The sequence below is a fragment of the Oryctolagus cuniculus genome, chromosome 10 (genome assembly GCF_051225735.1).
Source record: "Oryctolagus cuniculus isolate XC-2025 breed Fujian yellow rabbit chromosome 10, ASM5122573v1, whole genome shotgun sequence".
NCBI lineage: Eukaryota > Metazoa > Chordata > Mammalia > Lagomorpha > Leporidae > Oryctolagus > Oryctolagus cuniculus.
In genome coordinates this window covers 62214539-62358717 of record NC_142876.1, presented here as the reverse complement: position 1 = coordinate 62358717, position 144179 = coordinate 62214539, and the positions used below count along the sequence as shown (strand labels likewise).

The following is a 144179-nucleotide window of genomic DNA, read 5'->3' as shown; positions in this document are numbered from 1 at the left end:
TATAGAAATAAAACTATGATATGGTATAGCAATCCCACTAGTGAGTATATAACCAATGACAGTGAAACCTGTCTGCTGAAAAGACATTTGCAATCCCCTGTTTATGACAGCGCTATTCACAGTAGTCAAGAAATGCAAACAAAGTGGTCTATCTACTGAAGAATAGATAAGATAAAGGAAATATAATAAGTATGCACAATCAAACACTACTCAGCCATAAAAGCTGAAATCTTGTCATGCAATTGGAACTGGAGACCATTATGTAGAGTAAAATAAACCAAGTAGAGAAAGTCAAGTATGGCATGCTCTCACTCATATCTGGAGTCCAAAAACAAAGGTGATCTCATAGAAAACAAACACGGTGGTTATTACCAGAGGCTGAGGAAGCAAGGGAGAGGAAGGAATGAGCAAAGGTTGTTAACATATACTAACTTATAGTTAAATAGGAGTAAGACGTTCCAGGGTTTAATAGTACAGTAAAATAGAAGTTTACTGTACTAGTAATGATTTTCTAAAAAATTTTAAATGTTTATTTTTAAATGTTTATTTATCTGAAAAACACTACAGTAGAGAGAGGAAGAGAGAGAGAGAGACAGAGAGAGGGAGAAATGGTCTCCCATCCACTGGGTTACTAGTAAATACCCATTACAGCTGGGGCTGAAGCAGGCCAAAACCAGAGATTCTGAAACTCCATTCAAGTCTCTAGCAGCAGCTTAATGTTTTGTACCACCCCTAATGGTAATGTGAACTCTCTGTATGTGTGTCTCTTAAAAAAAAATAACTAGGAGATAGGATTTTGAAAGCTTTCACCATAATGAAATGTTAAGGGTTTGAGAAGATAGATATATTTACCCTGATTGGACAGTATATAATGTGTGCATGTATCAAAGCATCATATAGAATCCCTAAAATATTTACAATTTTTATGTCTTCTAAAATTTTTTAAAAGTCTGTTGAAGTCCCTTGAAGAAACAAAATGCAAAATTGTTATTATGTGTAAGTAAGAGAAATATAAAATATTGACCAAAAAATTGCAAAAATCCGGAGAAAAATCATTGCTTTGTAATGGTTGTAAAATTCTCTCTTTTAAAAACATTTTTAAAGAGGTATTTCTTTGAAAGGCAGAGTGACAGAGAGAAGGAGAGAGAGGGAAGGAGGCAGAGGGGAGAGAAAGAGAGATCCAGCTGTTGGTTTATTCCCCAAATGATGCCAACAACCAGGTCTGGGCCAAGTTGGAGCCAAGAGCCAAGAAGTCCTTCCTGGTCTCCCGCATGGATGGCAGGGCCCTAAGTATTTGAGCCATCTTCAGCTACTTTTCTATACACTCTAGCAGGAAGTTGGATTAGAAACAGAGAAGCCAGGAATTCAACTAGCCTTCTGATACATGATGCTGTAGTCACAAGCAAAGGCTTAACCCACTTCAGCACAATGCTGGTCCCTTCTCTATATTTTATAGAAATAGCAGTAAGAGTATGGATTATGTAAGAAATAGTTATCAATGTAATAAATAGGCAATCAAGTCACTGGACTCATAGACAAAACCTTGATGCTATCAAAACACAGGTGAATATATGTGCACTTAACTGGCTTGCATTTAAGAACAACTACTTTATCAATTTTTTGTATTAAAGTGACTAAACTTTTATTTGTTCAATGTTATTTGCAAGTAAGCAACTCATTTATTAAATCTACCTTCATCCTTTTCTTATTATTCCATGACAACACAAGTCATACTGTTCTTTGGGGTTTATGTGCTGTGAGTTGAATGTTTTTAGCCTCTCCAAAATTCATATTGAAACTTAACCCCTCCAAAATTCAGAAGTTGTCAATGTTAAGGGAATAGGAGGTCAGACCTATAGGCAATTAGCCCATGAGGGCTCCTTCCTCATTTACTGAGATTAAAGTTCAACAAAGTAAATTTCATGCAGCATTTAGCTTGCATTCCCTTTTCTGCCTTCTGCCGTGTGAGGACTCAGCAAGAAGGCCCACACCAGACCAAAAGCTGGCAACTTGATCTTGGATTTCCCAGATCCCAGAACTATGAGAAATAATAGATTTCTGTTCTCTATAAACTAGCCAATCTGTGGTATTCTGTATCACAGCAGCACAAATGGACTAGGCCACAATGCAACCTGAAACACACAACATGGGCTCTGCAGGTGATTGGCAGGTATTTTTTCTTTAAAAAGTGATCTTCCAAAATATAGTGGGCATTACTTTTTAATTTATTATAAAAATAAAAACAAAATTTTAATTTGCTTATAGAAAACATGCAGACCCCGGTGAGTGTTACGAGAAAATACAAGAGGTCTTCAGAAAGTTCATGGAAATTTTGTATTGTGAAAAATCTATGCACAGATTTCAAAATTTTTGTACTAAAATAAACTCATTTTTAGTTCCATTTTCCCATGTGCTTTTTGATGTATACCTGTAATTTGGAAAACAGGATTGGTCTACAGGAAATAATTAAAAAGGAGATTCCATCATGTGTAACTGATGTTCATGGACTTCCAGAGTAAGACTGAAACAGGAAGACTTTCCTCTTTGGAGAAGGATTAAATTCTTACTGGTCTCTCTCTCTCTCTCTCTCTCTCTCTCTCTCTCTCTCTCTCTTTGACAAGCAGAGAGAAACAGTGAGAGACAGAGAGAAAGGTCTTCCTTCTGTTGGTTCACCCCCTAAATGGCCGCTACGGCCATCGGAAGCCAGGAGCCAGGTGCTTCCTCCTGGTCTCCTATGCGGGTGCAGGGCCCAAGCACTTGGGCCATCCTCCACTGCACTCCCTGACCACAGCAGAGAGCTGGACTGGAAGAGGAGCAATCGGGACAGAATCCAGCACCCCAACTGGGACTAGAACCTGGAGTGCTGGCGCCACAGGCGGAGGATTAGCCTAGTGAGCCGTGGCGCTGGCTCTCTCTCTTTTTTTTAATATTTATTTATTTGAAAGTCAGAGTTACACAAAGAGAGGAAGAGAGGAGAGGTCTTCCATCCATTGGTTCACTCCCCAGCTTCTTCCAGGTCTCCCAGCCATAGCAGAGAGCTGGATCGGAAGCAGAGCAACCAGGTCTCGAAACAGCACCCATATGGGATGCCTGGTGCTTCAGGCCAGGGTATTAACCCGCTGCAACACAGCGCCGGCCCCCTTACTAGTCTCTTTAGGACTGCCTTTTAACACTGATGTTTTCCTGTACCTCCTATAATGTAAAATGTCAGAAAGAATTACATTCTTTTGCATATGTATTGTAGGGGAAGAATAATTTTTATTCAACATCCATTGGTTCATAGTCGGAATGGACCTCTGGACCAAAAGAGAGGTTAACAAGGGGAAAGCAAAAGGAAGTTTACAAACACATAAATTTCATATTTATGTGGGAGACACCCAGTGAATGAGTAGTTCTCAAAGAGATGAATTTGAATTCCAGCTTATATGGCATGATAAAATAAATCAATACATCTTTTAAAAAATAAAAAAATAACTATAAGAAAGAACAGTTACCTTTTTAGAGATGTAACAGGATAAAGGAAAAGGACTTTGAGCTCCCAGCTGCAGCAGCAATTTAAGGGAAGGCAAATAATGGCAGACAAACGGTAGTTAGTAAAGCAGGCTCCCTCTCCAGGTTTGATAAGGATCCAGAGCTGTCTTCAGTGGTTAACCTTTGCTCTCCCTGATAGAAGGCCTGCCTGGCCTTCTATCAGGATATCTTTTGTCTAAAAATCCATGTTTTGGGGCTGGCACTGTGGTGTGGTGGGTGCGCCGCTGCCTGCAGTACCTGCAAGTGGGCGCCGGTTCGCATTCCATCTGCTCCACTTCTGGTCCAGCTCTCTGCTGTGGCCTGGGAAGGCAGTGGAGAATGGCCCAGGGGCTTGGGCCCCTGTGCCTCCCTGGGAGACCTGGAGAAAACTCCTGGCTCCTAGCTTCAGATCTATGCAACTCCGGCCATTGCAGCCATTAGGGGAGTGGGCTGGTGGATGGAGGACCTCTCTCTCCCTGTGTCTGTGTCTGTGTCTGTGTCTGTGTCTGTGTCTGTGTCTGTGTCTGTGTCTGTGTCTGTCTCTCTCTCTCTCTCTCTCTGCATCTGCCTTTCTATGACTCTGCCTGTCGAATAAATAAATAAATCTTTTTAAAAAATCTATGTTTTGCTTTTGGGAAAATAGAGGAAGTTCAGAGAGCTTTCTGTATTTGCTTCTTCTACTTCTTTTTTAAAGATTTATTTTATTTATTTGAAAGGCAGAGTTACAGAGAGAGAGACAGAGAGAGACAGAGAGAGAGGAAGAAACACAGAGAGAGGGAGGTATTCCATCTGCTGGTTCACTCCCCAAATGGCCATGACAGCTGGGGCTGGACTGGGCTGAAGCCAGAAGCCAGGAGTTTCTTCCGGATCTCCCACGTGGGTGCAGGGTCCCAAGCACTTGGGTCATTTTCCACTGTTTTCCCAGGCCCATTAGCAGGGAGCTGCACTGGAAGTGGAGCATATGGGATGCTGGTACTGCGGACAGCAGCTTTACCTGCGATGCCACAGCACTGGGCCCTCTGCTTCTTAATTGCCTTCAGCTCAACAATTCTCCACATTTTGGTGAGGTACATGCTGATGTCCCACAGTAGTCACAAATGTCAGTGTGAATACACACTAATGTTAAACATTTAAAAAGGTCATAGGACATGGCTGGAAGAGATATACATGATACCGACTTCTTAAATGGCAATTTGACAGTTGGTAACAAAGCCTATAATTTCTCATATACATCTTTAAAGATTTACTTATTTATTTGAAAGGCAGAGCAACAAGGAGAGGATGACGAAGAAAGAGGTCCTCCATCTGTTGCCTTGCTTTTCAAATGCCTGCATCAGCCAAGACTGAGCCAGGCTGAAGCCAGGGGCTGGTAACTCCATCCTGGTCCCCCATGTGGGTTGCAGGGGCCTGAGCACCTGCCCCATCATCTGCTGCCTTCCTGGGTACATTAACTGGAAGCTGGATGGAACCAGAGCAACTGGGACTTGAACCCATGCTCCTATATGGAATACCAGCCTCACCAGGGATAGCTTAACCCATTGCACCACAATGGCAGTTCCCATATGTTTTGACACAAGTTTACTTTTAAGATATACCCCAAGGAAATACATGAATACTATGCACAGAGATGTGCACAAATATTTAGTCACAGTGGTGTTTGGTTAAGCAAACAAAAAAAGTTAAAATAAAGACTTAAATAAATTATGGTAATATCAACATGACGGAATACTATGCAGAAATAAAAAACATACTTTACAAGAATACCATTATTGAAAAATGTGTTAAATGCTATTTAATGAAGGAAGAATGATAAAAAGCAGGATGTATAACATAACCCTATGCTTACTGGAATATATATTCATGTGTATACACACATATATATGAGTATACTTCAAAAATTTGTGGAAAATGTAATGAAAAGATTTAATTTAGAGTAAAAACCTTTGAAATTCTTGCATAATTTTTTCACAATATAAAATTTACATGAATTATTTGAAAACCTCTAATGGATGAAAGCCTGGAGCTCAAACACCAAAAGTTATTGTGGAATCTACTTGCAATGAAAAAAGAAATAAACTAGTAAATTTATGAATGTAAAATATTACATGTCATCTGGCAATTAGATTAGTACAATAGGTGATGAGTGGTCCAGGTAAAGGTATTGCTACTGTATAAAGTGCTCAAGGATGGTCTTACTGATTAGGTAATTTTTGGGAAGTGACATAAAGGGTCACAGGGAATATGATACATTGGATTCTCCATTTTCAAAGGATCCCTTGAACTATTACCTGTGGGATCCTGCAAAGAAACAATGGTATCTTGGTACAAGGGTAATTAGATTCTGGATACATTAAGGTACTGGTGGCTTGCTTGTGAAGTGGGAGTGGGATACAAAAGAAGGGGAATAGGTTTTATAGCCTCAATAATTGAGAAGATAGAGTTCCCACTTACTGAAGCAGGAAAGATGGTCAGGTCAGGAGGGTGGCTTCCATATGTTATATAGAAGACTAGATATCAATGTGTATATCATACAAGGAAGCTTAAAAACCATTATGGAAAGAATTGAATTAAAACAAGCTTATTTTGGTGTGAAATTTATTTTAATTCATGTACATTTTTATAACACTTTTTTAATGATTTATTTGAAAGGCAGAATTAGAGAAAGACACGCACACACACACACACACACACACACGTAGCAAGATCTTCCATCTGCTGGTTCACTCTGCAAATGGCCACAATGGCTACAGCTGGGCTGATCCAGAGCCAAGAGCCAGGAGCTTCTTCCAGGTCTCCCATGGGGCTGCAGGGGCCAGAGCACTTGGACCATCTTCTACTGCTTTCCCAGACCATCAGCAGGGAGCTTCATTGGAAATGGATGAACCAGGACTTGAACTGATGTTCATGTGGCATGCTGACGCTGCAGGCAGAGGTTCAATCTATCATGCCACAGTGCCAGCCCCTACAATCTTCTTTTGTGGTTAAGTGATTTTTATCCAGTAGTGTGTTTGGATATCTTGTTTAATATTTTTGTTAAGTCTGCTATAGATTTTTGCTTTGTGGTTACCATAAGGCTTAGAAAAAACTACTTTTGATTATTATATTACAGATGTTCTGAAATGATAATAATTTAACATTGATCACAAAAATAAAAAACAAAAATGAGATAAGAAATAGCTTGCACTCCATTTTTCTCCCACATTTTGAATTTTTGATGTCCTATCTTACCTTTTTCTATATTGCCTGTCTCGACATTTTTTAGTTATTATTATTAATTGTTTGGTTTTATAATCCTCAATAAATGTAAGTGACATAAATCATTTAGAAACCATATTTCCAATATTGGAGCATTTTGAATGGTTCGGTTCTTATAGTTAGCCTTTTTTTTTTAAGATTTATTTATTTATTTGAAAGACAGAATTACAGAGGCAGAGAGAAAGAGAGAAGTCTTCCATCTGTTGGTTCACTCCCCAAATGGCCTCAATGACTGGAGCTGTGCTGATCCAAAGCCAGAAACCAAGAGCTTCTTCTGGGTCTCCCACATGGGTACAGGGGCCCAAAGACTTGAGCCATCTTCCATTGCTTTCCCAAGCCATAGGGGAGAGCTGAATCGGGAGTGGAGCAGTTGGTACTCGAACTGGCACCCATATGGGATGCCAGCACTGCAGACGGTGGCTTTATCCGCTATACCACAGAGCCAATCCCCACATAATTATTTTTTTTTATGACAGGAAGAGTCGACAGTGAGAGAGAGAGATAGAGAGAAAGGTCCTCCTTTTCTGTTAGTTTACGCCCCAATGGCCGCTGCGGCCGATGCACTGCAGCTGGCGCACTGCGCTGATCCGAAGCCAGGAGCCAGATGCTTCCCCTGGTCTCCCACACGGGTGCAAGGCCCAAGGACCTGGACCATCCTCCACTGCCGGGACAGAATCTGGTGCCCTGACCGGGACTAGAACCCAGAGTGCCGGTGCCGCAGGCAGAGGATTAGCCTATTGAGCCGCGAGGCCGGCCAGCCCATATAATTACTCTTATCAGTGCTTTTCCTACCTTCTGATCTTACTCATTAGTATTTTTTATTTCAGGTTGAAGAACTCCCTTTAGAATTTCTTGTAAATTCTGGTTTTTTTTTTTTTTTTTTTTTTTTTTTTTTTTTTTTTTTTTTGGTCTGGGTATATATTTGTCTTTCTCTCATATCTGAAGGATAGCTTTGCTGGATACAGTACTGGCAATTTTTCCCTTCAATACTTTAAAAGTCTCAACCCATTGCATCCTGACCTGTAAGGTTTCTGCTGAGAATTCTGCAGCCAGGAGAACCGGCTTTCTTTTTTCTTGCAGATTTGAGAATCCTCTATCTTTAACTCTGGGGAGTCTGAGAATAAATGTCTTGGGGTAGACATGGTTGAGTTGAATCTTATTGATGACCTTTGAGTTTCACATACCTGGAGAGTTGTAGCTTTCTGTATGTTTGAAAATTTTTCTGTTATTATCTGTTTGAATATATTTTCTGCCTGTTGGCATTCTCAAGGCCCTCTTGAACCACAATAATTCAGATATTTGCTCTTCTCATACTGTCTCAAAGTTCCTGTAAGTTTTCCTCATCCCTCTTCATTTTTTTAAATCTTTTTTTGTCCTCATATTGTGTATTTCAGAGTCTATCTTCAAACTCCATTGATTCTTCTGTTTTATCTATTTTGCTCGTAATGCTTTCTACCATATCTTAAATTTCACTTAGTGTACTTTTTAGTTCAAAGATTTGTTTGTTTTTCTTTAACTACCTCCATCCATTTATCAAGTCTTTCTGTTACAGTGGTACATAATTTCTCTGTGTTCTCTTGAAGTTTGTTGAGTTTCCTTCAAAAAGCTACTTTTGAAAACTTCATCCAAGTGTTGAAGATTTCAAGTCCTAAATGTTTGGTTTCTGGAACTTTATTTTTGTTACTAAGTGAAACATGTTTCCCTGGAAGTCCTCGAGGCTTGCCTGTGCACAATGTTGTCTGTGAGTTGAAGGAACAGTATAGTAGTCTGGCTTCCTTTGTTGCTCTCCTTTCCAGAAATGCTAAGCAGTCTGCTCTGTCTGAGCTTGTGGACACTTTGGTCATTTCAGGACTATGAGGCACCTGAGTTGAGGGTTGCTCCAAGTCCATTATTGGTGTATTTTCACTGTTTCTGTCTCCAAATACTTACCAGGTTCAGATTTGTCTCAAATTTGCAGTTGGTATGTTGTTCAGAAGGAATTGGAAAAGTGCCTAAAATGAGTAGTCTGTCCTCCTTCCTTGGACTGAGGTAGATCCAGTTGTCTAGTTCTATGGCCTCCAATGCCATGATGCTGAGTCACACCCACAGCCCACCAAGACCAGCACAGCCTGAGAGTGGGGCCGAAGCCCACCTTGCTCTGATCTACTGCTGAGGTAGATTCACTGCCTGATGCTGTTCCTACCAGCCACTGGTGATGCTGACTGGAACACAAGACTGATCAGCTGGGGCATGGAACTCTACTCAGCACTGATTCAGGTCCAGTCTCTGACTACAGGCAAAAGCTTGGGAACAGAGATTGTTAGGATCCACTCGTTATTGGGTTTTATGAGCCTGGCACTGATTCCCTTGCTGTCTGCTCAAGGTGGGAAAGAGGGGTGTCAGAGGCAACCTCTCAGATGCCTAAGCTGGTACTATGTAGGTGACATTTCAGCCTCACAGTTGCCAGGCCCTGTGCAATCTTGAGGGCACAAGATAGGCCCATGTATATGGTCGTCAGTGATACATGACATAGCAAACCTGTCTCACCAGGATGCAGGTCTCTGACTGATACCAGGGAAAGTTCAGAGTCTCTATCTAGAGTCCTGGCCTAGAAACAGATACTGTTAGGTTCTGCCCAGTGTTGGGCTTTATTAGCTTTATACAGAGGCCAAGACAGTCTTGTGGCTGCTGTCTGCCCAAGTTGTAGGAGGGTGATAAAAACAACCTTCTGGCCACCTGGACTGCATTAGACTGAGTCACACCTGTGTCTCACATTCCACTGGGCCCTACAAAGTCTTGGGGGTGCATGCCAGGTCCATTGAGGCTGGCAGGAAAACGTGCTGAAATGAGTCATCGCTCCAGAGTATAGTGCTCTAATGCCCAGGTTCCAGATGTTCCAGCTGTGAATACTTGCTTGGGTGGGTAGCTACTGGGCTTTTGTCAGGTGCTGGTCTTACAGTAACAGGCCAGTCCTGAGTTCTAAGGCCAGGTCCTAAGCCCCTTCTTCTACTCTATAATGCAGTAATTGGAGTCTTTATTTGTTTTCTACTGTTGGTTGGGAGACATATGCTGGAGGCTACCTGGATATAGAGGGCCCAAATCCTCAGTCTTTAGTACAGACTTGGGAGCAAAGGGCCCTGGACCTTGTCTTAGTTTGACTTTTATCACAGTGGGTCTGGGCCTGGAATCAGGTAGGAGGCATTTCTCTCTACACTGTGTGACTTGGAACTTGGGAAGGGGTGATGTGAGCATCTCTTTCCTGCCTGCTTTCTTCAGTGTGACATTGGTTATCATATTAGGACAAGGCATTGTGGTTTCTTATCTGGCATCCACAGTTCTTGTGACCAGAAACTTGACTACCTTTTCAAATTGATGTTTCTTTAGGCAATTGTTCTTATTCAGCCACCATCTTTCTTTGCCCTCTTCCCAGATTTTTGAAATAGAAAAACAACCCTTCTCTTTCTTATTACAATTATTTATCAGCTTGTGAAATACCTATTAAATTTTATATTTAAATTAAAAGTACAACTGGTACAATCCACTGGGAGGGTAGATAGAAGAATACAACCAACTCTTGGTTGGCATATAGTTTAGTTGAAAGATGCAGAAATATGCTTATGTTCTTGAAAGTAGTCCATTAGTCATGAACTTGCAGTGAGCTACAGGCTTCAGACAGGGAGTATAAAGTGTCGTTTATCATCAATAACATATTCATGTAGAGAGGAGTAATTTATTTTCTGCAAAGCACATCATTATTCAGTTTTAATCCACAACATTCATTTAAATTTGTTGGCTCTGGAATTTGTGTTGTATTTAACTTGCCATTTAGTTTTAAGTTACAAGCATAGGATTTAGAGTTGGTTTAATTTGTATATATCTAAGTAACATTCTAATAAAAAGCACTGAAATCAGCATCATGGAGAGGTGAGAACTTTTTTCTAAGTTCCTCAAAGGGGTTTATATAATACTTGAATATGAGAAACACCGTCATATAAAGTAGGATGAAATTAGTAAGTGCTAATATAAAAATAATGTGTGCTCATTCCTAACGTAGGCATCCATTCATGTTTTCTGTTCTACCCTTCTCCTCCACACCCTCTTCCCTTGTTCAAATGAACACTTAACTATCAGAGGAATGAGCAATGCTCTGAGCTGTAAGTACTTGGGTTGAAGAGAAGAATGATGTAAAGTTCAGTAAGACTGGTCCCTGCTCTCAAAAAGTAAGTCTATAAGGGTAGAAAAATCCATAATGTAATACTCATTCAGCCATTTCACAAGGCAAGTTCCATTTCACAAGGCATGATAACTACTATTAAAAAAAAGTGAGATGACCAATTTGGAAGTACAGAACATCTGACCCTTCCTTCTACTTCTTAGATTTTGCACATTGACTTTCAGCACTAAAATCTATGATATGGAGGCAGGCATTTTGTCTAGTGTTTAAAATGCCAGTTAAAATTCCCACATTCCACATTTGAATACCTAGGTTATATACCTGGCTCTGGTTCTTGACTCCAGCTTCCTGCTGATCAGATTCTGGGAAGCAGCAGTAAAGATCAAACTTGACTGGAAATACTTTTATTATTCCTATTACTGTAGCCTGAAAAGTCTTCCAAGTCCACTCAGGTAAACCAACTGAACTGTTTGGGGAAATTAAACAAAAAAAGTCACCATGACCTGTGGTAACATGGACTGGAAAGGAGTAAGTACAGAGGTGGTGGTGGGGCTGGCATTGTGGTGGAACGAGTTAAACTATTGCCTGCAACACTAGCATCCCATATCAGAGTGTGTTGTGGCTACTCTGCTTCCAACCCAGCTTCCTGCTAATGTGCCTTGGAAAGCATTGCAAGATGAACCAGGTACTGGTTTAACCGCAGAAGTGGTTAGGGGCTAAGGGGTCTTGGCGTAGCATCACACTGCAGAATGACAACAAATAGCAGAGCACCATCTGTGTCTGAGCCCAGGAAGTGTGACTCCTGATCACACCTACAAGGAAAAGGGGGTCAACCTATTGAGCCCTGACCAATCACTTTATCTCTCACCTTTCCTTCTGGAGGAACAGGAAAGGAAGATTTGGATAAATAGACATGTAACCTCAAACAATCCCAAATGTGGAGAGAGGAATCATGCTTCACATCCCATGTATATAATATATTTTCTTTTGACAGGCAGAGTTAGACAGTGAGAGAGAGAGACAGAGAGAAAGGTCTTCCTTCCATTGGTTCATCCCCCAAATGGCCAACACAGCCGGCGCACTGCACCGATCCAAAGCCAGGAGCCAGGTGCCTCCTCCTGGTCTCCCTTGTGGGTGCAGGGGCCCAAGCACTTGGGCCATCCTCCACTGCCTTCCCGGGCCACAGCAGAGATCCCATGTATATGTAAGGGCTGACATTTCAGTCTCCAAAATACAGCTCAAATCTATCCCCAACTCCACCTCTGTGACCTCCTCCTTAGGCGAGTATCCTTCCTCTGTTACTTGGATTACTGCAATTTAGGCCTCATTTGCTAAAATACATTTGGGAGGACATATGAAGTCCCACCCAGTATCAAAGTCTACCGGAAGCCTACATTATAGGATGCTTGCTTAGGAGTTTGTAAATCATGTGTTAATCTGGCAACCTACTCTTCTGTGTATGCCCTGTCAGAACCCCAGTACACCACCTGTGGAATCTGAATCTACTCAGAGTGTATGAGTCTGAATAGTTCTTACTCTTTTTTGTCATCTACAGTGACCTAGCATTAAATCTGATCCCAAATGCCATGATCTGTGTCTGACAAACACCTTCTCATCTTATTACCTCACTGTAACCTTTTCCCTGTTCATAAGGTATCAATTTGATAATATATGCAGCTATCTATCACTGCATAACAAATTACCCCAAAGCTCTATGGCTTAAAACAAAAATTAAAGCATATGATCTCAGTTTTTGTGGGTCAGAAATTCAGGAGCAGCCTAGATGGCTTCTAATGGCTTAGGGTCTTTCATGAGGTTTCAGTTAGGCTGTTAGCTTGTGGTTACAGTTATCTGAAGGCTTTGCTGGGGCTTAAGGGACAGCATCTAAGATGGCGCACTCTCAGGGCAAGTTTCTGTTGGCTGTTGGAGGCCTTAGCCCTTCACCACATGGACCTCTTAAGGATACTTGAGAGTCCTGTTTATATGGCACCTGACTTTGGAGCTAATAATGCAAGAGAGATCAAGGTGAAAACCACAATGTCTGTTGTAACCTGGTGTTATAAAGCACACACTATTATTCAAGCCACATTCTCATCATTAGAAGTAAATAACTAAGTTTGACCCATGCTTAAGGGGAGGGGAATTAGACTTCACCATTTGAAGAGGTGAGAGTCAAAATACCCACAATGTATTTTCTCTTGCTGAATTCTGGCCTCTCCTTTCCAAGTCAACACTCTTCCTTACTCCAAACCTCTTTTTTTTCTACTCCCCAAGCCCAAACATACTAAGTTTATCTGAAAGATTATCTGGCTTTTTTCCCCTGGTAATAGTTGGGATTGATTTTGGTTGTAATAACCCAAACTACAAAATAGCAATATTCTGAATCATAATAATGGTTTATTTCTATCATGCATAAAAGATATAGCTAGAGGTAGACAGCAAGGCTGGTATGGTGGTGCTGTCATAGCTCATAACTTTCATCCTCATGGTCCAAGATATCTGCTAGCGTTCCATATATTACAGCTGAGACCCAGACAGCAGGATAGAGGAACTAAACAATGGAAAAACTATATGCCAGCAGTTGTTGAAAAATTCCTGGAAGCAACCATACAACACTGCCTATGTGGTCACATGGTTGACACTTAGTTACATTAGACATACACTACAGGAGCATATTATTCATAAACTAATCTTGTAAATGAAGCCCTATTAGCAGGTATGTGATGGTTAATTTTAGGTATCAACTTGACTTGATTAAGCGATACCCCATAGCGTGGAAAGCATCATTTCTGGTTGTGTCTGTGAGCGTGCTTCCCAGAGGAGATTGGTGTGTGTTTTACTGTGAACTGAGTGAAGAAAATCCACCCTCAGTGTGGGCAGGCACCATTCAGTCAGCTGGGGTCCCAAATGGAACGTAACAGCAGAGGAAAGGCACATTCACTCTTTCTCTCCTGCAGATTGACCCTTCCACTCCTGCTGCTGCACATTAGAATTCCAGGCTCTCTGGCCTTTGGACTACAGGATTACACCAGAGGCCCCCAGTTGTTAGGGCCCTTGGTCTCAGAGTGAGTCACATCACTTGCTTGTGTATACCATGAGGCTATTTTTCAAAAAAAGATTTTATTTATTTATTTGAAAGGCTGAGTTATGGGAGAGATAGAGAGAGAGAAAGAGGAGAGAGAGAGAGAGAGTGAGCGAGAGAGCGAGAGAGCGCTATCTTTTATCCACTGGTATGTTCCCCAAATGGCTGCAATGGTCTGGGCAGGGCCAGGCCAAAGCTAGGAACCAGGAGCTTTTTCCAGCTCTCTCATGTGGGTGCAGGGTCCCAAGGATTTGAGTCATCTGCTGCAGCTCCCCCAGCTGCATTAGCAGGGAGCTAGATTGGAAATGGAGCAGTTGGGGTCAAACTGGTGCCCAAATGAAATGCTGGTGTCATGGGTGGTGGCTTAACTTGCTATGACACAACACTGGTCCATCATAAGGCTATTTGACAAATTAATTAATTAATTAATTTTGAAAGGCAGAGAGAAAGAAAGAAAGGCACAGACAGACAGAGGTCTTCCATCTGCTAGTTCACTTTCCAAATGCCCATAACAGCCAGGGCTGGGCCAGGCAGAAGCCAGGAGCGTGAAACTCAATCCAAGTCTCCCACATGGGTGACAGGGAGCCAAATGCTTGAGCCATCACCTGCTGCATCCAAGATTGTGCATTAGTGGGAAGCTGGGATTGAGATTTGGGACCCAGGCACTCTAATATGCGATACGGGTATCCCAAGTAGCATTTTAATGGCTGCACCAAATGCCCACACCCAATGTAAGACTTTCTGACTTGGACTAAGCAACACTCCTGGCTTTTCTGGGTCCTCAGCTCGTAGATGACCCATTTTGTGAATCTCAAGCCCCATAATCATGTGACACAACTTCCCTAACTCATCCCCTTTTTGTCTATCTGTGATCTATCTGCCCATCCATACATCCTATTGGCTCTTTCTCTGGAGAATCATGACTAATACAAGGTGATTAAATGGCATAGGACTTTCTATGGCCAAAGGGGCAGTAATAAATATTACAAAGAGGTTTGAAAAAGTAGTTGCATATTATGCTTGCTATTTGGCTTCCCTGCTTCAAACACAGATTTCTTGGCTAGCTTGCTGAAGAATGAGCCAGTAGAGGTGAACCCACTCAGGCACTTTTCTCAGTGAGGGTCATCCTAGAATAGTGGAATAGTGGAAGAGCTCATTCTAGACAGATGAGAGACCCCAGCTAAAATGGGGTGGAGGGTGCTGAATACTGCAGCTGACTATGGATACAAGTGAGTCCAGCCAAGACCAGCTGGTAGAAACACTCACCAGACTTGCAGATTCATGAGCTAAATAAATACTGTTTTAAACTGCTGATTTGTGGAGTCAGTACACGCACGCACGCACACACACACACACACAAACACAGGTCCATAGTTTCATCTCATAAGATCACCTTGTAGTCACTGCTGATTATTACTTCAGTTTGGGGTAAAGGAACAATTGCATTGTTTACTCTTTCAAGGCTTAAATATAGAACTTCTAGCCAAATTAAACTGCAGGCCACAATACTTCCTTTGCTCAGCTATGTTTCCTTCCAACTCTCCCACAGACTTGCTTTTTCTAGCCTATTTGTTTCTTTAACGTTGAAAGGGAGCTAAAAAAAAAAAAAGGAACATTTTGGATTTTCCTCTTTTCCCAATCTTACATTCTCATCGCTCTAAGACATAGCATATGTAAGCATGAGCCATTGTTTTGCCAGTATGTAATAAAGATCACCAGCTTTATAGCTTGTGATTTCAAAGCCAGTTCTCCCTATTGCTTAACAGTTTGCGAATTTCCACATTTTTAGCTTTTATTTTTTAACAATTAGCTTCCCAGTCCCAGGTACCATTTTCTATGTTGGTTGGAGTAGGATCTCTCTCTGTCTCTCTCATACACACACACACACACACACACACACCCACACCAGTAGAGGTAGTAGGCGAAGGTAGTCCAGGGTTGGTATGGTACGGTGGTTCCACATCTTCTGAATCCAACCCTGAGGAGTAGCTTTCAACTTCCTAATCCAAAATGGCTACCAGGATTATAGCCATCAATTTTCCAAGCAATTAGCTGGGGGAAGGGAAGAAATGAGGCAAAGGTATGCTCCAGCTGCCTTTACTGGAATGGTTTCCCAATATTGCCACAGCACACATCTGCTTATATCTCATCATCTAGAATTTAGTCATATGGTCACACCCAGTTGCAAGGAAGATTGGAAAGTTTAACCATTATTAGAGTTAATCATGTGCCCAGATAAAAATCAGGGGTTCTATTGCTAAGGCGGAGATGAAAGTACATATTCTGCTAGGGAATTAGTTGTCTACCTCATATCTATTCTGATCACTTTTATTTCCCAGTCTCACAGAAGAGACCATGCTTTGCTTTTGGCTGTCTCCTCTGTGATGGTTAATTTTATGTATCTTCTTGAGTTAACTAAGCAATGCCCAGATTATTGATAAAACCAATCTGGGTGTGTCTTTTCTGGAAGATATTAGAGTGAAGAACATCACCCTTGTGGGGAGCAACCCGGACTGGACTGAGTTACTGGAATTAAGACTTATTCTATGCATCTGCTCTCCCACAATATGGCGCTGGGAGAGGAGGCAACAGCTTCTACCCAGCTGCCTCTCACCAACTTGACAAGCTGCAGGACCTGCTCCTGATTGAAGGAGAGCAGCGTACTCGGCGTGTGGGCAGCCAAGTTGGGATTGGCGGAGGAGGATTATAAAGGAGGAGAGAGACGGCATGCACCAGGAACATCTAAGGGGAACACCTGTGCAGCCCCCGAGAGAGCCGGCCGGCGGTGTGCCGCTCCCCTGCGGAAGTGGGGAATGTGGCAGGGGGAACCGCCCTTCCACGGAGGTGGAAGGGACGGTAGCCAACCCGGGAAGAACCAGCAGCAAACCCGGGGAGGGCCGAGCAGACGAAAGAACAGCGCAGGGTCCTGTGTCGTTCCTCCATGAAGAGGGGGGGCGACATAATGGTGCCATGACTCGGATAGGAAACCTAGGACGGATAGGAAACTTAGGAGGGCAGAAATGGGAAAATACCGGAGAGAGAGACTAGCAAACAGCCTAGGGAAAGCCGGACGAGAAAGGTGCTGGAAGAAGCTATTGAAAGCCTAGGCATAGACTCGGATACGGACTGTGGGAAAGAAGTTAGGATTTAAAGTGAAAGCAAGAAGAAACTTAGACTCAGATACGGACTACAGGTTGAAAGTGAAAGTGAAACCTATAAGAAACTTAGACTTGGATACGGACTGTGGGGAGAGGCCAGGAGAAATGAGGGAGGAATATTGTTGGAAGAAAACTTAGGGAAACATACCGGGTAGAGAAAAATGTTAGGGAGGATGAAGCCGCGAGTGCAAGCCAAGGCGGAAACGTAAGCCACCTTGGAATTCTTCAAGTCACCCCGGGGAGCAAGAGGCGAAGATCTGGAACCAGAGGCAGAGACGTGGGCCGCCAGGATTCGCCAGGTTAGTCCGGGGAACTTGGACTGAATGCCGGTGGTGGCGGAAACATTCGCGGAAGCCGCCGCGTGCAGAGAGAGCCGCGGGGCGAGGTGCCGAGAAGCAGCCTCGGGGCGAGCGCCGCCGGGAAGCCGCAGGGATAAGAGAAACAGAAGTTTAGAAGTAAAATGAGAGAAATAGGAATGTTGGCAGACAGAAGTAAAATGGGAGAAATAGGAATGCCCGGAGATAGAGAAATAGAGAAATAGAAAGGCCTCCCCACAATACTGCAATGAGAAGGCTTGGATTCGGTCTGCCTGATTAGGGCGGTAAGCACCAACAGGCGGCTCGACCAGAGTATGAGCTGCAGGTCACCGAAGATAGGCACGAACCAACACTAATAAGTCTCCCCCACAATACGGCAATGAGAGGACCCGGATTCGGTTTGCCTGATTGATAGGACTTGTAAGAACCTGTGGCAACTCTAGCAAGTAGAGCAGAGTGTGTGCCGCGGGACACCGAAGACAGGTGCGTATCAACGCCAAAAAATAAAAAGAAAGGGGGATCTGTGGGGAGCAATTCGGACTAGACTAAGTTACTGGAATTAAGACTTATTCTGTGCATCTGCTCTCCTACAATATGGCGCTGGGAGAGGAGAAAACAGCTTCTACCCAGCTGCCTCCAGTTCAACCAATAAACAGCAGGACCTGCTCCTGATTGGAGGAGAGCAGCGTACTCTGCGTGTGGGCAGCCGAGTTGGGATTGGCAGAGGAGAACTATAAAGGAGGAGAGAGACGGCATGCACCAGGAACATCTAAGGGGAACACCTGTGCAGCCCCCGAGAGAGCCGGCCGGCGGTGTGCCGCTCCCCTGCGGAAGTGGGGAATGTGGCAGGGGAAACCGCCCTTCCACGGAGGTGGAAGGACCAGCAGCCAACCCGGGAAGGACCAGCAGCAAACCCGGGGAGGGCCGAGCAGACAGAAGAACAGCGCAGGGTCCTGTGTCGTTCCTCCATGAAGAGGGGGAGCGACAACCCTCACCAATGCAGGTAGGCATCATCTAATTCATTGAATGCCCAGGATCACAAAAAAATAGATGAAGGGCAGACTCAGTCTCTGCTTGGCAGGTGGGCTGTGACATCCATCTTATCCTGCCCTTGGACCCTGGTGCACATGGTTCTTGGAGCATTTGATTTGGACTAGATTATCCCACCAGCTTTCCTTGTTCTCCAGCTGGTAGGAAGCTGACTATGAACCTTCATAACATATGAACCAACTCCTATACAAAACCAATCTCCCCCCCCACCCCCGTCCTCCCTCAGTTCCGTTTCTCTGAAGAACCCTGATACTGCTGCCTGGGGACTGCAATTTCATCAGTCTTTTGTCTGTGTCTATTATTCATGGACACTTCTCACAGCTGTGAGTTTCTTGGGGGCGTATAGTCCAGGTAGATACTTTTCTTTGCCTACCAGGCCTCTCCTCTCTCTCCTTACCCTCATTAACTTTCGCCATAGAATTTAATTTTATATGAACTAGGGCTTATAAGAAACATCTATGGGTATCTTTTAGTGAGGAAAGGATAGGCATAATGTACCATTTAACAGATGGCGTAAACAGACTTCTTTTTAATTTTAATAGCTACATCAAGGAGAATGCTCTTCACAATGGAAAACAGAGGAATAATATTTTATTGGAGAAATCTAAGTTCAGCATTAATGAAGAGGATTGGGAGCATTTATTCCTGGAAATAATATATTTCTATCTTCAGCCCAAGAAAAATTCAATCAAGGGCATGGGTAGAAACTGCTAGTAGTGCAATATAAATTACAAACAAAACACTAAAATTGAAAGCAAAATGAAAACAAAATCTACATAAATATACCAGAAATAAAAGAAATTCCTTAGACCCCCAGGCCAGCATACTTGATAAAAATTTAGATTTTCTTAAAAAAAGATTTATTTTTTATTTATTTGGAAGCCAGAGTTAGAGAGAGAGAGAGAGAGAAAGACTGTTAGAGCTCCCACCCTCAGTTCAATCTCCAAATGGCCACAATGGCCATTGCTTGGCTATGCTGAAGCCAGGAGCTGGGAGCCAGGAGCCAGGAACTCCACCCGTGTCTCCCACGTGGGTGCAGGAGGCCCAAAGACTCAGGCCATTCTCTGCTGCTTTCCCAGGTGCATTAGCAGGGAGCTGGATCAGAAGCCGTGTAGCCAGGACTCAAACCAACGCCCATAAGAGATACTGGCATTGCAGGTGGTGGCTCAACCCATTACACCATAAAGCTGGCCCCAACTTAGACATCTTTAGAGTGATTTACTGTCTAGATGATTTGCGAGCATTTGATCAAAGTGTTGGTTAACAGGACACAGCATAAATGTAATTAAAAACATGCCTATCAAGTTAACCTCATTTGTTACTGAAGAATTACTGACATGGGAAATTGGATAATTGCTTGCTTATTGCATCTCAATATTAAGTAATTCTACCAAGTCATGATATATACATATACAGAAAATGGAGAAACATGACCCAGATGATAGTGTAATAGATGGATTTGTCGGTGGTTGAAATTTGAAATTGTACCTAAGTATAGCAATATGGCCTCTACCTACTTTTTTTTTTTTTTTTTTTCAGATTTTGCTACATATTTGAAAGGCAGAGCTACAGAGAGGGAGAGAGACAGAGGCAGAGAGAGAAGTCCTCTTCCATCCATTGGTTCTCTTCCCAAATAGCTGCAACAGCCAGGGCTGGGCCAGATCAAAGCCGGGACCCAGGACCCAGGACCCAGGACCCAGGACCCAGGACCCAGGACCCAGGACCCAGGACCCAGGAGCTTCATCTGGGTCTCCCACGTGGGCACTTGGGATATTCTCCACTGCCCTCCCAGATGCATTAGCAGGGAGCTGGATTGGAAGCTGAGCAAGTAGGACTTGAACTGGTGCCCACATGAGATTCCAACACTGCCGGTGGAGATTTTACCTGCTATGCCACAGCAATGGCCCCTCTGCCTACTCTTAAACAGCATCTCTAATCATCCCGCTTTCCTCTGCTCCAACTACAATGAGCTACAGATGCTCCTCCACTTATGACAGGTTACATACTGATGAACCCATACATTGAGAATACTTAAGTTGAAAATGCATTCAATGTTTGTAAACTACCAAACATCCTTGCTTAGCAACAGCGCAGTGTGGAGTGTGGTCAGGTGTTCCCCCTTGAGATCACAGGGCTGACTGGGAGCTGTGGCTCACTGCTGCTGGCCAGCATCCTAAGAAAGGATCATGTTCCTAATCTGTATACATGAAACACACAAAGTTTGTAAACCTTAAATAAAATTGAAAAAAATGAGCATTCTTATATTACTAAAAAATACATATACATACATATATGTATGTTTGGGCACAACAATCTCAATATTGTTATATTATTTATAAAAATAAAATACATCAGTGATAAAAAACAAAAAGAGGATCTTATCATATTCTGCTAGCCTAGGAAAAGATCAAAAGTTGGGGCCTGCGCTGTGGTGTAGCCGGTAAAGATGCCACCCGCAGTGCCAACAGACCATATGGGCACCGGTTCGAGTCCCAGCTGCTTCACTTGTGATCCAGCTCTCTGCTATGGCCTGGGAAAGCAGCAGAAGATGGTCCAAGTCCTTGGGCCCCTGCACCCACGTGGGAGACCTGGAAGAAGCTCCTGGCTCCTGAATGGCGTAGCTCCAGCTATGGAGGACATTTGGGTAGTGAACCAGCAGATGGAAGACCTCTCTTTCTGCCTCTCTGTAACTTTGCCTTTCAAATAATCTTTTTTTTTTTTTTAAAGGTCAAAACTCATACAGTTTCTGAATGCCTATCAGTTTCTCATCCTTGTAAAGCCAAAAAGTCAATCATCCAGCAATGCAAATGGGGACATTTGTACGTGTAGTTTCTTAGACATACCACATTCTCATACCTCTGGGCATTTGCAGATGCTATTCCTTTGCCTGGACCAATGTTTTTTGACCCCTTTACCTCATTACTATCCATCCTTTGAGTATCAGTTTTGGAAACTGTATGTCCAGGGCTTAGGGCCCAGGACAGGTAGATCTGGATTCTGCCAGGTCAGAGAACAACTTGGAGCAGTTTGTGGTTTTACATCTCCTTTACTCACAGTGGCTGTGTAAATCGCACAAGGAACAGCCATTTGCCCTCAATGGTGGTGTGGCCATAGGAGATACCCGCTTTGTGTCCGTGGTGGCAGTAGGACACACAGACATCTACACAAATCCACATATAAGCAGCCACATACATGCTCAATACATCCACAAGCAACTGCATACTTGTCCACATCCATACACAGGCAACCACATCTAGCCATGCCCCTGCCCCCATTGCTTATATGGGTTTGCAGACAAAAGTGGCCCAGAACAAAACTGTTACATAACAGGCTTGTGGGCAACTGGCCAAGCAGGTGGACCTGTCGGTTACCAGGACACTGGCTATGATACACAGAAATATGGGAGCAGAGAGATAAGAGAGCATGGGCACAAGGTGTGGGAACTTGATATCGTCACTTTCTCAAGTTCATCTCCTAAACAGAAACTTTCCCAGGAAACCATCCCCCCAAGTCTGGGTTAAGTGTGACCCTTGGTGCCATCTGGGCACATTCTGCCTACCTCCTGATTGCTGTCTTGCATTATAATTGCCATTTGTCTTCCCAATTGTAAGCTGCTTGAGGGTGAGTACCTAGCATGTTACATGACATTACATGACACCTAGCTGTCCAATAACTAATAATGTAGGCATTATATGTTGTAGTGATTTTTATGGCCTCTTTCCAGAACTTACTATTGAATTGGATAATAGAAAACAAATCAACCAATTTTATAAGTGATATAAAGTGGGGAAGATTATACATTCAAAATTCATAGATGTAAATATTCAAAAAGACTTCAACAGGCTATAAGGACAAATTGAAACCAGTAGATAATTTTAGAAATTTACAGTTCTGTATATGGGTTTTATTCTGCAGTGGATCCCTGTGTGTAGCCCTTTCTAACCTAGAAAACTTTCCACAAAAAAGAAGAGAAAGAAAAGGTTTATTTTTAAATTGAATAATAAACCAAAATATGATGCCCATCATAGGCAATCCACTAGACTGCCAAGATGGAAATCTCACTTTTATACAGCTAAGCAGAGGTAAGCTGTTATATTCCTATCTCAAATGATGAGCTCTCAGAGGACTTGACAGCACCATTTTTCACTTATTCTAAATTCACCTGCTAATTGTGGTAATCATGCTTGTTAATTGCTTTCTTCAACAGAAAAGTAATTTTGTCCTATCTTTATGACAGCAGGTAGGTACGTAATTTGCATCTGGATGCCCACTGAAGTTAGGCGTCTATCCTTCTTGCAAACTGGGTCCTCAGTAATTAAAGTTCAGAGAAGGCTCCCAGGTTCTTGAGGAAACATTCCTGGTTATCAAATTGGCAAAAGACTAATTTAGCTTTTAGAAAGACTTGGATACATCTCAAAGAGGCCCAGGAACAGCTTACAATCAAAATCTTCTAAAGTAGATGAGCCAAGAAAAGGAAGTGAGGGGGTAAGTTTTTTCTTTGCAGCAGAGAGTTTTCTTCTGATTTGTGTTGTCCTGCCCACCAACTACCAGCTCCACCTTAGTATTTTCGTGACTTGCAGTTGCCCAGATCCCAACCCAGGCCTACTCAATCAGACCCTCTGGGGACAGGCCCCAGCAATTTGAGTTTTTTCAGTAAGTTCCCCAGGTCATGCTAATGGTGACTGGAGCTTGAAAGTCATTGGACAGGATCGCTGACAACAGGCCATGTGAAAAGGACATGGGAAAGGCAAGTATTTGCCTTTAGGAGAAACAGTGGTTATTCGCAATTTGTGTATGTAGTCATCTGCTGTTACCTTCAATTAATTGGCAAGAAATTAAGACATCTAAAGTAAAAGATATTAGATAAGCCTGGTTTAGTCAAGATAGTCAAAATTAACACCTTGCAGGAGAGGAACAAAAGCAAAATAATTAAATTGTCCTCATTGTAGTTCTAAAGTTCATCCTCTAATGTGCATAATCCCTAATTATCTGGCAAATCACTAATTTACCATATCAAGTTAAGCTACAAAAGCTAATCAAGCTAAATGGTGGGTTTTTGGCTGCCAGAGATCCTCAGAGCAGCAGGGGAGCCCTGCTTCCTCATCTCAGTAGGGGCCAAAGCTGGCCAGGACCTCCTTGAGAGCTTTAGACACCCAGCTGACGTTCTAGGAACAGAATTTGTGATGGCTACAATCCTCTCAGAAGTACATCTGAATTTTCTTAGGAAATCGGTGATTTTCACCTGCCAGTCCACATAACTCTGAGTCTATAAGCAAGCTTTGTCACTTCTCAATTTTTTCTTTAGGTGAAGATCTATGCAAGTCTCAAAAAAAGACAGCCATGGAAAATTAAGAATGAGATTACTTACACTATGTTTTTCTGCTCTTTTGATGAATGTTCACATGTATTTTTGATTAGAAAGTCTGTTTTCTATCAAATATGTGCTCTCGTGAAGCCTACTGAATTTATTTTTGGTGCTAGTTTATCCTACAGATTTTACTTGGGGAAAAACCCTCCTTTGAAATTATCAGTGAACTGGGCCGAGACTCAATGTATTTTGTTAGAACATATTGCTGCAAGTGTGGCACATGACGTCATATTGGGAGGGCCAGTCTGTAATGCAAACTGCCAATAAAATAATTGCTTTAGCCTGTTTTTAACCACATCTTCCAAAACATAACTGCCATTCTTTTTCTATGGTGCTTAAGTACATACAACTGTCTCTGAAGGAGGCAGTGACCAGTCTACCTTATATGACCAAGAAGGCAGTTCAGTGAGTCTGTACTAACAGAGTGATAAGCCCAAGGATATTTTAGGAGAGTTACAGATTTTCCTCCCTAGCTCTTTTTTGTTGTTGTTGTTATTAATTTGAGAGGCAGAGAAAAGAGTCTCCCGACTGACTCTCCAAATGCCTACAATAATGGAGGCCAAAGCTGTGTGCCAAAATTCAATCCAGATCTCCCCCATGGAGGGTAGGATCCCAGTCACTTCAGCCTTCACACTGCCTCCCAGGACTTGCACAAGTAGGAAGCTGGAGTCAAGGAGCATGAGGCATCAAATATAGGCATGCTGAGAAAAGACACAGGTGTCACTAGGCTGAACCCCTACCCCTCTAGAAGTCCTCAGGAAACTCCTGGCATAAGAGGACAGCACAGATGCTCCTTTTTCTTAACCTGTTAGGTCCCACAAATGAGAAATACAGGATTCTGAACCAATCTTTAATGGCCAAATAATGTCTTTTAGTTACAGAATACAAAACTGCAGCCCAAAGATGTAAAATAATGATTTTAACTACACAGTTGATATTACTCCCTTTACATAAGAGAATAAAGTCAATTAAGTAGAGCTCAAAACCAGCACCATCCCATTATTACTTTTGCCATGAGTTACACAGCTTTAAATATAGCACCTCCCAGCAAACATCACAACTGCTCAGTTCTGTAGGCTACGCATATTTTTTTAACAAAGTGTGAGCTGAAAGAAAAGCTGTAGAACAAGGATCAAGTATGCATACTTTACGTTCAAAAGCATATTACTAGACACCAAAAAATGCATTCGGCATTTTCTGTCTGAATATAATGGTGTTCCTCAGACCTACATCTTTGCCAGCTTCGCCTTTTTCATAGCACCAAGTACGGCACGAGGCACATGGGAATGTAGGAGACACTGACACTTTAAAACACTTTTTCCAGGCAGTGGCCAGCCAGTGCAGGGATCTCTCTGACCAGAAGGCACAATCTTCAGACTGCTGCGATTGCGGAACGGAAATGAAATGTGTAAGACCAGGAAGTTCCAGGAGGACAGGGGGCAAATGTCACAGTTCTGCCGCCAGGCACAGTCACGCTAGGGCTGTCTCCGTCGGAGGGGATGAGATGCAGTCAGCCCCCGCCCCGGCCCCCAGGGGCGGTCAGCAGCAGCCTGCTGGGCCGGCGAGGGCAGCGGCGTGATGCTGGAGATCCATACAATGTCTTCCTGGTCCCGGGGCGGTAGCTGGGATGCTGCCTGAGCGAAGGCAATGGAGAACCGCGACAACAGGCAGCGGCCGCGGCCAAGCTCCTAATCCAGGCCTGGGGGCCGGCAGCCTGGAACTGGAATGCTACGTGCGAAACAAAGCCCGACAGCCCTGCGTACGAAGAGGGCGCAGGCAGGCCCGGATCTCGGCCAGGCTGTGGTCTACCGATTCCTGCCGAAGGCCCGCCGCAGCGCGGCCACGAAGTCCTCGTACTGCCCCAGGAGGGGGCTCTCCCCCTCGATGTAGGGGACCACCCACTGCTCGGCCGGCCCCGAGAGGCGGCTGATTAAAAACGCCACCTTCAGGGTGTCGTTCGAGAACCTGGCCTCGAAGAAGTTCATGTAAGAGGCCGCCTCGATCAGAAAGTCGTGGAGCCGGGCGGAGTCGCCGTTAAACGCTTCGGGGAAGGCCACGGGGCAGGTGGGCGGACGCACCTGGGCCAGCAGGTTGGCCTTCTCGCACAGCAGCCGCCGCACCTGGTCCATAAGCTCGTTGTTCTCCCGACGCAGGGCATGATTCTGGCTCAGCAGGTCCTGCATCATCACTGCCAGCTCGTCCATTCCCACCGCCACCCTCCCGGTCGTCGCGCCCCGCCCGCCGCCGCGTCGCCGGAAGTGCGTGTCAGCTTCCGCCGGCGGCGCGCCACAGGTCCGCGGGACCGGCCTTCCTGAGGCCCGAGCGCCAGCGGTTAGGGTCGCCGGGACCTGTGGGCGGGTAGGGGGAGCGAGAGCCGAGGTGAGGTGAGCAAGCGGAGAAAACCTGAGCAGGCGGGGCGAAGGCCGAGGAGCGAGTTGCCGGGCTTGGCGGAAGAATCTGACGTCGTGTCGTGCGCGCATCACTTCCGGAAGGCTCCCTCCGCGGGGGCGGGCGCACAGGGCCTTAAAGGGAAAGCGGGCGAGTTGGTAGCTGAAACGCTGGCTTCTGCGGGTTTCGGGAATGCTTTCTAGTCGCAGTGTTTGTTGCGTCTGTTCCGCAGTCCTGCTTCTTTCACCCGCTTTCCTCAAGCCCTCACAGCTCCAAGGAGGCGGCCCCGTGAAGCCCTCTGCACCTCCCGCCTAGGGTGGGCTCTCTCCTGACAGGACTCGGCCCTTTAGGTGCTGGGCGCATCGCAGTTAGTCCTCTGGGTTCTGTGACGTCCATGCTGGTTTTTCTGTTGTTCGTTTTTTCTTCTAAGACAAAATGGCTCAGAGTATAGAAACTTACTCATGTTACAAAGCCGGTGGCACCGAAGGGAGAATGCTGCCCAAGAGCCGGGTCTTTGGAGAGGACCCTGGCCGGGGGAGGGAGGCAGAGGGCGGTGTCCACACGAGGATATCCGCTGTTGATGTTGGTGAACCAAGGCTGCTGTCCAGCGTCTTTGCAGGTGCTGGGGTCTGGGCATGGCTCCCTCTTTTTTTTTTTTTTTTTTAAGATTTATTTATTTGAAAGTCAGAGTTACACAGAGAAGGAGAGGCAGAGAGAGCGAGAGACAGAGAGAGGTCTTCCATCCGCTGGTTCACTCCCCAGTTGGCCACAATGGCCAGAGCTGCACCGATCTGAAGCCAGGAGCCAGGAGCTTCTTCCAGGTCTCCCACGAGAGTGTAGGAGCCCAGGGCCTTGGGCCATCTTCTACTGCTTTTCCAGGCGTATTAGCAGGGAGCTGGATTGGAAATTGAGCAACTGGGACTCGAACTGGCACCCATAGAGGATGCTGGCACTGCAGGAAGTGGCTCCACCACAGCACTGGCCCTGGCTCCCTCGTTTTAAAACCCGGATCTCACCTGCTTGCCACACAACCAGTCTCGAATTTTCCCGTCAGTGAGATAATGGTGTGAAGAGAACCTTAAAAGAACTGTGTGTGTCTGTGAGATGTGGCTATGTAGCAGGATTTGCTTACTGAGACAGGGCACCAAGGCCTCTTAATCTGAAGTCTTTTATTATGCTGGCATGAGACCCAGATGGAGTTTCTTATCTAAAATACTGAAATTCTGAACCAAGAAGTGTTTTCCCTTATATGTGGTGTTAGCCTCTTTGTCTCCCTTGTATGGTTACCTGCATATGTTTGATTGGATATTCTAATGTTAAAACAGTTGAAGTATTAGCAGGCAAACAGATGACAGCTACATTTCATTCCCAGGACAGATTCCTCTCTTGCTTTCTTCTGACCGTGGGAAGGCCTCTACCACAACTTTAATCATGTCAGTTAGAAACAAGTTTCTTAAAAGACAAAGGCCTCTTTCATAGCTGCACCCAGCAGTTGAAGGGGTGACACGCTGTGTGTGGCCTCAGTGGACGGACGAAGTCTATAAAGACCTGCCCACAGGCTTCTTGGGACTCAGGTCCTTGTCCCCTGTGTCCAGCTTGAGGTGTTCAAAAGTTGGTGGCAGGGACCTTGGCATTTGTGGGTACAAAATTTAAGAACAGGATTCTGGCGTGCATTTCAGGGAATAAGAAACCGAAAAAGCAGCTCTTGATGAATAAAATTGACTTAAGAACTGAATTTTTGTCTTTGGGGATGAGAACTAATATTTTGTGCCTGAAGTTTATTTATCATTTATGTAGATTGGATAGGTTTTGCTTCTGGCTTTTAGTTTATTGGCATTTTGCAATGAAGGCTACATTGTATTAGTAGATGTGTTTTCTGATGAAACTGCGGGTCTTAAATTGCATTAAGGCAGTTTCAAGAGCAAAATACTAACCCTTGATACATTTTGTTATCTATCAATCTGAAATATTTGTACCTTGAGAAAGAAAAAAGTCATACATCAGAAAAGTAGGCCTCTGGTTTTTTTTGCCTGAAGGGACTCTTGGGAACCAGGAAGGGTGCAGGCAGAGCTTAGCTGAGACTGCATTTCCGGTTCCAGGTGTAAGCTGAAGGTCACGTCCTGTTTGTCTGATCCTTTACAGCTAGAGATTATTTTCTTTGCTGAGGAAAAGCATTACATGCCATTTTAGCCAACTCTCCTTAAAAAATGGAAAGCCATGGCCGGCGCCACAGCTCACTAGGCTAATCCTCCGCCTTGCGGCACCGGCACACCGGGTTCTAGTCCCGGTCGGGGCTCTGGATTCTGTCCCGGTTGCCCCTCTTCCAGGCCAGTTCTCTGCTGTGGCCAGGGAGTGCAGTGGAGGATGGCCCAAGTGCTTGGGCCCTGAACCCGCATGGGAGACCAGGGGAAGCACCTGGCTCCTGCCATCGGATTAGTGTGGTGCGCCGGCCGCAGCGCGCCAGCCGTGGCGGCCATTGGAGGGTGAACCAACGGCAAAGGAAGACGTTTCTCTCTGTCTCTCTCTCTCACTGTCCACTCTGCCTGTCAAAAAAAAAAAAAAAAAAAAAAAAAAAAGGAAAACCATTTACTGAACCAGTGTAATCTATGGAATCATGTGGAGCTTCAGATGGTATCCAAATATCATTTAACATTTCAAAGCCAAAATCAACTTCTATGTTGTTTTCAATATGAAATAACAAGATTTGTGCACCCCCTTACACAAGACTGGACAACCATGTTCAAAACACTTGGGATGTGCCTGGTATTAGCAAATGATAGCCAGATATGAGTATATTCTTTTGTACATACATATTACAAAGTAAGCTTTTTAGAAACCACATTGTGAGACATGTTCAGTGCTCAATGAATATGTGTTTTATTAAGCAATGATTCATAGTCACGAAGAAAACACTCCTGAATCAGTGACTCCTATCATGTTAAGACTTAGATAGCTGGATTGACTGTTTTATTCTCCTTGCCTATCTTTTCAGGTTTATATACTGACCCGAGATTTGTGTTAATTCTTATCATTATTGGCTTTTAGAAAATTATACTATTTTTGGTATTAGTAGTTTATCTTAAAAAAAATTTTAATTAAAATTGTTAACCATAAAATTGTGCATATTTATGAGGTACTATGTAATGTTTTGTTACATGTATATATTGTATAATACCCAGTCATTATAAATATATTTATCCTTTTTAGCATTTAACATTTCTTTGTAGTGAAAACATTCAAAATAATCTTTTTTTTTTTTTTCAAATCGAGAAATGCACATGATCAATAGTCACAGCCCCAGAACGTCTTACTCCCAGATAGCTATAATCTAGTACCCATCAATGAACCTTTCCCCGCTTCTCCCTGCTTCACTGCCCAGCCTCTGGTAACCACCATTGTATTTTTAAGTTCAATGAGTCTTTTGTTTTTTAGACTCCACATATGAATGAGGTCATGTGATACTTGTCTTTCTATGGTCGGCTTGTTTTATTTAATGACTGCTGATTCTATCCAGGTTGCTGCAAATGACAAGAGTTCATCTTTTTATGACTGAGTAATAATCCATTGTGTCTGTATGCCATATTTTGTTTAGCCTTTCATCAGTGGATGGATACTTAGGTTATTTTCCATTTCTCGGCTATTGTGAACAACGCTGCAACAAACGTGGGAGTGCAGGTATTTCCTTGATATATTGATTTAATTTATTTTGTTTTTATGTACCCCAAAATGGGATAGCTGGGTCATGTAGTAAATCTATTTTTAGGTTTCTTGAGGAACCTCAATGTTATTTTCCACAGTGGCTATACTAGTTTACATTCCCACCAACAGTGTACACATATTCACTTTCTCCAGTTCCTTGCAAACACCTGTTATCTTTTGTCTTTTTAATAATAGGAAATCTTACTAGAATGCATATTTAATTGTGGATTTGATTTACAGTTACCTAATGATTGGTGATGTTGAGTGCTTTTATTTTTTCATGTACTTTTTGGCCATTTATAGATCTTGATTTAGGGAAATGTCTGTTTTAATGTCAATTTTTAAATAGGATTTTTTTTTTTGCTATTGAGTTCCTTTTATGTTTGAATATTAACCCTTTGTTGGATATATAGCTTGCAGATACTTTTTTCCATTCTGTAGATTGTCTCTTCACTTTATTGTTTCTTTTGCTGTCTAAAAATTCTTTAGTTTGAAGAAATCCCATTTGTCTATTTTTGCATTTGTCTATTTTCCCTTTTCTCTAGTACTACTTTGGCTATATCCCATAGGTTTTGGTATGTTTCCATTTTTGTTCCTTTCAAGCAATTTAAAAATTTCCTCCTTGATTTCTTCCTTGATCTATTGATTGTTCAAGAGTAATTGTTTAATTTCCATGTAACTGTATGGTTTCCAAAGTTTTTCTTACTATTGATTTTTTTAAAAAATTATTTATTTGAAAGAGTTACAGAAAGAGAGAGAGAGAAAATCTTCCATCTTGGTTCACTCCCCAAATGGCCACAACAGCCAGAGCTGGGCCAATCTAAACCCAGGACTCCCACGTGGGTACAGGGGCCCAAGCACTTGGGGCCATCTTCCACTGCTTTCCCAGGCCGTAGAATAGAGAACTGGATTGGAAGAGGAGCAGCTAGGATACAAACAGGCACCCATATGGGATGCTGGTATTGCATACATAGACTTAGCCCACTAAGCCACAGTGATGGCCCCTGTTTTTGATGTCTAGTTTATTGCATTTTTTCAGAAAAGATACTGACATGATTTTTGTTCCTTTTAATTTGTTGGACTTTTTTGGTGACCTGTCACATAATCTATTCTGGAAAATGTTCTATGTGACATTGAGAAGACTGTATTTTGCAACATTAGATGAAAAGACCTGAAGATGTCTGTTAGGTCCAGTTGATCTAGTGTGTGATTTAACTCTGCTTTTTTTTTTTTTTTTTTTTTTTTTGACAGGCAGAGTGGACAGTGAGAAAGAGAGAGACAAAGAGAAAGTTCTTCCTTTGCCGTTGGTTCACCCTCCAATGGCCGCCGCGGCCAGCGTGCTGCGGCCGGCGCACCACGCTGATCCGATGGCAGGAGTCAGGTGCTTCTCCTGGTCTCCCGTGGGGTTCAGGGCCCAAGCACTTGGGCCATCCTCCACTGCACTCCCTGGCCACAGCAGAGAGCTGGCCTGGAAGAGGGGCAACCGGGACAGAATCTGGAGCCCCGACCGGGACTAGAACCCGGTGTGCCGGTGCCGCAAGGTGGAGGATTAGCCTAGTGAGCCGCGGCGCCAGCCCAACTCTGCTGTTTATTTGCTGATTTTGTCTAGATGATATGTCCATTTCTGAGAGTAGGGTGATAAAGTTCCCCACTATTATTGTGTTGGAGTCTATCTCTCTCTTTAGGTCTATTAATATTTGCTTTATGTATGTATGTGCCTAATATTGATTGCATATATATTTATGTTATTTCCTCCTTCTGGGTTGATAATGAGTTTCATGGGCTCTTTTGCTACTTTTGATTTAAAATCTATTTTTTCCTGTTAGAAATATCGCTAACCTTTCTCTCTCTCTCTTTCTTTCTTTTTAGTCTGTTAAGCTTTTAAATTTACTCTTTTTAAAAATCAATTTATAATTTAAGAATAGTTTAGATTTACTTAACAAAAATTGTGAAGTGGTACAAAGAGTTCCTACACACCCCACACCCATCTTCCCCTATGCTTAACTTCTTATATTAGTATGAAGGATTTATCACATTCCATAAAACACATCCAGCTTCCCCATTAACATCACATAATAGTATATTTGTCACAATTAATTAACCAGCCCCCATTTCCCTATTTTTTAATTCAAATTCCCTCTATTCCATCTGCCCTTCCTAGCCTCTAGTAATTGATGTTCTATGTTCAGATTGAGTTTTTTTTTAGCTTCCACATATGAAGGAGAACGTACAGTATTTGTCTTTCTGTGTAACTTATTTCAGTTAACATGATGTCCTCCAGTTCCATCAATTTTGCTGCTAATGACAGGATTACATTCTATAATATGATTGTCAGTATTGTACAGTGTATATTTTCTTTTTACATTCATCTGATGATGGACACCTTGGTTGATTCCCTTTCTTGGCTATTGTGAACAGAACAGTGTGGCAATAAACCTAGTGCACCAGGTATCTGTTTGATAAAATGATTTCATATCTTTAATACATGCTCAGTAAGGAAATTACTGGCAATATGGCAGTTCAATTTCTATATTTAAAGAAATCCTCATACTGTTCTCTATAGTGGCTATACTTACCTAAATTCTACCGCTACTGTATAAGCATTTCTCTTTCTCTGTATCCTCACCAGTACTTATTATTATTATTATTATTATTTTTTTTTTGGACAGGCAGAGTAGACAGTGAGAGAGAGAGAGACAAAGAGAAAGCTCTTCCTTTGCCGTTGGTTCACCCTCCAATACCACGGCTGGCGCGCTGTGGCCGGCGCACCACGCTGATCCGATATCAGGAGCCAGGTACTTATCCTGGTCTCCCATGGGGTGCAGAGCCCAAGCACTTGGGCCATCCTCCACTGCACTCCCTGGCCACAGCAGAGAGCTGGCCTGGAAGAGGGGCAACTGGGACAGAATCCGGCGCCCCAACCAGGACTAGAACCCGGTATGCCGGCGCCGCAAGGCGGAGGATTAGCCTAGTGAGCTGCGGCGCTGGCCACCAGTACTTATTACTTTTTGTCTTTGTCTTTTTGATAACAGCTATTCTAACAGGGATGAGATAATATCACATTGTTGTTTTGATTTGCATTTCCCTGATGGCTAATATTATTGAACTTTTTTTCATATATGTGTTGGCTATTGTATTTCTTCTTTTGAGAACTGTCTGTTCAGGTCTTTTGCCCATTTATTAACTGGATTGTTTCTTTTATTATTGAGTTTTTTGAGTTTCTGATATATTAATATTTTGTAAGATAAGTAGCTTGCAAGTACATTCTGCCATTTTGTTGGAAGTCTCTTCAATGTATTGATGTTTCCTTTGCTGTGCAGAAACTTTTTTGCATTCCATTTGCATAGAATATCTTGTTCCATCCTTTCACTTCCAGTCTATATGTATCCTTAGAGGTGAAATGAGTTTCTTGCATGTAGTTTTTCATTAGGTCCTTTTTTCAATACATTCAAGCATTCTGTGTCTTTTAATTAACAAATGTCATCCATTAGCAAGTAAGGCAATTATTAATAGGTAAGGTCTTATTATTATGATACCTATTTTGTTTTCTATTTTTATTGTAGTTTAGTTTCTATCTTTCTGCCTCTTTTGCAATTTTCATTTATGAATAAGTGATTTTTCTCTGGTGTTCTATTTTGATCCCTTGCCTCTTATTTTTGGTAAGTTCTCCTTTTAATTTTGTCTTTGCTCCATTTGGCATTGAATACCATGATACAAGGATCCAAGTTTTAAAAATTTTTAGCCAATGATATGTTCCAACAATATTTTAAAATTAATCTTTCCTGATTGCTATGTTATTCTTCTCATATATCAAGTTTCCATGTGTGTAAGTCTGATTTTGAACTGTCTGTTCTGTTCTATTTATGTTTGTCTGATGTCCACAAATGTCTTAATCTATAGATCTTTATAGGAACTTTTTGCATCTGATAGGACAGGCTCTTTATCGTCTCATTTTCTTCCTTCAGAGTGTCCAAACTGTCTGTGGATTTTTAAAGTGAACAATTCAGTGGTACATTCACAGTGTTGTGCATTGTCATTACTCCCCAAGGAAGCCTTCTATCCATTAAGCAGTTGTACTCCATTCCTCTTTGCCCCCTGCTACCTGGTAGCAGTAATTTGTGTTCTGTATGTGCAGATTTTATTCCTCTGGATATATCATTTCAATGGAGTTATACAATGTGACTTTTTGTACTTGGCTTCTTTTGCTTGGCATGCTTTCAAAGTTTACATGTTTTAGCAGGTGTCAGGACTTCAGTACTTTTATGGATGAATTCTATTCCATTGTAAGTGTATACCACAATTTGTTTATCCATTATGTTCATGGATATTTGGACTGTTTCTACCTTTTGTCTATTGTGAATAATGCTGTATGAATGTATGTACCTATCTTTGAGTGTACCTGTTAGTTTTCTTTTGGGAATTGAAAGGAGTAAAAACACTGCATTTTCATTTCTATTTTAGGTATTTGCAGCTTCTCTATTTCTTTTTATGTGTGTGATTCTAATTCCTGTATTTCTTTCTGAGTCTAATTGAAGTTTGTCTGTCGCATTGATTCTTTTCTAAGAAAGAAACAACTTCTGTTTTTATCCATTGTTTTTCTAGTCTCTTTCATTTATCTCTGCTCTATTCTCTCTTTTTTTTTTTTGACAGGCAGAGTGGACAGTGAGAGAGAGAGAGACAGAGAGAAAGGTCTTCCTTTTTGCCGTTGGTTCACCCTCCAATGGCCGCCGCGGCCGGCGCGCTGCGGCCGGCGCGCCGCGGCCGGCGCACCGCGCTGATCCGATGGCAGGAGCCAGGAGCCAGGTGCTTTTCCTGGTCTCCCATGGGGTGCAGGGCCCAAGCACCTGGGCCATCCTCCACTGCACTCCCTGGCCACAGCAGAGAGCTGGCCTGGAAGAGGGGCAACCGGGACAGAATCCGGCGCCCCAACCGGGACTAGAACCCGGTGTGCCGGCGCCGCTAGGCAGAGGATTAACCTAGTGAGCCGCGGCGCTGGCATTGCTCTATTCTTTATTATTTCTTTCTGCTTTGGCTTTATCTTGTTCCTCCCCCCCCCCCCCCCGGCCCCACAACTCCTTAAAGTATATTGAATTATGCCTCCTCCTCCCCAAATTGCATCCCTTCCCCATTATGATTGTACATGAAGACAGTTGGGGAAATAATTAAGGTCATAAGGTTGGGGAATATGGTAGAATTAGTGTCCTTATAAGAAGAGGAAGAGGCACCAGAGAATTCTCTGTATATGCATACTCACACACAGAGGGAAGGCCATGTGAAAATACTGAAAAGGCAGCTGTGTGCCAGCCAGAGGGAGAAGCCTCACCAGAAACCAACCCTGAGGACACTTTGGTCTTAGACTAACCCCCAGACTAAAATTTTTCTTGTTTAAGCCATCATATATGTGCCATTTTGTTTATTACTATTTATTTTGATTTGAAAGGGAAAGAGAGAGAGCGAGAGAGAGCGAGAGAATTGATCAATCGATTTTCAGTCTATTGGTTCATTCCCCAAATGTCCCCAACAGCTAGGGCTGGACCAGGCTGAAGCCAGTGATCCAAAACTCGATACAGTTCTCCCATGTGGATGGCAGGGACCAAGTATATGAGCCATAAAATCTGCCTCCCAGTGTGTGTATTAGCAGGAAGCTGAATGGAAAGCAAAATAGCTAGAACACTCTGAAATAGGATACATGTGTTCTACTCCAAGTGGTGACTTAACCACTATGCCACAAGCATCGCCCGCCTCGCCCCTGCAAATCTGTGATATTTTGTTATGGCAATGTTTGAAGATGAATACAAGCTTTTTGATTTCAGATTTTTCTTGTTTTGCAATATTGGCATTTACTGCTGTACATTTCCCTCTGAGTACTGTTTTCACTTATCCCATAGGTTTTGGTAACATAGCTGTTTATTAATAAATTCAACATGTTCCACTATATCCTTGCTTATGTCCAAAGCAAACATGTTCCACTATATCCTTGCTTATGTCCAAAGCAATCATGTATTATCATTCAATATATTTTCTCTCAAGCCTTTTAAAACATCTTGAGAAGGTTATTATAACAATATAAATTATGGTCCTGGCTCTTACAATTTTTTTTGTAGGAAATTTTTGGAAATAGTTCCCTATGAGAATACATCAAGGATATATACCCTTTATTGAAGAAATTTAGAAATTAATAAAAGAGGAATGTATTAGTCAGTGTTCTCCAGGGAGACAGAACCAATAGGATGGATATTTATATATCCATGGTTATATAAATATACATTTAAAATATATACATGGGGGACAAAGAGGGGAAGAATATTTTTGTGATTCTGACTTCTGGAAAGCCCATAATTTGGCAAGCAAGCTGGCAAGTGGGAGACTCAGGTAAGAGTTGATGTTACAGACTGGAGTCCAAAGGCTGAAAACTCAGGAAGAATTTTTATGTTGCAGACTGGAAGCAGAATTCCTTCTTTGAGAAACCTCAGTCTTTGCTCTTAAATCCTTCAACAGATTGCATGAAGGTCACTTCACATTTTATTGAAATTCAGCTGATTGTTGAGTGCAGCATTGTGGTGTGGCAAGTAACTCTGCCACCTGCAATGCAGGCATCCCATTTGGGTGCTGGTTTCTGTCCCGGCTGCCCCAGTTATGATCCATCTTCCTGCTAGTGCCCTGGGAAAAGCAACAGAATATTACTCAAGTGTTTGGACCCCTGCCACCCATGTGGGAGATCCAGATGAAGTTCCTGGCTCATAGCTTTCGGCTGGCCCAGCCCAGGCTATTGGCAGCAAGTTGGGGAGCAAACCAGTAGATGAAATATTTCCCTGTGTCCGTCTCTGCTTCTCTCTCTGTAACTCTGACTTTCAAAATAAATCTTTAAAAAATATAAGTTGAGCTGATTGTAAAGGTAAATTGCATCTACAAAATGCCTCATGGCAACACATAAAATAGTGTTTGACCAAACAGTTGATCACCATAGTTTTGCCAGGTGGGCTCATAAAATTAAACATGTAGAAATTTATCATTTTAGAATAATATTTGAAGATATTAGAAAAAGAGATGGCCTAAATAAAAGTGGTGCATTTATGGGAACTTATTTGCATATTGTTTTTTACTTGATTCATGATTCTTTTATAAAATAATTTAGACCGGGAAGATTTAGAAATAGCTACTTTCTTTAAGTATATAAACATATAAGTCTCCCCATCTGTAAGGAATTAGTTTTTCAGAATATATTTGAACCTCCTAAAAGCAATTGTGACAAAGGATGGAGAAACTATCAAATGAATAGTTGTTTTTGTTGTCCAGGATGCACCATCTATCACTTGCTCGCTGTTTGGGGAATCATTTACAGTGACTCAAATTGTGAGTCATGAAGCAAGATGTCCCTTGATGTCACATTAAAAAGACTTGTGAGACTTACAAACTACAGGGACTTGATGAATGGACAGCCTATGGGATTGAAGTAGCATTTTAAAATGAGGATATTTTTCTTGCACATATCCTTGGGAGACAGTTCCTTTGCTTCATGGAATGTGTTTTGTTTGATGTGGGCCTCAAACTGGGGTAATGGCCTTTTGTGATAGTTTGTCAGCATGTCTGTAGCCCCGACTATTTCCATTAATCATAGAATTCATTAGCAGGCATCAAATGAATAATGCATGTGCATTATTTTGAAAGGGATCAAAAGGAGATTGAGGCCAATATGTGGCATAGCCAGTAAAGCTGCTGCCTGGGATGTCAGCATCTCCTATGTGTGTCCATTCGTGTCCCAGCTGCTCATTTTCCAACCCAGCTCCCTGCCACTGGCCTTGGAAAAGCAGCAGGAGATGGCCCAAGTGCTTGGACCCTTGCCACTATGTGGAACACCCAGATAGAGTTCCTGGTTCCTAGCTGCAGCCTGGCCAAGCCCTGGCCATTGATGCCATCTTGGGAGTGAACCAGTGGATGGAAGATATCTTTCTCACTCTCTCTCCCTCCCTCCCTCCCTCTCTCCTTCTTTTCCCCCTTTCTCCTTCTCTTTGTAACTCTGACTTTCAAATAAATAAATTTTAAAAATATAGAAGGTTGATGATACAAATCAGACAATGTCTCTACCAAAGAGATCATAGAATGTTGCCAGAAAATTCAACAGGAGTTATGTTGTGAAACTTCATATAGATGATTTTGATATTTTAATTATTAAGTATGGTTTATTGAATTTTAAAGCTTTCAGTGTGGGAAGCAAGGCATTAATGAGTTCCAATTTTTCATAGCAGAAAGAGGCAGTAATATGGCTCATATGACTATCTGTTTAACAATGAAGATACATGATCCTTAGAAAGACAGAATTCCAACTATTATTATAGTTTATTATGAAATATGAATCATTAAAATATTGAGACTGTTCTACTTTCTGACCCCTCTTTGTGTGGCTTTCCTTTTAAATGCTGGTAGTCCCTCAACTCACAGCTTTGTCTTTCTTCCTCTATCCCATCCCCCCTAGTTGTATCCATCTGTATCAGAGCTTCCATCGGTTATATTCCAATACTTCCAAATCTTTGCTTCTAGCTCTCGACTTATTTCCAAACAGACTAAACATGACCTTAAATGACCTTTTTTGCATACATCAGCTTCTGTTCTGAATCTCTATCTTGGCTAATGGCAACACCATCATGATATGGGTACTAGGCAAGGAATCACGGAGCAATGAGCTGGGAGATTTCCTAAGGTTTCTGTCTGTAGTCCTGTACCCTAACCTCACCCCTTAGGTGCCAACTCAGTACACCCATTTTCCAGTGATGCACCAGAGTGTTCTCCAGCATGAAGAGACAATGATGAGCATATGTATACTGAGCTCCACTTGAAGATGCCATGAAAACCTTCCCAGGGGACATCATGCCCACCGAACCCTACCCAAAGTCAATTAGGGCACCACCCAAATAAAGATAAGAGCATAGCCCTTACCTTGCTCTGTCCTCTCATGGACAGTGCTTGCTCTCTCTCTCTCTCTCCCCCCATCCCTCTCCCCATCCCTCTCCCCTCCCTCTCCCCATCCCTCTCCCCATCCCTCTCCCCTCCCTCTCCCCATCCCTCTCCCCATCCCTCTCCCCATCCCTCTCCCCTTCCTCTCCTCTCCTCTCCTCTCCTCTCCTCTCCTCTCCTCTCCTCTCCTCTCCTCTCCTCTCCTCTCCTCTCCTCTCCTCTCCCTCCTCCTTCTCTCTCTCTTTCTCTCTCTCGTTTTCTCATGAGCAGTCTCTCTTTATATGGTTGCTTGCACTCATGTCTGAATGTATACTCACTCCTTTACATAAATCCTGCTCTCAATGTTGTTCCTGCTTTGAATTCTTATGTCATGAATAATGGGCAAGAGCCTGGAATAAAACAGCTGGGAAACATATTTCCACAGCTCTCATAATAGTTGAGTTAACCCAAGTGCTGAGTAAATCCCAGAATCTTAGTGGCTTAACATAATAGATATTCATTTCTTTAACTAAGGTAAATTCCAATCAGTGAGAAAGGCATATGGGCTTTACTTTCAGTGAACAGGCTGACAGAAGGCTGTCTTGTCATCTGGTATACTGGGGGAGAGCATGCAGGATAGACTAGGGAGGATTTTTGTTGATGAAGCCTGGAAGTGGCACTCACCATTTCCACTCACATTCCTTTGTCCATCACTCAGTCACATTGCCACACTCAACTGCAAGGGTACGTATCGTCTATGTGGGCTATGTAACCTAGTTCACAAGTAAGGAGGGGTGGCTTTCATGGGAATATAGCATATCTTCCATAACTCATCTTCCCTTTCAAACTAAAACCCATCTCATGTTTGAGTTTTCTTTAATTTTTATACATCAATTTTTATACATACATAAGTTAATTCTGTCTGTAAATATATCCTTTACTTTCTACTCCTCCTGCCACTCTTTTATTCTGAGCCTTGATAATTTTTTCCTCAAATGTTATAATCACTTGCAAAAGTGGCATTCTTGATTGTGATCATTATAACCTGTCTTTCATGTTACCAATATTGCATTTCCATAATGCCTTCAAATGATGTCTCCTTAATGCTTAAATGTGCTTGCTAACCTCATGGAAGGCATCAGAAATCTTCAAATCATGGCCCCAGAATTCTGCCTGATGAGCAAATGCTTGTTGCTTCTATAATGTCTTTTCTACTCTTTAGAAGAGGAATTAATTGCTTCTTTCTCAGTGGCACTTTATATCTCCTTCTGTGGTTTGAATAGCCCCACCAAAGCTCATGTTGAAAAGGATAGATAGTATTTGGAGATGGAGACTTTGAGAGGTAATTGGGTTAAATAAAGTCATAAGGGTGGGGGCTTAATCCAATGGTATGGTGGCTTTGTAGGAAGAGAATGAGAGACCTGATCTAGGGTATTCCGAATCACCATCAGCAAGAAGGATGTCACCAGATATGGCCCTCTGATCTTGAAGTTCCAAGTCTTAGAACCCATAAGCTGAAGAAACCTTTGTTCTTTATAGATTATTGAGTCTGTGATACTAAGTTATAGAAATGAAGGATTCACACTGTGGCAAAGTGGGTTAATCCTCTGCCTGTGGTGCCAGCATCCTGTATAGGCTCTAGTTCATGTCCCGGTTGCTCTACTTCTGATCCAGCTCTCTGCTGGTGGCCTGGGAAAGCAGGGGAATATGGCCCAAATGCTTGAACCCCTGCACATATGTGGGAGACCTGAAAAAAACTCCTGGCCCCTGGCTTTGGATTGGCCCAGTTCTGGCCATTGCTACCATTTGGGGTGTGAACCAGTGGATGGAAGACCTCTCTCTCTGTCCCTCTCTCTGTAACTGCTTCTCAAATAAGTAAATATGTTAAAAAGTTACAGAAATGAAAACGAGGCTAAGATAACTCCAGAATACTGAATGAGTATAGCTTATTTCTGCCAGAGTATAAGCTCCACAAGAGATCGTTCGTTGCCATATTTCTAAGACCTACAAATCTTGGCACTTTAAATAAGCATTCAATAAACATTGGATGAATGTGTTTAAATTTTGGTGTATTTTTGTTTGCCATATTGGATGATATACAAATTAAGAATGAGGATTATCCTTCCTAATTTTTGAATCCCCTATGCCTGATATCTACAATAGTTACTGAGTAAATTGAGCTTTAGAACACATGAGATGAGATTAATGAGGATGGGACTGGCGTTGTGATGTAGGAGGTAAAATGTTTGGCTGTGACACTGGAATCATATAATGAGTGCCAGTTTGTGTCCTGGCTGTTCTACTTCCAAACCAGCTCCTTGCTAATGGCCTGGGAAAAGCAGTGGAAGATAGACCAAGTGTTTGGGCATCTGCCAATCACATGAGAGTCTGGTATGAGGCTCCTGGCTCTGGCCTGGCTCAGCCCTGGTCATTGTGGTCATCTGGGGAGTGGATGGAAGATCTCTCTCCCTGTATCTGCCTCTCTTTCTGTAACTGCCTCTGAAGTAAATAAATAAATATTTAGAAAAAATGAATTAGGATGACAGACTTAAGATATAGCAAAGATGCTTCAGTATAGCAAAGATACTTCTTCAGAAAGAAAGCATTAGACATGTATATGCAAATGATGTCACTTTAATACAAATGTATGACTTGCTGACTATGTGCCATGATTGTCCTAGGCACCAGTGACATGATAATGAATAAAGACACAGTTGTTGCTATTGTGGAGCTCATGATCCAGGTAGTCCATACTAGAAGAAAATTAAAGCTGAGAGAGTAGATATGATAAGAGATCCCAAGAGTGTTAGGAATATTTGAATTATAAGAAAATACATGAGGCAGATAACTTTATAAAGAAAAAAGGTTTAGTTGGTTCATGTTTTTTGAGGCTGAAAGTACAAACAACAGGATGTAGGCTTTTGAAAAGTCTCCCATTGGCTAGGTCTCACCATGACAGATGATCTTCTTGTTGGCAAAATTTCGAGGTGGCACATGACATCAGACAGGAAGAGATAGGGAGTGTACACATCTGTCTATGCCTGTCTGATCTCTTTTCTTTTTATAAAGCCATCAGGGTTCAATTGTGGAGGCTCCTCCTTAATGAGCTAATCTCATCTGATCAGTTTCCAAAGGTCCTGCCTCTAAATGTGGTAGTCAGATTACATTCCCACCTCCTAATGATATTAATGTAGACTTTGGCAATTAAACTCCTGCTGAGTTGGGGAAGACAAATAATATTGAAACCATAGAAGCAACCTGGACTGTACAGTTAAGTGGTCCTTCAGAAAAGGACATCTAATTTGAGATCTGAATGATGTGAAGGTAATAACCACGTGGAAGGAAAGAAATGGGTGATTTGGGCAAAGATAATAAACAGTCTCTGTTGGAGGAGGAAGTATGGCATACTTGAAGATCTAAGAAATACCGGTGTGTTTGAAGCACAGAGAATGAAGGGGAAGTAGTGTAAGATAAGGCTGGAGAAACAGGAAGGGACTAGATAGTATCTGTGCTCTGTAGGCCACATTCCAAATCTGGTCTTTGTTCTAAGAACAATGGAAACTTTTGAAATTTTAATTAATGGGAGGCATGCTTAATTATTGTCTTTGAAAATATAACCCTGGCTATAGTGAAGACTGGTTGGCAAAATAGCCTGTATGGAGAGACCAGTAAAAGGATATTGCAGTTGTCCAAAAGGGATATGATGGTAGCTTTCATCATCAAAGTAGTAAGTAAAAAGAGAGAAACAGATGACTTCAGAAGTTCTATAAAGTTCACTGCATCTTGTCCATCTTTTTAAGTGGACAATACATAATGATGTATTATATGTGGTAAAAAAAGTTCTATGATTTCAATACTGAGATAGAGAGATCATGGAAAGAGAATTATAGTCTTGTCTTGAACATGTTTAGTTTATCACTAACAATAATTGTAACCTTCCTCTTTCAGTTCTAACCTCTGTCTTATTATCAGTTTTTATGTTTCCAGCTCATTCCTTCTAATATCCCCACTCCAATGATGCTTTGTTCACCAGCACCTATAATCCATTGATCTTCTACCATTTTACTGATTCTCCTCTTGTGATATTATCACCCTCTTCAGTCAGTTCTTTTTCCTTCCATATCACCATTATACTCACTCCTTTGCATGCATCATTGACTCCCCTGACCTTCTCTTGCTTCCTTCTATTTTCTTGGAAAAACCACCACCCTACTTAAATTCTATATTCCATTTTCTCCTTACCTACCTTCATGCAGGAGAACACAACACCATTCTGGATAAGCTCAGTTTATATGATCACTATACTCAAATGTGTTCATAATGCTGGCTGGAAATCATACTGGTTTTCACAAGTATTCATTATTAAACTCTTCTAAATGTTCAAATGATTGCTTCATACTGACTATTCCTCAATATCTCCTCCCCTCTCCTTACTCTAAGCTGATGAATTTGCACCATATTGCACTGAGACTCAGAACAATTAAAATAGAATTTCCACAAACTTCCACCACCACATCTGTGTGTCCAGCAGTAACTGGATCCATTCATTTTTGCCTTTTCTCCTATAATTATAGATGAATTAATCTTACCCATAGCAAAGGCTAACCTCTTAACTTATAATCCCATTGTCTTTTAGGATGATACAACTCAATGGTGAGGGAAATATCCAGAAAATTCTCTCCTTCCTTACTTTATTATTCCTTTCCTCCTCCAAAATCTCTTTTTGACCTCATTTTTCTCTCTAGCTACTTCCACATTTCTTTCTTTCCCTTAACAATGAAACTCCTCACTACAGTTTCTCTGTCTCTATTTTATCTCCTCCAAATTCTCTCCTGTGCCACTTAAGTCAGATTTTCATAATCATCAAATTACTTATCATGAATGTATTAAGGTCACTATAACCTAACTTTCTTTATTCCAATCCTCATCTTATTTGACCTATTAGTAGCATTTGATATAGGTTATCACTCTTTCTATTTTGAAGCTCTCTTGGGGTCTTCAGGCACTACAGTCTCCTGGTTTTATTTCCATTTCTATGAATGCTCTTCTTAGTCTCATTTGCTGGTTTTTCTTTACCTCCCTGACTTCTCAGTCTTGAGTGTCCAGAACTCATTTCTCAGATGACTTCTCTATGTATGTACCATACATAGGGCAAAAATCTTCTCCATGAGCTATAGACTTGTATATACAACTAGGCATTTGAGAGTTCCTCCTTTTTTTGAGAAAATTTTATTTAATAAATATAAATTTCAAAAGTACAACTTTTGGATTACAATAGTTTTTCCCCCCATAACTACCCTCCCACCCACAAACCATCCCATCTCCTACTCCCTCTCCCATCCCATTCTTCATTAAGATTCATTTTTAATTATCTTTATATACAGAAGATCAACTTAGTATATACTAGTAAAGATTTCAACAGATTGCACCCACACAGACACACAAAGTATAAAGTACTGTTTGAAGACTAGTTTTACCATTAATTTGCATAGTACAACACATTAAGGACAGAGATCCTACATGGGGAGTAAGTCCACAGTGACTCCTGTTGTTGATTTAATAATTGACACTCTTATTTATGACATCAGTAATCACCCTAGGCTCTTGTCATGAGCTGCCAAGGCTATGCAAGACTCTTGAGTTCATAAACTCTGACCTTATTTAAACAAGGCCATAATCAAAGTGGAAGTTCTCTCTTCCCTTCAGGAAAGGTACCTCCTTCTTTGATGGCCCATCTTTCTACTGGGATCTCACTCACAGAGATCTTTCATTTAGGTCATTTTTTGCCACAGTGTCTTGGCTTTCCATGCCTGAGAAACTCTCATGGGCTCACTAGTCAGATCTGAATGCCTTAATGGGTGATTCTGAGGCCAGAGTGCTGTTTAGGACATCTGCCATTATATGAGTCTGCTGTGTATCCTGTTTCCCTTGTTGGGTCGTTCTCTCCTTTTTAATTCTATCAGTTAGTATTAGCAGACACTAGTCTTGTTTATGTGATCCCTTTGTCACTCAATTCTATATGATCAATTATGAACTTAAACTGATCACTTTAACTAGTAAGATGGCATTGGTACATGCCAACTTAATGGGATTTGGAGTCCCATGGCACGTTTCTAGCTTTACCATTAGGGGTAGGTCTAAGTCAGTGTGTGCCGAACTGAACATCACCTCTTTCTCTTATTCCCATTCTTATCTTTAACAGGGATCAATTTTCAGTTAACTTTAAACACCTAAGAATAATTGTGTATTAAAGTGTTTAACCAATGGTATTAAGTAGAAAAAGAACTTACTAAAAAGAATAAAATAGTAAGCTGTTCATGCTGAATGAAATAAGCCAATCCCAAAGGGACAAATATCATATGTTCTCCCTGATCTGTGACAACTGAGCACCTAAAAGGAAGCTGTAGAAGTGAAATTGACACTATGAGAAACAATGACTTGATCAGTCCTTGTCCTGAGTGTCGAGAGTTCCTCTTGAATGTCTAACATGTGGCTCAAATTTATCAGTTTCTGATCCTCATTTATGAAGTCTTTCTATCTTTCCAGTTGCCCTGACTAAAAAATCCCGTGTATAATCCATAAACAAATTCTTTGGTTCTGTCTTCCCTCTATGTGCGCACACACACACACACACATACACGTATATGTGTATATAACCAGTTTTCACCACTTTAATTGCTAATACTTTGGCCTAATCCACCATTATTAGAGCTTCTGCCTTGCATTACTCAAGGTTCTCCAGAGTCACAGAACCGATAGATAGATATAGATGTATGAGTTGCTATAGATATAAGTAGATACATACATTCCCACATGCACACATGAAAGAATTTGTTGGGGGAATTGGCTCATGCAGCTGTGGAGGGTGCAATGTTCCATGACAAGCTGTCTGCAAGCTGAAGATCCTGGAAAGCCCAAGTGAGAAGACCTCAGAACCAGGGATGACAATTGTGTAATTCTCTGTCCTCCGCAGGAGGCCTGGGAAGTTGGGGGCCACTGGTGTAAATTCTGAAGTACAAAGGCTGGAAATCCTGACATTCTAATGTGCAAGGGTAGCAGAAGACTGTCCAAGTTTCAGAGGGAGAGAGACGGAGAGGGAGAGGTAGAAAAAAGATAGATAGACAGACAGACATAAATAGGGACTGGTGCTTTTGTGTAGCGCATGAAGCCATTGCCTGCAGTGATGGGATCCCATGTAGGCACCGGTTCTAGTCCAGCTGCTCCACTTCTGATCCAGCTCTCTGCTGTGGCCTGGGAAAACAGTGGAGGATGGCCCAAATGCTTGGGCCACTGCACCCACGTGGGAGACCTGGAAGAAGATCCTGGCTCCTGGCTTCAGATCAGCCCAGCTCTGGCCATTGTGGCCATTTCAGGAGTGAATCAACAAATGGAAGATCTCTCTCTCTTTCTTTCTCTTTCTCCTGCCTCTCTGTAAGTCTGCCTTTCAGATAAATAAATTTAAAAAAGATGATAGATAGATAGATAGATAGATAGGAAAAACTCCCCTTCCTCTGCCTTTTGACTGTTCAGCTCCAGGAGGGGGAGGGGGAGAGGGAGAGAAAGGACCTTCCATTCTCTGATTCACTCTCTAAATGCCTGCAATAATCAGGACTGGGCCAAGTTGAAGCTAGGAGAAAGAAACTCCAACAGGATCTCCATGTGGGTGGCAGGGAGTCAAGTACTTGAGCCCCCACCTTGTTGCCTCCCAGGGTGTACCTTGGGAAGCTAGGGTTGGGAGGGGAACCAGATTTGAATTTAGGCATGTCAATTTGGGATGCAGCTGTCCCACGTAACATCTTAACCACTGTACCAAATGTGTGCCTCAAAGAGGGTACTCTTTTTATTTATTTATTTATTTTTTGACAGGCAGAGTAGACAGTGAGAGAGAGAGACAGAGAGAAAGGTCTTCCTTTGCCGTTGGTTCACCCTCCAATGGCCGCCGCGGCTGGTGAGCTGCGGCCGACGCACCGCGCTGATCCAATGGCAGGAGCCAGGTACTTATCCTGGTCTCCCATGGGTGCAGGGCCCAAGGACTTGGGCCATCCTCCACTGCACTCCCTGGCCACAGCAGAGAGCTGGCCTGGAAGAGGGGCAACTGGGACAGAATCTGGTGCCCCGACCGGGACTAGAACCCGGTGTGCCGGTGCCGCAAGGCGGAGGATTAGCCTAGTGAGCCGCGGCGCCGGCCGAGGGTACTCTTTAAAGACTTCTTTTTATTAAAAAAAAAAAAAAAACTTTAAAAATTTGTGAGGCAGAGACCCAGAATAGTCTGGGAATAGTTGCTAATAGGACTTAGTGAAATTAGGAGCTAAGGCAGAGTCAGGGATACATGGATTAAAATGGCATGTTTCTTATGGTAACTCTGATGATGGTGAATGTGACTTAGGGTTTCTAATAATTCCAGGAGGCAGACTTACCCACCAGTCATAGGCATCAGAGAATATTGCAGGCTTCTCCACTTGTTCCTGGGAAGTTGTTCCACAGGAAAGAAAAGTGAGACACAGGCTTTCTGCAGGCAGCCAGCTCCCTAAAGGCAAAGAGAGAAGGAGTGAAGTCACCAATTATCAGGTTCTTTTTTACATATACCCATCAAACACATTGCTCATCCTTGGGGAGAAATCAGGAAGAGGCACAGAGAGGGAGGCCAGCAGTGTTTAAGGACTTCATTGGCTGTTTCTTCATCTTCTTTGATGGTTACTACTCATCTTGCTGAATTTCTATATTGAATGTTTCAGGGCTCAGCACATAGAACTCATTTATCCTACTCTCATCTCATTTGCTCTCCTTCTGTTTCATGGCTTTTCTATTGATGATTCCCAAGTTCATTTCTTCTTTGAACTCCAGAACTTTATTTTCATGAGGTCTTCTCTCAGATTTCTTTTTGTCAATTTGACTTTCTGTGATGGTCCTATATAAAGTACCTAAAACTTGGTAGTTGAGAAATAAACATATATAAAGAATAAGCAGAAGAAAATGAAAACATGAGACCAGTTTTGATGCTAATGAAACAGTCCAGGCAAGAGATTATGAGGATTTGACTAAAGTGGGAATGAGAGCAATTGAGACAGCTGATAAATGTAAGAAGTATTTTGAAAGTAAAGTCAGCAAAGTTAAGGGCATTTTGTAGACCTTTTAGCTTAAATAAAAGTTGCTGCCACTAAAAGTGCGTATACAGGAGAATATGAAAAATGGAGGAAAGATGATGAACTCAGTTTTGAAAAATATGAGTCTACAATTCCCTTACCTCATCCCTCTTGTCACCTCATGCACGAGGCTCAGGAGTTGGAAGGTGTTAGGTTTGTGACTGGGACAAGTGTGGCTGTTGCATTATGGTGATAAAAACAAATGAATATTAAATGGCTTGCATTTTTAGGCTATGCTGACATACTCCCAAAGCAAAATTAGCCTAATATTATCCTCATTCCACGGGATTTCTTGGCAGGTGGAACCAAGTGATATCCAAAACCTCCACTCTATCATCAATAAGCTCCTCTACATCCCTGGGTCAAAAAATTCTCCCATGTATTTTCTCTCCAGAAATGAAATAGAAGCTATTTTTGTTTCACATCTTGGTATCCACTGAGGGTGAATTTGTTGGTCAGTTTTCTCCTAGTACCAAATCAAGTCCGGCCATCACATTCTGCATTTGTAGGGGAGAAAATGTTATGCAAGATAATAAAGAGTATGCTTTGCCCCAAGTCATACTTTTTTCTCCTCCTCTACTTTCTGACTTGGTTTTACATCCTGCCTCTACCTCTTATAGCCAAATGATCTTTACAAAGCTACTTAATCGCTCTATGCCTCAATTTCCTTGTCTGTAGCATGAGAATAATAACAATATCTACATCATATAATTGTGAAAATTAAATAGCACAAATTTAGGCAAAGAATTTACCATAGAGCTTGTCATAGTCAGTCATTCAGCATGTGTTGTTGAATGCTTGCTATATCATTTAGCCTGTCATGGGCACTGAATATTGTGATACTCAGTCAGGCATGGTTTCTGCCCTTATGAAGATAAAAATGTTATATTATAAGACAGGCATTAAATAGAAAATCAAGGGGTCAGGGTTGTGGCATGGTGAGTTAAGCTTCTGCCTGTGATGCCAGCATCCTGCGTGGGTGCTGGTTTGAGTCCCAGCTGTTCCATTTCTGATCCATCTCCCTGCTGGGGTTCATGGGAAAGCAGCAGAGGATGGCCCCTAAGCCCACATAGGGTAGACCCAGATGAAGCTGCTGGCTCTTAGCTTCTGCCTGGCCCAGCTCCAGCTATTGAGGCTATTTGGGGTGTGAGCCAATGGATGGAAGAAATCTCTCTCTCTCTCTCTCTCCTCTCTCTCCCTCTCTCTCTCTGTCTCTCCCTCTCTCTAACTTTGCCTTTCAAATAAATAAAATAAATCTTTAAAAAATAGGAAATAAAAAAATAACTCTGCAAATGCAAATTGAAATTAACATAAAAGAAATATATCTATGACCCTGATAGACAATGAATGGTGTGGAGGGATGGGGAGGGGAATTAGGGAAGGTGTTACTGCTTGTATATGGTTTGGGTTTGTTCTCCAAGGGTCTGTGTGTTGGAAACTTGGTCTCCAAGTGGTGGTGATAGGAATTGGTGTGGACTTTTATTGGTGAGGCCTAGCAGGAGGCCTTTATGTCACTGTGGTGTTCCTTATTTTGGGACCTAATCTTCCTCTGGCTTCCTGTAGGGAAAAGTGGTCTCTCTCTCTCATCTCTGTTCCCAGGACCACACCATATGCTATTAGACTATCATAGGAGGCTAAACCAATGAGGCCAACTGATCATGAACTTTCAGCCTTCAGAACTGCAAGCTAAATAAGCCTGTTTTAGGTATTTCATTACAACAACACCAAGGTAGAGAACAGGAAAATCCTCTGTGAGAAACCATATTCTAACTTTGACTTAGATGAGGGAGAGGCAGTTGTGTGTGGGGTGGTAGGAACAGCATTTCAGGCAGCCATAACTGCTATGTTATCACACTAAGCAAGCTCTCAAAAATCTTAGGGCAATTGGTAGAGGAATTAAAAATTTTAATTTTTTATTATTTTTCTATAGCTCATAATGTTAATCTTATCATTGGATAAGATTGGGTAGCAGAAACTTAATCTAGAAACTTGTAGACAAACTCAGTCAAAACTTCTAGACAAATCCAGGGTTTCAAATAAGTAATATGGGATTTTTTCTACTTTGTGCTTTTCCCCAGAGGCTGAGTCTAAACTCAAGGGCTTTGAGGTAGGTATTATGGTGCAGTGTGTTAAGTTGCTGTTTGTTTGCAATGCTGTCGTTCCATATCACAGTGATGTTAAGGGTCCTGACTTCTCTGCTTCTGACCCAGCTTTCTGCTGATGCACCCAGGAAGTCAACAGAAGATGACCCAAGTGGTTGGGCCCTTTCCTGTGAGAGACCTGGATGGAGTTCCTGGCTTCTGGCTTTGCCCTGGCTCAGATTGGGCTTTTGCAGTCATTTGGGTAATGAACCAGTGGATGAAAGATCTCCCTGACCCTCCCTCCTTCTCTGTTGCTTTTCCTTTCTAATAAATAAGTAAATAAATAAATAAATTTTAAATAAAAATAAGCTCAAGGACATGGGGTATACAATTTGAAAGCACTGTCTGTTCTCCTCTGGCAGTTCCTTGGATGTGACTCAGTCTGTCTGTTCTTTGCGTTGGGAGTTTGTCCCAGATCCATCATATTAGATGGCCACATCTCACTGTGCTCTCCATTCTTTCTGCAGACATTCTTAGTCCAGTTTCAGAATTCCTTGCAGCTGTGTGCTCAAGCCCTCCCTGTTATGTGTGTGTTCTCTTCTTTCCCTGCTTGTCTTGAAAATGACCTAGGAGGTGGTTTTAGTTTCATTTTCTGTGACAACTTACTCTCTGATTGATATTCTTTCCCTCTATCATCAACTTGGAATTTTTTGAGATGCTATTTCACTTCCAATTCAGTTTCCCACTAACATATCAAGAAAGCAATGAATGATGGCCCAAGTATTTAATCCATGCCACACACATGGGAGACCCAAATGGAGTTCCTGGCTCTTGGCTTCGGCCTGGCCCAGCCCTGACTATTGTGGCCATTTCAGAACTGAAATGAATAGATCTTCTGTCTCTCTGTCTCTCTCTTTGTGTGTGTGTGTGTGTGCATGCCTTTCTCTCTCTCTCTCTGTAGCTCTGACTTTTTTTTTTTTTTTTTTTTTTTTTTTGACAGGCAGAGTGGACAGTGAGAGAGAGAGACAGAGAGAAAGGTCTTCCTTTGCCCTTGGTTCACCCTCCAATGGCTGCTGCGGCCGGCGCGCTGCGGCCGGCGCACCGCGCTGATCCGATGGCAGGAGCCAGGAGCCAGGTGCTTTTCCTGGTCTCCCATGGGGTGCAGGGCCCAAGCACCTGGGCCATCCTCCACTGCACTCCCTGGCCACAGCAGAGGGCTGGCCTGGAAGAGGGGCAACCGGGACAGAATCCGGCGCCCCGACCGGGACTAGAACCCGGTGTGCCGGCGCCGCAAGGTGGAGGATTAGCCTATTGAGCCACGGCGCCGGCTCTCTGACTTTCGAATAAATAAATAAATCTTAAAAAATAAATCACAATGTTTTATATCTGTTTACTCATTCTTTAATTATTCATATTTGCTAAATGCAATAATTCAAATACTGATGAAAATTAGGAAAATCTTAATATACTTAATCTACCTTTCGAAACACCAAAGCCTCAGGCACTAATCTGTTTTCTGTCAACTATAGCTTAGTTTAGCCTTTTCTAGAACTTCATAAAAATTGTATCATACAGTGTGCTTTCTATTGTATTCAGATTCTTTTGCTAAGCATACTGTGATATCTATCTGTGTTGTTGCATGTATATATACCACAGAATGCATAGCCATATACATGTTGATAGACTTTGGGTTGTTTTCTGTTTGTGGCTATGATGAACAAAGCTACTTCTATCATCATTGTTTAAGTGTTTGTGTGGTTACAGGTTTTCATTCCTATTGGGTAATCACCTAGGAATGGAGTTGATGAGTCTTATGGTAAGTATATGTTTAGTATTACATGAAACTACCAAACTGTTTTCCATAGTAGTTGACATTGTCAGTGTTTTCAGTTTTTGCTGTTTTTTGGATATATATGTAATTGATACCTCACTTTGGTTTTAATTTGTATTCCTTTGTTGACTAATGATATTGTGAAGTCTTCATGTGCTTATGATGAGTGTTATATTTCTTTTGTGAAGTGTTTGTTCAAGTATTTTGGCAAGTTTTATCTGAGTTGCTGTTTTATTGAGTTGCAAGAGTTATGAATATAAGAGTATATGTTAGATGCATTGTGTGAATTTTCTTAGCCTGTAGCTTGCCTTTTTACCATACTCTAAAGCACAACTCTTTGATACTGAAATCCCTGTGTCATGTATCCTGATTCTCTCAATTCTGAACTGAGCCTTTGAATAACGATGAAAGGCTTTGAAAAATTGTTCACATAATTAATAAGTATCATGAGAGGTAATGATTAAATTAATTCTTAAATATACAACCCACGTGAACAAGAAATGAAGAAACTATTCCATTTCTGTTCGGTCTTCAGTTAGGCCCTTTTGTAATAAAAAAAAAGCTTGTGGAATGGCCACTGTGACACAGCAGGTTAAATAGCTGGGACACCTATATCCCATATCAAAGTGCCTGATTCTAATCTTGGATGCTCTGCATACTTTCCAGCTTCCTGCTAATGTGCCTGGGAGGCAGCAGATGATGGTTCAAGTACTAGAGTCTCTGCCATCATTATGAAGAACCAAGAATGAGTTCCTGGCTCCTGATTTTGGCCTGGTCCAGGTTTTGCTGCTGTGAGCATCTGAGGAGTGAACCAGCAAATGGAATCTCTCTCTCTCTCTCTCTCTCTCTCACTCTCTCTTCCCCTGTCCCTTCCTCCCACCCTCCTTCCCTCTCCTGTCTCTGCCTCTTTCTCTGCCACTCTGACTTTCAAAAACATTTATTTTTTGCTTAAGAAGGTTTACTTTATTTGAAAGGCAGAATGATAGATAGATAGATAGATAGATAGATAGATAGATATCTTCCATCCACTGGTTCATTCCTTAAATGGTCCCAACAGCCAGGACCCAGGAGTTTCATCTGGATCTCCCATATGAGTGTAGGAGCCAAGCCATCTTCTGCTGCTTTCCCAGGCACATTTAGCAGGGAGCTGGATCTGAGGTGGAACAGCCATATAGGAAGCTGGTACTGCAGGCAGCAGCTTAAGATACTCAAAAATGTAATTCAACCAATTTTTCTTCTTCCTTTTATTTTTCAAAAACCTTGACTGAATATCTTAATATGCCATTTTTTCCTGAGTTTTATATTTTTCTCCCTTATGTGTGCTCTTACTTCTTATTTCTATTCCTGTTCTGTTCTCTTTCCCCTTTCCTTACTCCTATTTCAACTTTTAAAATTTTTCTCCTTACATCTTCTCTTTGCATTCGCCCCCCCTCATTATTCTGTTCTGAAATTGACTTAGTGCAGAGCCTTTTTAAAAAAGAATTCTACAATCAGAATTTATTGAATGAAGTTTCATAATATCTATTCACAATTTTGAAGGTGAGTTGAATGTTAAGTGAGTTGAATGATTTATGCTTCTCTTTATTAATGAACCCAGTTGGTTTTAACAGGAACGTTGTCCTCAATTGATTTTTCCATTCTCTTGCATCTGGTAGAAATATTAATTTTGTTTGGTGATTTGAGAATTCCTCTTTACAAAAATGAACATAGGTACATTGCTCTTTGATAGAGAAAATGTGTTCAATAGCTTTTTTTTTCAGGAAAATATTCACTTTGTATAAACATAATACAACATTGTAACTATTCTAATGTACTTTTCTAATGAGGACATTTGGCTGATGATTTCTTTTCAAGGAATATGGTTATTGCATAGTCCCTTTTAAAGCATCCCACAGGACTCATAGCTGCTTCATAAAATACACACCAACAAGAACATAACTTTGTACTCTTCAAGCCTGCAGGATTCTTAAATATTTCCCATTTCTTTAAAAAATGTAACATCATTATTTTCTGTCTCCTTTCTCCTTTATTCCATCTTCTAATTTCATTTTTTGATTTCACTTTATGCCATTTATCTCTAGATAGGCATTTTCCCCTCACCCAAAGTTTTTACAGACTGCATAACACAAAGATTAGTTTTCCAACATCTTTTTTCCCAGCTTTTCTATTTCCATGTCTCTGTTCCACATTCTCTTATTCCTTTTAAAAACATGTTTGCTTTTCTTCTGTTTCACTTATTCCCAATTCAACAACTTCTAGCAGCTTTTGAAAGAGGCAAAGAATTCTTCTCAAGCATTTTCATTCTGTCATCATTTGAAATGTACATTTTGGAAGCAATTATGGTTAAGGCTTCACACTGAAAATGCCTCTTTTCAATTTATTCCAACTGTCCCTAGAGATGCTAGAAACTATTTTAAAATTTAATTCATTATATAATGTACTTAAAATGAATATTAAGTGGAAGAATAAGGGTATGGCTAGAACCAAGGTGTGCTGAAAATAATTGGAGCAGTAGTAATGTTTCAGAATAGGTTTTTCAAATTATCTGTTAAAGCTGTTAATGAGTATTAGATGGAATGAGTGGAGATATAGAAAGGTCTAAGAGGTACAGTTCTCATTCTCCTATAGTGATTTCTTTGGGGTCTCCTATTTTGTGTTCATAGATCACATAAGTTTTATATTGTGCTTCACAATATACAGGTACGGCCAAAAGATTATGAAAAATATATTTAAAAAATAAATTTATTTTGGTGCAAAATTTTTGCAATCCAAATATAGTTTTTTTCATAATACACATTTCTCTGAACTTTTTGATGACACTTTTACATCCACATTCACTTTTTAAAAAAATATTTATTTATTTATTTGAAAGAGTTACACAGAGAGAGAAGGAGAGGCAGAGAGAGAGAGAGAGAGATCTTCCATCCACTGGTTTACTCCCCAATTGGCCGCAATGGCTAGAGCTACGCGGGTCTGAAGCCAGGAACCAGAAGCTTCCTCTGGGTCTTCCCACACGGTTGTAGGGGCCTAGGGACTTGGGCCAGCTTCTACTGCTTTCCTAGGCCACAACAGAGTGCTAGATTGGAAGTGGAGCAGCTGGGACTCGAACTGGTGCCTATGTGGGATGCCGGCACTGCAGGCAGCAGCTTTACCTGGTATGTCACAGCACCAGCCCCCACATCCACTTTTGTATAAAAAATTCTCCAAAATCCCCAAGTGCAATCAGTGACTGTTGGGGGGCTTTTCTGTGTGTGCCTTCCAGTTCATCCAGAACCATCTTATCCCTAGGAGAAGGAGTGCCCCAGGCTGATAAGCTCAGCCCCAGAACAAGAACATTGGGACACTCATTCCACCTTGTTCACTCTCTTCCTTTCTATCACTGATTGGAAATGACTGTTAAAAATCAGAATGGGCCTCATTGATAGATGGCTATTGTCAAATGCACTGGTCTGTTTGAATAAAGAGTGGGCTGCCTTGACTGGAGGTATTTAAACAGAGACAGATTAAAACTATTTTGAGAACTTAAGTTTCAGTTGTGGGGTAACACTGGAAAAATAATCTGTCAAAGAATCTGGCTTTCTTCATGGTAGAATAAGAAAGAAATTTCATTTTCCTATCAGACTTCTGTTATTTAATTGATCATTTATATTGATATGTAAAGATTTTGGAGCCAGTATTGTGGCACCGTATGTTAAGCTACTGCCTGCGAGGTCAACATCCCATATGAGTGCTGGTTCAAGTTCTAGCTGCTCCGTGTTAAATCTAGCTCCCTGCGAATGTGTCCAGGAAAGTGGCAGAAGACGGCCCTGCAACACACGTGGGAGACCTGGATGGAGTTCCCAGCATAGTCCCAGTCTTTGTGGTCATTTGGGGATTGAACCAGCACAAGAAAGATCTCTCTCTTTCCCTCTCTCTGCTTTTCAAATAAATAAAGAAATAATAGATATTTTTTAAAATGTAAAGATTGAAAAAAAAGTCTGGTAGCAGTATTAGACTATTCAAACAAAACAAGCAAAATAACTGTAGAAGGAATAAAAATTGTAGATAGTATTGCTGAGTGTAAAATTTACTGATAAAATAAACTTTAAGCAAAAAAATCAGTGAGTTGCCTTGCTTTCATTGCGAATAAAATTAACTGATTTGATTAAAATATATAAAAGCAAAAACTGGATTGGGAATATAGTATTCTCTGTTTTGTGGTAGGCAGAGAAAATGAGATGATGAGAGGAAGAATGGCAGAGAAGAGCTGATAATAGGATCAAGAAAGTTTTTGTCTTTTAGAAAAGATTTACTCATGTATTTGAAAGACAGAGCAATACACACACACACACACACACATACACACAGTGAGTGAGTGTGAGAGAGAAACCTTCCACCCACTGATTCACTCTCCTAAATGGCTGCAACAGCTAGGTCTGGGCCAGGCAAAATCCAGGAACCAAGAACTCCATCTGGGTCTCTGACATAAGTGGCAGGAACTAGTCTGCTACCTTCCCAGGTGCATATAACAGGAAACTGGATAGGAAGTGGAGTAGCTAGGACTTAAACTGACTGTCTAATTTGGGACAACAGACTCACAAGTGGCAATGTAACCTGCTCACCGTAGTGCCAGCACTGAGAGAATTTTTCTTTTTGTTGTTGGCCTGTTGCACAGGTTTTTATTGAATCATATTACCATCTTTGCCACTAGAAGCTAATCAAATAGCCTGAGGAGCTCTGGGACCATTTTCAAGTTTTTTTTTTTTTTTCTTTCTACTACCATTTTGGCAACTCTCTAGCTTGGCAATTTATGAGCATCTATTTGGGTTACTACTTATTTAACATTGACATAGTAACTTTTCAGATTGGGAGAGACATAATAATTTTTTTTCTTCTAAAATGGCAGGGCAGGCATTTGGCCTGGTGCTTAAGATGCAAGTTAGGACACCAGAGTCTGGTATTGAGCATCATATCAGAGTGTCTGAGTTTAATTTCCTGCTCTGACTTTTTATTCCAGCTAATGTGGACCCTGGGAGGCAGCAATGGTAACTCAAGTAATTGGATTCCTGCCCGCCTTGTGGGAGACCTAGAGGCTTTAGCAAGGCTCATCTCAAGCTGTCGTGGGCATTTGGGAAGTGAACCCATGGATAGGAGCTTTCTCTATCTATGTCTCTCAAATAAAAAAAAGAGAACTCTAAATTCCAGTACCACTAGTGATTCATTATTCAAAGTATACAGCAAATATTTGTTATTCAAAATATACAGTCCATGGACCAACAGCCCCTGTTGCATTCCCTGGGAGCTTGTTAGAAATGCTGACTCACAATACCTAACCTAATCTATGGAATCATAATCTGCACTTGAACAATATCCCTGTGGGATTCATATACAAAATAATGTTTGAGAAGCACTGATCTCACATATTTTGCTTGCCATCTCATAGGGTGTCACCTACCAGGGTATAATACTGATTGCCTAGAATGGGTTTAATTGAGGCTGTACTCTCTTTTAATTACTTCATTAATTCATATAGCAGCTAACAGTCATAACACTTCAAGATACCTCAACCCTTGTACTGCAGATGAGACTGGACAAGTTCAGTAACTTATCCATGGTCATACATCCAGTAAATGGTGAAGATATACCTGGGTCTGTGTCTGAATCATTTCCAAGGCTTTTGTTATTCTTAAATCACATTGCCTTTTTCTTGAACTTAATTGTTTATGTAATAGGATAACACCCATTAACAAATAGGGGTCGTGAAAAAGCACTTTTGTAGGGTGTTAGCAGAAAGAAGTCTTTTACTCAAAGATAATTTCAATCCCCTGGTGAGGAAACAAAAACAGCGAAGTGAAGCATCCTTGATCCTTGCTTTTGGGGTAACCTTGAAAGGTCAGAGAACTCCATTCTGTCCTGCTCACTCTTCATTGTGATCCTCAGCCAACTTATACCTCATTGTTCTTGAGGCAGGCCCCATCTGGTGGATTCTGGATCATGCCAGGTGCTAAGAACTGTGCTGATTGTGCTATGTTGAGGTTGCCCACATGCTTCCATGTAGTTCAAGAGCTGTCCAAGTATTTGCATTTTCAATCTATCAGATGGCTTTGAAGAAAACCAGTGCCAACAAAGCTATTTGAATGCTTGCTTACTATTTGCCAAGAGTATAGAACTTACAACCACCAACCAAATTATTAAAAAATATAATATTGTGATAATGGCTGTCTTATCCAAGGAGAGGTACAAGCAAGGAAACCCCATAAAACACCGGAGATGACCCTTATCATCTGTTCCTGGAAAACCTATGCAGTTGCAAAAATAGGAGATAACATCCCAAACAACTGACATCTCAGGCTAGGTGATCCTATGTGGCTTTAGCTCTGGGATTGTAATCCACATGGACCTGTGGCAAGTTGCTGACATCCAGTGTGGACTGTGCACACCGTACAAGCATTACTTGGGGGAATAGATACTGAATGAGCAATAGATCCAGAGCATGAAGTGATTGAGAGCATATCCCAATATCTTTAAGGTAGAAGTAAGTGTGTGTGTGTGTGTGTGTGTGTGTGTGTGTGTGTAGGGGCAGTTTTTAGTTGGGTGGAGACCGGAAGCACAGAGACTTCTTGATTGGTCTTGAGTTGTTCTGGGCTCCTAGCAGAGGCTCCTTGTTGGTGGAGAAGACCTGCCTGCCCTAAGTTCCCCTGCTCTGGGCCAGCCCTGCTTTCTTTAAATGACGACGCGGAGCTGCTTCACGCTTAGGAACTGGATTTGCAGCCTGGGAGGCAGCCTGACAGCGGCGCCCTCCACGCACGCTCCATTGTCATCCTGTCCTTCCCTCCTGCTCTCTTCCTGAGTTAGCAGAGGCTGGGACGCAGGTGAGAACAGTCAGGGACCCCTAGAACACACCAACTTGGCGGCCCCACCCCTCTGTTCAGACCCTGCCCAACTCGAAAACTCAGTCTGTCTCCAGAGTAAAGCTCCTCGAGAGAAAGAGAGAAAAAGGACAAACTCATCTTAAATGTCAGTCCAACGTCCACGCGGGCGAGCGACAGCAGGTAAGTAGAAGCAATTAGCTGTCCCCCTGCCGGGAAGCCGGGCAATTACCTCTCTCCCTCTCCCTCTTCTGTTGTTCCTCCTCCCGTGCAAGCAGCAGAAGCGCTTTGCTCCCCAAGCAGCGGTGTGCGCTGGGCTGGCGCTGGAATGAGGGATGACCTGAGCCGGGATTTGGTCTCGTCCCGCCGCGGCGGTGGCGGCGGGCACAGCAGTGCATTGTGGAGGAGGGCGCGCCGCTGCCGCTGGAGCTGCGCGCCCGGGACCGCGCGGCGGGCGCTGTCCAAGGTGCTGAGAGGCCCGCCCGCGCCTTGCAGGTCTGCCAGCTCCGGACCCAGCCAGCTCCTGGCCTTCCTCTGGTCTCCGTTTGGGCGTCTTCCTCTCTTAACGTAGGGGCGTAGCGGCTGGAGGAAATTATGGTGTTCGCACCAGGTACACCTTGTTTTTTCAACCAGGTGTCCGGGCGGGGAGCGGGGCAGAGGGAAAAAAAGGGTAAAGAGAAAGGCCCGTAGCCCCTGACCCATATGCGCTTTTGGGAGTTGCTGCCCGCACGCCAGGGGGCGTCGCCCTCACCCCTCTCCCCAGACCCGACCCATCTGTCCTCTGACCACTTCCAGCCCCGCTCGCCACCGTCCCGTCGCTCCACTTTCAGTCTGCTGCTCTGCACCCGATCGGAATGCAGGCACCCTGAGCACTGGGATCTCCTCCAGCAGCACCGGTACCTACACTGGCGGGAGTGTGGAGAGGTGGGGCAGAGGGTGGTGGGCTTCGGGAGACTTCAGTGGACTCCTCCTTCACTGCTGCTGCAGAGGGAGTCGAGTGACCCGGGTCCTCCCGGCATTCTGAGGAGAAGAAGGCAAAGTGGGCAAAGTCAAGGGGAGTGGGAAGGAGGGCAGAATGAGCGATTCGCATTCAGGAATCAGACTTAAAACTCCTGCAGCACACAGGCAGTTACTGCGGCGCCACTGGCGATTGCAGTGTCTTTTTGGAGCAGGTGGTGAAGGACTTTGTTCCCGTTGCTGCTATCCGTGGCTACAAGTTGGCGAAGAGTCAATTCGTCTTCGCTTGGCTGGCTTGTCCGAATGTGTGTGTGCGCGTGTGCATCTGGTACGCCCCGCTGGAGCGTGTGCCTGTGAGGGCAGCTGAGTCAAGGAAGCAGAGAGGTATCCAGGGATAGAACAAGGAAGCTCTCTCTCTGTTCCCTTCGTGTCTCTCCCTCTTTCACTAAAGACTGCTGTGGAAAACAGAGAGCAGAAGGGTAGAAAGCTCTCTAGATTCTTTGTGGGTCTTTAACTTGAAAGGTTGGTTTCCATTTGCTGTAATATGCGGCCTCAGGCAGCTGGGGAATAAGGGTATAATGCATTTTTAAAAAGGAAAATGGAACTCTGCTTCAAAAAATTCTCTTAGCAAAACTTGAGAAGACAATGTCAGTCCCCAGCTTCCAAGGCTTGCTGGGAAGGCAGGGGTGAGTTTCTGTCTTCTTTGATGCTTATCCAAGGCATTGCCTCTTAGAAGAGTGCCCAGTGAAATTGGAAAACAATAGCTTTGTTATATTTATAAACCTTTTAGCACTTTCAAGTTAGCTCCTTTGACCTTCACATTACCTGAGGTAAGGAATAAAATCTCCATTTTACACCACCAACTCCCCAAACAGGCTGATTCCAGAAAGTCTTGCCAGCCTCAGATTTTTCCTACCTCAGAATCAGTCTCTCCCATGCCTCACTACCATTTTTCCTGACGAAATCTCACCAGCTGCAGGAGTAGCTGCTTTTTGGTCCAAGGTCGGATGGAGCTAGAGGCAGAGTCATCCTTCTGCTCCTATGGTGGGGGTGGGGTGGCATTGTCCAGAGTTAGGATTGTTGGGTGACACTAACTGGGCATGTTATAAAAGTGTGATGGTGAGTGAAGGATAGTGTGATGAACCTTGGAGAATTGCTGGGGTGGACTGAATTGGTTTGGTGGTTCACACTTGGCTAGGGCTTTGCTGTTCCATTTTACTTTCAAGTTTTGTTTTAATGGTTTTCTCTGTGGAGAAGATAGAAATAATTCATAACTGTCAGAGACAGCCTGATTTGACACTGGTAGGATAAGTACAGAAAACAGTGGGGAAAGTACTTCGTATATTTCTTCAATTTTGAGGTTCTCTTGAAAAAACATAAGCATTCTGGGGCAACCAGAATAGATGGTAAAAGTATTATGTCAACTTACCTTCTCATCTACTGATGCTGTTTTCTGACTTTGAGCTGCCTTTGAGCCCTGCCAGATTGTCAGCATTATAACCACATTTCTAGCATATTGCTTTTGTTAATCCCTATAATCTGGGAATTCAGATATTTTGTTATAATCAAGGGCCATACTCTCCCATTGATTTCTTCTAAACCAGTTGAACACCCAGGAATGGGGCATGGGCTAAGATCACTCCAAACTTAATAAAAGGGTGCTAGATAAACCAAGACAAATTAACAATGAGTAAGACATAATAAAATTGGGTCAGTAGGTACTGTGTATTTCAAACTATATTATACCATTTTGATTTAAAAAGTTATGCATGCCAACTTTTAAATCCTTTCTGGGTAAGGAACCATGACTACTTTTTTATTTAAATTTATTTTATTTATTTGAAAGACAATGAGAGAGAGAGGGAAGGAAGAAGGGAGGGAGGGGGAGAGAGAGAGAAAGAGATCTTACCTCCACTGGTTTATTTCCCAATGGTCACAGTGGCCAGGGCTGGACCAGGCTGAAGCCAGGAGTCCAAAATGCCATCTAGGTCTCTTGCATGGGTGGCAGAGATCCAAATACTTGGGGCATAATTTTCTGATTTCCCTGGTACATTAGCAGAGAGCTGGGTTGGAAGCAGAGCAACCAGAAATTGAACAAGCACTCCTCTGATATGGGATGTCAGAATCGTAAGCGGTGGCTTAACCTCCTGCCACAGATCAACCCCCTACTAAATTTTTAGTGATGTAGTTACTAAAGTCACTCACTCATTTCTTTTTCCTTCTAAGGGAGCTATACTAAATGAATAGCAGCTAATGGAGGAATAAATTATAAATATTATTTCTCTGTAAGTACTATATACTGCTAAGTAGAGGTTAAGTAAACTAAGACAAAGGCCATCATTGTGGCTTAGCAGGTAAAGCCATTGTCTGCAACACCAGCCTCACATATGGGTGCAAATTTTGGTCCCTGCTGCTATATTTCTGATCCACCTGGGGAGTGAACCAGCAGATGGAAGATCTCTATCTCTGTTTCTTTCTCCCTCTAACTCTGGCTTTCAAAATAAATAAAATAAAATAAATATATTTTTAAAAAGAACGAACTCGGATATATGACAGGCTAAAAGCAAGAATGAGCCCCCTTGCTTCCTTTTTCTAAATCTCTGTATTCATCCTTACCTCATCCTCTTAGACTGAAGTTGACAAAATTGTAGAAACAAGAGAAGATCTAGAGCACACTTCCAGGGCCATAGGAGAGAGGATGACACAACAAATATGTACCAGTTTTTTGCTCCCATTTATAATATTAAATTCTCCATAGGTTATTTAGTTTGTGGCTATAGCAAAAACTTCCAAGTAGGAGGGAAAAAATGTTCTGAAAGGAGATGCCTTGACTTCCCATATGATGCTGTTGATTTTGTGGGGGGACTAACAAGGCATTCTCAACAATCTATATACAAAGTTAAAGTGGAAGAAAGAAGAAGGACCAGTGGTCATTGGTAATGGATGTGAAAAAGTACACATGACAAGGTCTTTCTTGGTCTAATTCTAGGAAGAGAAAAAATGTGCTCATAAATTCAGAAGTTATTTCAGTGCCACAGTTTCACCCAAAGAAATCCACACTCTGAACAACCAGATAGGTAGCTTTTTCTCCTTTGAGGAAGAGCTAATAAGGAGTAGAGTCTGAGGTCGAAGTGAGGACAGATGTTTCCTATGTCTGGGCCATTCCTCCTTCCCCTAATTGTTATATGTATTTCAGCGATTAATGCATCTTTCAGGTAGATGGGCCAAATATTACTTGATTTGTTTGGATTGATTTCAAGTCAATTGCTTTGTCAACAAAGAGAATTTTTCCTTGCATGTAAATTAGGCAAGGTATGATAACAAAGATTTTATGGAGGAATAAAAATGTATTAGTTATAAGCAGTTAGAGAGCCAACTCCTTGACTTATAAGCTCAGTTTGAAGAGCATTTAGTATGAATATTTCTACAGAAAGCTGCCAAAGTTGTTTAAGAAAATATTTATTGCAAGGTAGGTGTGACTTTTATTCAATTATATAAACCTCTTACCAATTCCTGACAGACTTATGAATAAATAAATTATATAGCAGGCTGTTTAACCAACAGGCTTGCCATCTGCCAACCCAATAAATTGTTTCCTGTTAGTATAGACTTTTTAAAAGCTTTTATTCATTTATTATTTAAAAATTTACATAGGATAAAATTGACTTTTTTGATGATCAATTCTGTGAGTTTTAATACATGTATAGATTTTGGAAATGACCACAAAACAGTTTTATTGCACTAATTTTTTTATTGTGTTACCCATTTATGGTCAAATCTTTCTCCCTATCACTAATCCCTAGTGATTCTTGGTCTATTTTATATCCCTATAGATTTCCCTTGCCCAGAATGTTCTAATAATGGAATCATACAGAATCTTAGTCCATTGTTGCTGCTACAACAAAACACCACAGGGTGTGGTGGCTTATAAACAACAGAGATTTATCTCCCATCGTTCTGGAGTCTTGGATATCCAAGACAAAGGTGCTAGCAGCTTCTATGTCTGGGGAGGGTCTGCTCTGTCATAGACAGCCATATTATCACTTTAAGCTCACATGGCAGAAAGGCAAGGGCTCTATGTGGGCACAAATCTCTTTTAGGAAGGCTCTTCCCTGTGATCTAATCACCTCCTCCAAATGCCATACCTTTTTTTTTTTTTTTTTTGACAAGCAGAGTTAGACAGTGAGAGAGAGAGAGAGAGAGAGAGAGAGAGAAAGGTCTTCCTTTTTCCATTGGTTCACCCCCCAAATGGCTGCTACGGCCGGCGCACTGCACGCCAATCCGAAGCCAGGAGCCAGGTGCTTCCTCCTGTTCTCCCATGCAGGTGCAGGGCCCAAGGACTTGGGCCATCCTCCACTGCCTTCCCAGGCCACAGCAGAGAGCTGGCCTGGAAGAGCAGCAACCGGGACAGAATCCGGCACCCCAACCGGAACTAGAACCCAGGGTGTCTGCGCTGCAGGCGAAGGATTAGCCTAGTAGCCACAGTACCGGCCAGGCCTTACCTTTTAATGCCATCATCTTGAGGGTTAGAGTTTTACTGTATACATTTTGGGGAGGACATAAATATTCAGGCCTTGGCATACAGTATGTAACCCTTTGAGATAGGCTTCTTTTACTCCACAAAATACATTACATGTATCAAGAGTTCATTACTTTTTATTGTTGAGTAGCATTGTTGAATATATGACAGTTGTTTATTCCTTCTTCCATTGAAAGACATTTAGATTGTTTTCAATCTTTTTGTGATTAGGAATAATTAGATATTCTTGTACATGTATATGATCCTAGATTTTAATTTGCTAGGGCATATATCTAGGCTTGGGACTACTGGGTCTTATAGTAAATGTAAACTTAGGTGTTCTCTAGAAAGCTGCACTGTTTCTGCATTGCCAGACTGATGTTTGACAGTTCCAGTTATTCTGGGTTGTCATTCTAATAAGTATGTATAATGGTACTCACTATGGTTTTAATTTGCATTTCCCTAATGACCATTGATTTTGGAAATGTTTTTCAAGATCTTATTTGCCATATGTAAATTTTCTTTGATGGAATGTCTGTTCAAATCATTTGGACCAGTTTTTGAGGTGATGTTTACTTTCTTAATGTTGAGTTTTAGAGTTCCTAATACATTCTGGATATATTCTATTGTCAGATACGAGACTTGCAAATATTTTCTGCTAGTTTGCAACTTCACTTTTTTTTAAGATTTATTTTATTTATTTGAAAGGCAGAGTTACAGATAGAGGTAGAGATGGAGAGAAAGAGGCCTTCCATCTGCTAGTTCACTCCCCAAATGGCTGCAATGACTGGGCTGGGTCAGGCTGAAGCCAGAAGCCAGGAGCTTCTTCTGGGTTTTCCACATGGGTACAGGGGCCCAAGCATTTGGATCATCCTATTTTGCTTTCCCAAGTGTATTATCATGGAGCTGGATAGGAAATGGAGCACCTGGGACTCAAACTGGGCACCTATGGGATGCCGGTGCTGCAGGTTGGGGTCTTTAACTCAATATGGCTTGACTTTTAAAATGTTTATTTATTTGAGAGACAAAGAGAAACACATGTACAAATACATGAGAGGGAGTGAGGGAGGGAAGAGTTAGGGGAGAGGTGGAAAGAAACATTCCCATTTTGTTCATTTTCTAATCCCACAACATCCAGTACTGGGCAAGGTTGAAACCAGGAGCCAGGAGCTCAATGCAGGTCTCCCATGTGGATGGCAGGAACCCAAATACTTTTTTTATTTTTATTTTTTTATATTTTTATTTTTTGACAGGCAGAGTTAGACAGTGAGAGAGAGACAGAGAGAAAGGTCTTCCTTCTTCTGTTGGTTCACCCCACAAGTGGCCACTACGGTCAGTGCGTTGCAGCTGGCGTGCTGCGCTGAGCCGAAGCCAGGAGCTAGGTACTTCCTCCTGGTCTCCCGTGCGGGTGCAGGACCCAAGGACCTGGGTCATCCTCCACTGCCTTCCCAGGCCACAGCAGAGAGCTGCACTGGAAGAGGAGCAACCGGCACGGAATCTGGTGCCCTGACCGGGACTAGAACCCAGGGTGCCGGTGCCACAGGCGGAGGATAAGCCTAGTGAGTCGTGGCGCCGGGCCCAAACACTTTTAATCATCATGGCTATCTCTCAGGGTCTACATTAGTAGGAAGCTGGAGTCGGGAGCCAGAGATATGTAACACAGTTATTCTAATATGGCATATGGACAACTTACAAACTAGGCCAAACACCTCCTCATTGCTCTACTTTTCAGTTTTTAGCATTGTCTTTTTTTCAGAGTAAAAGTTTTTGATTTTCATGTAGTATAATTTATCAGTTTTACATAGTTTATACTTTTGATGTCATATCTAAAAATTTTTGCCTAACCCAAGGTCATGAAAATTTTTCTTTAATGTTTTCTTCTAGAAGTCTATAATTTTGTGACCAAAAGGTCAGTCCCTGTCCCCACTGTGAAGCCAAACTAATGAGGACAAGGTTTTGAGGTGAAGGAAAGAAAACAGTTAATCTGTCAATGGATGAGAGAGTAGCAGATCTTTGAGTCTTGAGGACTACCACTTTGCTGGATGATGATGTCTGAGGGCTGGTAGAGGGGTTACAAGGCAGGTGGTGCTGGATAGTGGAATCATGAAAGGGCTGCAGGTCTTAGGAGCTGGGTGCCAAAACTTATCACTAGAGTGAAAGCAACACATTCTTTCTCTATTTAGTTGTGGTGGTCCTTCCCAGGTGGTGAAAGTAGATCCAGCCTGACCGGGTCATCCTGCTCTGCAAAAGAAGTTGAGATAAGGAACAAGGCAATTTGTGCCTTAGGACATGAGCAAGCAGAAAGCCTTGAAGCATCAACTTTCTGGATTTGCATTTCAGTAATTAAAATTGCTTTCTTATTTTATATCTGGTTACAATTTTACATTTAAATCTAGCAGGTGGTTTTTCAGTGTGGTGTGAATTGTAGGTTGAGGTTCACTATTTTGCTTTGGAATATTCAATCATTCTCATACCATTTATTGAAATGGTAATATTTCTCCATTGAATTACTTTGCAACTTGTTAACTTTATTTAGTGTATTACTGTGGATTTACTTTTAGACTGTTTGCTTTATTTCACTCATCTATGTGTCCCTCCTTCTGCTAAGACCAGTTGATTGCTATAGTTTTATAGTATGTCCTAAAATCAAGTATTGTATGAATTTCCTAATTTTGTTCTTCTTTTTCAAACTTGTTTTGGCTACTGTAATTCCTTTGCTTTTGCATACAAATTTTATAATCAGTTTGCCTATATTTATAAAATTCTGCCTATATTTTGATTGGAGTTCCCAAAAGCTATATATCAGTTTGTGGAGAGTGAATATTTTAACTGTGTTAGTGTCCAATCCATGAATATTATATGTCTCCATTTCTGTAGGTCTTCTTTGTAGTTTTGTCATATAGGTTCTGCATAGGTTTTGATATATTTATACCTTTCTTTGTTTCTTTCCTTTTTTTTTTTTTAAAGATTTTTATTTACTTATTTGAGAGGTAGAGTTACAGACAGAGAGGCAGGGACAGAGACAGAGACAAAGGTCTTCCATCTGCTAGTTCACTCCCCAAATGGCTGCAATGGCTGGAGCGGGCCGGTCCAAAGCCAGAAGCCAGGAGCTTCTTCCCGTTCTCCCACATGGGTGTAGTTCTCAAGCACTTGGGTCATCTTCCATGCTTTCCCAGGCCATAGCAGAGAGCTGGATCAATAAGAGGAGCAGCTGGGACATGAACTGGTGCCCAAATGGAATGCTGGGACCACAGGTGGAAGCCTATCCTACTGTGCCACAATGCCAGCCCCTATACCTTTGTTTTAAAGAGAACTACTACAAATGGTATTGAAAAAAATGTGGCTTTTAATCATTCATTACTAGTAAAGATATACAATTGATTTTTGCACACTGACCTTGTTTCTTATGTTCTTGCTTCAGTCTCTTATTGATTGTAGGAGCTATTTTGTAGATTTCTTAAGAATTTTTTTATGTAGACAATCATGTTGTCTACAGGCAGAGATTTTTTTTTCCAATTTCATGACTTTTTTGCATTGATAAAGGCTTCTATTCAAGTATTAAATTGGAGTAGAAAGAATGGATATTCTTGCCTTGTTTTAAGTCATGGGGAAAACATTCAATTGTTCACCATTAAGTATGATGTTAGTAATACGCATTGGAGGGGCCGGTGTTGTGGCGTAGTAAGTTAATCCTCTGCCTGTGGCACTAGCATCCCATATGGGCGCTGGTTCTAGTCCCAGCTACTCCTTTTCCAATCCAGCTCTCTGCTGTAGTGTGGGGGACTGGGAAGAAGCACCTGGCTCCTGGCTTCAGATTGGCACAGCTCCGACCGTTGTAGCCATTGGGGAGTGAACCAATGGATGGAAGACCTTTCTCTGTTTCTCCCTCTCACTGTCTGTAAGTCTACCTCTCAAATAAATAAAATCTTAAAAAAATATGCATTGGAGAGGCTCTTTGTTAGGTTGGAGAACTTTTCTTCTACTCCTGATTTGCTTAAAGTTTTCTTTTTATCATCAGTAGATGTTGAATATTGTCAAATTTTTTTTTCAGCTTCTAGTGATATGATCATGTGAGTTTTTGTTTTTAGACCATTAATATGTTACATTATGTTAATTGATTCTCAAAATTTGAACCAGTCTTACATTCCTGATATAATTCTCACTTGGTCATGAAGTATTACTCTTTACAGAGTCTGAAGGATTCAATTTGCTAATATTTTGAGGAGCTTTTTTTTTTTTGGTCATTGTTCATGAAGATATTTATGAGGGTCTGTAGTTTGCATTCCCCATACCCTTTTTCTGGTTTGATAACAGTGTAATGCTGGCCTTGGAAATGACATGGAAAGTGTCTCCTTCTCTTTGACTTTCTGGAAGAGGTGGTGTGCAGTGTTGCTATGAGCTGAATGTTTGTGCTCACATTCAGCCCGATTCTATCTACCAATGTGATGATGTTTGGAGATGGAGCTCTTAGCAAGTAATTAGTGATCAATGAGGTCATGGAGGTAGAGCCTTCATAAATGGAATTAGTCATCTTATAAAAAGTGGCATGAGATGGATGATTTCTCTGTCTGACATATGAGGATACAGGAAGAAGATAACCATCTACAAATCAGGAAGAGGACTTTCATACCAGGAACCAAATCAGCTGTCATTTTGGTCTTGGGCTTCTCAAACTTCAGAGCTATAAGAAATGAATGTCTGTTGTGTAAGCCACCCAATTTTTGTTATAGCAATCCAAAATAAGATAAAAGGAATAATTTCTCCCTTACATGTTTGATAGAATTTACCAGTGAGGCCATATGGACCTAGAGTTTTGTTTGTTGAGAGGTCTTCCACATAATTCAAATTTCTTTATTAAGTGTAGGATTATTATGTTCATGCTGAGTGAGTTTTGGTAGCTTTTTAAGGAAATGACTTACTTAATTTGCTGAATTTTTGTGAATAAATTTGTGTGTAGTGTTCTTTTATTATCTTTTTAAGGTACACTTTTGAGTTTTGGAGGAGTTATGTCTACCACAACTGAAAAGGAATCTTGAGACTGACCAGTGAAGAAAGCACCATGTGAACAAGAGTAGCAAAGTTGATTAGGGCACCTTACATACAAGATTCCAGGTTGGTGTTGACAGGTGGTTCGTATATAGCTGTAGCAAGGCTTATATTCCACATGGCATGGCAAGAGAGGCATGCCTGGCTTTATACTTCCATAAGTCATGAGGGAACTGGAGGTTGGAACTTGCATTACAGCCTTCCTTTGCTGTTCTTTAGGAGTTAACCCCTCAGGCATCTTCCTGGGATCTCCCACCTTGTCATTTCTGTGGCAACACTTACACTTTACGGCTAGCGAATGGCACCAGGTGGACTGACAGGTGCTCAGCATCCTCCACATGTGTGTGTGTGTGTGTGTGAGAGAGAGAGAGAGAGAGAGCGCAAACAGGAGTGGGCAAGGCTCAAGATGGTGTTACTAGGGTTTGCTATCACATAGGACACAGGGTTATAGTGATACACCCCTTTTGTTTATGATATTAGCAAGTTGTGCCTTTTACTTATTTTTCTTTGTCAGTTCGGCTACAGGTTTTGAGTTTTGTTTTCATTCTCAAGGAAATATGCTTTGGATTTCATTAATCTTTTAATCAGTTTTCCTGTTTTACATCTCATCAACTTTTTCTATTAGTTTCTTCTTTATGCTTGCTTTGACTTTGTTTTGCTCTTCCTTTTCTACCATTAAGATGAAACTCAGATTGTTTATTTCAGACCATTACTTTTGGTAATATAGAGATTTCATGCTAAAAGTTTCCATCTAAATATTGCTTAGAGTATCCTACACATTTTGATGGTGTATTTTCATCTTCCTTCAGTTCAAATTATTTTCCCTAAAATATATTTATCCAATGGATTATTTAGAAGTGTATTATTTAGTTTCCAATTATTTGGAGATTCCCTAGTTTTTTTTTCCAGTTGTTAATTTCCAGTTTAACTCTATTATGGTCAGAGAATAATCTTTTTCTTATTACAATGGTTTTAAATTTGATAGTGCATTTATGGGGGCTGGACTATCATCTGTTTTGATAAATATTTCACATGTACCTGAAAATTATGTATTTTCTACTTTTATTGGGTGGAGTATTGTGTGAATGTCATATTGACAAAGTTGATTGAGGGGACTGTTTATTTCTTCTTTACCCTACCTTATATTTATTCTATCTGATGTATTGATTAGATATAGAAATCAATGAGGATTACTAAAGCCTCTAGCAAAAAATTGTGGATTTACCCATTTTTCCTTTTGGTTTATCACTTTTTGCTGAGTGTATTTTGCACCCATGCACACACACACAACATGTAGAGCACAATTTGGGAACAAAATGTGCAGTCGACTCTCATAGTACAATTCATTTGGGACAAAGGTCCTACATGGGGAGCAAGTGCATAGTGAATTCTGTTGTTCCTTTACCAATTAACACTCTTATTTATGACGTCAGTGATCACCTGAGGCTCTTACCATGGGCTGCCAAGGCTATGGAAGTTGTTGTTAAGGCTTAGAAAGCATAACTAATCAAAAAGAAAAAAAAAGCAAAGCCTACATTGTCATCTAGCAGTAGTATTAGTATTTTGTATACCATTTCCAAGCCTTTGTCTCTATGACTATGTCATCACATCTTTTTATTGGTTTGAAAGGCAGATTGACAAAGGCAGAATGAGAAAGAGAGGCAGAGGCAGAAGGAGAGGGAGAGGGAGAGGGAGGGGAGGGGGAGTGGGAGGGAGAGGGGAGTGGGAGAGGGAGTGGGAGAGAGAGAGATATCTTCCATCTGCTGTTTCACCCCCTCTCCTCTCCCCAAAGGCCACAGTGGCTGGAACTAGGCCAGACTGAAGTCAGGAGCCTGGAATTTTATCTGTGTCTCCCATGTGGATTTCAGGGGCCCAAGCACTTGGACCATCTTCCACTACTTTCCCAGATGCATTAGCATGGAGCTGGATTGGAAACAGACTAGCCCAGGCTGGAACTGGCACTTTGATAGAGGATGCTGGCATTGCAGGGAGCAGCTTAGCCCTGTGATGCCACAGCACTGGCCTCTCCCTTTGTTTAAGCAAAAAAAGTTGTCGTGGCTTTTGTTGTGTTACACAATATACTGTTATCATTTTTCTGTGCCATCCAGCTGTCTTCTACAAGTCGCTGGACCAAAGATGCCATTATTTTCTTTTACTATGATAAAAGTGAGGCCCAGAGTGCCTGACCAATTCTAAGTTTTGGAACCAAGACTTGAAATTGGGCCCATTTGTTTTCTATATGCAGCATAATTATTACATAAATAGGAAAGAAATAATTTGCATGAAACCACTTTGCTAGGATTGACAACAGTTGACCAAGAGAATAGAGACTTGGTAAGCTTACACAGGCCTTTGGACTTTTAAGTGCATTTATATTAACTAAGTGCCACATGCAAGATCTTCCTTGGATTGAGAATAAATGGAAACAGGTTAAATGTAGTCTCTCCTTCTGTACAGAACTGATGAGATTATTTCAGCTCTTCCATAACAGTTCAAACATGACGCAAAGTTGGTTGCTGCAGAAGCTGGGGTTTGGGGACAAATAGGTCTGGGTTCGAATAACTCACTTCTGACATTTCCACACTTAGTGGCATTGGGTAAAATATCCAATCTTACTGATTCACTCATTTGTAAAGTAAAGATTATGAAATGCATTTTCCAAATACAATTCCAATCTGGTGATACAGATAGAGATGAAGTACTTGACTCAAAGTGGACTAAATGATTGCTGTTATTTATTTTATTGCTGCTTTAAAGGGGAATGAGTAATACTACCTTTTAACATCCATATGCATGCATATAATCTCAAGGCTGGCTTGTCAGTCTTGGGAAGCCATCCAGATGCCTTTTCCTGTGGAAGAAACCTGACTTATGGGATCACTGTGCTACCTGGGCAGAGGTTATGAAACTTTAAGGCAAAATGCCTAAAGCAAGCTGAACTATGGCAAAGCAGATGTCTGACTGCATCCTGGGATGAATAAGTTATGAATCATGGAAACTTGCTGTTTAAAGGCTAGCAGCTGCATGCTTGAAAGCAGATGGCCATCTTGCTGATCTGAATAATTCTGATCTTGTCTAAATTTAAAAGATGAATACATTTAGGTATGAGGATGAATGCATAAGAACACACAGCACCCTGGAATGGTGGTTTTCTGACACAGGTGTAATGTGGCATATTTTTAATATCTGAGTATTTAGTTGGGATAAATGTCCATCTTGGGGCATTATTTCACATTCGCTGTGTTGAAGTCTTTTTATTATTATTTTGGGATCTAAGTTCCCATTCTGTGGTCTTACATCATAGATACACACACACACTCACACTCACACTCTTAGATGCTATTGTTTGGTCCTACATAAATACTCTTAGAGGGAAAGTCTCAGAGTGTGCTGGGCAAACAACCAGAGTCACTGGCTAGGGATTAGGGGACAGGTTGGAGCTTTCTTTCAAAACCACCAATTTGCTATGCAACTTTGAGAAAGATAATGTATCTCCTGTACTTCTTTTCTAATTATGTTATTTTTATAAAAAGATTTATTTATTTATTTGAAGAGCAGAGTCACAGAGGGCAGAGAGAGAGAGAGAGAGAGAGAGAGAGAGAGGTCTTCCATCTGCTGGTTCACTCTCCAGATGGCCACAATGGCCGGAGCTGTTCCGATCTGAAGCCAGAAGCCAAGAGCTTCCTCTGGGTCTCCCACTCAGGTGCAGGGGCCCAAGAACTTGGGCCATCTCCCACTACTTTCACAGGCCACAGCAGAGAGCTGGATTGGAAGTGGAGCAGCCTGGATGCAAACTGGGATATGGGATGCCGGCACTGCAGGCGGCAGCTTTACCTGCTATGCCATAGCACCGGCCCCCCAACTGTGTTCTAAATGACCATCCTTAACATCTTGAGAGGTTTCACATTTTAGTTCTCAACAAAGACTTCATTGGGCAAAGGAGATGAATGTAAGCAAAGGTCTGTTGTGTGCCAGATAGGTCCAGTGCATTATTCTCAGCAAGGAACAGCTTTATCAAACCAATGCCAAGGGATATCTTTCTCTAACTTGTGGCTAAAGTGTTGCTCCATATCCCAAAGGCCTACATGGTGTATTTTCTGCATGGAAAAGACAAAAGTGAAATGCATTCACTTTTCAGTGCAAATTTTAGTTTTAATTAAAAATTAAAACTTCTTTCCAAATGAGAGAGTGGTTCTTATGCTACACAAGAACTACATCAAATGATGAATATAACGTCTCTGCTCAGGAGTGTGATGGGTCTGTGTGGTACTGAGACAGGAGGCCTCTGTGGAACCTACATCTTGTGTTGCCTGACAGAAGTTGTTATTTAGCTCCATGGAATTTATTTCTAGTTCTTGTGTACTTTATGTGCCTTTCTGCTTTACATTTTTTGTGGGAATAAAAAATGAAATTATACATTCATCACAGCACCATAGCTGAGATTTTAATCACCTCTAATGGGGGAATTTAGAATGGAGTCCCATATAGCCTTAATTGCTATCTGACTCATGCTTCAGGATAGATCATTTTATCATGTGATCAGGCCGAGCTACACAAGTCAATAAATAATGGTTATTTTATTCTAAAAAAAAAAACAACAACAACCTTGTATCACCCTTTAAAGCTTCATTTATCTTGCTATTCTTTCTTGTGCCCACAGGGCAATGCTAGATGAATGGAGCTGTCGGCCATTCAGAATGAAGCTCAGTAAAAAGAATAAGTATGACCACTGCTCATGCATCCAAACACCTTAGGCAGGGCAGAGAGCCTAGGGAAGGTCGCATGCACCTGGCCCTGGGAAAGAGAAAGCATCTGTTTGGATGGGAATGGGGTCAGGGATGCCAGGTAAGGTTAAAATAGGTGGGTGGCGTCAGGGCATGAACACTTTAGGACAGTTCATCCACTTATTCAGTAAACATTTACTGCCCATCTTCTGTAAGCCATACACTCTGCTGACAGCACTTGTAGGAGTGAGAGGTCACATCACCAGCCAGGAAGGTAGAAGGTGACTGGGGTCCCACAAACATTGTCCATGACCTAAAGCCTTCCATTTGACTCTACCTCTTAAAGGTGCCATCACCTCACCATTATCTCACCAAGGATAAAGCTTTCAACATGTGAAATCTTCGGATACAAACCACACTCAAGCCATTTAGAAGCATATTAATAGATGCATGAAGAAATTGTCTCTACTGCTTTTAAATAAATATGCCCTCAAAGAAGGAACATATTACAAACCTGAGAGAAGACTCTGTACCAGGAGCAGGTGGGTGTGAGCTAGGATGACTCTGGTCCTTGAAATTTATCTCCTGCTCAAGGCCCTTCTGCATAAATCACGACTATTCCCATTGTGCAAGATGAGGCTGTGCTAGGCTCTCTTTAGAGCTGCTTCAAGCATGGATAGACATGTATGTGCCTTAGTTTCTCTAAACATAACATAGGTGGGCTTTTACTAAGCACTAGGGGAAAATCCAATAAAAACTAGTTTATAAATACCTTAAAGGGTAGGAATTTTGATGTGATCATAGACATTTTACTTTTTTTTTTTTTTTTTTTTTTTTTGGACAGAGTTTTGAGAGTGTGTGAGAGAGAGAGACAGAGAGAAATGTTTTCCCTCCGTTGGTTCACCCCCCAAATGGCCGCTACGGCTGGAGCTATGCCGATTCAAAGCCAGGAGCCAGGTGCCTCTTCTTGGTCTCCCATGCGGGTGCAGGGGCCCAAGCACCTGGGCCATCCTCCACTGCCTTCCTGGGCCACAGCAGAGAGCTGGACTGGAAGAGGAGCAACCGGGACTAGAACCCGGCACCCATATGGGATGTCGGCGCTGCAGGTGGAGGATTAACCAAGTGAGCCATGGCGCCGGCCCAACATTTTACTTCTTAATCCCTGCTCTAACTCACCCCATTATTATCTGTGCTATGGCTCAAGGGTGCTCAGTGCTGGCTACACATGAAAATCATGTGGGAAGCTGTGAGAAGCTGTGGTCCATATTACATATTAGTAAAATAGCTCTATGGGTGTAATCTAAACATAAGTATTTTTAAAAAGCTCTGCATGTGATCATGCAGTTGGATTAAGAAACAAAGATGTGCCGGCGCCGCGGCTCACTAGGCTAATCCTCCGCCTTGCGGCGCCGGCACACCAGGTTCTAGTCCCGGTCGGGGCACCGGATTCTGTCCCGGTTGCCCCTCTTCCAGGCCAGCTCTCTGCTGTGGCCAGGGAGTGCAGTGGAGGACGGCCCAAGTTCTTGGGCCCTGCACCCCATGGGAGACCAGGATAAGTACCTGGCTCCTGCCATCGGATCAGTGCGGTGCGCCGGCCGTGGCGGCCATTGGAGGGTGAACCAATGGCAAAAAGGAAGACCTTTCTCTCTGTCTCTCTCTCTCACTGTCCACTCTGCCTGTCAAAAACAAAAACAAAAACAAAAAACAAGAAACAAAGATGTAACTTTACAGGGCAAGCACAACAGGCAGGTGGTTTGCCTTTATCTTCACACACCTGCTTTATTTGTATCAGTGCACCACCTCTTGACACACAGGAGGGCACTTGCAAGGACAGTTTGTATACATGGATGACTGGACAAATGGTTGCCTTTATTTTTACCTCTTAGTGTTCCCATTAAAAACCTAGAGATGATTCTAACCCTACTGCCCACATGAGGCCCTTATGTGCAGATCCTGCCTTGGTCTGAAGAACTCACTTCCTCTGGTCATTGGTACTCTTTAAATTTTAAGTATTTATGTGGGGAGAAGGAGAGGGAGAGGGAGAGAGAGAGCGAGAGGGAGAGGGAGGGAAAGAGGGAGAGGGAGAGGGAGGGGTATATCTCATCTGGTTCATCCTGCAAATGCCCAAAGTGGCTGGGACTGGGCCAGGCTAACACTGGGAGCTAGAAACTCAATCCAAGTCTCCCACATGGGTAGCTGGGACCCAAATACTTGAGCCATTACGGCTGGCTCCCAGGGTCTGCAGCAGCATAAAGCTGGAGTCAGGAGCTGAAATCTGGACTCAAACTGAGGCACTCGTATATGGGATGTGGATGTCTCAACTACCAGGAGAAATACCTGCCCTGGATTGTTACGTTTTAGATACTGTGAGTGGTCTTGCCTTACTTCTTCATGGGGAAATATCAATCATCAATGACCACAGCAAGCACACAAGCAGAATCACACACATCGATTAGCAGGAGAGCCTGTATATTCTTAGAAAGATGAGTCCTATCATGGTTAGGCCGGGTGCTGGGGTCAGAAAGTTGGAGCACAGAGAGTGGATCTGCACTGGGACCTTAGGGACATTATCTTTCTGACTCAGTTATTTGCTCACAGGTGCAATTCTAAGCAGAGTAGGAGTCACAGTTGAGGGTGGAGTAGTGCAGAGCCCACAAGCTATGTGCTCAGAGTTTCCCCAGGCAGTGTGGACTCTGCATCCTCTTCAGTGACATTCTAAGTAGCTTTTGCTGTTCTTTCAGAGAATACTCAGTGGCAAACCAAGAAATAGGATAATTTTCTTGTGCCACATTTTAGAAGGGCATATTATTGCTGGTTTCAAACACAGGAGAAAAGAACTGAACTAAGTATATTACAATGTCATTTTCCCTTAGGCTTCAGGTGACTTATAATACTTACTACAATGTAAATGTGGTGCCAATAGTTGTTATCTGGAATTGTTTAGGGAAGCATGACAAGAAGTAAAAGTCACATGTTTAATTCAGATGCAGTTCTTTTCTGAATGCTTTTTATCCATGGTTGGTTGAATCTATGGATGTGGAATGCGAGGATATGAACATCTGACTGTGTAACTCATACATGGAATCAACACAGTTGTGCAAGCTGAGAGTCATAGGTTCTACACATAAAGTATTTCTTACCAGAACAGGGGAGATGTTGCACAAAATTTGTTGAACTGTTTTTATTACATTTCTTGGTTTGAATATGTTCTACCAACGTATTTATTCCAGCTTACCAATGAGTCAGGGAGTACTGAAGGAAGATGACCTATGGACCACCTCTTCTTTTCACTTTCCGTATAGGTCATCATTTTCAGTGCAAGTGGTTGGATAACATGGAGAAGTAACGAGAGCCAGGAAGAATATGATAAGATCCCTCAGTTTTTCATGTTTCTCACAATGCCTTTACTTTCTTACTGTGTTCTAAGCAAGTTGTGGTTCTAATGGAAAGGTTCTACTCAGTTGTAGATACAGCACACTAACCTTGTGCAATCTTCCCTCAGTGTCTGCGGGGGGTTGGTTCCAGGACTTTCTGGGGATTCCAACATCTGTGAATCCTAAGTCCCAGGTATAAAATGATGGGGTGTTTTCATATAGCATGTAATCGTTTCTACATTGCATACATTACATACTCAATATGAAGAGTCTTCAAAAATTTTGTGGAGGGGCTGGCGTTGTGGCATAGCAGTTAAAGCTGCTGCCTGCAGTGCCGGCATCCCATGTGGGTTCCTGTTCGAGTCTCAGCTGCTCCACTTCCAATCCAGCTCTCTGCTATGGCCTGAGAAAGCAGTAGAGGATGGCCCAAGTTCTTGGGCCCCTGCACCCGCATGGGAAGACCCAGAGGAAGCTCCTGGTTCCTGGCCTTGGATAAGCACAGCTCTAGCCATTGTGGCCAATTGGGGAGTGAACCAGTGGATGGAAGACCTACCTCTCTCTCTCTCTCTCTCTGCCTCTCCTTCTCTCTCTGTGTAACTTTGACTTTCAAATAAAATAAGTCTTTAAAAAATTTTTGTGGAAATGCGTATTATGAGAAATGTCTACATGGGCTTCAAAATGTTTTGCACCAAAATAATTTTTTCTTTTAATTCCATTTTCCATGAAATTTTTGAAGTACCCTCACACAAAGTAAATGCTATGCATGTGGTTGTCATACCATATTGATTAGGGAATGCAGGAAGAATAAGTGTGTACATGCACAATACAGATGCAATTTCCCCCCTCAGGAATTTCGATCTTCAGCTAGTTGAATCTGTGGATGTGAAATCAGCAGAGACAGAAGGAAAATGTCTTTCTGTCTGTGAAGGGTGTCTGGGGCCTGCACACAGGAGTTCTCTCCTTTTCAGTGGAGTTGTTCTCAGAATGGGTCATTCCACAATGTCACCTTCACTCCATCTGCTCTTGACGGACTGTTTATGCTGCAGTGGCCTGGCCCTTCATGGCTTCCTCTGAGCTGGCAGGCCTGCTTACTGCTCTCTGCTGTCAATTTGATGATATGGCCAAAGTGCTTTCCAAGCTGAACCTGGATTGTCCCTGTCTGTGGTAATTGGTCCTGGGGTTTCTATAATCACTGTCCCCTGAAAGGGAACCCTCAGGAGCGCTGTCTGTCACAGGACAGGGAGCAAAGAGCAGATGTGAAATGAAGGCAGAAGGTGAGCCCCAGGGCCAGTGCTGGGAGCACCTTTCTTGAATTTTTGTCTTCACATGTCAGAAAGAGCACAAAAAAATCCCAGGCACCCCAGAGTTAAGCTCCTACCCCCCTGTTTTGGCCTGCAATTCCATTCTAGGTCTCTATCCATGCATAGCAGATGGCCAAGGGGCCATCTGTCAAAGGGGGCACAGGAGGGACAAGTGCTTCCCTGCAGTGAATGCTGCTCTTCACCACTCTCAGGGCAATCATGGTTAGTGGTCACTAACCCACTGCACTTCTGCACTCTTAGAGGTCATGGTTATCCTTTGAATCTTATCTCTGAATTCCCAGCTTCTGCAATAGAGCTTGGTGCATGCAAATTAATTATTTATTAGGTAATGATTTTGTGCCAGACCTGGGCTAGTGTCCAACAGACATGACTCATGCCCTGGAGTTGAAGAAGGCGAGGCTTCACGTGTTTAGGCATAGAGCCAAGAAAACAATTGTCTTAACTATGTGTTCCCTTCCAAAGGAAAGCACGTCATTTTATTCCAGCTAGAATATCACAAAACTCACCCCCTGGCTTCTGATTTGGATCCCAAAGGCCTTGCCGGCGCTCTTTGTTGAGCTTTTGAGTCACCGATGACTTTTCTGCTTTTTGTCCATGGGGAAAATGTCAGTTCCTTGAATCACTGATTTGGAAAAAATATATACACACAGAAATTTGGAAAGCTACAAAATATAACTCAACACACAGATGCACACACTCCAATAATGCCCGATGATTTGATATTTTTAAAGTGTGTTTAATTCTAGTAAAAGGTTTTCAGCAGTTGTCTTCATTTAGTCCCAAGGAAATGTGTGTGTATCGTACAGCCTTGTTAGTGTCAGGAAAAACGATTTCTCTCCTGGGAAAGAAAGGGCCTGAGCATTTTTATGGTTATAGGGAATTAAAGTGATTTATTAAGCTCTTTATTATGCACATTATAATTGTAAGTGGTAGGATTTTAATGATTAACTAACTTACCCAGTAGTGAAATGAAACATTTCTCACAAATTATAACTCAATATTTATTTTTTATTTTAAAATATTTGTTTGTTTTCATTTAATTAAAAAGCAAAGAAACAGAGACAAGGCAGGCAGAGATATATCTTCCATCTCCTGGGTCACTCTCTAAATGCCCACAACAGTCATTCAGGTCTCCCACATGGACAGCAGGGTCCCAAATATGTTAGCCATTATCTCCTGACTCCCAGGGTGCTCATTAGTAGGAAGCTGAAATTGCAAGCAGAGCGGAGACTAAAACCCAGGCAGGCTGATAAGGAATATTGGTGTCCCAAGCAGCGCCTTAACTGCTGTGTTCATGAGCACTACACAGACAACTTTTCAATAAGATTTTTCACCAAATCATTTATCTTGCTTCAAACTATCTAATTATGCTGTAAACTTTAAAACAAAATATGTGTAATTTAGATACTCACGTATTTTCCCTCCATCAGAATTCATTTTATTACTGGAAGCACCCTGATCTTCTGTCTTAATATGTTCCTCAGAGGGGGTGTTACAGAAACTTTATAAATGAATGGAGTCAGAATTCTTAGAAATTGCTTCTCACAGCAGTAAAATTTCAGTTTCTTATATTCTTGGTAAGCACATGTTTGAGACGCCAGGAAACAAACTCTTTTCTTTTCTTTCTTTCTTTCTTTCTTTCTTTCTTTCTTTCTTTCTTTCTTTCTTTCTTTCTTTCTTTCTTTCTTTCTTTCTCTTTCTTTCTTTCTTTCTTTCTTTCTTTCTTTCTTTCTTTCTTTCTTTCTTTCTTTCTTTCTTTCTTTCTTTCTTTCTTTCTTTTTTTCAGGCAGAGTGGACAGTGAGAGAGAGACAGAGAGAAAAATCTTCCTTTTGCAGTTGGTTCACCCTCCAATGGCCGCCATGGCCGGCACACTGCGCCAATCTGAAGCCAGGAGCCAGGTGCTTCATCCTGGTCTCCCATGCGGGTGTAGGGCCCAAGAACTTGGGCCATCCTCCATTGCCTTCCCGAGCTGCAGCAGGGAGCTGGCCTAGAAGAGGGGCAACTGGGACTAGAGCCTGGGTGCTGGCGCCGCAGGCAGAGGATTAGCCTATTGAGCCACGGCACCGTCCCAAACTCTTTTCTGAAAGAAGTTTTTCTTTTTTTCTAAAATATCATTAATCATCCCTTTAATCTTATGACTTGTTGAAGAACAACGTATTTAATTATATAGAAATTATGTAAAGATACATTATTTAGGTTAACTAATCTGGTTAGATAAGATGCAATGTGAAATATTATAAGGAATAAATAAAACAAATCATTATTTCCATAACTACTTATTAAACAGAAATTTACCATAGCGCTTAAGAGTCCAGTATGTAGATTTTTCCTTCCTTCAGTTTTCTCATGTGTCAAGTGAGGATAAAATACTACTAGCCTTGTTCTAGTTACTAAACAGAACCTTGTTCTATTTACTATTGCTACATAACAAAACATCATTTAGTTAGTGGTATATCAACACAATACCATTCATTTTGCTCAGAATCTTGATTTGGGTGGGACTTGGCAGGGAAAACTTGACTTGTTACACTTGGCTTATCTGGAATGATTAGAATGCTGGGGGCTGGTTTTATCTCCTGTGACTCTTGGTCTATGCTTAGGATCAGTTCGGCTCTTGGCTGGATGTTCTTGGTTGGAACCCCTGTCAGTGGCTTGCATCTTATTGCAGCAAGGGGGCTGGGCTCCTAGATGAGCATGCCGAGAGAGGAAAATCCAGCCATTGCTTTTCATAGCCCATCCTTGAAGTCCTCTCATGTCCCTTCTATTCTATTAATTGGGGCAAGTTCAAGGGAAGGGGAAAGAGATGTCTGAAAAACATGGGGTGCTAGCGATCTTGCTGTGACCATTTTTGGAAAACACAATATTTTAGCTACATAATATGGTTTTTGTGAGGATTCAGTGAGTCAATACATACATAAAATATTTAGCATATATTTAGCAGATAATAAGAGGGTAGTATTGTTGTTACTGAGCATGTAAAATGTGCTAAGGGGATGCACAATTTGATTAGACTCAGAATTCTACGCTTGCAAGTACTGGCCCCTTTATTTAAATACAAGGGATTTGAAACCCAGAGTTTAACCATCATTCTTGGGAAAGAACCAGGGCTGCAAGATCAAAGTTGTGCTTATTACAGGTCAGACCATGGAGTATGGAAACTTACAGCATTGACAATCACAGAAATAGACTTCTAAATAATTAATTAAGGCAAGTAATGAATGTGCTGTCTCCAGAGATCCTGTGAACTTGATTTGAAGATAGACCTGAGTATAAAATAAATAGACTTTTCTGTTAACTTGTAATATATTTGTGTTCAGTTGCAAGGTTGGTATATTTTTAAATTTAATTTATTTAAAGAGACAGAGAAGGAGGGAGGAAGAGAACAGAAAAGAGGTGAGAGAAAAAGAGGGAGAGAGATGGAGAGGGAGAGGGAGAGGGAGGGAGAGGGAGAGAGAGAGGGAGGGAAAGGGAGAGAGAGACAATGTTCTGTTTATGAATTCACTCTCCAAATGATCCAACAAACTGGGGCTGGACCAGGCTGAAGCCAGGAGCCAGGAGCCAGGAAATCCATGTCTCCCACGTTGAAGGCATTAAGAACCCAAAATGAGGTTTCCTGAAGAAGAAACTCTTCTCAAAACTTTAGCATGGAAACCCTGCCTGAGTTTCCAACCTGAAAGCTGCTGCTCTGAGGAATTTGAATTACAACATCAACTCTTCCTGGGTTCCATTTGGACTTGCCAGCCCTCAGAATCACAGGAGCCGACTTCTTAAGTATGCCCCTATGTGTGCACACACTGTTGACTGTTTTGCTGGTGAGCAATGACCAGTACACCTCTTTTAGGTTCTTTATGTAGTTTTCCCATCTTCCACCTACAGATCTGTCTCCTGGAGCAGAGAAGCAATTGTTGAACCTTCATACCACCCAAATGCTGTATTTCTAGTCAGTCTAGGTTTGAAGGTAGGCCCCATAAAGAAAGTTCCACATTAAGAAAAAATGCAAAAAATGGAAATCTATTTCAAGACAAAGTAGTAGTTTTCAACAGTATAAGCTGTGGAGATATGGAGACGGCATGGTGCTGAGGAGGAATGGGTGTGAGTTTTGGAACTGGCCAACTTCCAGTGGCTTTCATACAGGGCCTTCCCTCTGTGAGTTCCAGCTTTCTTCCGGAAAGAACGTCTAGCCCCGCCTTTCATCAGATAGTAGATAATGTCAGTGCTCAACTACAGGGGAGCCTCTGGCTGTTTTGGTTATTAAGAAAAGTTCTAGAAGACAGATGTTCATAGGTTTCAGACCTAAAGAAAAGATTAAGGAACAGAAATGCCAATAACTTGATTTGATCAGTTGGTACTATGTTTCTGTGGTGACATATGACACTTTTCCCAGGAGAAATGTACAAATACTATATGTTAATTAAAAAAAAAAAACAGAAGAAAAGACCGAAGTTTTAAGCAAGAGACAGTATAAAGGAATGGATAAAAAAAGAAAGATGGTATTGGAACCAAAGCAAAATAACGAGGTGGTTATATTTGCAATACTTCCCTTTACTCTGATGGCCTGGATTCCAGTAAGTCACCTCCTCTATTTGCTTCACTCAGCTGTTGCAGACTGTTCTTTAATATCAAGACAAATAAAAAGCACACACTGTTAGCTGGAGAGGGGGAGACAGAAAGAGTACTTTCATCTGCTGTTTCATTCCCAAATGGCTGGGATGTTCAGGACGGGCCAGTTTGAAACCAGGGTTTTCATCTGGGTATTCCATGTGGGTGGCAAGGAGGAAGGAATTGGACCATCTTCTGCTGCCTTTTCAAGTGCATTAGCAGAGAGCTGGATCAGAAGTGGAGCATCTGGAACTCAAACTGGCACTTCAGTATGGGATGCTGGCATCGCAGGCAGTGTCTTCACTTGCTGTGCTACAATGCTGGCCCTGGTAACTGGTATAAAGAGCAAGCAAAAGTGAAAAAAATTCTGAGCGTAATCAGAATGCAGGGGAGGTTGTGGTCACATGAGTTTGGGGATAGGGAAAAGGAAGACTGTTTCCTACAGAGTTAGTCCCTGCATGTGGTCCTCTCTTCCTGCCTGCGTCTAGGGAGAACAGCGTTAATTCATAAGGTTGTTTAGAGGAATAAGTGAGATAATTTACAAATAAGTGTGTATCTGTGCCAGGAATGCAGCAAACATTCAAGAAAGTCTAACAGCAGGCGGCACAATGATTTTACTGCACAGACCAGTGTGGAGCGTGTCTGATAAGGGCACATTTGAAGAAAAGACTAGATGGGAAGATAAACATGGTGTGAGTTCTGGCACCAGGGAGAATGGTGAAAAACTTTTGCACCGGGGGATTACTGAAAATAATATATTTAAGGTATGGCCAGGACACTATTTTTTTTTTTTTTTTTTTTACAGGCAGAGTTAGACAGTGAGAGAGAGACAGAGAGAAAGGTCTTCCTTTTTCCGTTGGTTCACCCCCCAAGTGGCCGCTACGGCCAACGCATTGCGGCCGGCGCACTGTGCCTATTCAAAGCCAGGAGCCAGATGCTTCCTCCTGGTCTCCCATGCGGGTGCAGGGCCCAAGCACTTGGGCCATCCTCCACTGCACTCCTGGGCCACAGCAGAGAGCTGGACTGGAAGAGGAACAACCAGGACAGAATCTGGTGCCCCAACAGGGACTAGAATGTGGGGTGCCGGCGCCGCAGGCAGAAGATTAGCCTAGTGAGCTGTGGCGCCGGCCATTATTCTAAAGGTCAAAGGTTATTATTAATATAGTCTGGTAATCAATCCCATATCACATCACTGTTGTTATCAAATCGATTGTTTTAAACTTTTGAAGGGATGATATTTCCTGGTGTTTTTACAAAGCCAGCAGCACGGTGGGGGGCAGATGTCGACTGGGGTTTGAGCAATGTCACCTCCTTTATTCCTGCCAGAATATTGATGTCCTGGTTTGATCATGTGACATAAGCAGGTGTTGATGAGTCTAGGTTAGAATGATGGTGCCATCCTCATCACACAAGACTGGTTCAAGGGTAGCCCTATGACCACAGAAATATGAAAGGAAGTCTGCTAGTCTGGATGTGTGTGTCGGGGGTGCATTTTCACAATTTACTCATTCCTTCAAAGCTGGTGTTAGAAACAGCAATTAAAAAACCCACTTATCTGATTTTCTCAGTACCTTTCTCTGCTCTTCTGAGTTGTATCTTTGCCATGTATCAAATAGCAGGATTTTAAACCTGTTCCATTTATCCATCTGTCTGTTTTGGTGCTAAGCATCCCACTGCTTTAATTATATCATTTCAAAAATGTTTTAGTATGAGGAGTGGAAGATCATGTGCAATATCTTTCATTTGTCATTTAATTATCTTTTCTGCTTTTAAAAGGTTTTTTATTTGAGAGAATGAGAGTGAGAAAGTGAGGAAGCAAGAGAAAGACACACACACACATACATACATACATATATACACACTCACAGAGAGAGAGAGAGAGAGAGAGAGAGAGAGCTAGAGAGTGAGCCCGCATCCACTGGTTCACATTCTCCAAATGCCCACAATGGCCTGGGATGCTAAGGCCTCAAGCTAGGGAGTCAATCCAAGTCTCGTATATGAGTAGCAGGAGCCCAGATACTTGCTGCATTTCAGGACCTGCATTTGCAGGAAGCTGGAATCAGGAATCTGAGACAGATACTCCCATGTGGGAGTCAGGTGCCTTAACTGGTGGCTCAGCCACTAGAATCAATCACTGCTCCTCTTGTTCGTAACACAATAGGTAAGGGAGACTCTTCCTTAACAATGAACATATGTTGGTGTAACATATGTTACATATATGTTGGTGTAACAAATCGCTAGTCATTCAACTAAGCCCACCACATGCAGCGTTTTGCAGATGGTGAAAACTGCTATGGAAGGTTTGGGTTTAGGAGCAGAAGCATATTTAAAGACATGTTTAAAAACACGTGTCTCTAGCTGGTTCAAAGGGCAGCAGATGCCCACATGTTTTTGTGAACTCTTCTCTGGAGTAATTCTAGGTGCCTACTGTGATTAACATTCTTGAGCCTTAAATCACACTAAGAAAACAGTTTCATAAATAAAATTTAAAAAAATATTGAATGGGGGCTGGCCCTGTGGCATAGAAGGCTAAGCCTCCACCTGCAGTGCTGGTATCCCATATGGGCGCTGGTTCGTGTACTGGCTGCTCCTCTTCTGATCCAGATCTCTGCTAACGGTCTGCAAAAGCAGCAGAAGATGGCCCAAGTGTTTGGGCCCCTGCACCCACGTGGGAGACCCGGAAGAAGCTCCTGGCTTCTGGCTTCTGATCAGCCTAACTCCTTCCATTATAGCCATCTGGGGAGTGAACCAGCAGATGGAAGACCCTTCTCTCTGTCTCTCCTTCTCTCTGTCTGTAACTAAAGTAAATAAATAAAATTAAAAAAATTAGAAAATAGTTTCGAATGCCATTTTGAACAATAGTGAAGTAAGAACCAAGAACTAAACCAGGTCGTGGCCTTCTCTGTCCCCGTATTCAGCAGAGTCTCATGGGTGAAATTGACTTTTATCAACACATTTCGTCTTTTTTGAATGCTTTCTATTGAGATGTGGTTTATCTGGGGTTCTTATTCCAGGAAGTACATAGAAGTATCATTCTACTTCCGAGAATCGGATTGTCTGCTTTGGGACTAGTTCAAGGGTGCCTTGTTCCATGAAATAGCACTGGATGGTGCTTCTCTGTGCCTGAAGCAGGGGAGGAAATAAAAGAAGAATGAGCAGGAAAAGACATCTTCTATGCCTTCTAGGGCAAAATTAGAAGGGAAAAGTTGGTAATCAGTAGTGCATTAGTGGTAGTGCATAATGTTATTAAAAAAATAAAAACAATACCATTTTGTTGTAGCAAAATGGCAAAAAACAAATGTGTGGTTGCAAGACTTTAGCATCTTGCTTTGTACCAATAATCAGTAATAGAGTACCCCCCCTCTTCTCTGCAGGGAATATATTTCAAGACTCTCAGTGGATGCCCAAAAGCATGGAGAGTACGGAACTCTTTCTCATATACAATACTATGTTTTTCTCTATACTCCCATACTTACAATCAAGTTTACTTTATAAACTAGACACAGTAGGAAATTAGTAATAGTAACTAATAATAAAATAGATCAAGCGTAATATAATACCAGTTACGTGAATATGGTCTCTTCTCAGAATTATTTTTTAACATTTATTTATTTTATTTAAGGCAGAGTGACAGAGAGAGAGGGAGAGATCCACAAAGAGATAGATCTTGCATCCACAGGTTCACTCCCAAAATGGCTACAACAGTCAAGTCAGGGTCAGGTCAATGCCAGGAGCCAGGAACTCTATCACCCTCAGGGTCTCCCATGTAGGTGGCAGGGCCCCAAGTACTTGGGCCATCTTCTGCTGCCTGCCCAAGTGCATTAGCAGGGAACATGATTGGAACTGGAGTAGTGGGGACCTGAGATGTTGGTCTTACAAGCAGCGGCTCAGGCCCTGCACCACAACACCAGCTCTCTTGAAATTTCTTGTACTTTCACCTCTTCTCTTAAAGGAAGCACTTTACAGCTTCTCTCTGGTATGTTTGAATTGTCAGCACCGCTAGTCTTACACTTTGGGGCCTTTATTAGGTACTGTATGGGTTACTTGCATGCAAGTAATGCCAAACTGACCGAATTGATGTGATAACAGAGAAGGCTACCAGGTAATAGTGGGTGGTAGCCTAGACCGTGTGGATGCATTGGACAAAGAGGTGATTCTTATCCCCAGTGGCATGCGTTTGGGATTTCATCGAACTGTGCAGAACAGTGCACAATTTAAAACTTATAAGATGCTCATTTCTGGAATATTCCATTTAATATTTTCAAACCACAGTTGACCACGGGTAACAGAAACCACAGAAAACAGAACTGTGGACCAGTGTCATGGTTCAGCAACTTAAGCAGCTGCCTGTGATGCTGTTAGCCCATATGAGTGCTGGTTGAGTCCCAGATGCTCTGCTTTTGATCCAGTTCCTTGCTGATGTGCCTAGGAAAGCAGCAGAGGATGGCCCAAGTGTTTGGGTGCCTGCCACCCATGTATGGGAGTCCTGGTTCCTGGCTCCTGGCTTTGGCTTGGCCCAATCCTACCTGTTGCAACCATTTGGCAAGTGAACCAATGTACTGAAGATCAACATCTCTTGTGGTTTCTCCCTCTGTCTGTGTAACTCTGCCTTTTAAATAACTAAATAAGCCTTTACAAAAAACATAGAAGGAAAAAATATGGAAACTGATTTTAAAAATTAAAATAAAAATAAAATAAAGCAAAACTGTGGATGGGGAATGGCTGTAATTAATTGGAATGAGGCTTATACCTAGTTAACAACATGACAATTTAGGTAATTTGTTATGTAGTTCAGAAAGCCTTCTCACTAATAGATGCCTACAATATTTCTGAAAACTGTCTACTTTTTTTTATTAATTTGTTAGAAGTTAGATAACTTAAATGTCATGAAAATAATAGCTTCTCATACAATAGTTGCCGAGCTCATCTTAGTACATTGAGTCTTAGAAGGGTTTGCTTTTCTAGAAAACAAAGCTTGGACTCAAACTTGTTGGGAGAATTGTTGAAGTGACTTAGTAGGTTAGTGGTGAGGCTGGCATTAATCCAGGCTTTTATTCTCCATATAGTGTGGGTTCAACCATACTAGGAACTACACACTGCTTTCTGCTAGGATCAGTGGGGTGAGGCCATGAGGGATGCTGTGTGAGGAAAGATCCTGAGGATACATCCAGGATCCCCTAGAACAAGAGCACGATGGGTTGGAAGTGCTTCCTTTGGGAAGAGGGGTGGTGATGCATGAGGTCTCTACCTGCTATTCTAATATTGCTTCCTTTTTATTGGTACTTCAAGACTCCAGTTTGTAGATAACCTTAGCTTATCTGTGAAGAATTCCACTTGGGGCATATGAGATGTGTGGTGATTTTAAAACAGGGCATGAAGTTAGATTAGGTGCTTAGATTAGAACCCCTGGCATCCTGGCTGTCAAAACTCTCATCTCTCCTTTTTCTAAAAACTGGGCATGAGAGTCACTATACACGTATTGATTTTATGGGTAAATGAGGGAGATTCACAAAATTTATGAGAAACGCACATTATATTTTAATCCAATTTTCTCAAATATCTTGAATCTTCCTCCTTTTATAGAGAGATGAGTAGAAGGAAGGGAAGCACTTTGCTGCTGTTCTTTTTTATACTGCATTCATTACTTCCTGTTACTCTGGGAGTTCTGACAACATCTCCAGACAGACCTGGCCACTTTACAGTTACAAACTGAGGATGGGATGCAGCCAATAGCTCACGGACCATTTTTTTTTTTTTAATTTATTTGACAGGTAGAGTTATAGACAGTGAGAGAGACAGAGAGAAAGGTCTTCCTTCCGTTGGTTCACCCCCGAAATGGCCGCTACAGTCGGCACTACGCCGATCCGAAGCCAGGAGCCAGGTGTTTCTCTTGGTCTCTCAAGCGGGTGCAGAGGCCCAAGCACCTGGGCCATCCTCCACTGCCCTCTTGGGCCACAGCAGAGAGCTGGACTGGAAGAGGAGCAACCAGGACTAGAACCCGGCACCCATATGGGATGCCGATGCCACAGGCGGAGGATTAACTAAGTGAGCCATGGTGCCAGCCCCCCATGAACCATTTTATGTGGTTTTATTAACTACTGAATGGAGTCTTGGATGACATCTCCTCTTGATAAGCAGAACACACAGGCTGAGAAATTCCAGTGGAATATTTTCCAGGTTGAGCTTTCTCTTTCAATGGGCTTTTGTGACAATACATTTTGCCACAGTTAGGTTTTATGTTCTACAACCTATTTGGCTGACAGATTGGCACAAACATGAGAGATGCTGGTTATGCACAGGAGGAAATGAAATGATTGATTAAAAATTATTCAATTAATGGGTAAGAAAGGTGGCAATGAATTCAAACCATAGAAGACAATGTTGCTCACAAACTTAGCTTTTAGACCTAACTGAATAAAAATTAGTGGCTTACCCTTCTAACTCTTGAATATCTGTACAAAAAGACCAGTCATTTGACAAGTTACCCATCACCACCAAGAGTGCATTATTTGCATCAATTTATTTTTGTGTTCTATGTGGATGGTGTAAAGGCTATGAGCTGCCCATTGTATAGATGACACTAATATACTATATTACTATATTACTACCTGTTGTTAAACTACTCACCTTCAACCTTCCCTTCCCTCAGGTCCATTGAAAATACACCAAAGACATGTTTAAGTGACTGAAAGGTGCTGTGTATATTCCTGGAGGAACTTGACCTCCTTAGCCCAATAAAAAACTAAGCTTATATTGAAGTAGAAGTTAAATAAAAGATTTTTTTCTAGCTTTTGAAGAGATTATTTTTCAGCAAATAAAAACTTCTATTGGTAAGATAAAGACAAAATGACCATATATCTGCAATCTACTTGTGACTCTAAATTGTGTTAATGGTATCTTAAATTATAAGAAATGAATTGCTTACTCCTCTGTCTTCCTATACTCCATCTTGTTATGGTAAAATAACTTTATAATTGTAGACAATAAGAAACAGATTTTTTCATCTGCTATCATCTTAAGGTATCTATTCCACAAAGTTAACATGATTTTATATAAAATCATTTCTATGTGCATTTTTTTATTTTTCAAAAATTATTTATTTATTTATTTGAAAGACACTGTGACACAGAGAGAGGGAGGCAAACACACACACACACACACACACACACACACACATCCTCCGTCCTTTGGTTCACTTCCCAAATGGCCCCAGTAGTCAGACTGGGTCAGGCTGATGCAAGGAACCAGGAATTCCATCCATGCCTCTCAAATGGGTTATAGGACCCCATCCTCTACTGTTTTCCTAGGCAGATTAACAGGGAGCTTGTTCAGAAGTGGAGCAGCCAAGACTTGAATCCACACTCCAATATGGGATGCTGGAATTGCAAGCAATGGCTTAACCTGCTGTGCCACAACACCAGCCCCTCTCTGTGCATTTTAAATTCAAATATGATTTGGACTCTTTCTACTAAACTTTTTCATCTTGCTCTAGATTTTCTGCACATGGTTAGACAATATTTTTCAAAAGCAGATATAGTAGTGACCTGTGATATATATTCAAATGTGTTATGTTATTTTTCTTCATCTACTAGTTAGAATTACACACTCTCTCCAGTTTTCTGAAAAGGAATAATTGTTGTACTATTGGATTTTTAAAATAAACCTGCCAGTACACTATGTGATTCACATTAGTATACCAGATGGATCCCAAAGACATTGAGTCATATTGTTCAGTTCTCCGAACCCACATATTGATAACATTATCTGCCAGCATTTTCTTTTTATCATTTGCAAATTGTTCTATCCTGACTCACCTGTTAATGCTTCATGGGAATTGAAAGTGAGTCTACTAATTTTCTTACTTTTTGGAAACCATTTTAATTCATTCATATGACCTCAAATCAAATATTGAAATAAATGTCTTGCAGGCTGCCAAGAAGTCAACTTGTCTTTAATTTAGTATGCAAAGAATTTAAAGCATGACAATAACAGGAAAATTGTCCATAGGTAAAAGCTTCTAATGTGAAGATGATTTTGGCCAGCAGTGCCTTTGGCTTCGTGACAAAGTAGGGTTTGAATATTTTCTGCTTGATTTACTTCTCTCTTAAAAAATTAAAAAATTATCATGAAAGTAGCTCCATTTCCCTTTAACAAAAATGTTGCCTCATATTTTGTCTGTGATGCTTTGATAAATTGAAAAAACTTGGCCGGCGCCGTGGCTCAATAGGCTAATCCTCCACCTAGTGGCGTCGGCACACCGGGTTCTAGTCCCGGTCGGGGCGCCGGATTCTGTCCCAGTTGCCCCTCTTCCAGGCCAGCTTTTTGCTGTGGCCCGGGAAGGTAGTGGAGGATGTCCCAAGTACTTGGGCCCTGCACCCCATAGGAGACCAGGATAAGTACCTGGCTCCTGCCTTTGGATCGGCGCGGTGCGCAGGCCGCAGCGCGCCAGCTGTGGCGGCCATTGGAGGGCGAACCAATGGCAAAGGAAAACCTTTCTGTCTCTCTCTCTCTCACTATCCACTCTGCCTGTCAAAAAAAAAAAAAAAAAAAAAATTGAGAGGCAGACAGACAGACAGATACACACACACACACAGAGATCTCCTGTTGCTGGTTTACTCCCCAAATGCCCACAACAGCCAAGGCTAGGCCGGGCAGAAGCTGGGAGCCAACCCAATCCAGGTCTCACATATGGGTGTTAGGAACCCAATTACTTAGGCTATCACTGCTGACTCCCAGGGTCTGCATTAGTAGGAAGCTGGAGTCCGAAGCTGGAGTCCGTAGTCAGACTCATGCACTCTGATATGGGATGTGGAAGTCTTAACTGGGAACTTTACTGCTGGGTTAAAAGCCTGCTCCTTCTCAGACAAATTTAATTAAACTTAGTGAGGACAACTCTGGAAGTGATCCTAGTTTCTACAACCTTCTTCCTCCTATGTGTGCTCTCACAATCTGCCATGGAGCCCTTGCCAGAAGCTGTGCTGTGCTGTTTGGACTTTTAATTTCCAAAACTGTGAGCTAAATAGACCTTTATATTTTATAAAGTTAACCTGTGTCAGGTGTTTTGTTGTTGTGACAAAAAAGTTGACTAATATATGCCCTTAGTAGTGCTTATTTTGGGTTTTTCTAGACAGAAAATGCAAAAGGGAAATTTGAAACTCTTGGCAGCTTTTGGAATACCTAAGACTAACTTCCTTATTTGGTATATACAACAATCACAGCATTTAGTTTTTTTTTTTTTTTTTGGACAGGCAGAGTGGATAGTGAGAGAGACAGAGAGAAAGGTCTTCCTTTTTGCCGTTGGTTCACCCTCCAATGGCCGCCGCGGCCGGCACGCTGTGACTGGCACATCGCGCTGATCCGAAGCCAGGAGCCAGGTGCTTCCCCTGGTCTCCCATGCGGGTGCAGGGCCCAAAGACTTGGGCCATCCTCCACTGCACTCCCGGGCCATAGCAGAGACCTGGCCTGGAAGAGGGCAACCGGGACAGAATCCGGTGCCCCGACCAGGACTAGAACCCGGTGTGCTGGTGCCGCAAAGTGGAGGATTAGCCAATTGAGCCACAGCTCCGGCCAGCATTTAGGTTTTAACTCTCATATTCATCCCACGAAATTCACTAGGGGAACCAGTGCCGTGGCACACTGCAGCACCGGCATCCCATATGGGCACCCGTTTGTGTCCCAGTTGCTTCCTTTCTGATCCAGCTCTCTGCTGTGACCTGGGAAAGCAGAGGAAGGATGGCCCAAGTCCTTGGGCCTCTGCACCTGTGTGGGGGACTAGGAAGAAGTACCTGGCTCCTGGCTTCAGATCTGCACAGCTCCGGCTGTTGCAGCCATTTGGGTAGTGAACCAGCGGAGGGAAGACCTTTCTCTCTGTTTCTCCCTCTCACTGTCTGTAACTCTACCTCTCAAATAAATAAAATCTTTAAAAAAATTCACTAGGCAGGCATTTCCATTGGGATTTGAAAAGTTAAGATAGATGAGATTAGGGAGTTAAGAGCTATGCTCATGGAATCAGGTTGTATCCTGTGCCTTCCATGAACCTTTTGAGAACCAAGAATGTGGATTATTTCAGTATCTCCAGTGGCTAGCACTTTTCCTGGTCTATGGAAGACGCTCAGTAAATCTTTGACTCCATGTATCTCTCTTTTGTCAGGCCCAGCTTTGCAGAGCAAAGGCAGAGAAAGTAGCAGAGAAGCAGGTGCCTTGGTTTCTCTGATCCTTACACAAAGGGTGAGACAATGAGATCTTTTCCAGTTGTGAATTTGTGATTTCTGGGGTTCCCTTTTATAAGAAGATGCTGGTAAATAGATCAGGAGAGATGAAGCTCTGTACTTTGTTATTTTCACTTACTTTGATCCAAATTCTTATTCTCTCTATAGACTATGTGATTCAAATTAGCCCTTTGATACACAAATCCTTCTCTTATCAGGTAAACTATCACTTTTTAGCCAGTGGTATACTTGCCCACCCTCCCCCTAGACTTCCCTGGAACTTGGAGAACTATTATTGCTGTTTTTTTCAACTGCTATGTGTCTATACCCATTACAAGGTCATTGTTATATATTGGAGTGTTATAGCTATGGCAACCATCAGTCTGTTAAGTGCTGTGTCCTCTGGAGGCTCCCCCTTGTTAATTCTTGTTGGACTTCTTGCTACCATCACACTTATTGAAAGATTATCAACCACTCCACAGTGTTGTCTGCTTTCTCACCTTCTTGTTCTGCCACCAAGGCTGGTTCACTGGCGAGCCGCAGCAGAAGTGCACATTTCTCCAGTGTTTACTTCTGCTGCCCTCTTTTGCACTAGAACCCCTCTCTCATTAGTGTGCATCTGCTCCACATCCACAACAAAAATGAAATGCTTATGTCTTCTCTCTAATGCAGTTATAAAAACTCACATTGGCTTTTCAAACTCATTCCCCTTCTTCAAGATAACTTTATTTGTCCTCCCTGCCAAAACTCATGCTCATCTGGTCCACAAAACCACCAGTGGCTCAGATGTTACCATAAAAAAAAAAAAGATAGTGGTCTGTGAATGAGGGGATCTGAGTTCTTGACACAACAGAGTTCTACTTTGGAAGACTCACTGCCCTCTTTTGGCTTAAAGATCCTTGTTAAATGAAGCACTGGCAATGAGAATTTCGCCTCTCCATTAAGTTGCCCGTGTCCTACGTCACAATGCCTAGGTTCAATTCCATTTTAGATCACATGGACAAGTTAATAGATAATTTGCCAAGTGGAGAATTGACCACATGTGACTGAAGAACAAAAACCCAATCCAGAACTAATACTCTATACCCAGTGATTTCACCAGGGAGCTCACCAGTGAGTTCTTCCAAGTATTCAAGGGACAACTAAGAAAAAAAATTTAACTTACTCCTACAGAAAATCAAGAGAAGCCGCACTGAGAAGCTCACTTGATGAGAATGCCCAACTGTCAAGGAGTGCAGGAGGAAGGAAATTATAGGCCAAACTCAATCAGACACACAGGGACAACTTTTTTTTTTTTTTTTTAAGATTTATTTATTTATTTGAAAGTCAGAGTTACACAGAGAGAAGGAGAGACAGAGAGAGAGATCTGTCTGCTGGTTCACTCCCCAGTTGGCTCCGACAGCCGGACTGCGCCGATCTGAAGCCAGGAACCAGGAGCTTTCTCCAGGTCTCCCATGCGGGTACAGGGGCCCAAGGACTTGGAACATCTACTGCTTTCCCAGGCCATAGCAGAGAGCTGGATCGGAAGTGGAGCAGCAGGGTCTCGAACCGGTACAGGAACAACATTGTAAAAGGAATATTAACAACGAAGTCCAGCAATCTGTTATCACAACCGAATGAGTTTATCCAAAAGATGAAAGAATGGTTAGTATTAGAAAATTGGCCAATACAACTGATAATATTAGTAGCTTCAATGAGATAAAATAATAAATTTGGGTGTGTACTGTGGCATAGCAGGTGAAGCTGCCAAGTGTAATGTTGGCATCCCACATGGGTGCTGGATCAAGACCTGGCTGCTTCACTTCCACTCCAGCTCCCTAATGTACCTGGGAAAGCAGTGGAGGATGGCCCAAGTGCTTAGGCTCCTGCTCCCATGTGGGAGACCTGGAAGAAGCTCCTGACTCCTGGCTTTGGATCAGCTCAGCTTCAGCTACTGTAGCCATCTGGGGAATGAACCAGAGGATGGAAGATCTCTCTCTTTCTCTCTCTTTTTCTCACTTTCTCTCTCTCTCTCTCTCTCTGTCTCTTTCTCTCTCTCCATCTTTCCCTGTCTCTCTAACTCTCCCTTTCAAATAAATAAAAAATAAATCTTTAAAAAATAATAAATTTAACTCAGAAGATATGAGTATATATTTTATAAAATTTGACAAGCATGCATGATAAAATATTCTTAGCCAACTAGAAATAACAGACCTACAGAAAACTCTAGCAAATTTCATACTCATTTTGGGATAACAAAAGCTTTTCTCTCAAGATTGACAACAATATAGGGATCACCACTTTTATTCAGTCTTTTCCTGTAAGTTCCAAACAGCATAGAAAGGTAAATAAGTAAGCAAAATTACACGTAGAAGGCAGAATGAATTGAAAAAAGGCAAGTTTTTCTCACTGGGAAATGCCATCACTGTGCATGGAGGATTCATTAAGTTAATTATTAGAATTAATAAGAGAAATTGGTGAGTTTTCTGAATTTATAATCAATGGTTAACATAAAAATATTTATTTCATTTCTCTACTTCAGCAAAAAAAATAGAAAATTAAATTTAAGGAAAAAAATCCAGTGTGATATATTTTTGAATGAATATAACAGAGATGTTAAATTTGTAAACTTGCTTGTACTTATGAAATGCATGAAGTCTTTTTTCCTTAAATAAAAGTTTTCTTTGGGGGGAATAAAAAAAATAAAATGAATTTGTAACTTGCAAACTTTTGTAAATTTGTAAACATTTGTAAACTCGCAAATTTTTTTTTTTTAATTAAAGGAGACAAATAAATGGAGAGATACACTAAGGGCATGGAACAGAAGAATAAAGCAGATAAAGATCTAACTCTCCCCAAAGGGATCTATGAAGTTGGAGGACAATCTTAATCAAAATCCTGGTAGTTTTTCCCTGCCATTTTAACCCTAACGTTTTGATATCAAATTTATGTAGGAATTCAAAGGGCCTAGAATAATTAAGATATCATTTTATAAAAAAAGCAAGATGGAGAGACTTGCTATTCTAAATATTGGACTTATAAAGCAATAATGTTTAGGGCAAAGCAATGGATGCAAATGAAAGTTTCAATGGAAAAGAACAAGCAATTTAAAACTAGGCCGTTACCTCTGTGGGCACTTGATTTATGACAAAGGTGCCAACGCAGGTCAGTAGGTGAAGGACAGAGTTTTCCAAACAAAATTCTGTGGCAATTCACTATCCTGGTGGAAATCCATGAAATCGCATCCTTACCTCTCACCAAGTGCAAAGATCAATTCCAAGTGGGTTAAAGACCTAAATGTAAAAAGCAAAACTGTAAAGTTCTCAAAAAGACAGCAGAGAAACATAAAATCATTAGCTCAAGACAGATAGCCAAAAGATCCTGGCAAATTATTAATCAGAAATGAAAAAATTATATGTTTGACTAAAATGACACCTATTCTTTAAGAGAACAACAGATTTTTAAAAAAAGGTTTATTTATTTATTTGTAATGCAGAGTTATAGAGAAAGGGAGAGAGGGAGAGAGAGGGAAAGAGAGAAAGAGAGAAAGAAAGAGAGAGAGAGAGAGAGAAAGAGAGAGAAATACGGCCGTCGCCGCGGCCTACAGGCCAGGCCAGCTCTCTGCTGTGGCCAGGGAGTGCAGTGGAGGATGGCCCAAGTCCTTGGGCCCTGCACCCCATGGCAGACCAGGATAAGTACCTGTCTCCTGCCATCGGATCAGCGCAGTGCGCCGGCCGCAGCGCGCCGGCCGCGGTGGCCACTGGAGGGTGAACCAATGGCAAAGGAAGACCTTTCTCTCTGTCCCTTTCTCTCACTGTCCACTCTGCCTGTCAAAAAGAAAAAAAAAAAGAAAGAGAGAGAAAGAAATAGATAAATAGATAGGTATATATCGGTATTCTGTCTGCTGTTTCACTCTCCAGATGGCTGCAATGGCCAGGGCTGGACTAGATGGAAGTCAAGAGTTTGGAACTTCATTTGGGTCTCCCATGAGGGTGCAGGGGCCCAAGGATGTGGGCTGTCTTCTTCTGCCATTGACAGGGAACTGGACAGGAAATGGAGCAGCTGGGACTGAAATGGACACCCATTTGGGATATCTGTGTCCCAGGCAGGGTGGTTTAACCTGCTGTACCACAATGCTGGCCCTGAGAACAACACATTTTTAAAGCAGCCACAAAGAGGGCCACAAATATATTTGATGCACATAAAATTGACAAAGGGGGACATCCAGAAAATATACAAAACTGAGGAAAAGGAAAGCAATTTATAGAAACGTTGCAAAAATTTAAATAGGTGCTTTATAAAAGGGAAAATCATAATAATAAATAAATCTCTGAAAAGGTACTCAGTCTCATTCATTATCTGGGAAATGTGAATTACACCCATGAGATATAATTACAGGGCTACCATATTGGAAAATTTAAAAATATCACACATATTATGCAATGATCTGCAGTTTGGAAAGTGGGTATGACCTTTGATGTTGAGAGTGTAAATTTGTACAATTCCTTTGGATAGCAAGTTACCAAGAATTAGTAAATTTCACCATGTTCATTATCTACAACCCAGAAGTCTACCTCTACTTCTGGATTCTAGAAACTCCTACACATCTGCAGTCAAGGCAAAGAATGTGTGCAGCAGAATCACTTAACAAAGCCCAAAACTGGAATGAAGCCAAATTCTATTATAGGTAGACTGGATTAGATATTTTGATCATTTTATTCAATGGAACTCTACATAACAGTGAAAATGATCAAACTATAGCTACAAGCAATAACATCAATTTATGACAAGATATAAAAGCAAAGCAAGAAACTAATTATGAGAACATACAGGAGAGCGTTTACCTATGGCAAGAAAGAAAGTGTGATTCGAGAGTCACGCAGCTGGCTTCTAAGATCTGCCCAATATCTAGTTTTGAATTGGCTGATAGTGAAGCAAATACACTGTGATAGAAGAGGTAGGCATTCAGTCTAGCTGTTAACATGCCTGCATCCCACATCAAAGTAGCTGGATTCAATACCTGGCTCAGGCTCCTGACTCTAGCTTCCTGCTAATGAAGACCCTGGGAGGATGGTCAAGTAATTAGATTCCTGCCAACTATATGGGAGACCTGAATTGAGTTTGTAGCTCCCAATTTTGGCCAAACCCAGCCCTGGCTACTGTGGGAACTGGGGGAGTGAATCAATGGATGGGAATTCTCAAATAAATAAATATTTGAAAAAAAATTACAATAGAAGAATTTGTGGCTGAAGAAAAGAAGGTGAAAGAAAAAATGTATGGGGCCGGCGCCGTGGCTCACTTGGTTAATCCTCCGCCTGCAGCACCGGCATCCCATATGGGTGCCGGGTTCTAGTCCCGGTTGCTCCTCTTCCAGTCCAGCTCTCTGCTGTGGCCTGGGAGTGCAGTGGAGGATGGCCCATGTGCTTGGGCCCCTGCACCCGCATGGGAGACCAGGAAGAAGCACCTGGCTCCTGGCTTTGGATCGGTGCAGCGCCGGCTGTAGTGGCCATTTGTGGGGTGAACCAACGGAAGGAAGACCTTTCTCTCTCTCTCTCTCTCTCTCTCACTGTCTAACTCTATCTGTCAAATAATAAAATAAAAAAATTAAAAAAAGAAAAAATGTAAATATATTGTTTTTTCACTAAATGAAGCCAGCATGACATTGCTTACAGTACCATCATTATATGTTATTGTATCTTTTTTTTTTATTTGAGACAGAATTATAGATAGAGAGGGAGAGACAGAGAGAGAGGCCTTTCATGTGCTGGTTCACTCCCCAAATGGCTGCAATGGTTGGAGTTGTGCTGACCGAAAGCCAGGAGCTTCTTCCAGGTCTCCCATGTGGGTGCAGGGGCCCAGGCACTTGGGACATCTTCCACTGCTTTCCCAGGCCATAAGCAGAGGGCTGGATGGGAAGAGGAGCATCCGGGTCACGAATTGATGCCCACATAGGATGCCGGCGCTGCAAACAGAGGTTTAGCCTACTATGCCACAGGGCCAGGCCTGCTATTGCATCTTAAATTGGTTTACTGGTTATTAAGCCTTGTACAAGTAATTTCATTTACCATAGTTTGCTTACTAGAAACTCTTAATTCACTATCTACAATGGCAGTTGGAGGCATATAATTTAATTTTATATTTGGGTACCTGACTGGCATCTTCAGAGATATTGGCTCTCCTTCCCTCCCTGCCTTCCTCCCATCTTTGTTCTATATCTGGATCTCAGACTAAGAGCTCAATGCATTTACCTCCTGTAGCTTTTGACCCTGGCAGCCAAGATTTCCCTAAGACACAGAGTGAAACATGTGACAGTGGCTTTTGTCATTCAGCTCTAACAAACATTGCTAATGTCTGGGTTTATTTTTCTTCAGCTTCATTTTCCTTTTGAAATATCACTGGAGAAAAACAAAGACATAAAACATCTGATCCCATTTTTCACTTCCTTTTCTATTTCCAGCCACCTGTTCTCTCCTTCTAATTAACCCCAACACAGTAAAAAGAGCCAAGATTCTGATGATTTTAGAAAGAAAGAGACACTATAAGAACAGCCACGTGTACTGGAATTTTGCCCATAGGAATCTCATAGTTAGGGCAGGAGTTTTGCATGCCTTTGTCCAATTTGTATGTGAAGCAATGATAACTTGTCTTCCCATTCCTCTGCTTTAAAGAAATGTCAAATGTTTTCACCTATCTATTATGTGATTGAACTATGGGAGTCTGTGCTTTCTCATGCACACACAGAAAGGAATTCAGTCTCAGTGCCCCAGGCGGTAGATGTTTCTAAGTTCAGTAGGCTTGCTAAAGAGCCTGAGAGTCAGCAAGACACAATTCACTCCGCACACGGTCTTTAAAAAGTTTTTGGGAAATGCATGTTATGAAAAAACTGTGTGTGGATTTCCAATTTTTCGCACCAAAATACAGTGATCTTTTAACTCTGTTTTCCGTGGACTTTTTGAAGTTCCATCGTAGCAACGTGTGCAGGGTTCAGCGAGTTTGGAAACTTGTGGATGATGTTTTCACAATACATTTGGCTTCACTGGCCCAGAGGCACAAAATCCCCTGGGAACATTGCTCTGCCTAAATGGAGGGGGTGAGCTTATTTTCACTCTGCCCCATTCTGAAAAGAATTTGGACAACCAGATGGAGGGAGCTGAGAAGGACTCTCACAGAGATGCAGAGGGAGGAGGAGAATGAAGAAGACAAGACGGGCAGCTGGTAAGAGAGAGAAACTTGCTGTAAAATGTCACAGTGCAAACTGGTCTGGTTCTATGTGGCTGGAAATCGGAGCAGCCTTTCTAATCCCGTGGCCAGTGTGCTCCCTGCTTCTTACGTGGAAGGCTTGAGCTGGGGCCAACAGTGAGTTTCTTCAGCTGTTTCCTCCTCTATGTTTTAGCTCTCACTGCAGCCAAACAGTGGGCACTGCAGAGCAGGTCAAGAGCAGCCAATGAACGGGAGTAGACAGGGCAGGGAGAAAGAATGTTTCAGCCAATGGAAAGCTACTACAGTAGCCACTCATTGAATGATGCTTGCTGAGTGCCCACTGGGGACACTGTCGTGAGCAAGACCGATCGGAGAGGTCCTCTTGGCGGGGGTGTGCTCCAGTGGGAGAGGATGGACACACCTGCAGGAGCTATTTGTACCCATTTAATGGATGAGGAAATTGGCTTGCCACAGGTCGTGCAGTAAGTGGCAACTGGATATGCATGCATTCATATCTTACCTGTGATGAATTGAATCCAAAGCTATAGGAAAGTCTGCAGCATCTGAGTGTGGGAAGGGGCAGGGTGTGAGGTGGGGGAGCAGATAGGTGAGTCCATTCCAACTGCAGGGGGACCATGAAGAGTTTTGAGTGAATGGCTGGACTTAAAAAGTTTTATTTATTTCCATTTACTTGTTTATTTGAAAGGCAAAGTCTCAGTCTCTCTCTCTCTCTCTCTCTCTCTCACACACACACACACATACACACACATACACACACACACACAGCTTCCATCCAGCAGTTGATTTCCCAGATAGCTGCAACAACTGGAGCAGGGCCAGGCTGAAGCCAGGCGCCAGGAGCTCCACCTGGGTTCCCACATGAGTGGCAGGGACTCAAGTGCTTCAGCCATCATCTGCTGCTTCCCAGGCACCCGATATGGGATGCAGGCCTGGCAAATAGTGCTTGATCTATTGCTCCACAATGCTGGCCCCTGGGTTTACATTGTGAAAGGTTACTCTGGCTGCTGTTTGAGAGAGGGAGCAAGTCAAGAGCCAATTAGAAGGTTTGAATACAAGGCAGTGATTTGATATGGAGGAAAGCAATCAGCATGGGAGTGGGGGGATACGTTTGTGTTTTTTTTTCACTGAATGCAGAAAAGGTGGTCATCTCTGGGCTCTATGCTGGTTGCCAACTCCCTGTTTCACTTCCTTCCTACAGTGGCAGCAGGCAGGTGTCATAGAAAGGACTGAAGACATGAATCTACAATGTGTAGCTCTAATCCTGGCTCCAGGGGTTAGCAGGGCATACCCCAATCAGATGCCAGATATTGTTCTGGGCTTCTATTAAAATCTGGAAAGAGTCAATTCTTTATCTTGGTTAATGCTTTCATTTGCTAAAATATTTCGTGGCACTTTTAGGAGTCATGAGCACTCTTGGCCTGTCTTATATAAACCTGGCAGAATTGGGCATTTATTAAATGTTTCATGAGTGACTATTTAGGGGGAGCCAGAATTTCAGGATGGTTCTTGGAAGGCTTCTAGCTTCCTACCCCCATTATGGTTTTACAGATTCATCATTAGGAACTGGTTTAAGACATCTGTCTGCCTTTTTAAAAAATTTTTAATTTATTTAAAAGGCACAGCTATGCACACACACACACACACACACAGAGATCTTTCCTCCGCTGGTTCATTCTCCAAATGGCCACAACATCCTGGGATTGAGCCAGTAGGGACCCAGGAGCCTGGATCTCCATCAGGGTCTCTCAATCATTTTGGCCATCTTCTGCTGCTTTCCCAGGAAAATTAACAGGGAGTTGGATCAGAATGGAGCACCTGGGGCTCTAATGTGGGTCACTGGTGGTGGCTTAAGGCACTGCATCCCAAGGCTGGCCTGTCTGCTTTGAAGTGTGTCTAATGCCTCTAGCTTTTGGGGGAGCAAGAAAGACTCTGGGCATCATGGGGCTGTTAAAAGGAACAGGGATCCATAGCTAACCACAAACATCCTGTACTTGGAATGCATGGCCCACACATCTCCTGCGATTTTGCAAACATATATGAGGGCTGTTGCAATTAATACTATTCAGATTCACCTGAAAGCACTACTGAATTCACAGTCTCTTTTTGTCATTGTGTCAGGAGGGGGATATGTGAGATGTTCTGAATAACAAAGCAATCATCTTCCAAAGATTTGGAGCTGCTCCTTCAAGGAGGGTGGCAAGGATTTTATTTTACTTGATAATCTTCCTCTGGTTAGCCTCTTGAGATTCTTGCCATATACTTACTTCCTCCAGGGACTAAGAATGACTTTTGAGAGATTAGTTAAATTCTAGACTTGAACTTTATGATGACCTATCACACCTGAAAATTTGATTGCTTCTTTAGCAGAAAACATGGTGATTGTGAGGATTGTGCTGTTCATTTTCAACTTAACTTATTTGAGAGGTGGACACACACACACACACACACACACACACACAGTGAGAGAAGGCTCTCATTTGCTGGTTCACTCCTAGGATACTTTGCAGTGTGGAGTCCAGGAGCCAGGAACTCAATCCAGGTCTCCCACATGGATGTCTGGAAACCAATCACTTGAGCCATCACCACTGCCTCCCAAGGTCTGCATTAGCAGGAATCTAGAATCAGGTGTGGAGCTGGGTATGCAACCCAGGTAATCTCACATGGGATGCATACATCTTGACCACTATCTTAAAGGCTAGGCTCCCTGCTTGCCTTGTGCTGGGCATTTTAGGGAGGACAGCAGGATAGCATGGTTTTTTTTTTTTTGCTTTCTTTTTAAAAAATTAAAGTATTCCTATGAAATCATTCATACTGCTAATATTGGTTCTTCCTTCCCAAAAGGCATGTGGCTAGTTTTCCTGGGAATTCAGAATCTTTTGTTAAAGAGTTAAGAGATAGCCGGCACCATGGCTCACTAGGCTAACCCTCTGCCTTGCAGCGCCAGCACACCGGGTTCTAGTCCCGCTTGGGGTGCCGGATTCTGTCCCGGTTGCCCCTCTTCCAGGCCAGCTCTCTGCTGTGGCCAGGGAGTGCAGTGGAGGATGGCCCAAGTGCTTGGGCCCTGCACCCCATGGGAGACCAGGATAAGTACCTGGCTCCTGCCATCGGATCAGCGCAGTGCGCCGGCCGCAGTGCGCTGGCCGTGGCGGCCATTGGAGGGTGAACCAACGGCAAAGGAAGACCTTTCTCTCTGTCTCTCTCTCTCACTGTCCACTCTGCCTGTCAAAAAAAAAATTAAGAGATATGGTAATACAATCAAGTAATTTTTAGCTGAAAGAGGACAAGAAACCTCTGGACTGAATTCCCAGCCACATCAGAGCTCATGGGAGGGCAAATTTATAAATGGCCTCATAAAGAGTTTTTGTGGTCAGAGTACCATTGAGTGCTAGCAACGCTAAATGTGTTTGAGAAAATAAAACCATACCCTTGTCTTGTAACTCAAGGATCTCTCTCTCTCTCTCCCTCCATCCTTCATAGTTATTAATATAGAAAAAGCAATGAACTTGATTACTTTATACAGAAAAAAAGTCAGTTCCCAGTAGGTTGTTTCATATCTATATGTGAAAAGGAAAACAATTGAGGACATGGGAATTTTAGGGTAGTTAAACTTCTCTGGCTGATGCCACACATATGTGTCACTACACCTTCATTCAAACCCATGAATGTCCAGCACTGAGAGTCTATCCTAAAGTGAACAGTGAACTCTGGGTGGTGATGATGCAGATTCATAGATACGAACGAATGTGTCACTCTGAGAGTGGGGGTGTTGATAATGGAGGAGGCTGTGCAGTGTGTACGGGCATGGGAATTGCTGTGTCTTAATTTCAATTTTTCTCACGAAAAATTCTGAGCTTGGGCAGACAGCTCAGCCAAAAACCACGGTCCCCTAGGGCTGCGGTAACAGTAGGAGCCGCCACCGGGGGGCAGCAGAGACTGCGGAAGCACCCGGGTGCCTGGACCGGCAGGCAGCTGTGCTCAGCGAGGGTGGAGCTGCGTTTCTGGAGTCCAGGATCCCGCCCTGCAGTGAGGGAGAAAGTGTGCGATGCCCTGACTTCCAGGGGTCGCCCTGCTTTCCATTCGGGCTTCAGTTTTGTCGCTTCTTTTAATGCATAAGGTCCTATGGTGCCCCTTTTTTCTATCTCCTGCGTATCTGACTTCCGCGTTTCCCTGATGGCCTCAGCGTGGGTTGTGCATCCTGGTTCCCTGCACGTCCCTGGAGAGAGAGCACAACCCACCCCCCACCCCCCCACCCCCCGCCCCGTTCGGCTCTGCAGGGATTGTTCGGCGGCTCTCTGAGCGTCCGATCTGGAAAGTGACCCACTTAGAGAAGGTGAATGGAACGGGCAACAGCTGTGTCCAAGACCTGCCTGCCCTCTTCCATCCACCTGCTTGCTCCTCCTTGAATGAGACAAAACACGGGCAGCGTGGAGACAGGTCCTGGGTTGGCCCTGGCCTCTGACCCTCTGACGGCCACTCCTAGCTTTCTTTACCCGGAATTCTAGAGCTTCCACCGCCTGCAAGAAGCCAGGAACTCCTGGGAGGCGTTTGCTGTCCTCAGGTTTTCCGGGCGAAAGGAGGAAAATCTATGTTTCTGTATTAAGCAGGTTGGCTTTTGGGTCACTCCGAACTTATAACCCAGTCTTGGTTAAATTTTGGTTTAGGTGCTCAGAAAATGAAGCATTCCAAGCATTTCTTGTTCTTTCTTTTTCTAAGATTATTTAATTGAAAGCAGAGCTACAGAGGGAGAGGAGAGATCTTCCATCTGCTGGTTCATTCTCTGAATGACCACAACAGGTTGGACTGGGCTCGTCTGAAATCAGAAGCCAGGATCCTCTCTGGATCTCCCATGTGAGTGCAGGGTCCCAAGGACCTGGGCCATCTTCTACTGCTTTCCCAGGCTATAACAGAGAGCTGGATCAGAAGTGGAGCAGCGGGGACTCAAACCTGAGCCCATAGGGGATGCCAGCACTGCAGTTGGCAGCTTGACTGGCCATGCCACGTTGACCCCTCAAGCAATTCTAAGACTACATTTTCACATGCATGTTCCCTGCCTCAACATCCTCCAATGAAAAGCCTTTCCCTCGTGTCTGTGTTTTCCTCAGGGTCCTACAGCCCAGGATCAGTTTTTCTTTGCAGTTGTCGCTGTTGGTGTCTGGTTTAGAAATCTTTGGCTACTCCTAGATCACAAAGCTTGATTGTTTTACTTTCCTTTTTAAAAATTCTCTCTCTCCCACCTCTCATATATATATATATATATATATATATATACACACACACACACACATATCACACACATATATATGTAATAGATATTTTTAATTAATTTATTTATTTGAAAGTCATAGACAAAGAGAGGGATAGACAGAGATAGAGGTCTTCCATCTGCTGGTTCACTCCCCAAATGGCCGCAACAGTTGAAGCTGGGCTGATCTGAAGCCAGGAACCAGGAGCTTCTTCCGGGTCTCCCAAGCAGTACAGGGGCCCAAATACTTGGTTCATCTTCTACTGCTTTCCCAGGACATAGTAGAGAGCTGGATAGGAAGTGGAGCAGCTGGGAATAGAAACAGCATCCATGTGGGATGCTGGCACTGCAGGTGGAGGCTTTAGCCCACTACACCACAGCACCAGCATATATATGTGTATATATATATATATATATATGGCATTTTAGGTTCATAGCAAAATTGAGAGGAAGACACAGAGAATTCCTGTCCACCTCACTGCTACTACACACACCCAACCTTCCCAGTTGTCAACACTGCTAATCAGGGTGGCACAGGTAGGAATCCACACTGACACTATAGTTTTCACTCAGTCTGTAGTTTCATTTGGGTTGCCTCTGGATGTTGCACATTGTACTGGTCTGGACAAATGTCTAATGACCTGTATCCATCAGTATGGTATCATGTATGACAGATTCACTGCCCTAAAAAAACCCTCTGTGTTCTGCTGGCGTCACTTTTCAAATATAGATAACCTACGTGGAACTATTTTCTTTTTTATGTATAAAGGACTCAAGTTCATTGTTTTTCTAAATGAGGAATATGACCCCTTTCCTTTGATTGAAAATACCATCCATTTTCTACTACATGACAGTCTCACTTTTTCATAAATTAGGTGTCCATGTATGGGACATTGTTCAGGATTATTTATTTGATTGACCAATTTTTCCATCCCTATACCAATACCACACTTAGGAAATTGCTTACCTTTATAGCTGAGACTAAAAACCTGAGAAATTAGGTCTTTCTTAGTCATTATTCCTCCTCAAAATTATCTTTGCTCTTTTTTTTTTTTTGCCAAAATACAAAAGCGTGATTCCTAGGTTAAAATGATCATTCCCTTTTTGAGTTTTATTGGCACTGTTCCTTATGGCTTCTCCAAGAACTGTGACCTACTAATGCAGTATCTTTGTGCCCTCTACGTAGCATGTGTCTCAGGTCAAAATGATTAATTTGCTTGATTCTTTGATTGCCATCTGAATCTTCTTCCACAAGACCATAAGCTCCAGGAGGGTAGAATCAGTGACTGTTCTGCCCAACCTTCTAATCCCCAATACCCTGTGCATAGGGCTTCTTTAAGTGACCCTTACTTTTATGAATGAGTGTGTGCATGAATGATACATGTTGGCCCTGTTGGCTATGTTGCCGCCCATAGTCCATAAATTTGGTGCTCTCTAAATATCTTTCTGATTCAACTCATCTTCTGTAGGAAGTTTTAATAAGCACCTTCCTGTAGTTCATGAGAGGCATCTCACATTCTGAAATAGCATGAATGGTATGTACAGAGTCATGGGTGCTTCTTATGTCCCATGCCTGATCTGATGGGATGGTGGGAACAGTGGGGCCTCCTTCACATATGACTTAGAAAAGTCCTGTACTTGCCAACCCCTGCCTTGGCATCTGGGTCTCAAATCTACCTTTTGGAGGCTCTAAAATGCTGCTTTTGATTAGGTTAGGTGCAAGGGGGGAACAGTGGGGATGGAAGCAAGCTGGAAACTCAGGAGCTGTGATTTTTTTTCTTGTTGGGAAGTCACCTAAGCTTAGCTTGTTTGGTAGCAAAGCAGGACAGCCAGGAAGACTCATTAGCAATTGGCGCAAATGAGTAAGAGCTAACATCTGGTCCTTTGTGGAAAATTCCTGTAGCTACAGAGCTGGAAAAAGACTTTCACTCTATTATTAAAGGGATCAGAAATAGGTCTTGTGCTCTGTGTTCTGTATGCTAGTCATTGATGAATGATGACACTGTCTTTATGGTCTCACGGAAAGCAATCTGATGGTTACCATCAGCAGCACTGTGTCTTAGAGAGTGGGCATGGGTGCCAGCAGCTGAGCTCTATCCTGCCCTAACAGAGGCTTCTGTAATTTACATTTTTAGTGACCCAGTGGAAAGGGATGAGAGATAGAGACTCTGTTTAGGATGCAATCTCTGCCACCCTCTTTGTGTGATCCAGAGAAAGTCATTGACTGGTTCTTCCAGATAGGAACACTCCCTGTGATAGGAGAGAATGGAGGTGGAACAGAAGCCCTGAGGAGAGAGGTGGCAACTCAGAGTTCAGGGTGATCTGTTGGAGACTGGATCCCCATAGGGTGGGCTGGGTGGTCATCAGGAAGCAAGGACCATGCAGATGCATGGGTGGAGGGGGAAATGTGTAATAAGTAGAAGTGAAAAGATGCGGAAGGCAAAATTAGTTGCATCACATGCTTGACTTCATTGTACTTATATTGGGCATTTAAGCATTTAAAGCTAATTAAATTGATTCAAAATCTTTTGTGAGAGACAAAAATAGAGTTGTAAATGTTAATTAGGCTACAGGATATTTGCATCATGTAAAACTAGGCAGTAGGCCACCCACCATGGCTAGATGATTCATTACATTGAGGTAAATTCAATGCATGTAAGTAAATGCCACTCCAAGGCTTTCTGTGGTTGACACTCTGCTTTCTGCTGGGCTACCATGTATTTCTTCACACTGTACTTATATTAAGGGTCTCTGTCCCTTCAAGTGAATGCAATAGGAGCATCAAAGACACACCTGTGAATGCCTGCTCTGTCCATTGCTTTGGCAAGGCAAAGAACTGAGTAGGTCCTTCCTTCCTTCCTAAGCAGCTGTGCTTTCGCCTCTGGACCTGATCATTCCACCCAGAGCTCACTGGGGCTGAATAAGCTGTGAATACTTTCAGTCTCTAGCTATGCTAAGAAGTGGCCTAAGGCATAATGGTGATGCGTTGAGTCCACAGTCTTCTCAGGAATTTCAGCGGAAGATAGAGCTAGGGTCAATCAGTTGCAGGCAGAACCTTAGCTGGAAAGCCCTTGGAGTAAAGGCAGAGTGTTAAATCATGAAAAAAACATCACAAAAACACAAAACCAAGAGTAAGTTAATGCCACGAAGTTGGCCGATTCCAGGGCATGGGAGCCTATTGATTGGTTGAGCACCTGGAGAACTAAGGTCATCTCATGGCACAGGATAATCTGGGTATGGCAGTAATGAGCTCTATTGGCTTCTTCTAGTTTCTCAGTTGTGCTCTGAGGCTCAGCTGAGTAGTTCGAGTAAATCTGGCCAGGACAGCTTCTTAGTTAGTGCTCCTCCCTGACCTATAGCTTAAGGTACAGAAAGAGTATCGTTCCTCTATGCCAAAGAGCCAATCCCACAAATGTGCGTCTGTGTCTGGCTTGTGTAACTCTTTTGTTTTTTATTTCCTATAAGTGCTCAGTGTGGTTTTACCTCTCATCTTTATTCCTCTCTTCCTCGGTTCCAACCACTTGTCAGTTTCTTTGTCCAACATCCTCCACTGCAGACAGGGTCAACTCACAACGAGGATTGGTAGAACCAATCTTCTAGTCATCGAAGGCTCCTCTAAACACAGTCTGGTAATCCTGCCTTTGACTTCCTGATCATAATAAACTTGACAGTTTAGCTCAAGTAACTTAGCTGTTAGAACAGCTTAGTGCATATCCTAATATATAATGGTAGACACTTACTAAGTGCTTACTGGATGTCCAAACCCATGCAGGGTGCTCACAGATGTTATATTACTTAATACTCTAGCAGTCACCCTAAAAAGGTACTACTTTCTCATTTTACATATATGTCATAGGCTTACAGAAATGAGATGTCTTGCCCACGATTCCATGACTGTAAGTTGTGGAAAAGATTTGAACTCAGCTGTGTTGTGATTCAAAACATATATTCTCCTTTTTAAAATATTCCTAAGCTTTATCTATTTTTTTAAAAAAAGATTTATTTATTTATTTGAAAGCCAGAGTTACACAGAGAAAGGAGTGACAGAGAGAGACATCATCCATCCACTGGTTCACTCCCCAAATGAGTGTGATGGCAGTGGCTGGACTAGGCTGAAGCCGGGAACCAGGGGTTTCATCTGGGTCCCCCACATGGATGCAGGGTCTTAAAAACTTGGGCCATATTCTATTGCTTTCTCAGGCCATTATCAGGGAGCTGGATTGGAACTTGAGCAGCTGGGACTTGAACCGGCGCCCAAATGGGATGCTAGCACTGCAGACGGCAGCTTAACCCACTGCACCACAGTGCTGGCCCCAAAACACATATTCTTAATGGCTGTTCCCTAGTGTTTCATAATGTTGTTAGTTACTATACACTCTTCTTCTACAGAGAATATTTAATGTATTCTTCTTTGCCCCTTTAATGTTTCATTCATGGGACTGGTGCTGTGGCATAGTAGGTAAAGTTGCAATATGGGTGCTGGTTCAAGTCCCAGAATCTCCACTTCAGATCCAGCTCCCTACTTAAGCACCTGGAACAGCACTGGAGGATGGCCCACATTCTTGGGCCCCTGCTCTCATGTGGGAAACCCAGAAAAAGCTCCTGGTTCTTGGCCTCAGCCTGGGCCAGCCATTGCAGCCATTTAGAGAGTGAACCAATGATGGAGGATCTCTCTCTCTCTCTCTGTCTCCTTCTTTCTCGCTCTCTGTAACTCTTTCAAATAAATGAATAAATAAGTAAATCTTAAGAAAAGGTTTCAGCTGTACATTAAAGTTCTGGACATCTCTGTTCAATTTGCTATAGATAGCTCATTTTATCCTGCTTTTTTTCTTCACTCTATTGTTCTTTGTTTTGAATAAATTTATCTTGTCTTGTGACAAGATACAAGACAGTAAATACTTTAGAAGATAGACAGAAGTGATAAATAAATGACCATTGTTTGTTTAAAAAGATAAGACCCTCCTTGATCTTTCAGAATGACTCAATATTATGTGCTGTTTTTCTCATGGGTATATAAATTCTGTTGTTAATTTATCAGCCTTGGTGTAAGCCATCTATTTTCCATGTTAAGTATATTTTCATGGAAGCAGAAAATCTGAATAGAGGAAACAAATGGCAAGACCTTATTGAATAAGGATTGATGCCAATTCTGTTTATCACTATAAATGTAAGCAGGTGAAATTAAAAATGTTCAAGATTGCACTTTCATCAAATGTTAGATTAATGAACATCTTGCTGTATTAAGCTTGCTGCATAAAATATAGAGTTCAAGACTTCATTTTCCTTAAACAATATTTCATATATGTAACTATACATATTTCATATATATTATATTTATATATAATTATTATTTTATACTATTATATTGCCATTATATATTTACATTAATATTAATTAAATATATTATGTACTTTTTTGGACATGAGTAGGGCCTGGAGGTGGGCATCTGAGAACTAATATAGTGGCTTTTTGATCACTTGAGTCCTAGGCTCCTTCTAAACGATGTTTGCCCCAAAATCAGCATATCTTGAATTTCTTTTTCCACAAACATTTTGAATATGTTATTATATATGTTAGATATGTTTTTGGCAGCAGGTAACCTATGAATAATGATGCATGAGACAAAAAAGTTTTATTTTCATAACATGCAAAAAGCTTGTAAGTTTGTGATCCAGAGCTGGTACTGTTGCTTAAAGATGCCTTCCAAGCTGGGCTATTTCTTTCTTCCCAACCACACCTGGAATGTTGGTGTTCCCCTCCAAGCTTACAGGGAGATGGCTGCATCACCAGGGGGCATTGTGTCTGCTTTGCATGTAGGAAGGAGGGGGAAGGAACAAACAGCCACAAGGCAAGAGTCTGCGCCTCTCCAAAAACTTTGCAAGAGGTCCTCTTGGGCCAGGACTGTCTCAAGACCACCTCTAGCAGCTGAAGGTTCTAGCTAGTAAAAAACATAAGTTGCATGCATTTCTTGGGCAAATCAAATGGAGATTCTGTTGGGAGGGAGGAAGGGGAGACAAGAGCTGTGTGTGCTGCAGAGGGCTCTGCTCAGGTAACTGGGCCACTGCAGTTGTTCCTACTGTCTCCCCCTCTCTCCCACCTTTCTCTCTGACCCCTCCATGTCATAGTTCCTGAGATTAATTTCTCTCCTTCTCCCCCGCCTTTCACGTCTTTGGCTAGGTGAGAAACCTGGAAACGAGCCTGAAGAAGTGAAGCTGCAGAATGCCAGCAAGCAGATTGTGCAGAATGCCATCCTGCAGGCTGTGCGGCAAGTCTCCCAGGAGAGCCGGCGGAGGGACGCCAGAAGCAGTGACAGCCGGGGTTGCTTCCAGCTGGGTGTGGGAGAGTTAACCAAGAAGCACGAAAAGAAGTAACGCAGTAGATCTGGCTCTGGTCATACGCTTGGTTTCCAGCCTTCCTCTTAGTATAGGATGCGTCGCCAAATCGTTGCCAGTAAAGCAAACCAAAGTGTCACCGACACCTAGTAGTAGAATGAGTTTACACTTGCCCTTGTCTGAGAAGCAGTTCTGAAAACGTGCATTAGATGATTCTGATTGCATTTATGCAGTGCCTCTGACACATATTGGGGCAAAACATGGCCCTGAAATTGCAGAAATAGCTTTGCAGCGCAATTTAGTTTAAGTCAATCTTTTTTTCCTTCCTTCCCCCTACTCATCCAATCTCCTTCCTTCTTTCTTTCCCTCCTTCCTTCCCCTTCTTCCCTCCCTCCTTTCCTTTCTCCTTTCCCTCCTTTTACTCTTCCCTCTTTTCCTCCCTCCTCCCCTCTCCTCCCCCTTCCTCTCTGCTCCTCTCCTTCTCCCCTTCCTTCTTGTCCCCTCCCCTCCCCTCTTCTCTCTCTCCTCTTTCTCTCTTTCCCTCCCTTCTTCCCTTCTATTCTTTCCAATTGGGATTCTCAGTCTTTTTTATTTACTCTGCCTTTCACGTATTCTTCTGTGAATTTAATCAGCAGTCTTCGGTTGTTGTTCTGATATGTTGGGTACAGAGTTGTGAACTTTACAATATTTTAAGAGATGCTAGAAAGGTGAGGGGATGTAGTTTTAGTTCCTTTCAAATATGGAGTTGAAGGCTTTTATGAAGTGAGTTCAGGTCCAAGATCAATTCAGCAAAGACAAATTGTAAGGCCAAGTCCCTGAGGATCATAGCAAGGCATATATTTATATTACTTTTAAAAGGGGAGGAGTTAAGGATTTTCAAGAACTCAGTCTTTTAATCCCAGCTCTCGGGAATATTACAGATTTCTTTTCCCATCTCCAGGATTAAATGAAAGAACACAAATGAATCTATACATGACCTGCCAATGACCCGATTCTTCACCAGCCTCATAAAGAACCAGCACTGTAGTTTTCCTCCACTACTGTGCATCCTGAATAATCAGAGTCTGGTGTGATTAAGGGGTGTAGCATCCTTGGCAGGAACTCTAGGGCCTTACAAATACTGAGTTGTCATCAGACTATGCATTTGCACTGGTACTTTAACCCTTGTAACTTTCTTCTTCCATAAATCAGATTTTTTGATATTATGAAAATCATACAGGTCAGGAATAACACTTTTTGTTAAGGATATAGAACACCTTGTCTTTCAAGTCTCTGTGGCATGACAATTCAGTGGGATAATAAAGCGACAGTACTGTGAAGCGGCCACAGAGATAAGTGTGTATGTGTGTAAATAATGCCATCTCTGTTGTGACAGCATGACTTCCTGTTCCATCTCTATGTGGATAATGCATGTTTGTCTAAAGTCATTAAAATACTATTTCTTGGGCTTCACAAAAGTGACTGAGTGGTGCTACTGGGCACGGAGGAAGACTTTGGCCCTGGTTAAAAACTCTGGCTTCAGAAATATCAATGTCAAATTTGAAAGTTTTTTTAAAGCAAAATATTATAAAATGTGATTGATATATTAAGATAGACTTTTAAAATTACAATATGTTGCGCTTCCCAGAATGGACACTGAAGATAATTGTAGATGATTGAGAAACTTCTCTTATCAACTCTATTAAGACTATCTTTACTGTGCATAGATGGAATAAATTTTATGAGAGAATGGATGAGGGAAGAAGCAGAAGTATTGAGTTAAATATTGTTTCTACATAAATATAATTTAGCAGAACAAATGGCAACTGAAGAATGAATTTAATTTGACTTAAAGTCATAAAACTGGCATAATACAATTGCCTAGCATGGATAGAGGGAATGAAGGCATTCAGGGAAATTATTCAGGTATGCCCACAAGTAAAAAATAAACCCAATGCTTATAGTTTTCAAGTGACTAGGCACTGCATCTCCTAAAATGTCTGGCTATAACCAACCTTGGTTTGCATTGTCAAATGGCCAAAACATATCAACATGCTATCTTTCCTCTCTGATGTGTCTGTGCTAATGAACTGGGGATCCTCAGAACATCTTGTCAACCTCTGTGTCTAAATGTTTATAAATAAAATATATCCGGCTTTGAAATACGTTGTCCTTGTAAGTAAAATTTTCTATCCCTAATGTTTGGCTCATTTTCTCATTTTGCATGTGGATCTTACCAGTGTAAGACACTTCTAGTCTTTCCTTTTTTTTTTTTTTTTTTTTTTTTTTGACAGGCAGAGTTAGACATTGAGAGAGAGAGAGAGGTCTTCCATCCTTCCATCCGCTGGTTCACTCCCCAAATGGTCACCAACAGCCGGAGCTGTGCCGATCCGAAGCCAGGAGCCAGGTGCTTCCTCCTGGTCTCCCATGCGGGTGCAGGGCCCAAGCAGTTGGGCCATCTTCCACTGCCTTCCAGGGCCACAGCAGAGGGCTGGACTGGAAGAGGAGCAACCGGGACAGAACCGACGCCCCAACTGGGACTAGAACCCTGAGTGCCGGTGCCGCTGGTGGAGGATAAGCCTAGTAAGCTGTGGCGCCAGCCACTTCTAGTCTTTCCAAAGTCTGTTTTCAAATCCTTGGTTTCATGGCCAGGGGAAGTGCTTCGTTTATGGGCTCTTCCTTGTCAGTGTCTTGGGATGGTACTTCCTAAGGCTTGAATGGAAACCAACCTATGTTAAGAAAGACTTTTTGCTCTCAGGAAGTAGAGGTAAGTGGATCTGGAAGGTCAAGTGTCTATTATGATATCTTCCAAGATAGGAAGTCTAGAGCCAAGAACTGAGATACTGAGAAACTCTTAGCGGACAAAAGCAAGTTAAGTAACTCCTACATTCATTAGACAGGTACCATATTGGCAAAATCCTAGGAAAACTCAGTCATAAGAATAAATGTATTCATTGAGCTTACACCTACAAACTATCCATATGAAGATAAATTTATTGGGTTTTATGAAGGTACTTCAGAAATTTCTCAGAGGTGCCAGTATTGTGGTGCAGCAGGTAAAGCCACTATCTGCAGATGCTGACATCCCATCTGAGCACTGGTTCCTGTCCTGTCTGCTCCACTTCTGATCCAGCTCCCTGCTAAAGGCCTGGGCATAGCAGCAGAAGATGACCCAAGTGTTTGGGCCCCTGAACCTTTTTGAGGGAGACCTGAATGAAGCTCCTGGCTCTTGGCTTCGGCCTGGCCCAATACTGGTCATTGTGATCATCTTGGGAATGAACCAGCGGTGGAAGATTTTCTCTCTCTCTCTTTTTCTCTCTCTCTCTCTCTCTTTAACTCTGACTTTCAAAATAAATATTTTTAAAAACTTCTTAGAAAGTGGAATTAAAAGATATTTATTTTGGTATAATACTTTAAAATCCATACCCTCAGGAGTCTTCAAACAGTTCATGGAAAATGGGCTTTTTGAAAAACTATGCATGGATCTCATTCTTTTTTCACCAAAATAAACTTTCATGCACTTTTTGAAGTGCCTCATACAAGGGGCCTGAAGAACTTCATTTGACATAGGATTAAGGTTTGTACATAACCTAGCTTTTAGTGTTAGGAATTAATGGGAACATTTTATTTACTGTCTTATTTTCCTGATTTACTATGAGATACAGCATACATTGGCTTCCCAGCTCTGTGTGTCCAGCTGTTCACATTTGCTTTGCCCATCCCTGGGGTAAACTAGAGAAATCCTTTCATGTCACTAGGCTTTCCTGTAATCATTTATTCAGGGCAGAGAATGTGGTGTGTAGACACAGAACAGCCGACTGGCTCTTAGACTTCAATCTCTCTCTTTCTCTCTCTCTTTCTCTCTCGTCCCCATAGTTCTCAGGATCCTGGCTGTTACCTGGTCCAGCCTTGACTGCTGGAACCATTTAGAGATGAACTAGCATATGGAAGAACTCTGTCTCTCTCTTGCACATGCGCGTACCACTCTGCCTTTTTTTTTTTTTAACTTTTATTTAGTAGATATAAATTTCCAAAGTACAGTTTATGGATTACAATGCCCCCCCCCCCATAACTCCATTGGCCCAACTAAAAAAAAAAAAAAAAAAAAAGAGAAAAGCCACTCTGCCTTTTAAATTAACTGATTCATTAACACTTTTTAAGAAGACGGAAGAATAAAGCTGCCTTACAAAATGCTTATTGAATAAAAAATTTGACAAAGATACTGAAAGTCCAGCAGAAATATTTATTGATAGAAAAAGCTCAGTGCTACTAACCTTAAAAATGGTAGCTAAGGAAAGACACAGGAACTCCAAAGGGAACAAAAAGGAAGATCACAGTACAGCGTGGACATGCATTCCTCTTGCTCATGTTCCCTACGAGCCACGTTGGCAAGTGCCTGAAATCCTCAGGCATGTGTGAAGAATGAAGGATGACGTGTGAGACTTTATCCTTTGTCTTCTGGTTACAGTGTAGTGGAAGTAGCTACTGGAAGATGAAGAAACCGAAGGAGTTCCTCTTAGACAAGAGTGGCAACCCAATCTTCCAGAAATGAAGAAAGAGAAAAGGAAATGTGATCAAGAGAGTAAGATTTAGGCAGGACAGGGGCACAGGTACCCAGGCAGAGAATCTGAAATAATTTACTCACTTGAGCTTGCTTTACAGAAAGCGTTCTAGGAAAGTTTATCTTGAAACATCATATTGGGTGTGATGGCAGGCCACTACAAGGAAAGCCCAAGAAACCTGTCTGAGTCAGACTTTGAACACAGTGTATGATGGTGGATGTTGCTTGAGCAGGAGGTCTTCCTGCTTCTCCTTTTCTGTATTCTGGACACTCCCCTAACTCTTGCTATGGAAACCCTGGCAGACTGGTACTCAAAGATACAGTTTGTTTAAGGAATTATACCTCTCTACTGTCTCATTTACTTGTCACAAATAAAGATTCCCTTGAGGATGATTATTTGGTGACTCCACCCCCATGGAAACAGACCCTTTGTTTCTACTAACATAAGCAAGGAAGGAAGGGAGAGGAAAAAGCATGATTATCTATCTATCTATCTATATTTACATATATACACACATATATATACATGCACATATATATATATACATACACATGCATGTACATGGATGTCTACTCATATCATATTCTAGGAAATGGAAACAATATGCTCAATAGCAAAACTTTCAGAATAAAACACAAACTCTTGAAACTTCTGCATAGAGAGAAAGTCATTTACAAAGGAAAATATTATGCTGGCCTCCGACTACTTGATAGCAATATTCAGTGGCCTACTCTGAAGGCGATGCAGCTACAAGGGAGCCCTGAAGGAGGGAAAGGATGAAGTAAGGCTATTACTCCTAAACAATGTCACTGAAGAATAAACCCAAGTATCAAAGACACCCACAAACTTAAAGGTAGTCAACTGATACTAAAATTCCTTTGTCAAAAAACCATGAACTTCCACTAAAGCAAGATGAATTAAAATAAAATCATAGGAGTAAAGGGGCTGTGGCCAAAGGACTAATGAAAAAGAGTGTGGCTATGGAATGGATATTATATAACTGTGAAAATTATGGCTAAGAAGAAGGTAAATTATTATATATATTTTAAAAGATTTGTTGATTTATTGAAAGAGTGACAAAGGAGGAGAGGGAGAGTCGGAGGGGGAGGGAGAGAGAGAGAGGGAAAGGGAGGGAGGGAAATAGGGAGAGAGGGAGAGAGGGAGAGGGGGAGAGGGAGGAGTGTGGGGAGCAGCCCGGACTGGACTGAGTTACTGGAATTAAGACTTATTCTGTGCATCTGCTCTCCCACAATATGGCGCTGGGAGAGAAGTAAACAGCTTCCGCACAGCTGCCTCCAGTTCAACCAATAAACTGTAGGACTTGCTACTGATTGGAGGAGAGCAGCGTACTCGGCGTGTGGGCAGCCGAGTTAGGATTGGCGGAGGAGGACTATAAAGGAGGAGAGAGACGGCATGCACCAGGAACATCTAAGGGGAACATCTAGCTGAAGGAACATCTGTGCAGCCCCCCAGAGAGCCGGCCGGCGGTGTGCCGCTCCCCTGCGGAAGTGGGGAATGTGGCCAGGGGGAACTGCCCTTCCACGGAGGTGGAAGGGATAGTAGCCAACCCGGGAAGAACCAGCAGCAAACCCGGGGAGGGCCGAGCAGACGAAAGAACAGCGCAGGGTCCTGTGTCGTTCCTCCACGAAGAGGGGGAGCGACATAATGGTGCCGTGACTCGGATAGGAAACCTAGGAGGGAAGAAACGGGAAGAAGTGGAAAATACCGGAGAGAGAGACTAGCAAAGAGCCTAGGGGAAAGCCGGATGAGAAAGGTGCCGGCAGAAGCTATTGAAAGCCTAGGCATAGACTCGGATACGGACTGTGGGAAAGAAGTTAGGATTGAAAGCGAAAGTGAAAGCTTTCATAGACTCGGATGCGGACTATGGTGGGGAAGCTAGGAGATTGAAAGCGAAAGTGAAACCTGGAGGAGGCTTGGACTCGGATACGGACTGTGGGGAGAAGCCAGGAGAAATGAGAGGAATATTGTGGGAAGAAAACTTAAGGAAACATACCGGGTAGAGAAAAATGTTAGGGAGGATGAAGCCGCGAGTGCAGGCCAAGGCGGAGACATAAGCCACCTTGGAATTCTTCAAGTCACCCCGGGGAGCAAGAGGCGAAGATCTGGAACCAGAGGCAGAGACGTGGGCCGCCAGGATTCGCCAGGTTAGTCCGGGGAACTTGGACTGAATGCCGGTGGTGGCGGAAACATTCGCGGAAGCCGCCGCGTGCAGAGAGAGCACGGGGCGTGAATAGATAGGGAACGGGGCTGGCGCGAGGCCGTGGTTCAGACGCGAAAGGGTTAAGTGCGAGACTGTGGAGTGTGCGCGCAAAGCGGGCTGAAGCGGCTCAGCTGGAAAGCCGGGGAGAAGCAGCCTCGGGGCGGGCGCAGCCGGGAAGCTGCGGGGATAAGAGAAACAGAAGTTTTAGAAGTAAAGTGAGAGAAATAGGAATGCTGGAAGATAGAAGTGGAATGGGAGAAATAGGAATGCCCGGAGATAGAGAAATAGAGAAATAGAAAGGCCTCCCCTCAACATGGCAATGAGAGAGCTTGGATTCAGTCTGCCTGATTAAGTGAGGCGATGAGCACCTGCGGGCAGCTAGCAGCTTATGCGCCGCAGGTCACCGAAGACAGGCACGAATTAACATCAGTAAGGCCTCCCCCACAATAGGGCAATGAGAAGGCTTGGATTCGGTTTGCCTGATTGTTAGGGCTTGTAAGCCCCTGCAGGCAGAGCAGAGCATGCGCTGCAGGGCACCGAACACAGGCACGCATCAGCGCCTAAAAACCTCCTCATAACATGGCGAAGAGAGGACCCGGATTCGGTTTGCCTGATAGGACTTGTAAGAACCTGTGGCAACTCTAGCAAGTAGAGCAGAGTGTGTGCCGCGGGACACCGAAGACAGGCGTGTATCAACGCCAAAAAATAAAAAGAAAGGGGGATCTGTGGGGAGCAGCCCGGACTGGACTGAGTTACTGGAATTAAGACTTATTCTGTGCATCTGCTCTCCCACAATATGGCGCTGGGAGAGAAGTAAACAGCTTCCGCACAGCTGCCTCCAGTTCAACCAATAAACTGTAGGACTTGCTACTGATTGGAGGAGAGCAGCGTACTCGGCGTGTGGGCAGCCGAGTTAGGATTGGCGGAGGAGGACTATAAAGGAGGAGAGAGACGGCATGCACCAGGAACATCTAAGGGGAACATCTAGCTGAAGGAACATCTGTGCAGCCCCCCAGAGAGCCGGCCGGCGGTGTGCCGCTCCCCTGCGGAAGTGGGGAAAGTGGCAGGGGGAACCGCCCTTCCACGGAGGTGGAAGGGACGGTAGCCAACCCGGGAAGAACCAGCAGCAAACCCGGGGAGGGCCGAGCAGACGAAAGAACAGCGCAGGGTCCTGTGTCGTTCCTCCACGAAGAGGGGGAGCGACAGAGGAGGGAGAGAGGGAGAGTGGGAGAGAAAGAAATATCTTCCATTCCCTAGGTCACTCTACAAATGGCCACAATGGCCAGGGCTGGTCCAGGCCAAAGCCAGGAGCCAGGAATTCCATCTTGATATCCCACATGGGTGACAGGGGACCAAGCACTTGGGCCATCTTCCACTGCTTTTTTAGGCACATTAGCAGGGAGCTTGATTGGAAGCAGAGCAGTCAGGACTCAAATCCACACTGTAATATGTGATACCAGCATTGCAGGTGTCAGTTCTTTGCACACAACCCTGGCTCCAAATTGTTTTATCTTGATAGCATAGGAATTGAACTAAAAAAATCAGTGGATAGGCAAGTAACATCATGCAAACGACTTAATCTGTTAAAGAAAAGAGAATGTGTATGATCTCAAGTTGAAATATCTAATCAGTGGGTGCAAGGATGCAAACTTCTGTTAGGTTTCAGAATTCCTGTTCTCAGTCTTACGGGAAAACAATGGGATAAAGAGTTATTTAAAGATTAGCAATTTCTTTGTATTCCACTTATATTCTTTTTCTTTCTTTAACTTAAAAAATACATTAAATACAATATAGGTACGTCTTTACTGTTTTCTCTTCCATCGGAATAACCTCTTGATCAGAGATGCAACCTACTATTCTCTCATTCTTTCCCCCCTCTGCCTGCCAGGCATCAACTCTGTGTGTGAAGGCCCGTTTGAGATTTTCCCATTGAGTAAACAAATTCCATTGATCATTAGACTTAGGTCACAGGTAGCACACTGTTAATAAGAGAAGACAGAATGGTTTTGTTCCCATGGTGTTTTTCAATTTTTAAAGCAAGTTACCATTGTGCAGTAGCTCCTCTCTTAGCTGATTTCTACTTAACTTATTACTCAGTGCTTTCCCCATATGCTAGACACTTGTGTGTAAGAATTGGTGCTTCTGCACTCTCGAATGCATACGTCACTAATTGAGTTATATATATAGCCACTGCTGTTGCCGTCCATCCATATGCCCTCAGCACTTGCCATTTCCCTATGCACAGATGGCTTCTTGATGCAAATAGCTTTTGTGTTTTGCCGTGGGTCTTTTTCTAGCTACAGCTGTGTACTAAGCCTACATAAGGGGCCAACTGGAAGTGCCAGGCAGCCATGGCTTTAGGAGAGTCTTCAAACAATTATGAATAGAAGCTGGGGCATAAATACCACAGTGCCCTTTTCCCTCAGGTGGGCCAACTGTGAGGCAAATCCCAGCCTCCTGGTAGTAATCACCTTCTCTCTCATTATCCTACTTTCCCATTGATCCTTCCTAGGACAAGCTCCTGATTGAGTCACTTTTTTTTTTTTTTGCAAAGAAACCTTTTATTTAAGGAATACAAATGTCAAAAGTACAACTTTAGGAATATAGTGATTCTTCCCACCATACTTGCCTTCCCACCCACACTCCCACCCCTCCTCCTCCTCCCTCTCCCATTCCCAGTCCCATTCTCCATTAAGATTCATTTTCAACTAACTTTATAAACAGAAGACCAACTCTATACTAAGTGAAGGTTTCAATAATTTTCTTACACGCAAAAAATCTGTTTGAGAACAAGTTTTAAAGTTAATTCTCATAATACAACTCATTGAGGACAGAGGTCCTGCATGGGAAGTTAGTGCACAGTGACTCCTGCTGTTAATTTAACAGTTAACTCTCTTATGTGTGATGTCAGTGACCACTAGAGGCACTTGACATGAGTTGCCTAAGCTATGGAAGCCTTCTGAATCCACAAACTCTGTCAATATTTAGACAAAGTGGAAGTTCTCTCCTCCCTTCTAAGAAAACTACATCTTTCTTTGATGGCCACTTTTTTCTGCTGGGGGCTCACTCACAGAGCTCCTTCATGTAGAACATTTTTTGCCACAGTGTATTGACTTTCCATGCCTGAGAAACTCTCATGGGCTTTTTAGCCATATCCGAATGCCTTAAGGGCTGATTCTGGGATTAGAGTGTTACTTAAAGAGATTGTCATTCTATGAACCTGCTGTGTGCACTGCTTCCCATGTTAGAACATTCTCTCCTCCTTAATTCTATCAATTAATTATTACCAGACACATGATCCTATTTATATGATCACTTTAACACTCAATACTATCTATATGTTCACTTTAAAACTTAATATGATCACTTTAATATTTAAGCTGGCATTGCAGAGAGCTGGATAGAAAGTGGAGCAGTCGGGTCTTGAACTGGCACCCATATGGGATGCCAGCACTTCAGGCCAGGGTGTTAACCTTCTGCAACACAATGCAGGCCCCATATATTCTGGTTATTAATCCTTTATCAGTTGCATAGTTTGCAAATTATTTCTCCCATTCTGTTGGTTGCCTCTTCACTTTCCTGAGTGTTTCTTTTGCAGTACAGAAACTTCTCAGCTTGATGTAGTCCCATTTGTTAATTTTGGCTTTGATTGCCTATGCCTCTAGGGTATTTTCCAAGAACTGTTTTCCTGTGCTAATGTCTTGCAGGGTTCCCCTGATGTTCTCTAATAATTTGATGGTATCAGGTCATAGATTTAGGTTTTTTTTTGTAAGGAAAAGGATTTATTGGGGGAAACCTGACAGACCAGAGGGAAGGGGTGAAGAAGGAAAAGAGAGAGATGGAAAGTGTAAGAGAGATCAAAAGAGAGAGACAGAGAGATCAGGAGATGGAGAGAGAGAGTAGGAGAGAAAGAGAAAACAGAGACACGTGTTCAGGAACTGGTCCTCTTAAAACTTTGCTGGGGGATCAGCAGGGAAGCAGGAGCAGTGAATCTCATTAGGGTGGGGGTGGGGTTGACACTGGTGGTTGGGTCATGTGGCCACCTGGTTTCCAGCAGTGGAGGCAGGAGCTAGAGCCTAGGATGCTGTCAGGGTGTAGATTGCACCATAGATAAGACTATGCCATTTTATTAACATTCCCCCACTTGTTTTTTATAAAGCAGGAGTTGTATGGGATTACATTAGCCTCAAAAGTCCAGAAGGGGTAGAGGGACGATGATCTGTCTTTAGAGCTACTTTCTGCTGACATGGGGCAATGAGGTACTCTTCACTGGCATGGGGTGATGTCTCAAACCATTGTCTCTTGGGTGGGGAGCCTAGTATATCCCTGTAGCAGCATTTGGTTGTCTACCTGTTTACTGAAGGCCTTGGTTTGTTCCATTATCAACCTCTATAAATACTTAAACAGACATGGTAATATAAAAGACAGGGTGAGAATAGCAACCAATTATCCTAAGAGAAGCATTAACCAAGTAATGAGAGGATTTCATAGAGGAGAGGAAATGAGGGGGGCTCTCTGGATCCTTGTGAAGACTGCTGTTTGATGGAGGCGGTTTAAAGCTGATCCCAACTGAGACTGGGAAAAAGGTCACTCATCTTTTGTGGGTAGAGGAGTTTGTGGAAAAAATCCTGAACAATCATACAACATTAAGTGGGGGAGAGGACCATCAATACATACAGGTCTGGAATAGAGCCATTGATATTAGAGTAGAGGATATGATTACAAAGGAATGAGGTCCCAAATGGGCTAGATAGAGTCTAGAACAAAGGACAGAGTCATTATTAGAGGACCTAAGAAAGGTGCTGTCTAAGCCATGAATAAGCTCTCTTATTGAGAGGCAAATAGAAATTGACAGAAAGGGCTTTATAATAACCTGGTGGGCTTTAAGGCCCTGTCAGTTATGAGGCCTAGAACTATATGTCTCTTCACATGGGGTACATCCTAAGGGAGGTGTGAACCAACCTTCTTGGAGATTTAGGTCTTTAATCCATTTTGAGTGGATTTTTGTGTAAGGTGTAAGGTTGGTGTCTTGCTTCATACTTCTGCATGTAGAAATCCAGTTTTCCCAGCACCATTTTATTGAAGAGTGTGTCCTTGCTCCAGGGATTGGTTTTAGCTCCTTGGTCAAATATAAGTTTGTTGTATATTCTTGGATTGATTTCTGGTGTTTTTATTCTGTTCCATTGGTTTATCCATCTGTTTTTGTACCAGTACCAGGCTTGTAGTTTGTCTTGAAATCTGGTATTGTGATGCCTCCAGTTTTGGTTTTATTGTATAACATTGCTTAACTATTCGAGGTCTCCTGTGCTTCCATATGAATTTCAGCATCATTTTTATAGATCTGAGAAGAATGTCTTTGGTATTTTGACTGGTATCACATTGAATCTGTAAATTGCTTTTGGAAGAATGGACATTTTGATGATATTGATTCTTCCAATCCAGGAACATCATGTATCTTCTTTTATTTCTTTCTTTAAAGTTTTGTAATTCTCATCGTAGAGATCTTTGACATCCTTGGTTAAATTTATTCCAAAGTATTTGATTTTTTTGTAGCTATTGTGAATGGGATTGATCTTAGAAGTTCTTTCTCAGTCATGGCATTGTCTGCATGTATAAATGTTGTTGATTTTTGTGTATTGATTTTATATCCTGCTACTTTACCAAAGTCTTCTATGAGTTCCAATAGTCTCTTGGTGGAGTCTTTTGGATCCCATATATATAGAATCATGTCATCTGCACATAGGGAAAGTTTGACTCCCTCCTTCTCAATTTGTATCCCTTTGATTTCTTTTTCTTGCCTAATGGTTCTGGCTAAAACTTCCAGGACTATATTGAATAGCAGTGGTGAGAGTGGGTGTCCTTGTCTGGTACTGGATCTCAGTGGGGATGTGTCCAACTTTTTCCCATTTAATAGGAGGCTGTCATGGGTTTGTCATAAATTGCTTTGATTGTGTTGAGAAATGTTCCTTTTATACATAATTTGCTTAGAATTTTCATTATGAAAAGGTATTGTATTTTATAAATGCTTTCTATGAATCTATTGATATAATCATATGGTTTTTCTTCTACAGTTTGTTAATGTGGTGTATCAGATTGATTGATTTGTGAATGTTGAACCACTCCTGCATACCAGGGATAAATCCCACTTGGTTTGGGTGGATGATCTTTCTGATGTGTTGTTGCATTTGATTGGCTGGAATTTTGTTGAGGATTTTTGTGTTTATGTTCATCAGAGAGATTGGTCGGTAGTTCTCTTTCTCTGTTGCATCTTTTTCAGGTTAGGAATTAAGGTGATGCTGGCTTCATAGGAGTTTTGGAGGACTCTCTCCCTTTCAATTGTTTCAAATAACTTGAAAAGAAGTGGAGTTATTTATTTTTTAAATGTCTGATAGAATTTAGTAGTGAATCCATCTGATCCCGAGCTTTTCTTTTTTGGGAGTGTCTTTATTACTGATTCAATTTCTGTCTTGATAATGGGTCTGTTTAGCTCTTCTATGTCTTCATAGCTCTATTTGGGTAGTTTGTATGTCTTCAGGAATCATTCATTTCTTTTAGATTTCCCAGTTTTTGCCTTACAGCTTTTTGTAGTAATTTCTGATGATTCATTTTATTTATGTGGTGTCTGTTACACTTCTAATTTTACTGATTTGGGCCTTCTCTCTCCTTTTTTTGGTTACTGGGCCAATTGTGTGTCAATTTTGTTTGTTTTTTCAAAAAACCAGCACTTTGTTTTTCTGATCTTTTGTATATATTTTTTGATTTCAATTTTGTTGATCTCTTCTCTAATTTTAATTATTTCTTTTCTCCTACTAGTTTTGGATTTGGTTTACTGCAGTTTTTCTAGAATCTTGAGATGTACCATATATCATATATTTGGTGCCTTTCCAATTTCTTGATGTAGGCACCTATTGCTATAAACTTTCCTCCTAACACTGCTTTTGCTGTATCTCATATGTTTTGATATGTTGTATTGTCTTCTTCATTTGTTTCTAGAAGTTTTTTGATTTGTCTTTGATTTCTTCTATGACCCACTGTTCATTCAGGAGCATGTTGTTCAGTCTTCATGTATTTGCATATGTTCTAGAGATTCCTGAGTTGCTTATTTCCAGCTTTATTCCATGGTGGTCCAAGAAGACGCATGGCATGATTTAGATTTATTTTTGACTTTGGTGAGACTTGCTTTAAGGCCTTGCATGTGGTCAATCCTAGAGAAAGTTCCATGTACTTCTGGAAAGAATGTACCTTCTGCAACAGTAAGATGAAAAATTCTATAGATATCTGTTAGGTCCATTTGGTCTATAGTGTCAATTAACTCCTCCATTTTCTAGTTGATTTTCTGTTTAGTTAATTTGTCCATTGCCTAAATCACAGTATTGAAGTTCCCCACTACTATTGTATTTGAGTCTATGTCTCCCTTAGATGCCTTCTCATTCCTTTTAAATAGCCCAATGCCCTATAGTTAAATTCATATACTTCTGTAATAGTTACATCTTCCTGTTGAATTGATCTCTTTTTCATTACATAGTGCCCTTTTTTGTCTTTTAATAGTTTTTTTGTTAAAGTCTATTTTGTCTGATATTATGATGGCTATACCAGCTCTTTTTGGTTTCTATTGGCATGGACTATCTTTTTCCATTCTTTCACTTTTAGTCTGTGTGCATTTTTGTTGGTAAGATGTGTTTCTTTTAGGCAGCAAATAGATGGGTTCTGTTTTTTAATCCATTCATCTAGTCTGTGTCTTTTAACTGGAGAGTTGAGGCCATTTATATTCCTGGTTACTATTGATAAGTAATGACTTTGCCCTGCCATTTTTCCATAAATATTCCTATTTTTTTACTTTGGATTTCCTTTGTACTTTTACTGGGGGATTTTCTTCCTTTACCTTCTTTCGTAGTTATGACCATGTTTCTGTGTTTCTGTTTGCATCACATCCTTAATCATCTTTTGCACAGCTGGATGGGTAGTGACAAATTCTTTCAGTTTCTGTTTGTTGTGGAAAATCTTTTTGTCACCTTCGTTTATAAATGAGAGCTTTGCAGGGTATAGTATTCTGCACTGACATTTTTTTCTCTTAAGACTTGGAATATATCTCACCATTCTCTCCTGGCCTGTAGGGTTTCTGATGAGAAGTCTGCTGTTAGTCTAATTGGAGACCCTCTGAAAGTAATCTGGCATTTTTCTCATGCAAATTTTAGAATCTTTTGTTTATGTTTTACTATAGTTAGTTTGATTACAATGTGTTGTGGTGAAGATCTTTTCCAGTCATGTCTATTAGGAGTTGTATGTGCTTTCTGTCTTTGGATGTTCCTTTCTTTCTCCATATTATGGAAGTTTTCTGTTATTATTTCACTAAAAAGGCCTTCTAATAATTTTTCTCTTTCCGTGCCTTCAGGAACTCCTAGAACCCATATGTTAGGTTGTTGTATAGTATCCTGTAGATTACTAATGGCGTTTTTTAGTTTCCTAATTTCTTCTTGTTTTGTTCTTACTATATAATTTCCTGTACTTTGTCTAGTTTGGATTTTCTTTCTTCTGCTTCACCAATTCTGTTGTTAAGGCTTTCCTTTGCATTTTTATTTGTTCTATTGTATTCTTCATTTCCAGGATTTCATTTTGATTTCTCTTTAATATCTCAATTTCATGGGAAAAGTTTTCTTTCTTTCTTTTTTTATTTTATTTATTTATTTATTTATTTTTTGACAGGCAGAGTGGACAGTGAGAGAGAGAGACAGAGAGAAAGGTCTTCCTTTGCCGTTGGTTCACCCTCCAATGGCCGCTGCGGCCGGCGCACTGCGGCCGGCGCACCGGGCTGATCCGATGGCAGGAGCCAGGAGCCAGGTGCTTTTCCTGGTCTCCCATGGGGTGCAGGGCCCAAGCACCTGGGCCATCCTCCACTGCACTCCCTGGCCACAGCAGAGAGCTGGCCTGGAAGAGGGGCAACCGGGACAGAATCCGGCGCCCCAACCGGGACTAGAACCCAGGGTGCCATATACTTACTTCCTCCAGGGACTAAGAATGACTTTTGAGAGATTAGTTAAATTCTAGACTTGAGGCCGGCGCCGCGGCTCACTAGGCTAATCCTCCGCCTAGCGGCGCCGGCACACCGGGCCGGCCAGAAGTTTTCTTTCATATCATGTACATATTTCATTAGTTTGTACATTTACTTCTGATTATTTCTTTGTAATCTTATGATCGATTTTTTGAATTCCATTTGTGATATTTCTTCAATCACATCATCTTGACAATCTAGTATTGAAGTGTTATATTCCATTGAGGGCATCATGTTGTCTTCCTTATTCTTGTTTCTTGAATTTGTGTGCTTGTTATTCATCATTTATGGATATTCTCATTATTTTGTTTTGTTTTTCCTCTGTGTTGGCTTTTATCTTTGTACTATTCCTCTGTAGATTAGTGGAGTATCTGCTTTCAATGAATACTTAGAGGCATGTGTTGGGTATGGCCATGGAGTTTTAGTAAGTTCTCCATGGTGAAGGGCATGTCTAAGGTGACACAGTCAGGTTTGGCATGGTAAATCTCCTTTTTTTTCATCAGAGGGGAGGTTTGTTCTGCTCAGCCAAGCTCTTCTCCTCAAAGGAGACCAGAGCCTGAGCGCTAGCCCTAGTGGGTATAATATTCATCCACTCTGCCCCAACGGCCACACAAAGGACCTTGTAGTTCTCAGTGTAAGCTCAGATTCCCCAGTGATGTCCCTCACCAGGTAAGCAGGGAGCCTTGAGCATGTGGAGCCTCCCTCGGTGACTGCCCAAAGTCCCAGTCACACTGTGAGCCCTCCCACACAGCCTCAGTTTTTCATAGTCTTGGAACAAAAGCCTCCCACAGTCACAAGTACCCAGCCCCCTGTCAGTTCTCCCCACTAGACTCAGGAGTCTCCACTTGACTGGTGGCTGGTTGCTGGGCACAGAGATGAGTCGGTGCAGCTGTTACATATGTCCAAAATGCTGCCTGCTCTCTATCAACTTGTTACAGAATGCTGTTGCTGGGTGACTGAGGAGAAAAATGTGCCCCTCCTTTTTTTTCTCCTCTAGTTTGGCAGGTACACTTCCTCCACAGGGCTCCAAGCCAGATTCCCTCTAAGCTCTTCCTGCAGCTTTATCGGCAGTGGCTTGGGCTGCTGTGGTCTGGTCTCAGCTCACTCTCCAATGCTGGTGTGGAAACAATTGGCTGCTGGGTTCCTGAATTGTGGGCATCCATTCCCTCCACGTAGGTCTACTGTGTCCCTCTAATTTACATAGTTTCCTCTGATGTTTTCTCTCTAACTCTTCCCTGAGACTGCACTCTTTCCAATTTTTTAAACTATCATCTCCTAGACTAGAGCTTTGAGTCACTTTCACTCAAACCCTGTTTCAGGGTCTGCTTCTAGTGATAGGGATACCATACGGTCATATGGTAAAGAAAGCCTGAGGTTCCTAATGATTGGAAATTGGACCAGCCTTTCTGCAGATAATCTAGACCAGGCAAATAATGAATGGTAGCTAGCATCTTTCAAAACGAGCCCTAAAGTAGTAGATTGTGAGTTGATTAAAAAGTCTGATATGTTGTGTATTTTAATTTTATTACAGATACCTTGTTTGTCTTGATATTGATTTATCTCAGTTCAATTTTCTAAGCTGACTAATTTATAGTCATTGGATCCTCATAATTATCAAATAAATAAGCACTGGAAATTGCTCTATGGAGGAAAGTGATATAGAGAGATTATTGCCAGGCCACATAATTTATGGTTAAAAAGAACTGAGGCTGAGCAAGCAGGAAACATGTTTCAAGTCCAGTGACTTCATCAATGCCTTCCCTGCTGAAGAAGTATTTTTGGGAAGTCTTAAAAAAGAACAATTCCTTTAAATTTACCTGTTTTGCTTATGCTTTAAAAATCAAGGTTGCTATTTGAAATCTGGAGAAGTAAATTCATGGAGAACTAAAACTTGTTACTAGCTTAAAAGAAGTTAAAACTTTGTGGGGTGGGCATTTGGTGAAGCGATTGAGATGTCTCTTGGGAGACCTGTATCCTAAATCAGAGCACCTGGGTTGGAGCCTGGCTCAGATCTCAATTCCAGCTTTCTAGAAATGTGCAATTGTGAAGGCAGCAGGGATAATTCGGGTGGTTGGGTCCTTGTCACTCATGCAAGAGACAATATTAAGTTCCTGAATCTTTGGCATTTGGGGAGTGAACCAGTGGATGGGAGCACAATCTTTATCTCTATCTCTTTCAATGTCTCTGAAAAAAATTATAAAGAGACAGGGGTATTGTTGGAATTGGAAACACACTGCCTCTGTAGCCTGTGACCTGGGAACAGCTCCCATGATAAGTTCTAAAAGCACCCTATGCAGATCTTTCACATTTTTCATAGAATGCAATTGTATTTTTTATATTATTTATTTTATTAAATTTCTGTTTTTCAGCTAGACTCTAAGCTCAGTGAAAGCAGCTGATGTCTTGTTTAAACTGCATTTTAATACAGTCTCAGGAAAAACAAGTACCTTATAGTTACTTATTGAGCAAATGAATAAATTACATTCACAGTATTAATAGCTTCTTAAGTTTTCTGGGCCTGGGTTTCCTCATCTGGGAAGTACAAATTGGCTAAGGCAATTACTAAGCTTCTTTACAGTTCTAAAATTAAATGATTCTGAGACAGGCATTTGGCTTTGTGTTAAGATGCTAGTTATGTGCCCGTATCCCATAACGAGTGCCTTGATTTGGTTGTCAGCTCTGGCTCCAGACTCCAGCATCCTTCTGTTGTGCACCATGGGGGATAGCACTACTGAATCAAGTAGTTGAGTCCTTGCCGCCCATGTGACAGAGCTGGATTGAGTTTCTGGCTCCTGGCTTTGGTCTCATCCAGGCCCTGGCTGTTGCTGGCATTTGGGAAGTAATACAGCAGATGTGTTCATCTCTCTGCTTATCAAACAAGTTAACAAAAATTTAAAAAGAAATAAAATTGTTATAAATATTTTTGTATACATCTTTGAGTAATGATGTGTCAATTCCCTTGGGTAAATACACAGGTATCAAATTTCTGGGTTATAGTGTGTGTATGTGTGTGTGTGCACATGCGCGTATGTGTATGTGTGTGTGTGTGTGTATAGCTCATTTTATTATTTATTAAATTCACTGGATTTTGATGAAGAGTTTCCCATATGTTATACTAGCTATTCTGCTACACTCATACTCGAGGCTTCCAATTGCTTAACTATTTGAGACAGACCCAATTTTCCAAAAGGGACTTTGATTCGTAACTATCATGAGAGCATGGGAAATTTCATTCTGCCTTTCAAAGTCCTTGGTACCCTATCTTCTTAGGTGTAGGGCCAAAATTCAGCAGGAGTCCTTTGGGGGAGAAAGTGGTCTCATTCTGAACATCTCAAGTCTCCCTTCAGTCAACCTGTCAAAATCCTTGCTGATCTGACTTTCCTTCAGTTTTCACTCCAGATCAGCCATGACCTTCTCTTCTTTTCTCTCATAAAACCACAGCTGATGATAGCTCATTGTAAAAGGAACTACCTGCAGGGGGTGTTTTAGCACAGCGAGTTAAACTTCTGCTTTCAATGGGAATATCACATACTGGAGTGTAGGTTTGAGTCTCAGCTATTCTGCTTTCTTTTCTTTTTTCTTTTTTTTCTTTTTTTTGACAGGCAGAGTGGACAGTGAGAGAGAGAGACAGAGAGAAAGGTCTTCCTTTGCCGTTGGTTCACCCCCCAATGGCCGCCGCGGCTGGCGCGCTGCAGCCGGCACACCGCGCTGATCCGAAGGCAGGAGCCAGGTGCTTCTCCTGGTCTCCCATGGGGTGCAGGGCCCAAGGACTTGGGCCATCCTCCACTGCACTCCCTGGCCACAGCAGAGAGCTGGCCTGGAAGAGGAGCAACCGGGACAGAATCTGGAGCCCCGACCGGGACTAGAACCCAGTGTGCTGGCGCTGCAAGGCGGAGGATTAGCTTACTGAGCCGCGGCGCCGGCCAGCTATTCTGCTTTCTATATAGCTTCCTGGTAATGCATCCTGGGAGGTAGCAGATGATGGCTCAAGTGCTTGGGCCCTTGCCACCCACATGAGAGAACTGGATGAAGTTCCAGGTTCCTGGTTTTAGCCTGGTCCAGTCTCAGCTGTTGTGGGCATTTGAGCAATGGACCAGTGGATGCAAGTTCTTTGTTTCTTGCCTTTCAGGTAGATGAAAAATAATAATAAATAAACATTAGAAAAGTAAAAAAAAAAAACCTTCTTTGACCTGGAATTCCAGTCCATCTATTTTCTATTGCAGTCACACACTATTTTATTTAAAGTACATTTTTATGATGCATTAACTCTTTTTCTAGTTCTCATAGTAGAATTGGGTTATACTTTCTTACCAAAGAAGAAATCCTCTGATTCTATGAATTATTAATCTAGATATACTGGTACCAACAATATTATATCAGATACAGATAAAAATTTATGATATTAGGATCAAACATTAAAAATCAAATTTGAGGCTGGTGCCGTGGCACAGCAGGTTAAAGCCCTGGCCTGGTTCTGCGGCATAGTGGGTAAAGCTACCACCTGCAGTGCCAACATCCCACATGGGTACCTGTTTGAGTCCCGGCTGCTCCACTTCCTATCAAGCTCTCTTCTATGGCCTGGGAAAGCAGTAGGAGATGGTCCAAGTCCTTGGGCTCCTGCATTTGCCTGGGAGACCTGGAAGAAGCTCCTGGTTCCTGGCTTTGGATCAGTGCAGCTCCGGCTATTGTGGCCAACTGGGGAGTGAACCAGCAGATGGAAGACCTCTATCTCTCTCTGCCTCTCCTCCCCTCTTGTGTAACTCCGACTTTCAAGTAAATATATAAATCTTTAAAAAAAAAAAAAAAACAAAAAAGCCCCAGCCTGTAGCACCATCATCCTGTGTGGATGATGGCTCGAGTCCCCGCTCCCTGCTAATGTGCCTGGTAAAGCAGCAGAAGATGGCCCCTGCACCCATGTGGGAGGCCTAGAAGAAGCTCCTGGCTCTTGGCTCTTGGATTCAGATCAGCTCAGCTCCAGCCATTGCAGCCATTTGTGGAGTAACTCATTGGATAGAAGACCTTTCTCTCTCTGTTTCTACCTCTCTCTTTAACTCTGGCTTTTAAATAAATAAAATAAATCTTTTTGAAAAAAAGAAGTAAAACCTATATTTTTACTTCGATTTGCTTTAGAATCATAACATTGCAAACAACCTTGAGTAACCTTACTCAATAGTTGTAATTTCTGATATATGGTGGTTTGCAGTGAGGAGATGTTGTCAGTATCATAGCCACTAGCTTTCTACAGATATTCAGTCATTCAACTTTCTACAAACCCTCCCCTCATCCTCTGGAACAAGACTTTCCTTGCATCTCCTATGCTCCTGCCTTGTCATATACTTCAGCAATTTGAAATGCAACCAGGAAAGAAGGGAAAAGAGAGGCAGAAGCAAAAATGAGTTGGAGGGAGTGAATTTCATGCTCAGTGATCTAGGGTGGGTGTGTGCCTGTCCCCATGGAAGCACACATGTATTTGTGGTTGTTAAAGAATATTGTTTCCTAAGGCTAACAATATACAAGGGTACTTAAAAATGTTCATGGAAAATGGAATTAAAAAAAGTTGATATTGGTACAAAAACTTTTGAGATCTACTCATTGTTTTCTCAAAATACATATTTCCATGAACTGTTTGAAGACCTCTGATATATATATATATATATATATATATATATATATATATATATTTCAGAACTCTGGCACTGAAATAAGCTTATTTTTAAAATTCATTTTTTACTTGATCTGACCTCAAGATTTCCTGGAAACTTTCCACTCAGTTTTCCAAAAAGAATTATTTCCTTGGAATTGAGTAATGAAGCCAGAGTCTTAGAATTGTTTTAGGAAAAAAAAAAAAAACAAAACAAAACCCAAACAACACAAATACCCTCTGTCATCTTTTAAAGTAATTTTGTTTTTTGGAGGAGTAGCTTAATAACCGGATTTGTCTGAAATAATTTATTTTTATTGAATTAAAGGATTATTGAGAGTTAAAGTTCATGTTGAAATAATATAATTATTAAACTATTATAAATCTCTCTGATGCTGACATTTGTTCAGAACTAATTAGATTTGTGACCTTAAGCAAATGAGTTTACCTTTCTGGTGCTTGTTTTCATGATTTCAGAGAGAGGATCATTACAGCAGTGTCCTTTGTTGTTAGTTGTGTTGGTACAGAATGCTGGCATCATTAAGTGAGTCCCAGGGACTAAAGGAATGGAAACTTGTCCAGGCAAATGCACCCTTACTGCTAGCAATACAGCAATGTGGTTAATTCTCCTGGTGCATAAAGTACGCTAAGTCCTTTTTCCAGATGAGTAGAATGCCTGAGTACTCTGCTGTTCACCTTATTTTTGTCTTTTTCTTAACTTCCCTCTGTTCTGTCCTGTCCTTGGAGAAAACAAGAGAGGTGAGAATCATCAAAGGGTTACTCCCGTGCAGAGAAGACTACCAAAAAATTCACAATTTTTAAATCCAAACTAATTCTATTTATACTTCTATACTTAATCTCTTGAAAGTTATATTCCTGGGTTGAAGATCTAGTTATAGATCTCTGAGGACTGACTTTTTTTTTTTTGTCCTTGACACACAAAAAACCCTCTCTGGAGGTAAAGAGAAAGTGCCTCCTGCTCCCTCTAGAGGGAAAAGTGTGCAATTAACATTATTTTAGGGGATTCATTCACAAAAATCAGTGTGAATGAACATGCTTATAAAAGTTCAAGGTACCACATACATTCAGTCTTTTGAGAACATATAACACTGGGCACTATGTAGGAAGCTAATTGGAAGCAGAGCCAGGACTCAAACCCAGGCATGCCACCATGGGATGTGGGCATCTTAAACAGTGTCTTAATGGTTGCACCAACTGCCTGCTCTGAAAACCCTCATTTTCAGGATGATTTTAAAGTACAGGAAAGGAAAGAGGTAAGAGAGGTAAAAATGCTATATATGCAAGAGAATATGTAGAAATGGAGAGATTTAATAAGGCACAAAATGGCAAAGGAGAGCAGAAGTGATTTCATGGATGAAATGACATTCTCTGCCTCTCAAATAAGGTTTTATATATACGTATATACATAATTATATATAATACATATATATATAATTTTTAAAGAGATACAAAATGAGGATTTTCACAGTGCCCATTGTTATAGGATAAATGGAATATTTAGTAACTAGGGAAATGGAAGAAAAGGAAAAGCGAGCCATTATTCTAAATAAATTTTCTAAATTACTGCCTTTGTTTTTTTCAGACTTGAAACATATATTTAAAAATCAAAAATACTTTGTAGAGGTTGGCATTTTGTTACAATGGATTAGGCCACCACCTGTGATGACAGATCTCTCCCTCTCTTTCTCAATGTGTGTATATGTGCATGTCTCTCCCCCTCTTTCTGTAACTCTACCTTTCAAACAAACAAATCTTAAAGAAAAGCTTTGTATATTGTAGCTTTCCTCTCCCTGTCTAGCTTCATCTCCTGCCTATTCCTAACACCTTATATTCTAGTCGTCCTGAAATGCCTGCAATTTCTCTTCAATTTCAAGGAACTCTGTGTCTGTGATGATGCGGTTCCTTCCACCTGTAACACTTCTCCTGACCCCTTTCCCCTTGGCAACTTCCATTCCTCTTTAAGAATCAGCTCAAGTACCTCATCTCCCTAGAATTATTTCTCTCACATGTCAACATTTTCATCCCTTCGACCACTTGGATTGGTCTCCACATTGTCTTCTGCATGCCCAAGGATCTCAGGATGCTTGTGTCTCATTCTCTTACACACACACCTTGCAGTGGTCTGCTGTAGAGTTCATCTGCTCTGTTAGATTACAAATTTTCTGAGGGAGGGCTACAGATATTAATCATTCCAACTAATTTATCTACCTTCCAAAGTTTACTTATTTTCATTTTATTTAAATGGGAGATAGATGATAGGTAAATAGATAAATAGATAGGTAGATAGATATAGAGATCTTTCACCCATTGGTTCACTGTCAAGATGGCCATTAACAGCTGTGGGCTTGGTAAGGCTGCACCCAGGAGCTGGTAACTCAGTCTGGGTCTTCCATGTGAGTGACAAGGATCCAACTATTCGAGCTATCACCTGTGTTCTCCCAGGATACTTTCTTAGCAAGAAGTTGGAATTGGAGGTGGAGCTGGGATGTGGTCAAGTGCTCCAATATGGGATTCAGGTATCTCAAGTAGCATCTTGACTACTGCACCAAACACCTGCCCTGCCGAATCATTCTTATATTCACATGATGCAGCACAATGCCTTAAATATGGTTTATAGTCAGTAAACCTGGAATTGAAATGGAGTTTTAAACTTTCCAATGTGTTTTGAGCTGTGCTGCATTTTAGAATAGGGACACAAGAGAAGGTAATGGGGGACACTTTTCATCTGATCTTTCTTTGTTTCTGCATATGTGATGAAATGGTTGGGGGATTATTTTAATTACTTTATTTGAAAGGAAGAGTTACAGAGAGAGGGAGAGACAGAGAGAGGGATCTTTCATCTGCTGCTGTACTGCCCAAATGGCCACGACAGCTGGTGCTGGGCTGGGCCAAAGCCAGGAGCCAAGAGATTCATTTGGGTCTCCCACGTGGGTGGCAGGGGTCCATGTACTTGGGCCATCTTCTACTGCCTCCCAGTAGCAAAGCAGGAAGCTGGATTGAAAGCAGAGCATCCAGGACTCAAACTGGTGCTCTGATATGGATACCAGTGTTGCAAGTGGCAGCTTAGCCCACTGTGTCCCAATGCCAGCTTTATAATCGGTGATTATAATGATCTTTGAAGTTACCAATAAGTCTATGAAGACTAAGATTTACATCATCTTATGACAGGACTTGCATCATAGGGGATACAATAGCCGCTTATGCCTCGAGTCCACGGGTCAGAGAACTTCAGTCACATGGAGATGTTTACAGAGATCTTCATATCCCATAAGGATTTTGCTTCCTGTGTCATCTCCAGCAAAGTCAGCCCCCCTACACTGCTCATACCTAATCCCTCCCTTCGCCATCATTTGAGGTCACCCATCCAGTGTTTTGAAAACATCGCCAAACCAAAGAATGTCGATGAGTAGAAGGTGAAAGTGCTCAGGAGAGTCCTGATTGTGATGTTTAAAGAGGCCAACCAAAGGCTGAATTAAAATCAGTTTGTTGATCCAGGGACATTTTCCCAAGCTTTGGTTGCTCCACCATGGAATACTACTCTTGCTTCTAGTTTATTCCTTAGTCTTCAGCTTTCTGGATTCTGCATCTGTTAAGCACTTATGCTGTTAATAATGATAATGATAATGATAATGATAATAATAATAGTAATAGTAATAGTACAAGTAGCTATAGAATCATTGAGGCAGTGACCATGACTCTCTTGCTTGGCATATAGTGGGTGCTTAAAATATATTAGTTGGAAGAACAAGTGAATTAAGTAATTAATAGAATAATTCATGTATTTATTCACATTTATATGTGAAAAGCTCCATGGCTAGATAATTTTTAAAAATTTAAAAAATGATTTTTCATTTATTTGAGAGAAAGAGAAGGAAATCTCACTTGTTGGTTCACTGCCCAAATGCCCACAGTAGCTGGACAGCTGATCTGGGGCCTCAGCCAGGATTCTGAAATGCAATCTAGTTCATCCATGTAGGTGATGGGAATCCAATTTACCTAGACAATACTATTGCCTCTCAGGATCTGCCTTAGCAGGAGACTGGGGTCAGGAGTCAGAGCTGCGAATTGAACACATGTACTCTGGTATGGGAAGCAGGCATCATAACTGGAGTCCTAACCACTCACCTAGAAGCCCGCTCCCAGCCCCTGGTAAGTTTCTTACATGCACTGACCCAGGTAGTCCTTATTTCCCTATAAAACGAATACCAGGGTATATTTGTCATTTGGTTCTGGAGGTTGAGATGTAGACAGGTTAAATGATTTGCTCCTAAACATTCCTCTAACAAATGGCAAGATCAGAATCTAATGAGAAGTGTTCCCCAGTTTGCAACTTTGTTGTGGAACCATGTGGGGCAGTGGGGTCACAACAGGAGGACCCAGAAAGCAAGGTCCTAATTCTGCCCTTCTCTGTGCATCTGACCTTCTCCCGTCTTAGGGTCTTGCTAATGGAGAGAGAGACAACCTCCGCCCCATCTTTTTGCTGGATTATTGTGTAGATTAGTTTTACAAGTGAGATCAATCTTTAGAAGTTCAGCACAGGCCAGCGCCATGGTTCACTAGGCTAATCCTCCATCTGCAGCGCCAGCACCCTGGGTTCTAGTCCCGGTTGGGGCTCCAGATTCTGTCCCGGTTGCTCCTCTTCCAGTCCAGCTCTCTGCTGTGGCCTGGGAAGGCAGTAGAGGATGGCCCAAGTGCTTGGGCTCTGCACCCGCATGGGAGACCAGGAGGAAGCACCTGGCTCCTGGCTTTGGATCAGCCCAGCGCGCCGGCCGCAATGCAGCAGCCGCAGCGGCCACTTAGGGGGTGAACCAACGGAAAAAGGAAGACCTTTCTCTCTCTCTCTCTCTCTCTCTATCTCTGCCTGTCAAAAAATTAAAAAAAAGAAGTCCAGCACAGAAAGCATGAAATAAGCACGCTATAGGTTTGTCATCTGCAAATTCGAACAACTACATATATAAATTATACACCCAGGCCGGCGTCATGGCTCAATGGGCTAATCCTCCGCCTTGCAGCGCCGGCACACTGGGTTCTAGTCCCGGTCGGGGCGCCGGATTCTGTCCCGGTTGCCCCTCTTCCAGGCCAGCTCTCTGCTGTGGCCAGGGAGTGCAGTAGAGGATGGCCCAAGTCCTTGGGCCCTGCACCCCATGGGAGACCAGGGGAAGCACCTGGCTCCTGCCTTCGGATCAGCGCGGTGCGCCGGCTGCAGCACGCTGGACACGGCGGCCATTGGAGGGTGAACCAACGGCAAAGGAAGACCTTTCTCTCTCTCTCTCTCTCTCTCTCTCTCACTGTCCACTCTGCCTGTCAAAAATAAATAAATAAATTATACACCCAAAGTGTGTGCACAGATTTTTCTCTCGTCATTATTCCCTAAATAACACAATCATTTACATAACATCTACATTGTATAAGGTATAATAACTAATGTAGAGTTGATTGAAATAGTATTGAAGGGGGGCTGGCTCTGTGGTGTAGTGGGTAAAGCTGTCGCCTTCAGTGCCGGCATCCCATACGGGCACTGGCTCAAGTCCCAGCTGCCCCACTTCTGATCCAGCTCTGCTATGGCCTGGGAAAGCAGTAGAAGATGGCCCAAGTCCTTGGGCCCTTGCACCCACGTGGGAGACCCAGAGGAAGCTCCTGACTCCTGGCTTTGGACTGGCTCAGCTCTGGCTGTTGCAGCCATCTGGGGAGTGAACCAGCAGATGGAAGACCTCTCTCTCTGCCTCATCCCTCTCTGTGTAACTCTGACTTTTGGGTAAATAAATAAATCTTTAAAAAAAGAAATAATATTGAAGGATGTGCAGGCCAATACTACAGTGCTGTTGTGTAACAGGGATTGAGCATCCATAAATTTTTATAGCTGCTGAGATTCTGGAACCAATTCCCTGTGGATACCAAGGAACACAAGTATTCACAGAAAAGTGATTATAAGCTGCATGGTAAAGAAGGAAGATTCTTGCAACGCTGGGTAAATCGAGATGCAGAAGGTAAGGATGGAGGGCTTCCAGCTCTCGGAACTAACGGAACTGAGGAAATTGAGGGCCTGATGGAGCTTCAATTTCGCAGAGCCAAAGGCACTGGGAATAAAATGTGGGAGGAGGCAAAAATGTGTTTTAAACAGATAACCATTTGCAGAGTCTTTATTAGTGCATAGATAAAAAAAAACAAAACATGAATTGGCCTTAGGTGGTCTTGATGAATGCTATATGTTGATGATAAGCCTAATAATTCATATTAAAATTTAAATGCTTATAGAGGATGTTTACAGTTATAGAATGGCAACTGTGTTTGCTATTCCTTTTGTGTTGTATCTCAACGGAATGTATCTCAGTGTTCCCTTCCAACACGGGGTAATGCTGAAAGGTTTTTACTCATTTAGTTGAGGATGCAAGATTAGCTAACTGAATTAGAAAGGGGCTGATATCCCTGCAACCCCCATCCTCTGTCCGCTCGCTTCTTCTCATAAGTGAATTAACATGCAATTTAACTAGAATGAATTATAGGTTGTCAGGAGATAGATTTTAATAGCTTCTGGAATAAACAATAATAGGAAATTACTAAAGTTGCCTTAAAATTTAGTTTAAAATTGAGTTTTGACTCATTTAATGTATAAGTTTCAGAGTTCAAAAATGCGATGTGTTTTTGCTTTTATTGTTTTTTGTGTTCTTTGTGTGAAAACCTGACTCAAGATTTCTAAATGATGGAATTCAATTATAGCAAAAGTGGCTATTTTGGCTTTAATGGTTTATATTTAAACACTCATAATCATAAAATACTAGAACTGAGGAGGCTTTCAGCATGTATTTCTCAGGGTTCTGTGGAAGCCTAGTCCAATGAGATACTCTGGAAAGAAGAGAATTATTCTCCAGGTGATCAGTTGGACTACACCACACCTGTGGTCCACTCTTAGAAACTAATAGGGTTGGCACTGTGGTATAGTGGATAAAGCCACTGCTTGCAGTGCCAGAATACCATATGGGCAGCAGTTCGAGTCCCAACTACTTCACTTCCTATCCAGTTTTCTGCTATTGCCTGGAAGGCAGTATAAGGTGGCCCAAGCCCTTGGGCCCTTGCACCCACGTGGGAGACCTGGAAGAAGCTCCTGACTCCTGACTTCGGATTGGCCCAGCTCTGGCTGTTGCAGCCATGTGGGGGGTGAACCACCAGATGGAAGACCTCTCTCTCTCTCTGTCTCTGCCTCTGCCTCTCTGTAACTCTGCCTTTCAAATAAATAGATAAATCTTTAAAAAAAAGGAAACTAATAATGGGCATTAACTTATTAAAGACTCTCAGAACTTCACAGTAATGAAATATCAATCTTTGCTTAATATAATTCACCATTATATTCATCATAGCCAAATAACTATTAGTGACTTGTAAGGAACACAATTCCAGTCTCAAGTTAAGTGACTTGCCCATAACTGTGCAACGCCAGGAATCTCGATTCCTGATCTACTTCAGTGAGGTGATGTACTAATAAGGAAAAAAAAATGCTCATTATTCTTATGGCCTCTTCTTTAAGAAAACATGCTTCCTACTATTGATTGCCTTTTCTCTTTAAATGTTCACAAATCATCTCTTCAATAAGATATTCTAAAATGTTGCTGGTTATTAATCCCAAGTTCATCAATGCATTGTTAACCAGTTTTTGAAACTTGAAGGGTTTGCCAATTTTTCATTCTCTGATTTTTAAAAATTTTTTGGAGTTCCAAATATTATTAATAATGGTTCTGTCAGCACATATTCAAGATTCATGTGATATAATTTTTTTGTTTTAAATATTTGAAATCTTTGGAAACGTTGTTTTATCAAAAACAATTTATATATCTTGCTTTCTTTTTCCTTTAACCTGTATCTTGCCTTTTCAATTCTTCTTAAAAGAACAAAAATGGCTTGTTATTTTATGTTTATTATCAATGCTATCTAACAACATTAATAATGTCTAATTTAATTCAATATATTGACTTAATACTTGAATCTTGGTATTTGGATATTTAGATTAAAATGTTAAATATTTTTAAAAGTTTTGTTTATTGTATATCCATAGTTTGAATATAAACCTTCAGCATTTCTAGACTTTGTCTTAAAAATTAATTCATATTCTAGGATTAATTTTAATACATCCTCTAACCACCAACAGAAAGGAAAATTGATAAAAATTTTAATATCACCTGAGATAAAAAGAGAACATATCATGTGTATAAATGGTAGTTAGTGCATATCTGGAATATTGTGCTAAAGCTTTCCTAAAGACATACCAGAGCGAGTATGGCCTCCCCCTGCCATGCCAGGATCCCATATGTGCAGGTTGGAGTACGTGCTGCTCCACTTCCAATCCAGCACCCTGCTAATGCACCTGGGAAAGCAAAGATAGATGGCCTGAGTTCTTGGGCCTCTGCACCCACATGGAGGCCTGGATGAAGCTCCTGGCTCCTGGCTTCAGACTGACCTAGCCCCTACTGTTGCAGCCATTTGGGGAGTGAACCTGTGGATGGAAAATCTCTCTCTATCTCCTCCCCACCCCCAGTCATAACTCTTCCTTTCAAGTAAAAAAAATATATCAAAAAAGAAAACACACCAGAGTGGAGAGTTCACAAGCTGGAAACTTAAGAGTGTGGAGGAGGCAGCCCCAAATGCCTTTTGTTAGTGTGAATTCCTGAAGCATGAAGCCTAGAGTGGACTATGATGCCAAATTGTGCAGCTCTGAGTAGGTGCAGTGTGTATAGCAGGTTTACATGTTCTCCCTGTGTAGGGGAATTGTTACTGTGCTACTAATGTTTTGAAGGACAACCATAATTTCTTTCAGCAAAACTAAGGGCTTGGCATCATGGGGAGTTCCATTCCATGTGAAGTGATGACTCATATACCTGAGACAGAAGTAGGTAGAAGAGCAGGAAAGGGAAGAAATGTTGAACAAAGACCCAGGATTCAATCAGCAGCTGCTAGGTATCTATTTAGTCTGAGGCATGAGGTAAGACAAAACACTCACTCCAGGTGGCATAGCTAACAGTGACAGATAACACTTCCTAAGCTTCTACTGTGTTCAAGTATTTTCAGAGCATACTTTGGCTCAGCACAGCCACATTAACAGTTATCATTGCCCTCATTGTATAGATGTGAAAACTAAGGTTTAAGTAAGTTAAGGAATTTGTTGAAGGTCCTAGAAATTGGCAAGGCAGGAATTTGATTTAGCATATTCTGAGTTTAGGACGTTGCCAGGTAAAACTGGAAAGTGTGCAGCCCAACTGTAGAACCTGATTCTTTGGGATACGTAAACAGATCTTGGATTGCAGAAGGAACATTTCACATGACATTCATTCAGCTACCGTGTTCTGAAGTTTGTTTTCACGCGAAGCATCACGGTTATAATGATACTTGTCTTAGGGAGGTCTCAGGCTAGCACCTTCAAGGGAAGTACTTTCTGTGTATTTGGATTTGAATGTCTTCTGATGAAGCTGTACTTCTCAGGACCCCTCCCCTTCAGTCTTCGCTACTTCCTGCTGAGATTTGATTCATTTTCGCATGTCCTGAACCCCTAATACATTTGAGTAGGAAATTTAACCCCAGAATTTGAAGCACAGCAGAGGGAGAAGGAAATGCTGGGGGTAGATCCAGTTGTAGTGAGATGAAGGGTATAGGAACTGAAAACAGGTAATGTATTTTATACATTTGATATTTATGAATATTTTCTTTCTATACAACTTTGTTTTCCCCTTAATTTTATCAGAAATCCATCATGATTTTATTTATCTAAATTATGACAATATAGTGTCTCCCAATTTTCTTCTTACTTATTTACCTTTGTTAAGAAAAATTTAATTGTATTTCATTGCAAAATTAATACATACTTATAGAATGGGGAAAGGAAAAAAATCACCCCTAACCCTGTCACTCACATGGGAACACTGTCACTAAGAACTTCTGGAGTTTGGGGGCTGGCACTGTGGCACAGTGGGTTAAAGCCCTGGCCTGAAGCGCCGGAATCCCATATGGACGCCGGTTCGAAACCCAGTTGCTCCTCTTCTGATCCAGCTTTCTGCTATGGCCTGGGGAAACAGTACAAAATGGCCCAAGTCCTTGGGCCCCTGCATCTGCGTGGGAGACTCGGAGGAGGCTCCTGGCTCCTGGCTTCGGACAGGCACAGCCCCGGCAGTTGCAGCCATCTGGGGAGTGAACCATTGGATAGAAGACTTCTCTTTCTCTCTGTCTCTGCCTCTCCTCTCTCTGTGTAACTCTGACTTTCAAATAAAATAAATAAATACTTAAAAAAACCTTCTGGAGTTTTATGTATAGGTATATGCATTTCTAAATTTTTTTTTTTTTTTTTTAATTTTTGACAGGCAGAGTGGACAGTGAGAGAGAGAGACA

The 144179-nt window shown here is 42.1% G+C and overlaps 2 protein-coding genes across 3 annotated transcripts; one reads left to right on the top strand and one right to left on the bottom strand.

The window, feature by feature from the left end:
- Positions 1–24729: 24729 nt before the first annotated feature.
- On the bottom strand, positions 24730–26389 carry LOC138843954 (protein LDOC1). Its single transcript, XM_070049918.2, has one exon. The coding sequence runs from the start codon at positions 26371–26373 to the stop codon at positions 25699–25701; it is 675 nt and encodes a 224-aa protein (XP_069906019.2). The 5' UTR covers positions 26374–26389; the 3' UTR covers positions 24730–25698.
- Positions 26390–58624: 32235 nt separating this feature from the next.
- AKAIN1 (A-kinase anchor inhibitor 1) lies at positions 58625–114510 on the top strand. Of its 2 annotated transcripts, none has more exons than XM_089305288.1 (2): positions 58625–58997; positions 112184–114510. In XM_089305288.1, the coding sequence occupies exons 1-2, from the start codon at positions 58961–58963 to the stop codon at positions 112375–112377; spliced, it is 231 nt and encodes a 76-aa protein (XP_089161414.1). In that variant the 5' UTR covers positions 58625–58960; the 3' UTR covers positions 112378–114510. The 2 variants fall into 2 exon arrangements, with proteins under 2 accessions (XP_089161414.1, XP_089161415.1); XM_089305289.1 differs by lacking the exon at positions 58625–58997 and adding an exon at positions 59067–59424.
- The last annotated feature ends 29669 nt before the right edge of the window (positions 114511–144179 follow it).

Bases quoted from the DNA above. Each gene is read 5' to 3' on its own strand.
- AKAIN1 (XM_089305288.1), top strand. From the start codon at position 58,961: ATGTCAGTCCAACGTCCACGCGGGCGAGCGACAGCAG. The intron at 58,998-112,183 runs GTAAGTAGAAGC...GTCTTTGGCTAG, and splicing joins ACGCGGGCGAGCGACAGCAG to GTGAGAAACCTGGAAACGAG.
- LOC138843954 (XM_070049918.2), bottom strand. From the start codon at position 26,373: ATGCGCGCACGACACGACGTCAGATTCTTCCGCCAAGCCCGGCAACTC.